At 45.6% G+C, this 101942-nt stretch overlaps 6 protein-coding genes and 1 long non-coding RNA gene across 14 annotated transcripts in view; 4 read left to right on the forward strand and 3 right to left on the reverse strand.

The window, feature by feature from the left end:
* Positions 1–303: 303 nt before the first annotated feature.
* Positions 304–10449, forward strand: LOC141545128 (uncharacterized). 5 transcript variants are annotated; one of them, XM_074272116.1, is made up of 5 exons: positions 304–1233; positions 1562–1618; positions 3593–3719; positions 3934–4029; positions 7544–10449. In XM_074272116.1, the coding sequence occupies exons 2-5, from the start codon at positions 1577–1579 to the stop codon at positions 9442–9444; spliced, it is 2166 nt and encodes a 721-aa protein (XP_074128217.1). In that variant the 5' UTR covers positions 304–1233; positions 1562–1576; the 3' UTR covers positions 9445–10449. The 5 variants fall into 5 exon arrangements, with proteins under 5 accessions (XP_074128217.1, XP_074128219.1, XP_074128221.1 ...); XM_074272118.1 differs by having other exon boundaries at positions 304–1216; XM_074272120.1 differs by having other exon boundaries at positions 304–1123.
* Positions 10450–24479: 14030 nt separating this feature from the next.
* LOC141543244 (uncharacterized) lies at positions 24480–41630 on the reverse strand. 2 transcript variants are annotated; one of them, XR_012482393.1, is made up of 6 exons: positions 41244–41535; positions 39628–39772; positions 34042–34302; positions 31090–31292; positions 27166–27218; positions 24480–25281 (listed from the first exon to the last, which is right to left on the reverse strand). It is a non-coding gene; the product is annotated as an uncharacterized LOC141543244 (long non-coding RNA). The 2 variants fall into 2 exon arrangements; XR_012482392.1 differs by lacking the exon at positions 41244–41535 and adding an exon at positions 41542–41630 and having other exon boundaries at positions 24481–25281.
* Positions 41631–46818: 5188 nt separating this feature from the next.
* On the forward strand, positions 46819–47478 carry LOC141544029 (vomeronasal type-1 receptor 4-like). The gene has a single exon (XM_074269683.1). The coding sequence runs from the start codon at positions 46819–46821 to the stop codon at positions 47476–47478; it is 660 nt and encodes a 219-aa protein (XP_074125784.1).
* Positions 47479–51689: 4211 nt separating this feature from the next.
* Positions 51690–55544, reverse strand: NME6 (NME/NM23 nucleoside diphosphate kinase 6). Of its 2 annotated transcripts, XM_074272136.1 has the most exons (6): positions 55264–55544; positions 54648–54750; positions 54531–54570; positions 54299–54459; positions 54023–54226; positions 51690–53599 (listed from the first exon to the last, which is right to left on the reverse strand). In XM_074272136.1, the coding sequence occupies exons 1-5, from the start codon at positions 55354–55356 to the stop codon at positions 54057–54059; spliced, it is 567 nt and encodes a 188-aa protein (XP_074128237.1). In that variant the 5' UTR covers positions 55357–55544; the 3' UTR covers positions 51690–53599; positions 54023–54056. The 2 variants fall into 2 exon arrangements, with proteins under 2 accessions (XP_074128237.1, XP_074128236.1); XM_074272135.1 differs by having other exon boundaries at positions 51690–54226.
* A 54-nt stretch (positions 55545–55598) lies between these two features.
* Positions 55599–61044, forward strand: LOC141545135 (rab-like protein 2A). 2 transcript variants are annotated; one of them, XM_074272133.1, is made up of 8 exons: positions 55599–55993; positions 56399–56428; positions 57330–57409; positions 58334–58413; positions 60106–60217; positions 60315–60412; positions 60520–60603; positions 60676–61044. In XM_074272133.1, the coding sequence occupies exons 1-8, from the start codon at positions 55647–55649 to the stop codon at positions 60754–60756; spliced, it is 912 nt and encodes a 303-aa protein (XP_074128234.1). In that variant the 5' UTR covers positions 55599–55646; the 3' UTR covers positions 60757–61044. The 2 variants fall into 2 exon arrangements, with proteins under 2 accessions (XP_074128234.1, XP_074128235.1); XM_074272134.1 differs by having other exon boundaries at positions 60562–60603; positions 60676–60894.
* Positions 61045–63021: 1977 nt separating this feature from the next.
* Positions 63022–70060, reverse strand: LOC141545134 (acrosin-like). Its single transcript, XM_074272132.1, has 5 exons — positions 69937–70060; positions 69520–69726; positions 68827–69113; positions 63897–64039; positions 63022–63731 (listed from the first exon to the last, which is right to left on the reverse strand). Exons 1-5 carry the CDS (start codon positions 70017–70019, stop codon positions 63135–63137), a joined length of 1317 nt encoding a protein of 438 aa, XP_074128233.1. The 5' UTR covers positions 70020–70060; the 3' UTR covers positions 63022–63134.
* Positions 70061–88290: 18230 nt separating this feature from the next.
* The window catches only part of PRR5 (proline rich 5), a 41864-nt gene continuing 28212 nt past the window's right edge, over positions 88291–101942 (forward strand). The window contains exons 1-2 of the mRNA XM_074272152.1: positions 88291–88392; positions 99854–99941. The gene's annotated coding sequence lies outside the window, so the exon portion shown is untranslated. The remainder of the gene's footprint in view (positions 88393–99853; positions 99942–101942) is intronic.

A 101942-nucleotide genomic window follows, 5' to 3' on the forward strand; every position in this document is an offset into this window, starting at 1 on the left:
AGGGGCCCCCGGAACAGAAATGTTCAGGTGAGGGCAGTGCCTGGGAGCCATCCCCCCGCCTCACTTTCATGGGGCTGGGGCTGGCGGGAAGGGACGATTTCTGCTTAGGGAAGGGGAAGAACAACGACTTCTCGCCTCGACCTTCTCGGGGCTCCTCCCCGAGGAAGTCTATAGCGGGCTTTGCCAGGGAAGCTTAGCTAGCTGGGCCGTAGCCGGGCAGATCCGCGTGGGATGGGCTGTCCCCAGAATCCGGGCTCGCCCCCCACAGTCGGACGTTGTGACGTCAGCCCAGCTTGGCCCGCACTGGAGGTGGAAAATCTGGGGATCCGGACCTAGCAACTCAGGAAGTGGGGGCGGGGGGTGAGTGCCACCCTGGAGGCCCTCTGGCCCCGCTGCCGGGGCAGCGCAGGTGGGCGAGGCCTCCGCGGTCTAGGCTGCTCCCGGGCCATTCTGTCAAGCACCGCCCAGCCCGACTGCAGGCCCGGAGCTCCGGCCGGACCCTAAGCCAACCTCTGCAGAGCTGAAGCTCCCCCGTAGGGGCGGGCCCTCGGCGCCCCCGAGCCAATCAGCGTGCTGCCGGGTGATCAGTTTCAGCTCGGTCAATTTCCCCCTCCCCTCCGCTGTTCCCCAGGACTGCTGCTGGTGCAGGGTTCCAGAGCGGGCTGGGCTCGGCAATCCGGGCCCCGAGGCCGCAGGCTTGCGCCCGGGGGAAGGAGGCAGGAAAAGGCTGCCTCGGAGAGGAGGGCTCCCTTTCGAGCGGAGGGCCTCCGCCCCTTTGGCATCTCGGTTTGCCCCGCCGGACCTTCCCCCGGGGCCGGCAGTGGGAGCGCGGTCCTGTTCCAGATAAGAAAACTGAGGCTCGCGGGGGAGAAGGGATTTAGAGATGTCCGGCTCCGACCCGGACGCCTTTAGCAGCGGAGGAAACTGAGGCTCTCCGAAGTGAACGGACGCGGCCAGAATCACTATGTGAACCCGAAGACTCTCCTCGGGACCCCGGAGCATCCCCCGAGCACGCGGAGAAACTGAGGCTCGGGGTCTCTGTGGCCGTGAAGATCACGGGAGAGTGCTAAGTGGCGGACCTCAGTTTCCCTTTTCTTTAAAGGGCTCGAGCGCGTGCGCACTGGTTAAGGGTCTCTCTCCCCCCCCCCCCCAAGTCTCCGCTACCCAGAATTCCTCGGGGAGGGAGAAGAGGAGGAGGAGGAGGAGGAGGAATTAGGTCGGTCTCTAGCCTGGGTGGGTGTGGTCACGGGCATCCCGGGAGCGACGCAGTGAGAGGCTCTGTTTTCACTTAGCGCTCCAGGAGGCGGGGGTCCGGGAAGACGGAGATGGTGGGGGAGGGGGGGAGGGTCCGGGACCGCTGAATGTGCCTCTCGGGGGCTAAGGGGGAGCTAGAGGATCAGATCTGGGGCTCACTTGTACTGCATACGTGGGTGGGGGTCAGGAGACGGAGGCCCACGGATGGCCCGGAGGGTCCCCAGTGCTGGAAGCAGGGTCCCGAGGGCGGGTAGCAGGCGGGGCGCGGGTCTCTTACCTTGGCTCTCTTTTTTTCCCCCCCCCCCAGCCCCTCAGAGGAGAGATGGTCAAGGGACAGACCAGATCCCGAGCATCATCCCACCAGGTGAGGGGGACCTTCCTCTTTGGCCTCAGGAATGGAGCAGAAGCCGGAGGTTGGGGGAGGGGAAAGGAAAAAGCATTTATTATTTACCTACCACGGTGGTGAACTCATGTGATCCTTAAAATCTGAGAAATAGCCAAGTAAGTGCTATGAGGGCCTCTTGTACAAACGAGGAGACTGAGGGAAAGTGACCTGCCCAGGATCCTACAGTCAGTGAGCGTGTGAAGTCTGGGATCCAGGCCAGAAGTTCCCAGAAAACTGCCCTGCCGCCTCCTCTGTCCCTTGGGTTTGTTAGGGAGGGCCAAGTGAGGCAAGGACTGTATGTAAGCTGTCTGGCTGCGGGGCAGGCCAGCTTCTGCCCTGCTTGTCCCCAGTTCAGTGTTTCCTCTCTGTGCGGAATTAATGGGGCTGGGGTGCAAACCAGGGTTCTAGACTTTGGAGGTGTGCAGAGGCCTGAGGGAAGAAGGCACCAAGAAGTAGCTTGGGTCTCATTTTTTTATATTCTATGTGCTTTAAGCGTGACTATTGGGAGAGGGGAAGAAAGGAAGGAAGAGAAGGAGGGACGAAAAGAAGCAAGGAAAGAAGGGGGAAAGGAAGGAAGGAAAAGAGAAATGAGGGGAAGGGAGGGAGTAGCAGATAATGCCTGTATCCTGCTTATTTGTGGCTCTCCAGAACTTCCTTTGAGTCTGTTTTTTAAAGCTGACTTTTAAAATGATTTTAGGGGCAACTAGGTGGCACAGTGGATAGAGCACCAGCCCTGAATTCAGGAGGACCTGAGTTCAAATGTGGTCTCAGACACTTAACACTTCCTATCTGTGTGACCCTGGGCAAGTCACTTAACCCCAGCCTCAGGAAAAAAAAAAAAAAAAAAGATTTTAAATACCTACAGAGGAACATGCCCACCACATAGCAGAAATTAGAAAGGGAAACAAAATTTCCTTTTCGCTCACTTTCTTAAAACAAACACATACACATGAACGTTCAAAGCTCTCCAGTTTGTGCTCCCTTCAGAACATGGATTCTTTCTTGAACCTTTTAACACAAAGTGGAAAGGACCAGACTCATCATTGATGCAAAAATATCATAATTTTGCTTTGAAATATGAATTTCCATCCCATGACATCTTTTATTTCTTTCTGTTATGGCTAAGGGAAAATGCTGTGTCAGTGGACACCGCTTTCTTGATTTTCATGCATTTTAAAAGTTCTGGTCATTTGCTACAGTAATTAGATGGCTGTTTTTCTGATTTTAAATCTGTCATTCCAGTCTTAAATCCTGGAGAGCCCTCCTTGGGTCATGGGGCCCCATATTCCCATCCAGAGGGATACCATGCTGACCACTTGATGGCCCTGGATGCCAGTCCTAACGATGGGTGTGAACAGCTTGGGGGCAGGGGACATCATGTGGGTTTAAGGCCTCTGGCTCAAAGAGTTGAGCTCTGGAATCCCGGCAAATTAGGGATGAATCTGTTCAGAGCAGGAGGAGGCAATGTGGAGTAGTGGGCACAGTCCTGGATCTGGGTGCAAAGCCCACTTTTACCGAGTTACTTCCTCTCAATGGGCCTCAGTTTTCGCATCTGTAAAATGATTGCCAGTTCCTGTTAATTCCACAGCTTCCATCCTCTGGCCAGTCCTTTGTCCCAGTAATTTTCTGTAATTGCCAAAAAGAGTAGAATTTCCATGTCATGCTGGAGACGTGAATTGTGGCTGCTGTGAGCGTTTGCGGGGGAAGGCTGGAGAACAGCATGTGATGTTGTTGGGGTTCGCTCGGGAAACATCTTGTTAGGGTGAGTAGGAAGTCACAGGATAGAGTCACACTTTCCTGCCTGAGACAAGCCAGTAATAAGGTGTAAAGTCATCCCTAGAGAGCGCTTGGGGTGAGTCCCCAGTGAGGATTGCTCCCTGTAACTCCTCTTAGTTAGTGTCCCTGCCCATCAGGGCTGATCCCTGCCTGACAAGGATGGTTTTGGAGTTCCAGGGACCTGTGGCCTTCAAAGATGTGGCTGTGGTCTTCACCTGGGAGGAATGGAGACACCTGCACCCTGAGCAACAAGACCTGTACAGGGAGGTCATGCTGGAGACTTACGAGATCCTCTCATCCCTGGGTAAAGAGCACTCAGGCCAGCCCCAGCTGCTGGGGGTCTGGGAGGTTGTCCTAGAGCTGGGGCTTGTGGGGAGGGGACCCAGAAGCTGTGATTTGGGGAAAGGGCTTTCTTTGCTTTGTGCAGTGGGATCGTGGGCTCCCTATAATTTCCCAGGGGACTGACCAGATGACAGACGACATCTTGGTGAGCCTGCTGTTTCTTGGTCTCTGGACAGGACTCTCAGGTTGCAAACCCACTGTGATCTCCCGACTGGAGAGGGGAGAAGCCCCTTGGAGGCCAGGAAGAGGAAGTCCCCGAAGCCTCTGTGCAGGTGAGTGAGAAATGCCCCGGTCCCCCTTCTCACCTTCTTACGTCCCTGGCCTTTTTATTTCCAATGGACATTGTCTGAGTTAGACTTAGAAAACTGAAGTCCTGAGGTCCCTTGGCTTGACCATGCTGCTCTAACAAAGGCAGGATGGGCTAATAGTGCTCAAGTTAGGATCAGGGGAGAGCTGGGAGTGCAGATCCAGCCCGACTGTGTGTGCTTAATCTCTCTCAAATTGTTCTTATAAATCTATATAAGTGAATGAATTACGTGGACACGTTTATATAGAGAATATAAAGCTGCTTTTTAATACCCAGCACTGTGGATACAGATTTAAGCCAAATAGACCCTCCTTGCCCTCAAGAAGCTTACATTCTGATGGTGAAAGACAAAGGTCAATATTAGTGGGGAAATGTTTTCCTTGATTGCTCATATATGATCTATCACCTCTGCTTATTTTCTTGGGGAAAGGAAAAGAGATGGAGGCAGTGAGAGATTTGGGAATTTTAAAAGCTTTTTTAAAGTATTAAATATTATTTTTAGATGTAATTGGGGAAAAGAAAATATTAAAAATAAAAAAATAATAAAACTAGTGGGATAGAGGAGAGGTAAAGGCTGGGTTACATTTAGGGTAACGTGGTTTAGAAATGGCTTGGAAGCGTCCCAGGGTTGTGGTTCCAGGGAAGCTTACCCATCAGGAAATGTTGTATAGTTATATTCATTTTGGCAAGGGCCTGTGTTTTGAGATGGAGACATCCAGATATTTTATATATTCTGTAGTTGTTTTGAAAGGAGTTTCTTTTTTTCCATCTCTTCCTATTGTGTTTTGATGACATTGGATGGAGAATGGCTGATTAATACTGTTAGAGATCTAATATACTGACAGATGTAGAGTTAGTTAGTTACTATAACTAATTTATTTATTGTTAAATTTTTGAGTTGAAGATTTTAAAAATTAAACTCATAAAGAAACAGGGGCCACTAAATTAAAGAAGGCTTCCTGTAGGTTGCAATAGCGAAATTAGACTAAGTAATGTCGTCAAAGAATGACAACAATGAGACAACATACCAAAACTTTTGGGAAAATATGGCCGAAGTAGTGGTTAGGAAATTATTTCTCTAGTCACTTTGGGAGAAACAAAAAAAGGACACATCTGATGACTTGTGGCACACACAAAAAAAATAAAAATAAAAGCGATGATCCCCCCCACCATCAAGCCACAAGCTAAAAACAAAAATACAAATTCTGAAAATCAAAGAAATAAGTAAAATTGAAAAGAAAAAATCCATTAAAGTAATAAGCAAAACTAGTAACTGGGTTAAAAAAAAAACTCATAAAATAAGCCATTTTCTAATGTGATTTTTTTAAAGAGGAAAAATAAACTGCCAATCAAAAATTTTAAAAATACACAATCAAAGAAGAAATAAAGGAAATCTGAAACCAGATTAGTCCAATTATGTGCCCAAATTAGAAAACTACATGTTAACATTATCTTTGTCATATTGTATATTTATTTTGTTAATCATTTCCCAATTAGAGTTTAATCTGCTAGAGAGCACTGGAGGGTGTTGTGATTGGGTTGTGATTCCTTTGCTTCTTTCACAATTCATAGTTTAGATATCAGACTGATGTTAGTTTCATGAGTGTTTGATCAGCTCTTATTTCTTTATTTTTGCAAACAATTTATGTAATATTAGAATGAATTGTTCTTTGAATTTTTGATAGAATTCACTTATTTTTTATTTTAGTCACTTGGTACTGCGTCTTGGAGAACTTTTATGGCTTATTCAAATTCCTACTCAGAGATTGAGTTTTTTAATTCTATATTTCATATTCTGTAAATCTGTGGGCTATATAATTTTAAAATGTATATATTAATTTTATTTATTTTTGTTGCATGTAATTGCATGTAAACTAGTTTCAGATCTCCTTTATTTCTTCTTTGTGTATTCTTTTTGATTTTTTTACTTTTACTCTTTAAAAAAAATATCACATTAAAAAATTGGGGCACCTTGCCGGTTCAGTGGATAGAGCACCAGTCCTGACGTCAGGAGGATCTGAGTTCAAATGTGATCTCAGACACTTAACACTTCCTAGCTGTGTGACCCCAGGCAAGTCACTTAACCCCAATTATCGAACTAAAAAAAAAAAAAAAAAAAAGGAAATGGCTTTTTTTAATGAGATTTTTTTTTTTTTTTAAACAATCCAGCTACTAATTTTGCTTATAACTTCAGTGGATTTTTTTCTTTCAGTTTTACTTATTTCTTTGATTTTCAGAATTTGGATTTTTGTGTTTAGTTGGTGGTTTGATTGTTATTTATTTATTTATTTATTTTTGTGGCCCAAGTCATCTATCTGTCCTTTTATTATTTTTTTTTTCATCCAAAGTGAGCAGAGAAATAATTTCCCAAGTACTGCTTTGGCCATATTTTCCCAAAATATATCACCGTATATCATCTTTCAATTCTCTTTTGGCAATATAGCAATATTTTATCATGGATGAATGATAATCATCTTTTATTTTGAGCCGGTTGAGATGTTGTCTCATTGTTATCATTTTCTTTGATGACATTATTATTTCTATGATGTGTTCTTTGACCCACTAATTGTTTAGAATTAAATTATTCGTTATCTAGATTTGAATCTTTTCTTCAAAAGCATTTTGATGGCTTTAATTTTTATTTGCTGTCATCACCAGTAAAATATATTTGTATTTTCAATTTTTTAGTTAGCTTGGTTTTTTTCATTCGAAATGCTTGAATGTCCATTTTTCTTACCACATGATTATGTTCACGTCTGCAGGTTAAATTATTAAGACTTTCTCTTTTGCTTTTTGGAGTATCATATTCTAAGATTTTCTCTCTTTTGTGCTACTTATAGCATTATCTTTTCTGATTGTGATTCCTTAGTTCTTGAATGTTTTCTTTTTGGTTGTTTGTAATTTATTTTCTTTGACCTGGAAGCTCTGGATTTGGGGCAATTTTGGGTTTTTTAATTATGTATTTCATATTCTGTAAATCTGTGGGCTATGTATTTTCAAAATGTATACATTCATTTTATTTATTTTTGTTGGCATATAATTTGGTGTTTGTAGGTTAGAGTACAGCTGCCTTTTATATTACCATCTCAACTGGAAGAATGATATGAATCTTATTGCTTCTGTGAGATAGTGTTTTGCTGTACTGTTCCTCCAGGGTTTATTAGGGTCTGTTCCTTATATCATCTTTTGGTTCTCTTTTGGAAATAAAGCAATATTTTATCACGGATGAATGATAATCATCTTTTATTAGTTAGAGTTAAAGGACCTGCCTAGGATCAAATAACTACTAAGTATCTGAAGTCAGGTTTGAACTCACCTGACTCTAGGGCTAGTGCTGTATCCACTGGAGCACCTAGCTGCCTCTGATAATTATCCCTCTTATTGAAGGAGATGGACTCTAATACCTGGACATGAAGCATTCATGTTTAGTAAGTAATAGGGACACAGTCAATGTTGACTTTGCTTTTTTCTTCTTTCAGATTTCTGTAAACAGAAGGAGAGGTATCCAACTGAAGAGCTGAGTCCAGAAGAGAACATTTCTATAAGAGAATTATCCATGCAAAATCTTGCAAACAATGAAATGTGGGATTCCAGATTTGGAAAAGTCTGGAAATATCCTGTTAGATTAGAAAGACAGAATGAGAGCAAGAAAAGACAATCCAAGCAGCTAACCCTAACAGGTGAAAAAACGGATCATTTTTTCAATAAATACAATCCGTTGGAGCAAAGCTGCAGCGTGGAATCATTTAATTCACTGCCAGTGATTTGTACAGGAAGAAGTTTCCAGAAATGTGCTACATATGGGAAGAATTTCAAACCATTTTCTGACCTAATTCAGTTGAAGAGAAACCCCTCAGGGAAAAAGATTTATAAGCGTGATAGGTACAGTGACTCCTCTAGCTGTCGTCCAGATCCCATTCACCATCAAAGAAAGCACAAAACTACAAAGTTATTTGAATGTAGTGACTGTGGGAAAGTCCTTGGGAATAGCTCATCCTTAAGGAAACATCAGCTAATTCATACTGGAAATAAACCCTTTGAGTGCAATGAATGTGGGAGAGCATTTACTCAGAAGGGAAACCTCACTAAACATCAACGAATTCATACTGGAGAGAAGCCCTTTGAATGTGACGAATGTGGGAAAGCTTTCATTCAGAGGGGAAGCCTTATTGAACATAAGAGAATTCATACTGGTGAGAAGCCCTTTACATGTAGTGAATGTGGGAAAAGCTTCAATCGGAAAACAAACCTTATGGGACATAAGAGAATTCATACAGGAGAAAAGCCATATGGATGTAATGATTGTGTGAAAACCTTTAGCAATCGTTCAGCCCTTAGGACACATCAGAAAAGTCATACTTCAAAGAAAATCTTTGAGTGCAATGAATGTGGGATGTTCTTTAACCAAAGAGGGAACTTTACCATGCATCAGAGGATTCATTCCAAAGAGAAATTTTTCGAATGTGGTGAATGTAAGAAAACCTTCAGCCAGAGGGAAAGACTTATTGAGCACAAAAGAATTCATACTGGAGAGAAACTTTACAAATGTAATGATTGTGGGAAAGTCTTCAGCAAATGCATGTCCCTCAAAAGGCATCAACTAATTCATACTGGAAAGAAACCATTTGAATGCAGTGAATGTGGGATAGCTTTCAATCAGCGAGGCAACCTCATTAAACATCAGAGAACCCATACTGGAGAAAAAGCCTTTGATTGTAATGAATGTGGGAAAGCCTTTAGCCAGAGAGTAACCCTTATTGAACACATGAGAATTCATACTGGAGAGAAACCTTTCACTTGTAATGAATGTGGGAAAAGCTTCAACTGGAGGACAGTTCTCACTGAGCATAAGAAGATTCATACTGGGGAGAAACCTTATGAATGTACCGAATGTGGGAAAACCTTCAAGAGTACCTCAACCCTTAGGTCCCATCAACTAATTCACACTGGAGAGAAACCCTTTGGGTGTCATATATGTGGAAAAGCCTTTAGCCAAAAAGGAAATCTTACTGTACACCAGAGAATTCATACTGGTGAGAAGCCCTTTGAATGTAATGAGTGTGGAAAAGGCTTTGACCGGGGGGCAGCCCTTATTGATCATAAGAGAAGTCACACTGGAGAGAAGCCATATGGATGTGATGATTGTGGGAAAGCTTTTGCTACAGGTTCATCTCTCAAGTCACACCAGATAATTCACACTGGAAAGAAACTCTTTCATTGCCCTGAATGTGGGGTGACATTTAGGCACCGTGTAAATCTTGCCATACATCAGAGAATTCATGCCAGAGAGAAACCCTCTGAAAGCACTGAATGTGGGAAATCCTATAATCAGAAGGGAATCCTCACAGAACACCAGACAATTCACACTGACGAAAAATAATATAAATGAATGCTTGTGGAAAAACCTTCATCACATTATAAGAGATATCAGCTAATTCTTATTAGAAGAAAGCCCTCTCTGTGAATAACTTGTGGAAAGGCTTTCAGTCGCAGTTCATCCCTTATAAGGAATCATAAGATTCATTTGGGAAATCAACCTTTTGAGTGTTTTGGGTGAAAATTCTGTGGGAAAGTCTTTGACCTATGGGTAACTTATTGCATATCACCAGCTGCCTCATAGAGTGAAATGCTTTTGGTTGCAACGGACATGGAGAGATTTTACCAAGAACCTCTCTATGATCAGAGAATTCAGAGTGAAAAGCAATCCTGTGATTGTGAGTAATTAAGGAAAAGCTTTTTTTCCTTCATCAGAGAGAAGTGGAAGATGCCAAGGAGAGAAAAATAATGTATAAGTCACTAATCATAGCTGAATCTTAGGTCATGACATGGATGAAGGAGTTGATATTGCTCTCAAGTAGCCCTTCCTTATCCCATTCTTATCCTGTTTCCCCTGCCCTGCCTATTTTATCCCCCTACTTTCCCCCCCCCCAGTAGTAAAGTTATGGTACCACAAAACTGGAAGACCTTATGTTACAATTGATCAATCCCATGCCAGAGACTCCTTTGGTTCAAGAATTAAACAGAGAAAACCAGAGTTAGGGATTGTCAGCAGAACTTGACTGATCCTTTTCATATTAGTTATGCTCATGACTGGTAAACCTGGCTATGCCAGTTGATCCAAAGATACACTAAAAACTGAGGTAGCAGCAGGTCTGCTCTCCAGAAGAACGTGAAAGCATCAGGTCAGTGTTTTTTTTGTTTTTGTTTTTGTTTTTTTTCCTGAGGCTGAGGTTAAGTGATTTGCCCAGGGTCACACAGCTAGGAAGTGTTAAGTGTCTGAGACCAGATTTGAACTCGGGTCCTCCTGAATTCGAGACTGGTACTCTATCCACTTCACCACTTACCTGCCCCAGGTCAGTGTTTAATAAACATTTGTTGAATTGAAGAATTTGTGTTTGACTCTCTGTTCAGGACTATGCCTCGTGGGCACCATCCCATTTAGCCCTTTTCTACATTGTTCTTCTATCTTTGCCCTTTCATCCTTTCAAAATCCAATTCTTAGCTACCACAAAAAGAGCTGCTATAAATATTTTTGTACAAATAGATTTTTTCCCTTAAAAAAATCTTTTGGGGGATGCAGCATGAAAAAGGTTAGTGCTAGATCAAAAGATATATACAGTTTTATATCCCTTGAAGATAGTCCCAAATTGCTCTCCAGAATAATTCACAATTCCATCAATAGTAATTTCATGTCCCAGTTTTCCCACATTCCCCTCCAACATTATGTTCCTTTTCTGTCATATTAACCAATCTAATAGGTGTTAAATAGTATCTCCGAATTGTTTTAATTTGCATTTCCTTAATCAATAGTGATTTAGAGCACTTTTTCCTCCATTTGACCACAGAAAGCTTTTATTTTTATGTTCGAAAACTGCCTATTTATATCCTTTGATCATTTATCAATTGGAGCATTACTTGTATTCTTACAAATTTGACTCAGTTCTCTATCTATTTAAGAAATGAAGATTTTATTAGAGATGCCATACATTTTCCCCAAAATTCCTTCTCTTTTTGGTTGTATTAGTTTTCTTTGTGCAAGAAAATCTTTTGAATTTTATGTAATCAAAATTATCCATTTTACATTTAGTAATACTCTCTATATCTTGTTTAGTCTTAAATTTTTCCCTAATCCACAGATTGATAAGCCATCTAGGATATGCTCTACTAATATACTATATACTGTTTTCTAGTTTTCCCAGTAGTTGTTGGTCACCAAAGCTTAGATCTTTGAGTTTGTGAAGCGGTAGATTACTATGATCATTTCCCATGATGTGTTGTGTACCTGATCTATTCCATTGACCTATCACTCTGTTTTTTAGCCAGTACCAGATTGTTTATATAAAATTTGGGACCCGGTATAACTTAGGTCATCTTCAACATTATTTTTTCATTCATTCCCTTGATATTCTTGACCTTTTCCAGATTAATTTTACTATTATTTTTATAGCTCTATAAAATGATTTTGGTAGTTTGATTGGGATGGCACAGAATAAATAGATTAATTCAGCTAGAATTGTTATTTTTAGTATATTAGCTCAGTTCACCTATGAACAATTAATGCTTTTTCAATTGCTTAGATCTAGCTAATTTTTTAATACTTTAATTTCAGTTAATATAAAGATAATTTTTAACATTAATTTTTATAAGATTTTTATGTTCCAAATTTTTTCACTCTTCTTCCTTTCCCCCCTCTCCCAAAACAGCAAGCAATCTCATATAAGTTATACATATACAATCATTTTAAACATATTTCTATATTAGTCTTGTTGTGAAAGAAAAATCAGAATAAAAAAAACACAAAAAATTAAAAATTAAAAAAAGTGAAAAAAATTTGCTATTGTTTGCTAGCTCTCTCTCTGGACAGGGATTGCATTTTCCACCCCAAGTCTATTGGAATTGTTTTGGAACATTGTATTGCTGAGAAAACCTAAGTTTATTATAGTTGATCATCACTATTGCTAACCGTATGAAAAGATGCACCAAGTAATTATTGATCAGAGAAATGAAAATTAAGACAACTCTGAGATACCACTACACACCTGTCAGATTGCACATTATCTTTCCCTGTCATTCTAGCCAATGTTGGAGGGGATGTGGGAAAACAGGGACACTGATACATTGTTGGTGGAATTGTGAATACATCCAGCCATTGTGGAGAGCAATTTGGAACTATGCTTAAAAAGTGGTCAAACTGTGCATACCCTTTGATCCAGCAGTGCTACCACTGGGCTTATGTCCCAAAGAAATACTAAAGAAGGGAAAGAGACCTGTATGTGCCAAAATGTTTGTGGCAGCCCTCTTTGTGGTGGCCAGAAACTGGAAACTACGTGGATGCCCATCAATTGGAGAATGGCTGAATAAACTGTGGTATATGAATATTATGGAATATTATTGTTCTGTAAGAAATTACCCACAGAATGATTTCAGAAAGGCCTGTAGAGACTTACATGAACTGATACTCTCCACCAACAATGCATCAATGTCCCAGTTTTCCCACATCCCCTCCAACATTCATCATTATTTTTTCCTGTCATCTTAGCCAATCTGACAAGTATTTAGTGGTATCTCAGAATGGTCTTAATTTTCATTTCTCTGATCAATAGTGATTTGGAACACTCTTTCATATGAGTAGAAATAGTTTCAATTTCATCATCTGAAAATTGTTTCTTCATATCCTTTGACCATTTATCAATTGGAGAATGGCTTGATTTCTTATAAATTAGAGTCAGTTCTCTATATGTTTTGGAGATGAGGCCTTTATCAGAACCTTTAACTGTAAAAATGTCTTCCCAGTTTGTTACTTCCCTTCTAATTTTGTTTGCATTAGTTTTGTTTATACAAAAGCTTTTTAATTTGATATAATCAAAATTTTCTATTTTGTGATCGATAATGATCTCTAGTTCTCCTGTGGTCACAAATTCCTTCCTTCTCCACAAGTCTGAGAGATACACTTTAACATGTATGAGACTGCCTGCCATCTAAGGAAGGAAGGAAGGAAGAAAGGAAGGAAGGAAAAAGTTGGGGCAGAAGTGATTGTAAGGGCCAATGTTGGAAAATTACCCATGCATGCGTTCTATCAATAAAAGTCTATAAAAATAAATAAATGAATTTCAAAAGAAAAGAAAAAGATTTAATTCAATGTGAAAACATGGCAATGCAGAATAATAAGCATTAAGTAAACTAAAAGTAAACTTTAAAAAATTGCTTCACACATATGATTTCATGAATCAAGTGGGAAGAGGGCACGACAAAGGGACAAAACCATGAGAGGGATTATTCCCTCCTCCCGTTCCCTCCACAAATAGAAGAAGTAGTGAACACAGCAGGTGTTGATTTATATTCAGTCTCCTTAATCCCTTTTCTGGATGCAGATGGCATATTCTATCCAAAGACTAGGAGAATGACTTTGTGCCCAGGGAGGCTAGGCTCCAGGCCTCCTCCACTACTTTTGGGGTCCAGGACCAGTGTTTCAGGGGACTCCCCTCTTGCATAGAGAGGGTGAGAGGTTAGGGGGCTTGTGTCCTTTGAGATGATCACCTGAAAATGGGAAACTTCCATCATTACCTGTGAACCCCAAATCCCTAGGCCACACGGAATGAAAAGAGCAGAATTTAAGAGAACCTTGTCTACAGGAACAACAATAGGATTCAAAGAGTAGTTGGAGAGGACTCAGCTATTCGTTATCATATTAGTATTACAATCCAGTGAGAAAGACTTAAGAAGGAAAAAGGCCTAGCCACTTCCAGAGAAAAAAGGCACTGCTTAAACCGTGTGATCTGCTTCTCTCCCCGCCCCCATATATAGCTAGATGTGATTTGAGACACAGGCATGTCTATTTATTTACACTCATTGGTATATGTAAAACAAGAGCCTGCAGGGGAAAGTGGCTTGGAAGGAGGCAAGCAGGCAGCAAGGCAGGGAGGGCTCAAAAAGGAATACCTCCTCCCAAAAAAAACTAAAACTAAACATTACCAAAAAAACACATCAAAAAATGAATACATAACACTACATACCAAGATAAGATCAAAATGGGTCCATGATTTAGGCATAAAGAACGAGATCATAAATAAATTAGAGGAACATAGGAGAGTTTACCGCTCAGACCTGTGGAGGAGGAAGGAATTTGTGACCAAAGGAGAATTAGAGATCATTATCAATCACAAAATAGAAAATTTTGATTACATCAAATTGAAAAGCTTTTGTACAAACAAAAGTAATGCAAACAAGATTAGAAGGGAAATAACAAATTGGGAAAATATTTTTACACTTAAAGATTCTGATAAAGGCATCATTTCCAAAATATATATAGAGAACTGACTCTAATTTGTAAGAAATCAAGCCATTCTCCAATTGATAAATGGTCAAAGGACATGAAGAGACAATTTTCAGATGGTGAAATTCAAACTATTTCTACTCATATGAAAGAGTGTTTCAAATCACTATTGATCAGAGAAATGCAAATTAAGACAACTCTGAGATACCACTACACACTTGTCAGATTGGCTAAGATGACAGGAAAAAATAATGATGAATGTTGGAGGGGCTGTGGGAAAACTGGGATACTGATACATTGTTGGTGGAGTTGTGAAAGAATCCAACCATTCTGGAGAGCAATCTGGAATTATGCCCCAAAAGTTATCAAACTGTGCATACCCCTTGATCCAGCAGTATTACTGTTAGCAGAGGTAGCCCCCTTTGATATTCCTTGTTTAATCTCCAACTTCCTTTGGGCTATTTTCGGTTTTCAGCCCCCATTCTAATGATCTGAAATTCCTTTCTGGGGAGATCCTGAAGGAGATAACAACAGAGAATTCTTGTCTTATTTACAAAAACAGAGAATTCTTGTATTATTGACAAATATCTCCGGAACCTCTTGATAACATCTCTGTGCAAACATTGTTTTGATGATTCTAGTTATGTATATAAGGAAGGTTGAAAAATGAAATCTTTGCATTTGGTGTATACCAGCCAATGCCCATCAACTGATGTCCCCTTGCAGGTAGTTTGGGTCTTCCTGAAGGCCAAATGCCTGTCTATCCCTTTACTATCAATAAAGACTTTGTTTCCATACAGCATTGAGTAGCAAATTCATTTGCTACTGACCCCGCCCTTGGTTACTTTGGAAAGGAGAAAAGGAACTGACCCATCTCGGTTTAGAACCTCAGTTTACTCCTCATCATTACTACTGGGCTTATATCCCAAAGAAATACTAAAGAAGGGAAAGGAACCTATATGTGCCAAAATGTTTGTGGCAGCCCTTTTTATAGTGGCTAGAAACTGGAAAATAAATGGATGCCCATCAATGGAGAATGGTTGGGTAAAATATGGTATATGAATGTTGTGGAATATTATTGTTCTGTAAGAAATGACCAGCAGGATAAATACAGAGAGACTTGGAGAGACTTACATGAACTGATGCTGAGTGAAATGAGCAGAACCACAAGATCATTATACACTTCAACAGCAATATTGTATGAGGATGTATTCTGATGAAAGTGGATATCTTCAACAAAGAGAAGATCTAATTCAGTTCCAATTGATGGACAGACTCAGCTACACCCAGAGAAGGAACACTGGGAAATGAGTGTAAACTATTTGCACTTTTGTTTTTCTTCCCAGCTTATTTTACCTTCTGAATCCAATTCTTCCTGTGCAACAAGAAACTTGGTTCTACACTCATATATTGTATCTAAGATATACTATAACATATTTAACATGTATGAGACTGCCTTCCATCTAGGGGAGAGGGTGGAGGAAAGGAGGGAAAATTCAGAATAGATGTGAGTGCAAGGGATAATGTAAAAAATTACTTATGTATATGTACTGTCAAAAAAAAGTCATAATTATAAAATTAATTTTAAAAATTATTTTAAATGAATAAAATCTCTGAGGCAGTGTTTGTTCAGGGGCGTGATCTGCCTCTGCAAACAAAGTGATGAAATGGTGGGAGAAAGATTTTTCTAAAGGACAGGGGGATGCCCCACCCACCACCACCATCCAGTCCCAGCCCCAGGCTCCTCCCCAAAAGGTAAAATGCCTCTTCCCCTGTTGTTTCCAAGTTTATAATCCTGAAAAGACTCCTCCTTGAGAGTGCTCAGATTTTGCCTCGGGGCCAGAAAGTCTGAACTGGCCCTTATTTTGGGTTTACACTTTTACAATTTCTAATAACCTTAGAGTAATTATCCCTGAGTTGTATCATTCCTAATAAACCGGAGAGGGGTGGGGGTTTGCAACCAAGGGGATTGAGGCAGAACAGTTAAGAGAAACTGAGGCAGGAAAACTTAGGGAGTCACTGAAGCGGGAAAATTTAGGGGAAAAAACTGAGGTGGGACAATTTAGAGAAACTGAGGCAGGGCAATTAGGTAATTTTGGCACAAAACCTGCATCGGGAATTGCGGGAGGGTTGGGAGGAGAATCCAGGCAACCACTAACTAACTGCACTGATGGGAGGTGGGGTTGGGGGGGACCCAGACCTGGACAGTGGTGGGCAAGAGCTTGAAGGGTCGCAACTGCCCAGGTCCGGAGTCTAGGAAAACTCTCAGCACATAAGAAGGGGTTGGAAAAAGGGCAGCACTCCAATAAAATGAACAGGACCAGGAGATCATTGTATACTAAAACAACAATACTATATGATGATCAATTCTGATGGATGTGGCTATTTTCAACAATGAGATGAACCAAATCAGTTCCAATAGAGCAGTAATGAACTGAACCAGCTACACCCAGCAAAAGAACTCTGGGAGATGACTAAGAATCACTATATAGAATTCCTAATCCCTCTATTTTTGTCCACCTGCATTTGGATTTCCCTCACAGGCTAATTGTACACAATTTCAAAGTCCGATTCTTTTTGTACAGCAAAACATCTGTTTGGACATATATACATGCATTGTATTTAATTTATACTCTAACATATTTAACATGTATTGGTCAACCTGCAAGGGGGGGAGGGAAAGGAGGGGAAAAATTGGAACAAGAGGTTTGGCAATTGTCAATGTTGTAAAATTACCTATGCATAGATCTGGTAAATAAAAACTATTATTTAAAAAAAAAAAAAAAAAAAAAGAGGGGCTGCTAGGTGGCGCAGTGGATAGAACACCAACCCTGAATTCAGGAGGACCCGAGTTCAAATTTGGTCTCAGACACTTAACATTTCCTAGCTGTATGACCCTGGGCAAGTCACTTAACCCCAGCCTCCAAAAAAGAAAAGAAAAAAAATCGTTTCCTAATTTTCTGTTTGTCTTCTAATCTTGACTGCATTAGTTTTGCTTATGCAAAACCTTTTTAATTTAATGTAATCAAAACCACCTATTTCGCATTTTTTATGTTCTCTATTTTTTTATGGACAAAAAATTCTTCTCTTCTCCAAAGATCTGAAGATAAATTATCCCTTACTCTCCTAATTTGCTTATAGTGTCATCCTTTATATCGATCTTGTCTTAGTATAGAGTGTGAGATATGGGTCTATGCCTAGTTTCTGCTATACTATTTTCTAATTTTCCTAGCAATTTTTGTCAAGCTGTGTTCTTATCCTAGAAGCTAGAATATGTGGTTTATCAAACAGTAGATTATTATAGTCATTGACTATTGTGTCTTGTGTACTTAACCTATTCCATTGATCAACTATTCTATTTCTTAGCCAGTACCAAATGGTTTTGATGACTTCAACTTTATAATATAGTATTCAGTCTGGTACAGCTAAATTGCCTTCCTTTGCTTTTTTAAAAATTAAGTTTCTTGATATTCTTGACTTATTGTTCTTCTAGATGAATTTTATTATTTTTTCAAGCTCTATAAAATATTTTTTTAGCAGTTTGATTGATAAGGCACTGAATAAGTAGATCAAGTAGAATTGTCATTTTTATTGTATTAGCTCAGCCTACCCTTGAACAATTGTTATTTTCCCAGTTGTTTAGATTTGACTTTATTTATGTGAAAAGTATTTTTAAATTATCTTGGATTTGTCTTGGCAGGAAGACTCCCAAGTTCTTTATGTTGTCTGCAGTGATTTTTAATGAAATTTATTTTTTTCTATTTCTTGTGATTGGATTTTATTGGAAATATAAAAAAGTTGGTGATTTATATGGGTTTACTTTATAGCCTTCAACTTTGACAAAATTGTTAATTATTTCAACTAGTTTTTTAGTTAATTCTCTAAGTATACTATAATCTCACCTGCAAATAATTATAGTTTTGTTTCTCATTGCATGTTATAATTTTTCAATTTATTTTTCTTCATTTATTGTTTTATCTGGCTATAGCTAGCATTTCTAGAACAATATTGAATAATAGTGGAGATAATGGGCATCTTTGATTCAGTCCTGATTTTATTTGGAAATAGTTTATCACCATTACAGATAATACTTGCTGAAGGATGTAGGTAAATGTCATTTATTATTTTAAGATAAGCTCCATTTATCTCTATCCTTGCTAGTGTGGCAATGGGTACTATATTTTCTCAAAAGCTTTTTCTGTAACTCTTGAGATAATCATATGATTTCAGTTGATTTTTTTTAATGGATACAGTCAGTTATGCTGATAGTTTTCCTAATATTGAACCAGTCCTGCACTACTAGCATAAATTGCACATGGTCATGGTATAATTTAAAATTTTTGAATCAACATTCATTTATTATAGTATTTCAGCATCATATTTTTGTTGTAAAATATTTTTGCTCCTTCTTTGTCTGTTTTTCCAAATAATTTACATAGTATTGGGATTAATTGTGTTTTTTTAATATTTGGTAAAATTTGCTTGTGAGTCCAACTGGCCCTAGAAATTTTTTCTTTGGGAGTTCATTGATTTCTTGTTTAACTTTTTTATAATATTGGATTGCTTATTATTATATTTCCTCTTCTATAAATCTGAGGAAATTATATTTTTGCAAATGTTCATCTATTTCATTTAGGTTATCAGATTTATTGCCATATCATTGGACAAAATTGTTCCTAATAATTGTTTTAACATTTCTTTATTATTTAAGGTAAATTCACCCTTTTCATTTTTTGACACTGGTAATGCAGGGGGTTTTTTGTTTGTTTTTTAATCAAATTAACCAAAGATATCTATCTTTGGAGGTTTTTAAAAAATTAACTCTTATGGCAGGGAATACAGGAATTAGTAGGTTTAACTGTAAATGTGAATGGGGTGAACTCTTCCATAAAGGGGAAGCGGATAACAGACTGAATTAAAAGCTAGAACTCTACAATATGTTGTTTACAAGAAACACATTTAAAGAAGAGTGATATATACAAAGTAAAGGTAATAAGCTGGAGCAGAATCTACTATGCTTTAGGTGAAGTAAAAAAAAAAAAAAAAAGAAAAGAAAAAAAAGAAAAAAAAAGCAGGAGTAGCCATTCTGATCTCAGATCCAAAGCAAAAATTGATCTAATTAAAACTATATCTTGCTAAAGGGTAGCATAGATAATAAAGCAATATCAATACTAAACATATATGCACCAAGTTGTATAGCATGGAAATTCTTAAAGAAGTTAAGAGAGATGCAAGAAGAAATAGACAGCAAAACTATAATAGTGGGAGATCTCAACCTTGTTCTCTCAGAACTAGATAAATCAAAACACAAAATAAAAAGAAGTTAAGGATATAAATAGAATTTTTAAAAAGTTAGGTATGATAGATTTTTGGATAAAATTGAATGGAGTCAGAAAGAAGTATACTTTATTCTCAGCAGTTCATGGAACCTATACAAAAACTGACTATATATTAAGATATTAAGACCTCAAAATCAAATGCAGAAAGGCAAAAATAGAAAATACATTTTTTTTCAGCTCACAATGTAATAAAAATTACATTCAATAGAAGGCTAGGAGCAAATAAACAAAAAAGTAATTGGAAGCTAAATAAGCTCATCCTGCAATTTGGAACTATGCCCAAAAAGTTATCAAACTGTGCATACCCTTTGATCCAGCATTGCTGCTATTGGGCTTATATCCCAAAGAAATACTAAAGAGCGGAAAGGGACCTGTATGTTTGTGGCAGCTCTTTTTGTAGTAGCTAGAAACTGGAAGATGAATGGATGTCCATCAATTGGAGAATGGTTGGGTAAATTATGGTATATGAAGGTTATGGAATATTATTGCTCTGTAAGAAATGACCAGCAGGAGGAATACAGAGAGGCTTGGAGAGACTTACATCAACTGAGGCTGAGTGAAATGAATAGAACCAGAAGATCGCTGTACACTTCAATGTTGTATGAAGATGTATTCTGATGGAAGTGGATATCTTCAATTTAAAGAAGATCCAACTCACTTCCAGTTGATCAATGATGGACAGAAACAACTACACCCAGAGAAGGAACACTGGGAAGTGAATGTAAATTGTTAGCAGTACTGTCTATCTACCCAGGTTACTTATACCTTCAGAATCTAATACTTAATGTTCAACAAGTAAATGGTATTTAAACACATATATTGTATCTAGGTTAAATTGTAACATATGTTAAATGTATGGGATTGCCTGTCATCAAGGGGAGGGAGTAGAGGGAAGGAGGGGATAATTTGAAAAAATGAATACAAGGGATAATATTATTTAAAAAAATTACTCATGCATATATACTGTGAAAAAAAAAAAATAAAATAAGAGCTTAAAAAAATAAAAATAAAAATAAATAAATAAATAAGTTCATCCTAAAGAATGAATGACAATAATGAGACAATATACCAAAATTTGTGGGATACAGCCAAAGTGGTAATAAGGGGAAATTTTATTTCTTTAGATGCTTACTTGCATAAAATAGAGACAGGAGATCAATGATTTGGGCATGCAACTAAAAAAGCTAGAAAAAGAACAAATTTTAAAAATCCATCAAATACTAAACTTGAAATTCTAAAAATAAAAGGAGAAATTAATAAAATTAAAAGTTAAAAACTAACTCTTAAGGGGGCAGCTAGGTGGTGCAGTGGATAGAGCACCAGCCTTGAATTCAGGAGGACCCGAGTTCAAATTTGGTCTCAGACACTTAACACTTCCTAGCTGTGTGCCCCTGGGCAAGTCACTTAACCCCAGCCTCAAAAAAAGAAAAAAGAAAAAAAAAACTAACTCTTAGTTATGTTCATTAGTTAACAGCTTTTTTACTATCAGTCTTTACTTTGATTTTTCAGGACTTCCTATTATGTGTTGAAGATTTAAATTTTTTTTTAGTTTTTTTAGTTGTGTACCTAATTCATTCATTTGTTTTTCCCCCCATTTTATTGATGTAAGCATTTAGAAATATAAATTTTCCCCTCCTATGTATTGCTTCTGCTGCATCCCATAAATTTTGGTAAGTTGTCTCATTGTTGTCATTTTTTAAAAAATTATTGATTGTTTTTATGATTTCCTTTGATCCATTCATTCTTAAGGATTAAATTGTTTAATTTCCAATTAATTTTTAATCTATCCTTTCACTGCCCTTTACTGAAAGTAATTTTTTACTGCATTATGATCTTTATTCATTTAATATTTGTTTTTCTACATTTGGTTGTGAGATTTTATGCCCTAATATATGATTGGTTTTTGTGGAAGTGGCATGTACTATTGGAAAAAATGGTACATTCCTTTCTATTCCAATTCAGTTTTATCCAGAGACCTATCATATCTTGTCTAGAATTCATTTCATTTCTTTAACTTCTTTCTTGTTTATTGTTTTAGATTTATCTTGTTCTGGAAGGGGAAAGTTGAGGACCCCCCAGTAGTATACTTTTACTGTCTGTTTCTTCCTATAATTCATTAACTTTTCCTTTAAAAATTTAGATGCTATATCATTGGTACACATGTTTCATATTATTGCGTTGTTTTTGAAAATGATGCGGGTGTAGCCTCCTTTAAGATTCCTTTTCTGATCTACAACTTCTTTTGGGACGACCTTTAGAGTTGGGTTCAAAAGGAACTCAAAACACAGATGTCTCCCCCAGAACAGATCAAGGGAGTGGAGGTCTGGGATTCCCAAGAGGGGTGGGGTCTTCAGAAGGCCATGTGGTTGGGGGAGAGGGTGAAAAAGAGATGATTCCTCCAGAGTTGGAGGCCTGAGGATTAGCTTTCTGGGGAAAGAAAAAAAGGATTAGAAATGCCTTGAGATGCAAAAAAAAAAATCTTTATCTCTGGAAGCAGCCTTCTCCAAACTCAGCATCTGCTAAGGAAGATTTTTAAGAGTCAGATGTGTCTAGATAGTGGACAGGTAAAAGCTTTAGTTTTCCAAATTCTTGCAGCCTCTCTCTTATCTGTAGAGACAGAGAATACTACTACACCGAGCGTAGAGCTCTAACAATAATGCAGGCCTGAAGTGGCTTGGATGTCCACTGCAAAATAGGAAAAGAAAAAAAGTCTTTCCAGAGTTCCGGATTCAAAGTTCTGTTCGGTACCCAAATTATGTCTAGTTTTTGAGGACTTTTGTCAGGGAACCAAATGATGAGGTATATACCTAATGATGAGGTCTATACCTCAATAAAATTAGGCTTAATTGAGGTCTAGTGGCAGGATTGGGGTACAGGGAGTCAAATGGAGCTCCCCTGCAACCCCTTTGGATTCAGCACAAGGATACAAAGTTAAATGAGGTCTAGCGGCGGCGAGAGTCCCCTGTAAATGAATTTACAGGCCCGAAAACCTAGACTGATAAAAAGAGGTTTATTGCAGGGTTTGGAAGTAAGGTTAAAGTCTGGTTAGTAAAAGGCATTAGATAGAGGAAGAAATACACCAAAAGTGGCGGACAGAGAGTCTGTGATGCAAAGCATGGTTGCTGGCATCTTTCATCTCTCCGCCAAGGGATGATTCCACCTTGGCTCTTTTATTTGCTTCAAGAAGCCTAGGGCAGTGCCAAATTCTTGGCATGCTTTTCAGATAAGAAGAAACAGTTTTGGGGAAATCTGAGCAGATAGTGGGGGGTTGAGAAAAATTCAAGCCAGCTCAAATCCAGTGGGGGCAGGGTACAAGTCCAAACTGGCTCAGATACGTATCTTTCCCCTTGGAATACAAAAGGGTGGTTTTGACTAGATCTTGAAATCAAAGGTCAGTCCCAAAGGAAGTTGTAGATCAGAAAAGGAATCTTAAAGGGGGCTACGCCTGCATCATTTTCTTTTAACAAACTATAGTTTCCTTCCTTTTTTCTTTTAATTAGATCTATTTTTGCTTTTTCTTTGTCTGAGATTATGATTGCTACCCCTGCTTTTTTTTTTAAACTTCAGTTGAAGCCTAAGCCTCTTAACCTATACTCTGTGTGTGTGTGTGTGTGTGTGTATATATATATGTATATATATATATATATATATATATACATATATATATACACACACACACACACACACACATATATATATCTGTGCTTCAAATGTAGGATTCTGGCTTTTTATCCAGTCTACTATCCATTTCCATTTTATGGGTGAGTTCAGAGGGATGTTTTGACAGGCTCAGAAAACATCATGTCAGCTAAAGATCCACACATACACTCTGATTTGTGGATGCGTAAAGAAGAATGACCAAAGCCTGTTAGTTTAACTTCACACCCACTGGAGCCATCCTCAGTCTCAATGTAACTCTACTGGTAAAAGGCATCACCTTCAGGTTTATTTACAGTCAACTTCTGTTCAAACAACTTTAAAATGAAAGCAACCACAAGTGAATCATGGAGAGTATGGCTCAGAGCAGTTGGAGGGAAGACTGATATCTTGAGACTACTTGAGAATCACTAATGATACAAATGCCATGGTTTGCAAAGGAACCACACACGGCCCAGAGCCAACATGCTTGGCGTTCGGTCTTTCATTCCTAATGTCTGCCACAAAGGAGACAACCATCTGATGCTTGTGGATTTGTTGGTTGGGGGCTTTCTGATTTTAAATTCATCTCTAAGTTGTCTGCATATTCATATTGACTCATGTTTTTGGACTTCTTTAAACCATTCAGCATTTTAAATGATGTAAGAACTATTTTCCATACTCCCTCCTACCACCCTGTTTTCCCCAACCACAATTTGTGACTCTAAGGGTAGAAATCATATTTTGCCTTGATGGAATATAAGCTCCATGAGGACAATCAACTAATTAATTTTTCTCTTGGCCACCACAGCACTTGTACAGTGCCTTTACAAAGCAAACACCTGATTACACTTGTTAAAGAGAAAGACAGTACCTATATCTATACAGAAAATTTAACAGAGCCCAAGTCTAAGAACAGGGACAACGAACTGGTCTGGGAATGAAAGTGGGGATGGTGGGTACAAGGTAGAGCCAACATGGGAGAATGCAGGCTTCCAGAGGTATTAACTAACTCTTACCAGGCTAGTCAAAATTTATCTCCATTGTCATCTTTAATAGGCACCTAATTAGCAAGTATCTATTAAACATTAAACACCTTTTGTGTACCAGATACTTGGCTACATGATAAGGATATAAGGACAAAAAGAAAACAGTCACCATTTTTAAGGTTTTTTTACCTTCTATTGGCAGGATATGAAAATTACATCCAAATAGACTAAGGAATAAAGTAACATTATTTAAATGCTTACTGTATGCTAACTCACTGTACAGTGTGGTAGAATGTAAACAGAAAATCCAGTTTACTGTTCTCTAGGAGCTTATAGTCTTAAATAGGGGACACAGCATATATAGGAATTTTTAAGTGAAATATCCCATGGTTCTTACAAAAACACATTGTAATACAACTCTTGTAGTAATATGTATTACTTTATTTAATTTTTAGGCAATTGGGGTTAAATGACTTGCTCAGGGTCACACAGCTAGAAGGGTTAAGTGTGTGAAACTGACTGAATTCAGGTCCTCCTAAATTCAGGGTCAGTGCTCTACCCACTGCTCCATCTAGCTGCCCCTTGAGTTTTTAAATTTTTTTGTCATTGAATTTTTTTTAAATGTTTTTGAAACTGTTATTGAGTTTTATTAATTAAATGGTTTCTTAATTTAAAATATATTTTTAGTTTATATTAATATTTCTGGTAATGAAATTCTCTCTGATCCTAACATTGATATAGTCTTTGGGGACAAGGACTTTGGTGGTCCAAACATTTCTCTTGTGGATCTTCAGGAGTGATGGTGCCTGAGGAGGAGGGGGCTTTAGTCCTTTGGAGTCTACAGGTCTTACTTCGGTGGATGATGAAAGTGCTATCTTGGCTGGAAACTTGTAGGAAGAGACATTCCCAGGTCTCTTGGCCTTATTTGTCCATCGATGCTAGTGTTTTGATTGTTAGTTTTGTTGTCGGGATGGATAGCTCTATTAATATAATAAAATTTCTAGGTTAATCCAAGGAAAATACTGAGGGGGATTATCAATTGTGAGAGAACTTAGGAAAGTTATCTTGGAAGGAGGTGGGATTTGACATAAATCAGGAAGAGATCTCGGGATTCCAAGAGTTTTAAATGAGAAGGGAGATCCCAGGTTATTTTTGCCTTCTGAATCTAATTCTTCCTGTGCAACAAGAAATTCGGTTCTGCACACATATATTGTATCTAGGATATACTATAACATTTTTAACATGTATGGGAATGTCTACCATCTAGGGGAGGGGGTGGAGGGAAGGAGGAGAAAATTCAAAACAGAAAGAGGTGCAAGGGATAATGTAAAAAATTACCCATACATATATACTGTCAAAAAAATGTTATAATTATAAAATTAATAAAATAAATAAATTAATTAATTTTTTAAAAAGACCAAAACAAACAAACAAACCCAACAAAAACAAAAACAACAACAACAAAAAAAAAGTCTGGCATATAATAAAGGCATAGTGAATGATTAAAATAAATAAATAAATAAGAAGGGAGAACACTGGAGAGCTTGGAAAAAAGCCTATTCCAAGGGTTAGAGTTAAGGTTTAGAGTTGGGTTGGGAAGATAACATAGATTGGTGTCATGTAGAGAGAATGGGTGTCTGCAGTGTTAAAATTAGTCTAGAATATGAGGTTGCAGTCAGATCATAAGATAGTTTTAGAGCTAAACTGAGCAGTTGCTATCATTCTGATGAAGGAGCAAAGGGAAGATAGTATAAAGAGAGCTGTGGGATGACTTGGTGAGACTTTCTGGGCAATTGAGATAGCAAAAGGCAGAAGTAAGTGGGGAGAAGAAAGGATGAAGATGATAAGGGGCAAACGTGGAAACCAGCATGAATAGGCCCCCTTATTATAGCAATGTATAGGGAGAGTCCAAGAACAAGAGCTGATGCGGAAAGAGGCAAAATAAGAATTACCAAGAAGCACAGATAGAAGAAGGTACCTGGCTTTTCTCCTTTTCAGAGGTGAAGGATTATGGATGCGAATTTTAGTTGTAATGATAGACTCCCAAAGCTAGTTAATTTTCAAGAAATTTCTCCTTGCCTTATTTGTTTTTCATATCCAAGAACAGCTTTTGTGAAGGTGTTGGAGATGATTAAATAGGGAGATGATAAAAAACCAAATATATACAATTCTTAAAAAGTAAGTCCTGATATCTTCAAAACTGGTGTAAAGGGAGCTAAAGGAACATTACATTGAGATTTATGACAAGGTTGGTATCTTCCTTCAAGTCTCAGCTATAGTTCTTCCTACCTTGTTCAGAAGTCTTTTAATTGTGTCCCTCAACCTGTCCCCCCTCCCCCATGCTAGAGCCTTGCCATCCATGTGTGTTCTGCATTTTGGAAGGATATATGTGTGTATATGTGTGTGTGTGTGTGTGTGTGTGTGTGATTTTTTCATTTTTCTCTTTTCCTCTCTCTCTCTCTCTCTCTCTCTCTCTCTCTCTCTCTCTCTCTCTCTCTCTCTCTCTCTATATATATATATATATATATATATATATATATATATATATATGTAATTTTTGCATTTTTCTCTTTCCCTCTCACCCTTCCTTCCTTCCTTCTTCCTTCCCTTTCTCTCTCCTTTCCTCTCTCTGTTTATCCCTCCTCCTTCTCTCCTTTTCTGCCCTCCCCTGTCTCAGTCTCTCTTTCTGTCTCTGACTCCCTCTTGCATTTCTTCACCTTGTTTCTTCTTAGTCTGTAAATACTCAGTTTAGCACCAAGTACACAGCAGAGACTTAATAACTGACCTAAGATGGCATTGGATGACCGATTAGAGGGAATTAGATAGTGAAAGAGAGTGAGGGTAAAAAGACCAAACTACTCAACTGTGTTTCCTTTTTTGTCCTCTTCTTGGGAACCGGAGGTATTGTCTCTTGGAGCTGAAATGAAAACAAAACCAGAAGTGAGAGTGGGTAAGAGAATGGATAGCAACATATTGATAGTGTCCTGGGTGAACTTTGGTGGATAATCACTGAAAAACTATGTTGAATGGTAAAATGAAAACAATAACAAAACTGGAGTGGAAGGAATATTTGTTAGCTATGTGACACAGATCAAGTCACTTATCTTGCCTCAGTTTCCTCAAATGTAAAAAGGGAATAATAATGATATGTATCTCCCAAAATCAGTGAGGAACAAATGAGTCATCATATGTAAAGTTCTACTAACCTTAAAGTATGAAATATATGTTAATTCTATTATTATAATAACTATTGTAATATTGTTATTAGAGAACCCACTTAAACAAAATACTACAAAAAGAAAACCTAATAGAGAATGTGAAGGAAAAGAAAGCAATAAAGTCACGCCATTGCAAGGATTGAATCCTGTGGAACAAAAGGAAGAGAAGCTTGAGGAGAAAAGGAGGAAATTCGGTAATGGAACAGGAGTGGAGAATTGTAATAGTAAGTTGACAAGTGATCTTCCTCCTAATGTCCTAATCATTTGGGCTACAAGGGAATATATGACAGTGCCTACTCTCACAGAGCTCACAGTCTAATGGAAGTATGCAACAAATGGGGTACATACAAAAAAGATGCAGTAGAAATTGAACAAGGGATGACATGATGGTATACTTAGAGAACCCCAAAGACTCTGCTAAAAAGCTATTAGAAATAATTCAGAATTTTAGCAAAGTCGCAGGATACAAAATAAATCCACATAAATCCTCAGGATTTTTATACATTACCAACACAATCCAACAGCAAGAGATACAAAGAGAAATTCCATTCAAAATAAAGGACGATAGTATCAAATATTTGGGAATATATCTACCAAAGGAGAGTCAGGAATTATATGAGCAAAATTACAAAACACTTGCCACAAAAATAAAGTCAGATTTAAATCATTGGAAAGACATTCAGTATTCTTGGATAGGCCGAGCGAATATAATAAAGATGACAATACTCCCCAAACTAATCTATTATTTAGGTGCTATACCAATCAGACTCCAAGAAACTATTTTAATGACCTAGAAAAAATAACAACAAAATTCATATGGAAGAATAAAAGGTCGAAGAGAATTGCAAGGGAACTAATGAAAAAAAAGTCAGAGGAAGGTGGTCTAAGTGTACCTGATTTAAAGCTATATTATAAAGCAACAGTCACCAAAACCATTTGGTATTGGCTAAGAAATAGACTAGTTGATCAGTGGCATAGGTTAGGTTCACAGGGCAAGATAGTGAATAAAAATAGCAATCTAATCTTTGACAAACCCAAAGATCCCAAATTTTGGGATAAGAATTCATTATTTGACAAAAACTGCTGGGAAAACTGGAAATTAGTATGGCAGAAACTAGGCATGGACCCACATTTAACACCACATACTAAGATACGATCAAAATGGGTCCAAGATTTAGGTATAAAGAATGAAATCATAAATAAATTGGAGGAACATGGGATGGTTTACCTCTCAGACTTGTGGAGGAGGAAGGAGTTTGTGTCCAAGGGAGAACTAGAGATCATTATTGCTCACAAAATAGAACATTTTGATTACACCAAATTAAAAAGTTTCTGCACAAACAAAACTAATGCAAACAAGATTAGAAGGGAAGTAACAAATTGGGAAAAAATTTTTACAGTTAAAGGTTCTGATAAAGGCCTCATCTCCAAAATATACAGAGAATTGACTTTAATTTATAAGAAATCAAGCCATTCTCCAATTGATAAATGGTCAAAGGATATGAACAGACAATTTTCAGATGATGAAATTAAAACTATTTCCACTCATATGAAAGAGTGTTCCAAACCACTATTGATCAGAGAAATGCAAATTAAGACAACTCTGAGGTATCATTACACACCTGTCAGATTGGCTAAGATGACAGGAACAAATAACGATGAATGTTGGAGGGGCTGTGGGAAAACTGGGACACTGATGCATTGTTGGTGGAGTTGTGAAAGAATCCAACCATTCTGGAGAGCAATCTGGAATTATGCCCAAAAAGTTATCAAAATGTGCATACCCTTTGATCCAGCAGTGCTACTACTAGGCTTATATCCCAAAGAAATACTACAGAAGGGAAAGGGACCTGTATGTGCCAAAATGTTTGTGGCAGCCCTTTTCATAGTGGCTAGAAGCTGGAAGATGAATGGATGTCCATCAATTGGAGAATGGTTGGGTAAATTATGGTATATGAATGTTATGGAATATTATTGTTCTGTAAGAAATGACCAACAGGAGGAATACAGAGAGGCTTGGAGAGACTTACATCAACTGATGCTGATTGAAACGAGCAGAACTAGGAGATCATTATTCACTTCAACAATGATACTGTATGAGGATGTATGCTGATGGAAGTGGTTATCTTCAACATAGAGAAGAGCTAATCCAATTCCAACTGATCAATGATGGACAGAATCAGCTACACCCAGAAAAGGAATACTGGGAAATGAGTGTAAACTGAGAGCATTGTTGTTTTTTGTTTTGTTTTGTTTTTGTTTCTCTTCCCAGATTATTTTTACCTTGCAAATACAATCCTTCCTTTGCAACAACAACAACAACAACAACAAAATTCGGTTCTGCACATATATATTGTACCTAGGATATACTATAAGATATTTAATATGTATGGGAATGCCTGCCATCTACGGGAGAGGGTGGAGGGAAGGAGGGGAAAAACTCGGAACAGAAGGGAGTACAAGGGATAATGTTGTTAAAAAAAAAAAAAATACCTATGCATATGTACTGTCAAAGAAAATGTTATAATTATAAAAATTAATTTAAAAAAAACATCCTCAATTAAATAAAAAAAAAAAGAAAGAAATTCAAGGTAATCTTGGAGGGGAAGGCCCTAGCAGCTGAGGTGATTGGTAAAGAAAGGCCTCCTGCTGAAGGTAAGATTTGGGATGAGTCTTGGGGCAATTCAGAGAAGCTAAGAAGAGGCGAGGAAGCAAAGCATTCAAGACATGGGGGACAGTCAGGCGAGTATTATGTGAAGAAAGGCAAGTAGGCCACGACAGCTGGATCAAAAAGGAAATAAGAGAGGGAGAAAGAAAAGGAAAGACAAAAAAAGGAAAGAGGAAATAAAAAATGAAGGAAAGAAAGGAGCTAGGGAGGGACAAAGAAAAATGAGAGGGAAAGAAAGGAGGAAGGGAGGAAAAGGAATAGGGTCTTAAATGTCCAGTTTTGTCAGTACTGTGCTAGGCACAGTTCAGCTACAAATATTATCTTCAATATTCTCTTTTAAACAGTAGAAGCTTGAAAAAAGGGGCTGATTATGGAAGGATTGGGATGTTTTTTAATCCTAGAAACAACAAAATTCTGAAATTCACTCAATGGAAGTCAGAGCTTGTTTAGGGAAATAACTTTGGAAGCCCCTCAGGGGAGGACAGATTAAAGTGTGAACAAAGGGTATAGTGGTGCTCCTCCTTGGCAATTAGATGAAACCCTTCTCAAAATCAAATTTTGAGGTGAACAAAAACAATATTTAGATATAAGGAGTTAATAACGCTTAAATTGTTGGAAGGATCCTTAGAAGCCAAGTCAGTCATTTTGCTTTTGAGGAAATTGTGGCCCCCAGACCTACTTTGCTTGACCACTCAGTCATCACAGCCAGGATCTGAAGGCAAGTACTGGAACCACCAAAGCCATCCCTTTTCCTATTTGACTATAATGGTATTTTTATCAATATAATCAAACTCAATAAATTTGTCAATAAAACTCAACAAATGAAAAAATCTGGGGGAAAAAAAGGACATCTAGATTGAATTCATACTGAAAATCCTCTAAGCTTTGTGTGGGAAAATTACCTTGCGATTCTGTGTCCTCTTGGGTGATTTTGACGGTTTTTTTTGTTTGGGGTCCACAGATGCCATGTACTGTGGATCGTTCCCAAGAAACTGGAGGATGGAGCTTACAACTTGTTCATATGTCATATTGTGGATCTGAGCCGCGTAGGGATAAACTGGGCGCGTTCTAATAGCAGTCTTGTTATTTGAGGGTCTTGGAACATCTGCATGGGAAGAAATAGATCAATTAATCAATCGACCAAGAATCAGCAAGGTCTGTGTTGGGGGCAATGTGCCAGGTACAGCGATGGACAAGAGCTCTGGATATGAAAGAGTCCCTGCCTTTGAGGAGCTTACAATTCTCTCTGGGGCACTGACATACACTTCTCAAAGTATGTGCAAAAAGGAGTCCTAAGTAACATAGGAAGTCTGGGGTAGGGGGTAAGCATGGTGATTTGGTTGAGTTCCAAAGTCAGCCAGAAATTTCTTTATTGAAGTGAGTGAAAGAAAGAGCATTACATAGGGAAGAGCAAAAAGGGTCAGTATGGCTGGTCAGTTGAGAGTGGGAAGGGGAGTGATTATATTCAGGAAGGAATCAGGTTGGGAAGAGATTAAAATGCCAACAAGAGGAGTTCATAAGTGATTTGGGGCAGTAAAGAACTCTAGATTATTGTTTAGCAGGGCAATGATGCAGTCAGACTCATGCATTAGGAAAGTCACATTGGCAGCTATGTGGAAGATGGATTGGAGAAAGAAGAGACTGAAAAATAGGAAGAGATGGGAATAGTCTGATTAAGAGGTGACGATCCCTTGATTTAGCATCAGGTTCTGTGATCTTGATAGTGTGTCAAGAAGAGTTTGCTTAAATGCCTACTATGTGATCAGCTAAATGCTTTGAGCCGGAGTTAACAAATGAAAGCACAAGATAATCCCTGTCTTTGAGGAGCTCATAATTTAAATAGGAAAAAAAATTATACACAAACAAGTTATAAATAGGTTAAGTAAGGAAAAACTAAAAAAGTGAAGGCAATAAAAATAAGCCTTCCTGTGGGAGGTGGGATTTTAGGGACACTGGAAGAAAACCAAAAGAGGGAATTCTGAAAATGAATGACAGCCAGTGAAAATGCCTGGTCTGGAGTTGGAGTCTCTTGAAGGAGGAACTACAAAGAAGCCAAAGACAGTGAATCAAAAAGTAGGTGGAGAAGCTGGAAGGTGCAAGATGATTGGAAAGGTAGGAGGTGCTAGGCCATGAAAGGCTTTGAACACCAATCAAAGGGTTTTGTACTGGATGCTGAAGGTAATCAGAAGCTACTGGAGTTTACTGATAAGGGAATTTAGGAGAATGAGTGAGTTTCTTAGGAAAGATAAGATCTGTTCAGATGTGAAAAATTTGAGAAGAAAAAAAAAAAAAAAAAAAAAAGGATCAAATAGTTACTGATCACATCTGCGGAATTGGGTTCGGAAGTCTCTAGATATAGACCATAGAAGAAGGAACTGAATCCCAATCCAGAAGATTATTTCTTCTCGTAATAAAATCTAACCACTTAAACTTTACTTGTGTCTTTATGTCATCTTCTCCTTACTAGATTCAGGTCTTTGAGAGCAGAGAAGGAAGATGATTTCTGTAAAGGATTTAGTACAATATCTGGCCCTTAAAAAAGCTTGTTTCTGGGGCAGCTAGATGATGTAGTGGATAGACCACTGGCCCTAAATTCAGGAATACCCGAGTTCAAATATTACCTCAAACTAGCTGTATGACTCTGGGCAAGACCCTTTACCCCAATTGCCTTGACAAAAACAAAAGTAAAAACAAAAACAATCCCCCCAAAAAGAACAAAGAAACAAAATAAGCTCTTTTTCCTGATGTTGAGTGAAGACAGCAAAACCAGGAAAACATTGTACACAGTAATAACAAGATTATTACCATATTATATATATATATATATATATATATATACATATATATATATATATATATATATATATATATATATACACACACACATATATATATATAACTACGTCCATCAGTTGTGAAGGATTTAGTTCTTTTCAGCAATGTGCTGATGCAAGACAATTCCAATAGACTTTGAATGGAAAATGCTATCTGCATGCAGAGGGAGGACCATGGAGATTGAACGCAGATCAAAGCATACTGTTTTCACCTTTTTTCTGGTTGATTTGCTTTTTCTTTCTCATGTTTTTTTTCTCTTTTAGTCTGATGATTCTTGCACAACATGACATATATGGAAATATATTTAAAAGGATTGTACATGTATTATCAGATTGCTTGCTGACTTGATAAGGAGATCATAAGGAAAGGAGGGAGAAAAAAGATTTGGAACATAAAATCTTACAAAAATGAATGTTGAAAACTACCTTTATCTGTATTTGGAAAAATAAAATACTATCGAGGGGGGAAAGTCCCTCAAAAAAAAAAAAAAAAAAAAAAAAAAAAAAAGAAAGAAAAGAAATGCTTGTTCCCTTGCTTTCTCATTTGTAACTCATTGAAAAATTTCTTCAGGACCATTGACAGTACCCCAAATATACTAACTATGTATTTTTCAAGGGTCAAGAATTCATAAAGAAGCCTTGATGGATGGATGGATGGCTTGTTTTATACATGTGGACACAGAACTGAATTGAGGAGCCTGAAGTCACAGAAGTTATAGAGTAAAGACTGAAACCCTTGTTTTCCAACTGATAATCAGCCATCAGAGCCCTCGAGCCTCTATTTCAAGTATGTCATCCAGGGGCAGGGGTAGGTGAAGGAAGAACTGAGTCAGAACTCAAACTTCTATGAATTCATTCCCAACTTGGATCTTCTCTGACTTTAGATCTGTGGTTCAACTATATATTCTCCTGTCACTGAATGGATTATAAGGTTCAAGGAATCAATGAAAAATCAGAAAGCATTACTAAAATGTGGGGATCTTATTGAATGGCTTCCAGGATTGGGCTTTAGAATTTTACCTTGTGATTGGCTGGCATTTTGTGCAACTCTGGGGTCCCGTCTCCAAGTCCTTCCTGAGGAGTTGACTGGTGGCATCTTAGGTCTCAAAAGTGCTGGATCCTTTTCTTGGCATTGAAAATGGAGCTGGCTGGTCGGCTGAGGCCTGTTGTGAAAGCTGCCTGGATGATTGCTGGTCATGATTGCCTCTGGGTGTGGATGCTGGGGGATTTGTTTTTGTTTTTTCCTAGGATTAATGTACCAATTTGTCAAATTGGCTTCACCTGAATTGGAAGGAAATTTTAAAATCAGTATTTCCTTTTCAATTCAATGGCTATACTTTTGCATAAAGAAACACCTGAAAAAAAGAAAATATGTTCATCACACCAGTCTAAATAGTTGGAAGTTTCTTTTTCTGATTATCTTTACCACCTCTTCTGAGTTAGTTACTGGTGCTCCTGGTGCAGCCTCCTGCTTCAATTTTTAGCTTCTTGAGGCAGACTGATCATATTCAAGGTCTTTCTTGCCACTTTGCTACCTGGTAAAGAACGCTGCATGTAGCAAGTACATCATCTACTTCAAGAGTTGTTTTGTCCAATGAAATCAAATTGAGTGATCAGGGCAGACTCTTTGGTCATTTAAAAAAGACTTATGTGAGAACTATTTTGAGCACTTAATCAACTGAATAATTATATATTTCTTATTTTTACATATATATTTATTATATATATATATGTATATATATATATATTTCATTAACTTACATTTTACCTCAATAATATTGATAAAGATCAGATTGTTTGCTGTCTTGGTAAGGATATCTTATTCATATATATATGTGTGTATATATATTTCATTAACTTATAATTATTTATATGCATATATATCAGATTATTTGCTATCTTGATAACAAGATGATAAAGGGAGGAAAAAAATTTGGAACATAAAATCTTTCAAAAATGAAGGTTGTTGAAAACTACCTTTACCTGTATTTGGAAAAATAAAATACTATTGAGGGGGAAAGTCCCTTAAAAAAAAGAAAGAAAAATAATGCTTGTTCTCTTTCCTTCTATCATCTTCAGAAATTTTAACATTTAAAAATGTCTTCAGGACCATTGACAGAACCCCAAATTTACTAAGTGTATATTTTTCAAGGGGTAAAAATTCACATATATGTATATATGCATATATATAATTGAGATTAAAATTGTAAGTTAATGAAAAATTGAAAATTATACCAATCAATAATTGAAGTAATAATGCAGAAGCTATAATGAAGAAGTAATGATAATGATTATTAAAAGTAATGAAGAAAGGGCAACTAAGTGGCACAGTGGATAGAGCACTAGCCCTGAGGTCAGGAGGACCTGAGTTCAAATTTGACCTCAGACACTTAACACTTCCTGGCTGTGTGACCCTGGACAAGTCACTTAACCCCAATTGCCTCAACAAAAAAAAAAAAAAGAAAAGAAAAGAAAAGAAGAAAGAAGAAGAAATAATAACTATAACTAGCATGTATCCCGAGGAGGCATTTAAGCCTCTAAAAATTATCTCATCTGATCCTCCTAACAGCCCTGGGATATAGTTGTTATTCTCATGTGATGCTGAAAGTGAGGGAAGCAAAAATTAAAATTCCTGCCAAAAGACACCCAGCTAGGGTCTGAGGTGGGATCTGAATTCAGAGCTTTCTGACCCCATACCCAGAACTTTATGTGCTAAGTCCCAGCTGCCTCCTTTATGCCCATGGTTTCCCTTCTTAGTCAGTCCACTTCCACAGCTCTTCAACAATGCCCCATGTCCTCCTTATCAGCAGAAATCCACAAATACTCATTTCAGAGAAAATCCATTAGGAGCTCTGTCCTCTTGCCTACTCCAGGTAGCAGATTGCCTATGAAACTTCCCCCTCTCTTGACTGCTTTCTTAGTCTCTGAGGAAGAGAAGCTCCATCTTCTGTTCCAGGAAAACATCTCTCCTTTCTGTTCTATAATCCCACCACTGACATGTGGGCCCAGTGGATAAAACACTGGACCTGGAACAAAGAAGAACTAAGAGAAATCTGACCAGGGATATTTGTTTACTACATTGTGACTATGTGCAACTCACTTTACTTTGATTAGTCTCAATTTCCTCATCTGTAAAATGGGATCATAATAACACCTACCTGGTAGGATTGTTATAAACTGTGCAACATTTGTAAAGCATTTGGAAGAGTGCCTAGCATACAGTGGTCTCTTTATAAATGCTTATTCCTTTTCATTCCCCCATCCCCATAACATCCTTATGACTATGAAGGGAGAAAGTCTTATATGGCCCTTGTTACAGAAAAGAAAACTGAGGTTTCTTCAAGGTTTCACAGCTAGGAAAAAACAAGGTCAGGATGAAAATCCATAACTTTTGAGTCTATCTTCAGTACCATTTACACAAAAATGGTGTAATGGCCTCAGAAACAGGGGCTCCTGCTACTTTTGAGTTATTGTCTAGGGCTTCTCAAATGACCATTGATTGCTCCAGCCAAATTGATTCTATAGCTATCTAACAGAAATATGGATCCATATAACAAGACCCATTGGATCAATGAAACACTTACCGGGTAAGGAGAACCTTTTTTTCTGGAGAGCTTTGCTGAGGTGAATCTTGAGATATATTGAAGGAGAGCAGAACGCAACTTCTCTAAATCCGGATGTAGAGAAACTGTCAGTGATTCGAGATGTGGCCTGAGGCCCACTTACATGGAGGCCAGCAGAGAGAGCAGGAATTCTGGGATTTCTTCTCATCTGTGGAGTTTACACTTTGAGGAACAATGGAATGTGTGAACTTACTGACTTTGTTGTGCAACTAACTGTGTTAGACCCTCAGGAAGTAAGTTTCTTTCTCCCTGCCCTTTTTAATCACAATTGATTTGATTTGTCAACTCTTTCTAAGTATACAAGTTGTCTCTCTCTCTCCCTTTTAATTTTTTGTTTTCTCTTTCATTAATCTGCTTAACTGATGGACATGATTTTTCCTTCATAGCTGTTTTTCTTTAGTTACCAGCGGCTTGTATACATCCCATTTCCTTCATTTAGGGAGCATTCCAAGACCTTGAATTGAGAGAAAACCTTGGGGATGAACCTCTAGAGTAGAATGATGTGGATGGTGAAGGGCCTTGAAATAGGACCATGTCTCAAGGCCAGGTATAAGAACTGGGGTTCTTTTTCCTTAGAGGAGAGAAAATTGAATGTGGTTTATTCATTATCTTCAAACAATGGAAGAGGAAAGCTCAAAAATTAAGATGTGGAATTTGCATAGAGGAATATTACAATTCCAAAAAAAAGGAAAGCTATTTTTTAGAAAGATTCAAAATACGTAAGAGCTCCTGAAATCCATTATGAGGCATTGGGCTCCCCTTCACTGGGGGAAATCAATCTGAACTTGGAAAGCTATTTGTGAGATAAACATTGGGAGGCTACTTTTTATGCACGGATCATTTAGACTAAGTGGGCCCAAGACCCATTGAAGCTCAGATATTCTATGATATTGAAAATTGAGTAAACCAACACAGTTTTTGTATAATTGAACATGTTTAACCTATAACAAACAGCCTATTGTTTCAGTGAGAAGGAGGAAGAGTGATAGGGAAATTTGGAACTCAGACTTTTTTTTACAATGAATATTAAAAATTGGCTTTACATGTCTTTACATATTTAAAAAAAAAAAAAAAAGGAATGGGAATAGACCTTTTTCTCTTGGAACTCCAAGGACAAGATGTGAATTCTTTAGCAAGGTGTCAACCTCCAGGACCAATCCTGAATTGTTCAATCACATTGTATTTCTGTTCTTCTGCCAAGTTGTGAACTCCTGGGACCTGTTCATCTTAGCTCCTAGTCCTTATGGCAATTTTGTGGCTCTGACTTGGAGTGTCAAGTAACAATAGCAGATAAATTTCTACAGTTTTCACCTCTCGAGTGCGAGAGTTCTCACATCTGCGCCTTCACCCACTGACTGCTCATTTCTTCCCATTCTGAGACACAAAGTATTGATAAGTAGCTCATGTTTACCTGTAGTGCTGCAGAGAGAGTATAATCACCATTCCTTATATTCCCACTTCCTCTTTCTCATCCCATCCTTATTCTTTCAGTTGTTTGACTTTTGTTGAGATTGTCTTTTCATGGCGAGATCTCTTGGAGGGGAATGAAACAATAAATGAACACTTCATTTCAGGATCTGTGTGATTTCCGAGATCATGTTTTACATGGTGTTATGAGAGAGGGAGATTGGGAAAGGGGCACAAGATTTGACCCAGCAGGAATAGAAGGCTTTTTTGCAAGGTGTCTTACTTCTTTTTCCCCTCTTCTTTCTCTTCTCTTCTCTTTTTTTTTTTTTTTTTTTTTTTTTTTTTTTTTTTTTGCTGAGGCAATTGGGGTTAAGTGACTAGCCCAGGGTCACACAGTTAGGAAATGTTAAGTGTCTGAGGGAAGGTTTGAACTTAGGTCATCCTCATTTCAGGGCTGGTGCTCTATCCAACCATCTAGCTGCTCCTTTACTGAAATTTGTGTTTATTATACCATATAGGACCAAACAGAACAAGTCCAAGCCAGCCCTTCACATTGTTGGAGACCTTCATCATGCTTCACCCAGGTCTCTTCTTCTCTAGACTCATTAGACCTGATTCCTTCAGCTGGTCCCTGATTCAAAGCTCTTCACAATTATTGTTGATCTCTTCCAACAGTCTCCAGCTTATTAATATCCTTGCAAAAGTCAATACATAATTTTAGGTAAGCTTTTATGAGGGAAGAACAATGGGGTACAATACCTTGAAGTAGTTTCTGAATTGTTAGAATGGGAAATGGGAAAAACATTTGAAAAAGGAAAATAGAATAGAGAATACTAACATTTCTGTATGTTTTACTCTGGGATAGACAGGTGGCTATGTGACTCTAAATATTTACTAGCTGTTTGACCCCAATCAAATCACTTAAAGCCTATTAGCTTGAGTTACTTCATGGTTCAAACCAGTATAATAATACCAGTTCCTTCCCTGAACCAATATGAGACTGATAAAAGTTAGTGTTTATTGAGTACTTTACAAAGCAAAAGACCTTCTATAAATATTAGCTTTGCTCTTAACTACTGATCATTACTTAGGGATTGTGTGTTATCATCTTTATCCTAATGGATAAACTGGATGTAATCATGAAAATAGTCTTGTCTGAAACATTCCATATACTGTACATGTTTTACTAGAAAAAGGGAATCAAGCTGGCAGCTCTTTGGAGCTGTCTTCTTCAGTGAGATGATTGGTTTTCCTTCTAAGCACAGTCACATAATGTAGTAAACAAGCTCCACCTGCATGGGGTTAAGTACGATTCAGTTGGAAGGTGGTTGCTGATTTTATTAGTTAGCACAATAGCTGCTCAAGTATTACTTGAAATAGGCAGCTTCTACTATGTCTCTAAACTACCAGATTCTCTGTCACTGCAGGTATGCAATTCTGTCATTTCACCATATCATGCTCTGCATATTGATTTCATCATACAACTCGAGAAATAAAATGAACCGAGATAATGTAGGATTAAAAAAAAAAAAAGAATCCATTGAAAATCCCCAAGAATTGTGGGGTAGAATTTTACCTATGGATTGAGCATTATCTTCTGTAACTCGTCCCCAGAAGCTCGCAGGAAGAACTGAAGGCTGAAGTGTTCGGATTTCTTCCTTATTCTGTTTATCTTTTGCCAAGTACCACAGAATAAAATTCTCCATCAGGTCAAATGTCTTCTGTAAATTTAAAACCCCTATTTTAATTCTAAAAGATTCTTAACAGGTTGTCAAGCTTGGTACATTTAGAGAGACAGAAAGCACAAGAAATAGGCAATTCATGCCTTGATTGGGATATATAGTCCCTGCATATAAGTCCCTGGGGAAGACAGCTGTTCCAACACAACTCTTAACAGTTCCCAGGTTTCACTCTCTCTTAGACTCTACCTAACAGGTTGTAACTCTCTTGCTGTCTTTATCTTGTCTCCTGGTTTACTATTACTTTGCTTCATATTGCAACCTTCAGGCTTAATTTTACATTTCTTGATTTTTTAAACTTTTTAACTTTCTTACCTGATACAGTGTTCTAGAGAGGACCAGTAGATAACATGTATTTGAATGGAATTGAAAGATAAGGATCGACCCTTTGGGGATTTTAAATAGAGTTAAGTGGAGAAGTCGAGAACATGTAATCAATTTCATTCTTTGCACTAGAGTTTAAGTGAAGATAGAACCAAAACAGTTGTCGAGACAGATGCTTTTTAAGCTTGAATTCCCTTTCCCTATGATCCTGGATCTATTTGTGGAAGCTTGTACTCCCAGCTAGGAAATGAGAATCTTTTGGACTAAATGTTCTTTCTATACCATCTGAGTAAATACTACTTTCTAAAAATCTAATAGTTCTTTTGGCTAATTAATGTTGTCTAGCCTTCGTTGGAAGCTGATGCCATGACTTGCAAGTGAATTGGATTTAAATGAGTCAGGGCTGTGCAAAGTCACCAGCCTTTCTCTTCCAGAACCCTCTGGGTCCAATGGCCAGATATAAAGCAAGATGACTGGAAATAGTCCCTGATGCAGTGGGAGACCTTAGCCTTTTAATGCTAAGGTCTTTCCCAGATGTCAGTTTTACTAAGGCAATGCTCAATTAGTGATGAAGGCCAAGTAAGAATGAAACAGAGAACTGCCTCTTTCACCGGTTGTTACATCACACATTAGAGCCCCAATCTGAATCGGAGCTGGAAGAGTGATCTCAAGAACTATGTTATGTTGAATGTAACCCCAAATCCTTCATTATTTTGTTAAATTATTATTTAACAAAATGAATGGATGTCAGAAAATTCTGTAAATTGATAGAAAAAAGATAATCAAAATGGTCACTAATTGATAACCTCCATTTCCCTAAAATTCTATTTGCCATCCATCTCAGCCCCCAAAGATGGATGATCCGACATTTTAAATTCCCCCTACATGAAGGATGACATTCATTTCCCCAGTCGCAATCCTCTGCCCTTACATGTCTCCTTGCACTTCATTCCTCTCAACCCAGTGTTTGTCTTCTTCATATTCTCTAACCCTATGCCATCCTCCCTCTCAACCATTCCAACTTCATTTTTCTGGCCTCTCTCTATAGGCTGAACTCTAATGTAACTCAATGCCCTTGTACGTTAATCTGTACTCTCATTTTCCTTACCCCTGTCCTTCTACCACTCACCTGGTGGGTCTCAGACAAACATCATCCTCAGATATCCTTGAGTCTTACTCCTTAGCTTCAGAACATTCTTGCATAAAATCATCTCTCTTAGCCAAATACATAGACCAAGAATCAAAGTCTTGTCACCCGCACTAGGCCCTCAGTGCTACATTATTCTCTTATTTGGTTCTTTCAATGCCCTCCAGCAGGGGCAGGGAACCTTTTTTCTGCTAAGGGCCATTTGGTTATTTATACCATCATTCCTAGGCCATGAAAAATTATCAATTTATAGAACTCAAGGAGTGTGAGATTGTTGTACCTGACTTTCAGCTCATCATAGTCTAGGGTTGCCTTAGCAAATGATTTCCTGGGCCTTATAGAGCCCACAGGGCCGGAAGTTCCTCACCCTTGGCCTAGAGGAGTGTGTTTTTGAAACCTGCTCTAACACCACCTGTGCCCTATCCAGAGAAAATAGATGGTATCCATCCAGAACTCTGTGATCTCCCTTACTCCATACAGCTGATCTCAGAAATTTCACTATGCTCTATCTCTCCATCCAGAAAAATCCCTCTCCTTGTGCCTGTTTATCCCTACTTTTCTCCTATACTAGTACAACTAATACTATCCCAGATTACACCCTCCATCTTTGTCTGGGTATATGATAGAGAACCAAACTTGAGTACTTCTTGTAGACCCCAGGCATTTCACTGCCATTCACCCAGAACAAATCTGGGCCCTGCTGAAAGAGCTCAGAGGAAACCAAAAGAAATCAGAAATCAGGAGACATTTTCTGGTCTATTGGTCATCCCTCTGGTCTATTGGTCTATTAGCTCAATCCCTCTGCCAATGTAGCAGATCAATGCAGACAAATATATTTTTCTCAACGAGAGCACCTTCTCATAGTATGCAGAGGAAAGGGAGGAACTAAATATTCTCTAGGTCTTGAGTATTTTCAAAATGCATCATCTTACTTCAATCCCCAGAAACCTTAGGAAATAGAAAACATAGTATTATCCCCAGTTTACAAGGGGGAACAGAAAGCTACTAAGAGGCAGGTCCAGCTCTCAAGCAAAGGCCAATCTTCTCTTCAGCAAGAGCAGTTTGGTTAGCAGTTGGTGTGTTCCGTGGGCTCCTGAAATAAGCAAGGATTTCTCCCTCCCAAGTGGATCCGTTTCTATCTAATAGAAATTACTCAATTATTTGTTAACTGATACACCTCGGATCATTATAGATAGACAGAAAATTAGAGATATAAATGGCAAGTAGAGAGAATGGTGGATAGATGGATGTAGAGGTAGAGAGACTGATATACTAGAGCTAGATGATAGACTGATAGATTATAGAGAGTTGGTGCTAGGCCAGTGGAGAAGAAGGAAAAGAAGAGGAAGGAGGAAGAGGAGGAGGAGAAGAAGAAAGAGAAGGAGAGGAAGAGGAGAAGTAGGAGAGAAAGAGGAGGAGGAGAAGGATAAAAAGAGGAAGAGGAGAAGAAGAAGATTATGATGAAGATAGATATAAAGGATAGCTCTTGATACACCTGATAGATTGAGAGAATACAGATAGTTAAAGATAGATAGCATAGACAACTCTCTCAACTGTTCCTAGTTGCTAAATGTGATTTTCATTATTCATTAACTGATGATTGTAATTAATCACTAGTCACTGGTAATGGTAATTTGTTTCTGATACAGAAGCCCGGTCCTTAGGAGATGTCCCTGGCTCCCTCTGCAATCAGTGTCACTAATTCAGCAGGTGACAGGATAATCACTGCCCTGGGATAGGGGCGCTCAGGGAGCCAGCCCCAATAACTGTCCCCCCCCATTGCCCTGACTGCTCCTCAGGAACAGACAGCAGTGTCCTCTGCTGTCTTGAGGTCACGGACAGGGACCAAGCAGGGTGGAGCTTCTTCCATGACTGAAGAGGAGGAGGAGAGGGTTCTGGCTTGGAACCTCAGGTGCTGCCTTCGGGGAAGGTATGGACAGAATGGATGGAGAACAGACCTGCAGTTTCTCTGATATAATGACCCACTGGTCAGGAGCTCTCTCTCTACAAGCCATCTACACCCAGAGAGAGGACTGTGGGAACAGAGTATGGATCATAACAACATTCTCACTCTTTTTGTTGTTCATTTGCAGTTTGTTTTCTTACTTATTTTCTTTCCTTTTTAAAGATCTGATCTTTCTTGTGCAACAAAATAATTGTATAAATATGTTTACATATGTCAGATTTAACATATATTTTAACATATATTTAACATTAAAAAAAGAATACAAATTGATGCCTCTGGGGTAAAAAAAAGAGTGGGGGACTTGAGAGAGGCCGGTGGGCCCTGAAATGTCAAGTGGCTCTCCAGCTGTGTTGTAAGAAGAGGCTCTTCCTGGGTCTTCCTGCCTCCCAGATTGGCTCTCTAGTTCCCTGGCTATGGTGTCTTATCACCCGACTATTCTGTAAGTACCACAAGGGAAGTCTTATCCAGATGTGTATCTTAGGGATGTCTACCATGACACTGCTCATTCAGTGGATACTTTATATGTGTCTGACCTTGCTCCATCTGAGCTAAGCATATTTCTGTGCAGGGAGAGCTCGTGATACCAGTTCCCAATCTCAGGTTCTAGTCCTTCCCCTCATAATGGGAACCTAAAAAGCTTGTTTACTTCTGCCCAGGAGTCCCTGGGGTCAGGAATTCAGGAATTCAAGTCAGTGACGACTTAACCTAGTGCCCTGCACACTGAAGGTGCTTCATAAAGGCATATTGTAATTAATGATATCAATTTGATAGCCCCTTCTCATTAGAGAGAGAAAGATACCCTTTGTCTCAGACTGGGGGATGAGCTGCTGCTCCAGCTCCTCCAGTCTCTGTCAAATGTCACTTATTCTCTGCTTTCCAATGGAATTTGGGAGCTGGGTTGGGTCTGAAGAAACTTCCTATGGGAGAATGGTCCTCATTGAGGCAGTGTGGTGCAGTGGATAGAGCACTGGGTTTGGATTCAACACTATCTGACTTTGAATCCTGCCTTAGATACTTACCAGCGGTTTCACTCTGGGCAAGCCACTTCATGGGTCTCTCCTTCATCTTTCTCACAAGTAGAAATGAGAGGCCTGAATAGTTTTGATAGCCTGAAAACCAGAGCTTTCTTCAGGGAGACGACTGATTCCTCCACTAGAGCTCTGCAGGTATCCTTTAATAAGCACTTATCAGGAATGGGCTGGGATCCTTTGGAGGTAAATGGGGAACTAAATGGCAATAGAGAATTCATGTTACAGAGCTAACATGAATATGTATACAATCTCGCTCTTTTTCCCCACCTCCATCCCTTTTCGTTTTTCTCTTTCTAGAGACATTTCTTTTCTTTCTGTCTGTTTCTCTTTCTCTGTTTCTCTGTGTGTTTCTTTGCCTCTCTGTGTCTCTGTTTCTCTTTCTTTCTTTGTCTCTGTCTCTTTGTCTGTTTTTCCATCTTTCTCCACCTGTCTTTTTCTCCCCCCATCAGTCTGTTTTTCTGTCTCTGTTCTGTCTCTCTTTCTCTCTGTCTCTGTGTGTGTGTCTCCCCCCCTCCCTCTCTCTCTCTCTCTCTCTCACACACACACACACACACATAGGCTTTTTCCTCTTTCCCTACTCCCAAGAGCCAGTATGGATGGCTTTGTTTCAGGAGTGCTCTTGGGATAGGAAGGCCTGGCTTGGAGGACATCCTGCCTCTAGCTCATACAGACATTTCTGTGCTTTAAGCAACTCTCATATTGCAAGTTGTAGAGAAGCTGCCAGTTTGCATTGGTAGAAAGTTCTTTCTTTTCTGGCTGTCCCCTCCATCACTGATATCCCAGGCCTAGCCTCCATCACCATTCTTTGCCAAAGGAAAAAAAGCTTTAAACATCCTATTTCCTCAGGAGCAGATTCTGTAATCCAACTGAAGTAAATCTTTGTCTTCCTGAAGATGACACTATGAAGGCACAGGGCTTCTGAGATCCAGAAATAGGGTATGAGGAGCAAGAGACATAGAGGCATTTGGGGGTAAGCACATTAACTGTTACTCACTCTTTGCCTCAGTTCCCCTCATCTTCTCCCTCCTAGCCAAACCCCACAAGTTTTCCTATAAAAATGCCAGCTCACCTGCTCCCTTTCCTCCCTGCCCAGCCCATCTCTATGTTACTTCTCTTGTGAATTTATGGGTGTGCACAGGTGGGTGCATCTCATTCTTAATCACAGGAGGGCAAAGGGAATGTTTCATAGAACCTACTGCCAAGCTCCCTCTATTTCTGAAGGTCCACAGAGGCTGCCACCTGTGCCTGCACCACTTAAGAAATTTAGGAAAGGAAGCAGTTTTAGAAGAAATGTGCCAGGGCCTGGGTTCAGGAAAAGCACTGAGTCAAGCCCAGGAGGGATAGGGTCATGGTTTGCCCCTTCCATATCTCAGAGGACCAAGGGCTTTCAAGGACAGTTCTTGATTGGAATTGATTGAGAAGGCAGAATGGGAAAGGAGTAACTGCATTAGATTTTCTTCAATTAAATTTTTTCAGCCAATGAAAAGTTACCTTTTCTACCTTTCACATTTCTCTCCACTTCCCCTCAATCATGCTGAGAAAATGAGATAAATAAAATATGTATAATTGAATAAGAAAAATCCCTGCCCTGACCCCGTCCAACAAAGTACATGTCAACATACACTTTGGGGACATTGCTTCTCTATCTAGAGGGGAATGGCAAGTTTGTCTGGATTTGGAGTTCATCATTGCATTGGAATTATAGCATTGATTGGAACTCCTATGGCTCTTTGTCTTTATGATATTGTTTTGGGATAAATCAATCTCTTTGCTCATTTCAGTCTCCATGGGATTTTGCAGGGGTAGGGGGTGGTAAGAATAGGAAATGAGTAATGACCAATATATGTGCACGTGTATATGAGTGTATTGAACATGTTTACTTTGAATAAACTTTTCATAAACTTAATAAATTAAATACTCACTGTTGCACAGATTGACAAGGCCTTCCCCTTCTGGTGTGTGTGTGTGTGTGTGTGTGTGTGTGTGTATGCTAAAGTTATACAATTTTGCATCAATATTTCTCTAGCTCCTTGATCCTCAAATGATCATCAACCTTCACTTGAGGTACCAAGGAGCAAACTTGCCCATTCCTCACACCAGAATTGCTATGACTGTTGTGCTTTCCCCTTTGAAGCCACATCTTTGAATTCCACTCAGACTGGCAAGTTCAGTGCCCAGAGGGTGAATAATTATTACTTCTGTGTGGTTTCCACTCAGTTTGAGTGTTAAAGGTTCTTGTTTTCTTCTGTCCTCCGAAATATGCATAGGTCCTGCTGACTCTGGCTTTAATTCTCCTCCCTAAGAAACAAAGAGAATGATTCCTCTCCTCCTGTTTCTGGGGTCCATTTTCCTTTTGCAGACAGCATTTGGGATCCTGGGGAGCTCCATTCTCCTATGTCTGTGTAGCTTTCCTTATCTCACAGGCCATCGGTGGAGGTCTGTTAACCTCATTATCATTCAGCTGACTTTGACAAACACCACGTTGCTTTTGTCCAGAAGCATCCCTATGAGTATTGCAGTGCTGAGGATGAACTATTTCCTAAATGATTTGGGGTGCAAAATGGTTCTGTATCTTCAGTGTGTCAGCCGGGGTCTTTCCATCTGCACTACTTGCCTGTTAAGTTGCTTCCAGGCTATCATCATCAGTCCTAGTGGCTCCCTGGCTGCAAGGCTCAAAGCAGGAGCCCCAACATATGTGCTTCCCTCCTGCCTACTCTGCTGGCTCGGGAGCCTCCTTGTAGACATCGATGTGCCCATTTATGTGACAGGCCCGAGGCCAGGCCCTCCCAATCAGACGGAGGCTGTTGAGTTCTTGTACTGCTCCTGGAAACCTTCTTTGGCAGATTATATCATCCTCACTTATCTTCGAGATGCATTCTTTGTGGGACTGATGGTGTGTACAAGTAGCTACATGGTGATTCTCCTGAGGAAATACTCCCAGCAAGTCCAGTACCTGCCCAGAATCAGCCTCCCTTCCAGAGCCTCCCCGGAGATCAAGGCCTCCATATCCATCCTGCTGCTGATGAGCAGCTTTCTTTCTTTTTATTTTATCAACAGCTGCCTTGAACTATGGAAGCGTTATTTGAAGAAGCCTGATCTTTGGCTTCATTTTGTGTCCACTATCTTGATGCTCTGCTTTCCAGCCATCAGCCCCTTTGTGCTGCTCAGCGGCTATGTCCGAATACTGGAGTCGTGCTGTGTCATGTGCACGGGCACATGACACATCTCACTGGGGTTCTTGCTTCTTTTGGGAAAGCCTAGGTAAGATTTAAGAAAGTAGTCTCATTCCCCTGAATCCTGGCAGAATTCACTTCCCTTTTCTCAGCCAAAGGGGACTTCTATCTGCTCCTCAGACCCATGATCCTAGTGGTTACAGGGCCCAGTCAGTGGGTGGCCCTTCTACTCAACCTGCCCTAAAATAATTTTAAAAATGGAGAAACAGGTAAAGAAATAAATGATGATGAACATAAGCAGCTAGCATTTACATAGTATTTTGAGGTGATTGTTGCTATAAAAGAAGACATTCCTCCACCTCCACTGAAGCCACAGAAAGTTTAGAATGTATTCATAAAGTATTGCTGCTATTGATGTTGTTGTTATTCCTTCCTTCTCAAAGAGGATAAATGACATTACTTGTAAGGGAATTGGGTTTAAGTGAAGCAGAGGTGTGCAAAGTCACCAGCCTCCCTCTCATATCCAGATCATTCCAGTATCACAAGACGCAGGTCAGAACAAGTGTGATGGGTCCAGATCTGGTGGGCCACCTTGGCTTTTTCCTTAGCTGGGTCTCAGATTGTCCGTGGCAACATCCATTCAGTGATTGAGGTAAGAATTGAGGGAAAAGACGTCTTCGTTTGCCTTCACATAAGAATCCTCAGGTAGAGAGGACCTTCAGAGCTCTATTTCCACTCATGTGAGCCATCCAAGTGACGCCTGGCCAGTCTGTGAGACTTTATCAAAGCCTGATTTTTCAGTTATAAATGAAAGTTACTTAAGACAAAGATGTTAATTGTTCCAGTTTTTTTTTTTTTTAATGATAGAATAAGTAGAGAAAGAAAAAAAATCTAGATTCAAAGATATTTTATAAAGTTGCCCTTCATTCTCAAAGAGGATCAAAATGATCTCACTATGTTAAAGTCAAGTTACAGTATGTTAGACTCTGGTTGATCAGACCAATACTTGCTCGGAATGCACTGCCACAGGTTAGACACAAATAGTCCCTATGAACATTAGGAGTGGACTCTTTAACTTTGCACATCTTGCACTTATTCTGAATAATTCAATTCTGCTTTGCTCATACAGCACAGCACCTTTTCTGATAAGGGAACTCCATGCTGAATATACCAGTGTCCTATACCAGTGTCTCTCATGTCATGCAATCAATTCTAAAGTTCTTCAAAGAGGCCTTGTATCAATTTTTTTCTGACCACCATATGAGCGCTTACTCTGTGTGAGTTCTCCATAAAAGTCTTTTTGGTCTTTGAACTTTGTGGCCAGCCAACAGAGTTGCGCTGTCTGTAGCAGAGTTGGAACACTTGGCAGGTTAGTTGGAGAAAAGACCTCAGTGTCCGGTCCCTTCTCCTGGCAGGCGATCTCCAGAGTCTTCCTAAGACTATCCAAATGGAAGCGATTCAGTTTCCTGGTATGGCGCTGGTAGACCGTCTCCCAGTCATGAGATCAACACAACCACTCTGTAGATCTTCAGTTTGGTAGTCAATCTAATATCTCTTTTCTATCACACTTTTCCTTGGATTCTCTGTTTCAAACACTGAGCTAGCTCTTGGCAATGCATATGTCTGATCATAAATATGTACATCCCTTAAAAGTATATTGCCTGACCAGCAGGATGATTTCAGAAAGGCCTGGAGAGACTTACATGAACTGATGCTGAGTGAAATGAGCAGGACCACTTCAACAACAATACTATATGATGATCAATTCTGATGGATGTGGCCATTTTCAAAAATGAGATGAACTAAATCAGTTCCAAAAGAGCAGTAATGAACTGAACCAGCTACACCTAGTGATAGAACTCTGGGAAATGAGTATGAACCACTACATAGAATTCCCAATCCCTCTATTTTTATCTGCTTGCATTTTTTATTTCCTTCACAGGCTAATAGTACATTATTTCAAAGTCTAATTCTTCTTGTGAAACAAAATAACTATTTGGACATGTATACATATGTTGTATTTAACATATACTTTAACATATTTAACATGTATTGGTCTACCTGCCATCTGGGGCAGGGGTAGGAGAAAGGAGGGGAAAAATTGAAACAGTTTTGCAACTGTCAATGCTGAAAAATTACCCATGTATATATTTTGTAAATAAAAAGCTATAATTTAAAAAAAAATTTTTTAAGTATATTGCCAAAGTAGGTGAACTTATTCATGTGGACAAAGAACAGGAAGAGGACAAAGACAGGAGGAGGAAGGAGAGGAAGAGGAGGAAATAATAGCATTGTCCAGCTGGATTTGGCTTTTTCAGTTACTAATGGGGCAGCTACTGCCCCTCACAAATCATTGGGCATCCTTCATTTTAGAAGAGGACCAGTGACAATGCTTTCAAATAAACTCTTTAACTGGGCCATCTTCTCTCTCAATTCTTACTTCTCCCTTTCTTCCTCTTTCTCTCTCCTTTTTTCCTTTACCTCTCTTCTTCTTTCACATTTTATCCCTTTGTCTCATTCTTTCACTTTCACCTCATTGTTTCTTTTTTCTCTTCTTTTTCATTTGTTCCCCTTTTCTCTCAGTCTCCTCTAATTCTTTCTCCTCTCATTGTTTCTTTCTTTTCTTCTTTCTCATTTTCTCCCTTTCTCTGTCTCCTCTCATTCTCTCTCTCCCTTTCTTTTTCTCTTCTCTCCTCCCCAACATGGGGAGAAAAGCCAGCCTCTAGCCCTCACCTTACCACTTCTCCCCATAAAGGAGGGCATCGTCTGAGTTTACTCCTAGCTTATTCATGTTCTTCCCGGGGGATGATAGTACCCTTAAATGAACCCAGACCTGAGCAGAGGGCAGCATGACTGCCATTTTTTACAATGGCATTCTAGCCTTAGAACTGAAGGTGTCATTAGCCATGCTGCTGACTCTGAGAAAGCATTTTTTACTATATCTATAAGGAAAATTGTGCTACCTGGACTGCAAAACAGAAAACGGAAGCAACAGGATGGCGGGGAAACTGCAGGATTGTTTGTATAGAAAACCTCTGGAGATTAGCAAAAAATAAGAGTATCTCCAGAATAAGAAAAGGACCAATGTCAACATTAGTTGTGTCACGGGAGAACAATTTGGCAGCCAGAGCAGTTTAAGAAAAGGCATAAAAATGGAGGCGATTTGGCTGTATCTTGAAGGCTGACTGTACATACATTCTGGAAAATCTTTGATAAACCCTCCAAATTTTCTCCATATCTGAGGTGTCGGATTGATTCATCCCCATAAGAAACTTTCCCGAAATGCCAATCTGACCATGTCACCCCACTACTCAGTGAACACCAGTGGCTCCTTATCACTGTATATCCAGTACAAAATGCTCTGCTTGGCACTCGCCCTCCATAACCTGCCCCCTCTAGATCTTTGTGCAATGTCCTCCCTCCACCCATCATGGACTCTTCCCACCTAGGCCTTCCCAAACAAGATTCTATCCCTCCCAGCTCTGGACATTCTCTAATTATCTCTCCTGCCCTTCCTCCCCTCTGAAAGACTTTCTCATCCTTAACCTCAATGCCTTCCCTCTGAGATCAAGCTCTCTCTATAGCTTGTCCCTTGCCTTCCTTTGTATCCCCAGCACTTGGCCTGATGTCTAGTAATACAGTAGGTACTTCCTAAATGTATAGTAGTACTTTTACATTTTGTTCTTTTAAATGACAGTCAGGACTTAAAATATCTATGCTTTAAGAAACTTCATGTCAAATTGTCTTGAAAATTCCCCCAATCCCATTCTGTCTCAACACAGGAAACCCATCTCTGCTTCCCATCATCTCTCAACATCCTCACTAAACAATCTTCCAGATTTTGGTGTCTGAATCCATGAATGTTCAGCAGGATAACAAATCTCCTTAACAATTTTTATGCAGAAATGTCATATAGTCCTGCTCAGGGGCTGAGAGCCGTTTTTGAGTACAACACCCCATCGGCTAGCTGCTGGGTTCACAGAGCCCAGTGGGCACCCAGAAAAGCCTATTCCTTATTCCTACACCTACTCCCTAGAACAAGAACCCCCCAGGGCTGTTCCACCTGGGCTCATGCAGTACTCCTCCAGGGGACAAAGGGAGGACAGATTGCAGCCAGGAATACAAAGGCTGTTTTCCTTGGGCAGTAGGATTGGTCAGACCTATCTGAATCATTCTCTGTCTGCCCCCCAATTAGGTTCACTACTATCTAACTGCTAGGCCCCAACTCCAAGAGAAAATGATTCAAGATATATATATATATATATATATGAGTATTTTATTTTCTCCCCCAGATACAGGACATTTTCTTACCATTCATTTTTACAATTTCAAAGTTTTCTCCTTCCTTTTTCTCCCCTCTTCCAAAGGGAAACAATTTGATCTAGTGTATATATGTGCTATCATGCAAGACATTTCTATATTAATCACTTGTGAAATAAACAAAAGAGAACCCCCCCCTTGATAAAGTGAAAAAATATGCTTCCATCTGCACTCAGAGCCCATCTGTCTTCTCTGGATATGAATAACATTTTCCTTCAGAAGTGCTTTGTACTTGTCTTGGGCCATTGTGCTGCTGAGAAGACTCGAGTCATTCACAATAGATTCATGTCACTGGTACTGTGTACACTGCTTTCCTAGTTCTACTCATTTCACTTTCCATCAATTTGTACCCAACTTTCCAGGTTTTTCGGCAATTTGCTTGTAATTTCTTACAGCACAATTGTACTCAGTTACATTCATATACAAGTTACTCAGCCATTTCCAAATCGATGGGCACCCTCTCAATTTCCAGCATTTTGCTAGCACTTGCTTGTACAAATAGTCCTTTCCCTCGTTTTATGATTTCTTTGAATTACAGATTTGGCAGTGGTATTGCTGTTAAAAGGTACACAGTTTGGTCATCTTCTGGACATAGTTCCAAATCGCTCTCCAGAATGGCCCCATCAGTTCACAACTCAATCACCAATGCATTAGTCCCCATTTTCCCACATTCTCTCCAGAATTTATCACGATCCTTTTTTGTCACGTTGGCCAATCTGAGCAGTGCAAGGGGGTATTATCAGTGTTTTAAATGTGCATTTCTCTCATCAAAAGTAATTTAAAGCCCTTTCCCATATGCCTATAGGTAGCTTTGATTTCTTTAACTGAATCCTGCCTGTTCAAATCCCTCAACCATGTATTTATTGGGGAAATGGAAGAACAGGCTTAAACCACATAAACAATGTCCAGTTCTCAGGGCGCAGCTGCGTTGCTTCTTCTGGGAGATGTCTGAAGGCCAAGTGCTCCACTTCCCTGATCCCAGGAGGTTCATATAGCAGTTTGTACTAAGCTCCAGGCCACACCTGGATGTCCAGTTTATAGGTAAGGAAAATGAAGGTAGAGACCCGTAGCAGCTAAGAGGCACAACCAAGTTTCAGCCAGGACTGTTGTGCAAAGGCTTTTCGCTTGACATTGGAACGTGAATTTTGGCAGACTGAGTCTACACAACAGCCCAGCTTCCTGGGGCAAACTTTGTCCCTCAGGGATGAGTGTGACAGAAGTCACCGGCTAAGGGCACACACGATTAAATTGGTATTTGGGGAGAAAAGGCGGCTGGCACTGGGGTGATAGCCTGGCTCCCAGTCCCAAGTCCTCTGTGGAGGTGCAGCTGGGAGGGAGAGGCAGCTGGCAACAAGGTGACCCCAAAGGAGGGGGCAGCTAAGGCAGAAATCAAGAGCTGATCTGTACAAGATGGAAGAACAGACATGGAACTGTGGAGTGTCCTGTGGGGGAGCTCAACAAAAAGCTCTTCTTGGGGGGGGAAGAAGGCTCAGACACTGGAGATCCCCATTATTAATGGGGGAGAGAAAGAAAATGGGCAGAAAGGACAAGGTGACGCTTGATGAGAAAAGTACAAGGGACAGGGCCCGATGTCAAAGAAACCTCCATCTGCCGATGACAGGGAGCGAATAACGTTGTTGGGGAACCCAAGGGCCAGCATGATTCCCAGAAGGCACTGTGTCAGATCAGCCCTTTTGCGGGGGATGCTGTGGAATGTCATCCGAGTTCTTGAGAGGCCTTAGAGAAAGCTTCCCGTGCAAGGATGTGGACATGGTCTCCACGACTAGAGCAGGATTTGAACTCGGGTCTACCCGACCAGTTCCAGAGCAGGAATCTAAAGGCCAAATCCTGAGACACCAATTTCCCAAGTCGGAGAAATGACCTGAGAAGACCCAGGGGTTTCCCCAGGCTTCGAGCAGCAGGATGAGCCTGAGGGGCCAAAGCTGACTGAAGGCAAAAACTGGCCGCCTTCCACACAGTCAGGGAGGACAGTGTGGGGAGGAGGGAGCCTCCCCCAAAAGAGGCCAGCTTGTGGGCTCTAAAATGCTGCCCCCTACAAAGGCAGGGGCTGGGGCAGGGGAGGGCCCGAGAAGGACTGAGGTGGAGAGGAAGGCAGAGGGGAGTTTAGGGGCTGCAGGGGAGGCTGGGATCAGAGGCTCCATGGGCAGGTCTGGAGGAGGGGAGAGCCGGAGTCACACACCAGGGCAGACACTTCCCCAGCTGCACGAGGCTGACCGGGTGAGTTGTTCTCAATGAATCCTCACAACAAACCTGTGGGGTAGGACCATGAGGAGAAAACCGAGGCTCAGGCCAGGTCACTGGCAGGGGCCGCCGGACGGGGGCAGTGAATGCCTCCCTCGGGGTCATAGTACACGGGGCCGGAGCGCAGGCCGGGCTCCTCGTCCTGGTACCAGCGACGCTCATCGAAGTCGGGGAAGAAGGTGGCGATCTCTCTGCGGGCAGAGGCCACTGAGTCTGGGGAGAGAAGGGGGGGGTCAGCGCTCCCGGGAACGCCCTGCCCTGCCCCCACCTCGGCCCTGCACCCACCTGAGCCGTGGGTGGTGTTGCGCGTGTCCGTGAGGCCGAAGCGCCCGCGGATGGAGTCCGGGGCCACGAAGCGGGCTCGGAACACTTTGGTTGGTCCCATCAAGCTCCTCCACAGCTGAATGGCGTCCTCGTGAGCCAGGATGTAGGCCCGAATGGGGCCACTGGGGATGAGAAAAGGGGGTGACCCATGAGCTCCACACCCACCCCCCCTCCCCCAGAGAAGCAGGGGTACCTGGCCATGAACTCCACCAACCGCTGGTAGAAAAAGCGCCCTGTGGGAGACAGATGACAGAGCTGGCATCCCGCGGGCAGCGCCCACCCCCCCTCCCAGGGCCCCGGCCCCACCCACCTGCGTGCTCCTGGTAAAACCTCTGGCACTCCTCCCGCCTCCAGGCCAGATCGCGCACACGCACGATGAGGAGCTGACTGCTCAGGATCTGCTGGTGAATGGCCTGGAAGGAACCCAGGGCAGCTAAAAAGCCCGTCCTTGGGACCCCGGCCCCGGGGCCTCCCAGGAAGAGCCAGTGCCCATAGAAATCTGCCCGGGAGCTCAGCTCTAAACAGGCGCGGAGAGCATTTATGCGGCGCCTGCTGTATGTTAACCCCGGCCTTCAGCCCGCAGGGGGCGCCCAGCAGCGACACGCCTCGGACCTCGGACAGTTTCTGTTCATGGAGGCTCTGGTCAGCAAGACCCCCTCGGGGTCCAAATCGCAGACACGTGCTCTGCCTCAGTTTCCCTCTCTATAAGAGCCCGGGCCCTCGGCAAACTGAAGGTCCTGCTTTATTACTGGGGGGGCGCCTCCCCTCCCCCCACGCGCTCCTAACCCCGCGGGGCCGCTGCCGCTCTCGCTCCGGAGCCTGCTACGGCTCCCTACAGGAAAGAAGCGCCCGCCTCCTTGGAGGCCGCCGCCGGCGGACAGCTCTCCCCAACCACTCCCCCCTTCCTCCCTGCGCGGCCCGGGCACCTCCAGGATCAGGGGATGGGCCACGGCGTCCGGCTTGATCAGAGCCAGGGTGAGCTGCAGCAGGCCGGCCCCCCCTCGCCCCAGCGCCGCCATCTTCTGGGCCGGAGCCGGTCCGACCAGCGCCCGCGGGCCCCGCTTCCCCTCCCTGAGAAAAGTTCGCCGGGACCTTCCCCGGCGTGTTCGTGCGTGGCCCGCGTGCCCCGACGTGCTCGTGTACGCGCTCCCGAGACCCCGTACGTCCTTCGGGGTTTTCCCGATCCTTCGCCACACACCCCCCTCCCACCCCCGTGCGTCCCGCCCATGCGCAGCTGTGCGTGCTCCTGAGTCCCCCGTGCGCCCCCGTGCGGCCTGTGTCCGTACTCCTCGCCCCACAGTGTGGCTCCATGCATCCCGCTCTTTGTGCGGGGAATTGCGCGTGCGCGTTTGTGGCGAGGTCCTTCAGGCGGCGCCGAAGGCAGCCCCGGGGGCCTCCCGGTCGTCCCTCTGGCGTCCGGCGCGGGCAGCCCCTGCGGTTGCATAGCAGCAGGGGACGACGCTGCCGAGCCCGAGGCCGGGACGCCATGGCGGGGGAGCCCGCTGGGGCCGGGGCCGGGGCCGGAACCGGGCCTGGGGTGGGCGCCGGGGCCGGGGTCGGGGCAGGCGCGGAGCCGGAGTTCGACCAGGAAAAGTACGACGCGGCCGAGAACGTCAAGATCATCTGCCTTGGGGACAGCGCCGTGGGCAAGTCCAAGTGCGTGGGGGGGCGGGGCCGAGCTCCGGGGAGCCCTGAAGGCTGAGCTTGGGAGAAGGGAAAGCCTGGAGCGCCGAGGCCAGGCGTGGGGGGAGGAGCCTGAATTCCAGCCGGCTGAGGGGCCCCTTGTTCTCCTGAGATGCTGCAAGGGGCCTCCGTGCAGATCCTGAGATCGGGGGTCCCCAGGACGCCCCTCGGAGCAGGACTGGAACCCAGGGCCACTGCTTTTAGTCCCGAGCCCCCAGCCTCTCCCGGTAGTCCGGGAGGACCCCTCCCTGTGACAGAGGGGGAAACTGAGGCCCGCGGGGGTCTTAGCGCTGGGAGCTGCCAGGTCTTCATGGCTGACAGAGGCTTTGGGGGGGATGGGGAGGGGCATGTACCGACCACCCCCTCTTGTGCTTGCAGGCTCATGGAGAGATTCCTCATGGACGGATTGTATCCTTCAGCACCCCCTCCCCCCGCAGGACCCTTCCTCCATACAGATCCCCTCCCCCGTTCACCTGGGTCACCTCCCATGAGGCCCCTCTCCTGTATGCCCTTTTCCCTGTGCAGGCCTCCCCCCTGCTGTGCACCCAGGCCTCTCTGCAGCCTCTCCCCCCTGCTGTGCACCCAGGCCTCTCTGCAGCCCCTCCCCCTGCTGTGCACCCAGGCCTCTCTGCAGCCCCTCCCCCTGCTGTGCACCCAGGCCTCTCTGCAGCCCCCCCCCCCTGCTGTGCACCCAGGCCTCTCTGCAGCCTCTCCCCCCTACTGTGCACCCAGGCCTCTCTGCAGCCCCTCCCCCTGCTGTGCACCCAGGCCTCTCTGCAGCCTCTCCCCTCTGGGCATAGAACAGTCCTAGTTCTTCCCTTGGAAAAGACCCAGGCGTCCAGTCAGGTCCCACCAACCCAGAACAGCTTAGGGGGAGCCACCCAGCAGGCCTCCTATGAGGGCCCAGGGCACCTCCTAGCCCAGCCCCCCACCAGGGGTTCTGGGGCCCCCAGGGGCTGCTGGGAACTCCCTGTCTGCTCCCAAGCGGCCCCTGTGCACAAGCTCAGCCTGGGCCCCTGCCCCTGCCTTTGCCTGTCACCTGCCTCCTCTGCCGGAGGCTGTGGGACAGGTTTGAAAGATGCTCCCTTCCGGGCTCTGCTCAGGCCCTGCTTCTCTCTGTCACTGCACTCCCCCCTCTCTTTCCCCACCGATCCCCGCCTGTCTCCCAGTGATCTCACCGGCTCCCCTGGGTTCCGTCCCCATCTCCTAGGCAGGGAGCTCCCCGAGCTGTTTTCCAGCCCGTGCTTCTCTCCCGGGCTCCGGCCCCCGTCCCCGCCGCCCGTTAGACGTGTCCTTAACGGGGGTGCAGCCGGCCCCAGCAGCTCTCCACCTACGCCCTGACCCTCTACAAGCACACGACCACTATCGACGGTAAAACCATCCTTGTGGGTGAGTGACAGCCTCCCTGGGGAGGAAGGAGAGATTTGGGCCCAGGAAGGAGGCCAGAGGGCCCAGGGCCGGCTCTGCAGGACGTGGGGAGTCCAGCTTGTGACCCCTGCCCAATGAGGGGCCCCCCTCCTGCCCCACTCCCCAGCTTGGGCCCGACTCTAGAGCCCTGTCCCGGGAAGGCCAGATGCAGCTTTCCTGTTCTCAGGCCTCGATGCTGCTCAGCCAGCCAGGCTCCCAGCTCCCACCTCAGCTGCCCTCCCCTCCCCCATTCTGGGCCTGAGAGCCTTAACCTGCATCCTGTAGCCCCTCTATGCACCCCCCCTCTAGCCTTTTGGGGGTCAGTGGGGGGCAGGAGTCGTCGGGCCAAGATGAGGCTGAGGGTGAAAGGAGGCATGAAGGGAGAGAATGGATCTCCTGGGCAGCAGCTTGGGCCCACCTTGCACATGTGCAGATAGCGCCCCCCCCCTCTTCACTGCAGAGCTTGCCCCCCCCTCCTCTATGCCCTTCTCTCTTGGTGAGCCTGCTTTCCTCCCATGCACAGGTATTCACATGCAGCAACACACAAATGCACCCAGCCAGGCCCAGCCAGGCACCTAGGGCACCGTGCACCTGTGTGCAGCCGGGCTGCATGCACGTACACACATTTACACACTCCGGGCTACATGCACGTACACACATTTACACACTCAAGCACAAGCACTTGCATGTGCATTCACACTCAGACATGCACAGCCGGGCGCCCGGGGCACTGTGCACCTGTGTGCAGCCAGGCTGCATGCACACACACTCATGCACAAGCACATGCTCACACCCCTCCGCCCCTCGCATTTGCACGCTCGCTCCCAGAGGCTTCTGCCCCATCCCGGGGTTGCACAGGCCTGGTTCCCGCCGGACCGCAGCCTGACGTCCGTGTTCTCATTGCAGATTTCTGGGACACGGCGGGGCAGGAGAGGTTCCAGAGCATGCATGCCTCCTACTACCACAAGGCCCACGCCTGCATCATGGTAGGTGACCAAGGCAGCTTCAGGCCTACTCTGGGCTGAGCAGGACCGTGGATAAGGGAGGGAGCCCTCCAGGACCCCAGCTTCCCCCGGGGTCCCACCATCCCTCCGGACGCAGCTGGGTCTTGGGCCCGGCACGTGGACCCAGGATGGAATTGTCCGTCCCGTCTCAGAATCCTCCGGTGGTCCCCAGCACCCCCACCTCAGCCTCTGAACTTGAAGGAGCTTGGGCAGCGAGGGATGAGAGCTGCAGCCATGGGGAGGGAGGCCTGGCGGGGCCTACAAGTGCCCCTGAGGACAGGGGTCAGGGTCTCGGGCTGCCCATCTGCTGACAGGGTGCTGGGGGGAGGGCGTCGGGCCCAGCCTCCTGCTCAGGGACTGCCTTCCCTCTCCCCTCATCCCCCTTCGCTCTCACCAGGACCTCGGTCCCCAGCTTGGAAGAGCCTTGCCAGGGGCCGGATCCTTCCAGGAAGGCGCTGGCTTGGAGCTTCCCGAGGGGTTGGATGGGGGAAGACGGGAGTCAGGAGGACGGGCCGGACCCAAGGGTTCACCCACCTGAAGGCTTTTGGCTCTCCCCTTTCCGGTTTTGTCGGTTTGGGGGTAAGGCGAAGGGTGATACGTCTCCCCGATGTCTGCTGCCCCACTGCTCTTGGATAGCTTTCAGGGAGTCTGGTCTTGGACAGGAAAAAGTCACCTCCTGATTTCAGACACTGGGCTCCTTTGCGATGCCTCCATTTGGCGCCTTTAACAAGGGCTGAAAAGGCGGCCCCCTTCTCTTGGGGCTGTAAGAACACCTATGGAGGGGTGGCAGAAGTACCCCGCAGCCTGGAGCCGGGACCCTGGGGTGGCCCCAGGAGGGGCTCAGGGAAAAGTGCTGGCATCCGGGGTCAGGACCCCCTCCCCTGACTCCCCCTAAGGAGGCGGCTCCTGTGAGATAGAGCAGGCGTCCTTCCTGGCTCTAAATGTGGCTCCGCCCACCTGCACACCTGTCCGGAAGACCCCTTCTCCCAGAGTTTCTTCCGCGGGCAAGGTAGCTACCGGGGCTCAGGAAAGGCCCCCTCAGGGCCAGCTCTGGCAGGAGCTCTGGGTCCCAAGCCCCCCGGCCCTTCCCAGGTGGAGGCGCCCCATCCCTTGGGGTCTGGACTCTGCCCCCCGGCACTGTTCTGGGGTGGCTCATCCGTGTGAGTGCCCTCGTGAGGCGATGGAGAGATGCCCATGCCAGTGCCCCTGGCCCTGCCAGGCCAGACTCGCTGTGAGGGGCGCAAGCACCCAGCAAAGTGCAGGGGGGGGGGAGGGAGGGGGGATTCCAGGAAGGAGGGGCCACTTTGTGCCCAAGCACGAGCCTGGGCTGTGAGGGAGCCCCGGGGGCCCTTTGGGAGCTCCCTTATTCAGGTGGGAGCCAGGGAGTTGGGCTCTTGTCCTTCCTGGGGTCCGCCCCGGGGGTGGGGGGCTGGGGCGGATGGGATTCCTGGTGGATTGTGGGATTCCTGCCCACCGCGGGCCGCGCTTTCCCCAGAGTTCTGGGGCTTGTTCCTAGAAACAGAGCGGGAAGATGCTCGGTGACTCGGGAGCACCAGGGCAGCCCTTCCCGAGGTCCCCCAGCCCCTTAGTTGGCCGTCTTCCCGTCCTGAAGGCGTGGGTCCAGAGGGCTGGGGGCGGGGCCCGGTGGAGAGCCCCGCCTTCTTGTCTCCCCAGGTGTTCGACGTGCAGAGAAAAGTCACCTACAAGAACCTGAGCACCTGGTATTCGGAGCTTCGGGAGTTCCGGCCCGAGATCCCTTGCATCGTGGTGGCCAACAAGATTGATGGTGGGAGCCGCCCCTCGTGGAGGGAGGGAGGGAGGGAGGGAGGGGAGGCGGGCACCCCCTTCTTCCACTGCTCGCGTGACCCTGTCCCCCTCTGCAGCCGACACCAAGGTAACCCAGAAAAGCTTCAACTTCGCCAGGAAGTTTTCACTGCCTCTGTACTTCGTCTCGGCCGCCGACGGCACCAACGTGGTGAAGGTAGCTGGGTGGGCTGGGGGAGGGGCGAGCCCGGCCCGGGCGGGCGGGGCCGAGGGGCGTGGGGAGCCCCGCCCCCGCCCTCCAGGACCCGCCTTCTCTTCCCCCAGCTCTTCAATGACGCTATCCGTTTGGCGGTTTCTTACAAACAGAATTCCCAAGACTTCATGGACGAGATCTTACAAGAACTCGAGGTGGGTGGTCGGGAGCGGGCGGGCGGGCCCCTCCTCTGGCTGGGCCCGGCTCACCTACGGCTTTTCCGGCAGAACTTTGAGCTGGAGAAGGCGGCGGGGTCCGTGACGGACTCGGAACCGAGCGAAGCCTCTCTGAACCTTCCATCCCCCTGAGTCCCCCTCTGCCCTCCCCTCTCCTCACCACCCCAGCGCCCCGCGAGAGTCACCTTGGCCCGAGCCCCCCCCCCCCCCCAGTTCCCCCGGCTCCGGGGCGCGGCAGGAGGCCCGAGACCCCGGAGACAGAGCGGTGACCGGCAGGGCGGCCGTCCCACACCCGGCAGGCTTGGGACATGCCCCGGGGGCTACCATCCCCCCCATTTGGAGCCGGGCTGCGAGGGCGATGCCGTGATGGACGCATCCACCTGAGGAACACAACAAATAAATATTTTTGGTCAACATTGACCTTGGGCCTTTTTGCTTGTGACTCTCGGCCCCGCGGGGAGTCCCTCGGAGCCACCGTTATGGGCGGGCAGGGCTCGGCCTGGGCACGGGTCTGCCGCCCCTTCCCCTCCCCAGTGCTCATGCTCGGGGGCCCAGGCAGCCGGGGTCAGAGAGCTGAGACGCCTGCTCCAAGCCCCGCAGTTACACCGCCCCCGGGCTTCCCATCTCTCCAGGGTGGCCCAGATTACTGGGTGGTGGGAGCAGCGAGGCTGCGGCTGGGGTCAGGAAGAGCTGCCACGTGGCCACAGGCCCTAGCACTCTGGACAAGTCGCTCAGCCCTGGAGCACAAGTGACAGGCCATCCCCCTGTGTTTGCCAAGTAAACCCCAAACGGGGTCGTGATCCCCATGCTGAAGCCCCTGGATGGCTGGCAGTGCCCGGCACCGGCTCTGGGTTGGGTCACGAAGCTTCCTCCAGGCACTGGGAGCTGGCCAAGATCTGGGGGCAGGAAGTGAGTAAAGCCGAGGAGGTGCAGCTGGGGAAGCAATGGTGGCCACGGGCGGGGAGGAGGCGGCAGAAAGCTGTCCCTGTCCTAGGCCCCGCCAGGGGGGCCCTCTAGGAGCTTCAGAGAGGGCCCGTGAGGGGTGTTGGCATCGGCTCGCTCCTCGTGCTCTGGTTTGCTTATCGCACGCCCCGTCGGGCAGTGCCCGGCACACGGTAGCCACTCGAGTGGGCCGGCTTCTAGAGACTGGGCATCCCTGGCTGTTCCTTTCACTGGTCGGGATGTGGGGTCTGGAAGCTGGCACACGGGCCAGAGAAGGGTCCAAGGAGGTCCATGGTAAAAGGAAGTGGGGATTGCAGCTGGAAGGGGACGAGAAAGTCCTGCTCCCCAAAGGGAGGGCAGAAGCATAGCGGAGAGCGAGGGCTCTGGGATGGCAGGGATGAGGGAGAACTCCCAGGTGTCAAGGCCAGGATCACTGAAGGGGGCAGCCCTGGAGCCGGCCTTTCCCGTGCCCCTCCTCCGCATCGATGGAGCTGGACCAAGGCGCCTCCGGGCACCGTCCGCACCAGGCAGCGAAGATCTGCCAAAAATGCCGAGCCCTCGTGAAAGCCGCCGCCGAAGCACAGCAAGGGAGCGTAGTGGGGAAGGGAGGCAGCCCTCGGCTGCGGGTCTGAGGGGGCCCTCGGCAGATGTCTGCAAGACGAAGCAGCTGAAGGGGGGCAACCACATCCCCAAATCGAGTTCTGGGGGGGGGGGGTCGCACTCAGGGCCCTGGTGCTCTGCCCGTCCCCCCCCCCTGTGTCTTTCTGGGTTCCCGTGGGCACGTATAACCCGTCAGCCTCACCCCAGGGGATCATGGGCCTTCCTCTGACTCCCCATTGCTCTGGAGGTTTCTCAGGAATTTTCTGGGCTATCTTCATGATCTAGCGGCTTGGGTTCAAGTTTCCCCCAAGTCTGCAGCTTGATGCAAGTCCCCCAACTGACACCGTGAGCACAGTGCACAGCAGGGAGTGCAGACGCCACATGCGTGGCGTCCTCCAGCTGGGAGGAAAGACTGGAAGCTCAGTTACAGGAAACAAAGATGAAAGGCTGGAGAAAGGAGATTGGCTGAGGGGGAGGGGCAGAGGCATCAAAAGTGAACAGGACCAGGCTTCCTGACCAGTGGAGCCCCATCTGAGGGCCACCTGAGCTGCCCGTGAGGACCTTCTTCTGAGGATCTGCCATCCCTGCAGATCCTGGGTGGCCATTAGGGAGAGGTAGGAGCGAGGTCATCCCGGGGAAGCTGGAGACCCCCAGGCTTAAAGGATGCTTTGCCCCCCTGCCCCATCCAGCCGCAAGAATGTTGCAGGGGAGGATTTGGGGGGAACTTATTAGATGTGGTCTTCCTACAGCCGTGTATATCAGGGTTATTTTCACTGGTCCCCCCTCGGTCCCTGAGCCCTTCCAGGTGATTCCCACCAAGGCCATGAAGGATGCAGGCAAGAGCTAGCAGGCAGGTCCAGCTTCATATACAACTTTATTGACCTGTTCCCCGGGGAGTGGAGGGCAGAGGGCCCAGGATGCAGCCGGACACCTGGCCTGCACGTGGACGGCTCTCTCCAGACGGAGCATTATGTGGACCTGTTGCTCTTCATGGATTCCATGAGCAACTTCAAGCGCTTGGGGAAGGAGAGAGAGACGGGCTGACCGGGCCCCACAACTTGGGACTTGACCATCACCGGATTGGAGATCCAGGGCCGGAGAGCTGTGTATATGGATGGGCGAGTGGCTGGGGGGCCTGCTAAGGGCTGGTAGCTCGGAGACCAACTGTTGGAGGAACTCCCCTTCCAGGGCTTGTAATGAGTGACCCAGCCTCGGGTGGTGGTGGTCCTGGTAAAGAGGAGGGACCAGGGCTTGTATTCCCAGGGTCTGCTAGTGGAGAACCAGTACCAGGGCCGTTGAGTTGCCACAGTGGTGGGAAGGTGGGAGGGAAGGGGAGGGGGGACGGTCGTGGTGGTAGTGCGCGGGGTCGTAGTCTGAGGAGGTATGTCAGGGATGACCGAGCCGGGCCCAATCTTGGAAGCGATCCAGTCCAGAAAGTGCCAGGTGGACGTGTAGATGCCTGGCCGAAAGGCCCGGGCGCAGCCGGTCCCCCAGCTCGTGACGCCGACTACAACGTAGATGCCGCTGTCTTTGTCTTTGCACATGAGCGGCCCCCCACTGTCCCCCTAGGCACAAGGACACTCCATCAGCGGAGCTGGCCTGGGAACTTGGAGCAGGGCCGAGCTCCCCTAGCCCAGGGGTGAGACCGCACCCGAGGATGTCCCTCTGCCACATGGGGGGACGGGTCCTGGGCACGAGACCCCAAGGGGAGCCCCCAAAAGCCAGCTTACCTGGCAAGTGTCGATCTTCCCCTCTTGGAAGCCAGCACAAAGGTTGTGTTGATGAACGAACCCGTAGTACCAGCGGCTTCCATTGCAGGTCCTAACATCTATCATTCTAACCATGGCTTCCTGCAGTATCCGCGAAGGGGTGCCTGCCAAAGCCAGAGGCCCGTCATCAGCCAGTTGCCTACAGACGGAGGTCCCCGCCAGCCCATCTCAACCTGATCTCAACTGCCGTGATCCACGTATATTCAACCAGCCACACCAGGCCCCCCCATCCTCTCTCAGGGCTGAGAGCAGAGGGCGTGGACCAAGGGCTATGTATCCCAGGAGCCTGAGGAGGAAGCTGGGGACAGTGTCACTGGGTGTGGGGAGAGCCTGGAGATATAGGAGGTACAAGGGGGACACTCCCTCTCCCTGAAAGTTTGCAGAGTCCAACTGTGACGTGCACCAGACAGAGTCCTGGGGAGCGGAGGGTAGAGCGCGAGCCCCGAGTGCCATTCCCACAAGGGAGATGCGGCAGCACAGGCAGATGTGGCAGGACTGAAGCGGTCTCCGGTGGAGATGATCCCACCGGGCCATTTGTGGGCTCCAGGAACACATTTCCTTTGCTGGTGAAAGATGCCCCATGGAAAGCTTCCCGGTATGAAAAAATCATACAAGAGTCCTTCAAACGGGCAAATGTGTATTCGTTCACCAAGGTTTTGTGTCACCTCTGTGTGAGAGACGCGACTCGGATGATGAGGGGAGAGGGAGGTCCCCTGCAGCTGTCGGGACCACTGTGCTGTTCACCTTTGAAGGGTCACAGAGGTGGGGGAGGAGGAGGAACTAGGTTGTATTTGAGAGATCATGCAGTTGTTTGAACAGCTTTAAGGTTTTCCCTACTTTCCGTCTTCCGTGCTTTTACAAGGATGCCTTACAAAGCACATACCACAGATACGTGGTGAGGATGACCACATACAGTCTCCCTGGGAAACCACAAGAAGTCGGGGTAAATCTCCAGGGAGGCTCTGTGCATGTTGGGCAGTCAGCTTGGGGAGTTATTTCCTGGAGAGTCGGGCGACAGGGATACACCAAAGGGAGATGAGCGGTTCTGTGAGGGGCTTGGCAAATCTTCTGGACACCCTGCACACCCCAACTCCAAGAAACTAGAGCGTGCCCGTTCGTCACACCCTGAAAAACCATCTTAACAGGATCAACCAGGTGAAGGATAACTGAGGGGTCTCCAGTGGGGGCGTCTGCCCCAAAGAATGTGACTTAAGATCCTGTGCATCTCAAGGACGCCGGGAAGACACAAAAGTGTCGTTTGCCTTGTGTTTTGTATTTTTTTCACTCTACCAAAGCTGTGGAAGGGGATCTTGAGCTTCTGCAGAGCAGCAGTAAGAAGAAACTCTTTCAAAGAGATCTGGAAAATCCACTAGGCCAAACATCACTCCAGAAATCCAATCAGTCAATCCCACAGATCCTTTTTTCTAGCCTAGTTTTGCACGGGGAGAGAGAGGAAGCTTCTGGTCCAAAGACACTGAGAACATGGTGTGGCCAGAAGCCCTCCGTGTGGCACTCTCCATCCCCGGGGAAGGCAGTAGACCAGGGCAAGGGGACTTCTCATAACTTGAAAAGTTATGCCAGCCCGATGCAGGACATTGATCAAGGGTTGACTCAGGAGGGGAGCTACACCCTAGCTGAGAAGCAGGGTCTCAGCTTTAGCCCCCAGCTCAGACAGAGCTCTGTAGACAGGAATCCCAGACTTCAAGGGAGTTTGAAGGGGGAAGTTTTACCATTGGACAAGTGTAGACAGTGTAATATCATTCTCAAGTACTTCTTAAGACACCATCAATTATGGAAACCATACTTGGGAAACCAATGAATGGCTTTCTTTAGAGTCTATTGAAAATGTAAGCAAGCCAGCTTCCCAGAGCTGTTAATTAAGAATGACTTAGCTTTTCTCTCCAAGCCATCAAAGAACGGGGGCTGTGGCCTTTGCCAGCAGCTTGTGTTTCTGAGTTTCTCAGACTTGCCCATTTGGCCTGATGCTCACTTCCCCATCCACCTTCCACTTGATTAAGTCATCTGAGGAAGCGGGACACTCCTGTCATTCCTGTCCACATTGGCCGGCTTTTGAGGAACAGATCCTGAGGCCTTAAGTCCCTTTAGTGGAGGGGAAGACTATGGTTGGGAGATTCTGGCTCAGCCTCTCACTGTGAGAAGTTCTAAATTTGGTCATCAGGAGTCTGGAAGGAGGTGCTGGAGATCACCCCATCTTTTCATCCTGCCAGGCTGCCTGGGATCTTCCTTGGCTTGTCATCTTATGTTGGTACCTCTTGGCTGGCTGGCTGTTCTCTTGGAGCTCATTCCATGGCCAGCCCATGCCCTAACCCCAAACAGGCATTTTGTTCTTTACACTACTCACACAAACACGGTGATGTGGATTTGCAGCAAGCCACTATGTGTCGCTGCTTGGCATTTAGCTTCTTCTGAGACTGCGGAGCTCCATTTCCCCTCCACACACACAAAATAGAGTATGTGGAGCATATGGGACTTAGGAAAGCATTTTCTGTGATTGAGAGAGGCGTGGCATTATTGAAAAGTGCCACAAAATCTCTTATATTTGATGTAGGGGAATCAACTCCTTTTGAATTTTGGGCTGGCTTCAGCACAGCATGTCTGTATCTAAGATATGGCTACAGGTGAATTGTTTGGTTGGATTATCCATCTGCCTGAATAGTGTAAACTGGGTGTCATGAACTTCTCATCCATTTTGTGTTTCCTCCTAGAAAATTAGGTTAATCCCTTTTCAATGACTAGATTTCATTCATTCCAGTATTTTTGCCAAGAAAATCCCAAATGGGCTTGTGAGGAATCCGACATGACTGAAAAATGATCCCAAAACAGCATCAACAGATTTCATTCGGAAGGCTGCATAATGTTACTGGTTACTAACAGCGCTCTCTCAAAAGAGCAGCGTTTGGAGAACTGCCACAACCAAAGACTCTTAGGGTCCATCCAAAACATCATCAGTGCACCAGCAGATGCCTTATGTGATCAGAGCCTCTGTTAGGCCTCCTTTGATGGTGATCTTCAGTGTTCCATTGACCGCAATCTATCTCTGGGATTAAAAAACCAAAAACCACAGAGTAAATCCTTTCTCGTTTTAACATCCTGAGGGGCATGGCATTTTATCCTGCTGCCTAATTGTGCATTAGCTCTGGGTGCAGAGCAGCAGGTTGGACGTTGCATTCTTACCGAAGTCTTGAACACATCATTTAGGCGTTGGTTTGTTAGGATTCAGAAAGAAAAGCAGCGATCATTGAGGGCTAGCATGCTTTCACTGAGTATAAATCGTGACCAATGATTTTTGAAAAACCTGGAAAGAATTCCATGAACTGATACAGAGTAAAATGAACAGAACCAGGAATACATTGTATACAGTAATAGCAACATCATAGGATGATCAACTGAGAATGACTAACTATTCCCAGGAAGACAGTGACTCAAGACAATTCCAAAGAACTCATGATGAAAAATGTTCTCTACCTCCAGGGAAAGAATTGATGTTTTCTGAATCCAGGCTGAAACATACTATGTCATCTTTCCATCTTTCCTTCTTTTTTTTTCCCTCCCTCCCTTCCATCCTTCCCGACCTCCCTTCCATCCTTCTCTCCCCCCCTTTCCTTTCCTTTCTTTTCCTTTCCCTTCCTTCCCTTTCCTTCCTTCCTTCCTTCCTTCCTTCCTTCCTTCCTTCCTTCCTTCCTTCCTTCCTTCCTTCCTTCCTTCCTTCCTTCTTCCCTTCCTTCTTCCCTTCCTTCTTCCCTTCCTTCCTCCCTTCCTTCCTTGACTTGCACAAAAAATAATATAGAAATGTTTTTACAAGATTGCCTGTAAATTATATTTACACTTATAATCTATACCAGATTGTTTACTATCTCAGGAGGGAGGATCACAAGGAAAGACGGGGTAGAATTTGGGATTCAAAATTTAAAAAAAAAAAAAAAAGCAATGCAAGTTAAACATTCTTTTTACATGTAATTGGGGGAAAAGAAAATATTTTTTAAATGTCATGACAAATTAACTATGCTTCCTTTGTTGACCACGAATACAAAATGGGTAGATCAGGAGATTTCATGAGATATTCTTCTGGACAAGTTGGAGAGATAAAATTCTATGCCAAGTTCCATGAGATAAGTTCTGATCTGACTGACCCTGGGAATGGAATCCTGTTCATATCAGAGGCAGTCTCCAGTGGAAGAGCTATCCCTGATTTGGGATGTGCAGATGCCCCACACGTGGGGAAGAGAACTCAATCAGATGTGGGAATCCTGACTTCCGAGGCTGCCCTGGAAGGCAGAGGCAAGGCTGGGACTCTAGGACGGGTTTCTTGGATGCCAATGCGTTTTCTGAGGCTAGGAGCTCTGCAACCAACTGAATGGTAAGGGATAGTAGAGGCAGTGGAGGGGGGCACTGATAAGGAACACAAGAAATCTCCCTTCTGGAGGAAAACAGCCACATGCATATTCTGCCCTGGTTTCCTCATGCGCTAGGGCCTTCTGGCTGCAGGGCAGGCCTTGACTTGAGCATTATAGCAATGGGGGCTGTTGTCCATGCCCGAATTAGGGGTAAGGCCTTTGAAGAAGAAAAATAAAAGATGCATTTTCCAAAAGAAGTGTTTGAGGATGATGGTTTCTCAGAAAGACGGCTCCGTCTTATGAAAGTGTTGGGTGTTGGCAGGTAAATAAAAGGAGTGGTGGATCTCGGGTCTACCAAGTCTGCCAAAGAAGCTGGTCCGGACCCGAAGGGCCAGTACTCACAGGTGAGGAATCTCCTGCGGTTCCTATGACCCTCAGTGATCCCAGGGGTCCCCCACGTTCCCATAACCTTCTTGGGACTGCCTCATACCCCTGAAGTCCCCCTCAGGTTTGCCAATGTCCTATCGCAGCCTTACCGCCTTCCCGCGTGTAGCCCCAGCCAGCAACGGCACACATCTCCTCCGACTTGACTGGGCCCTCGCCAGGTCGAGGCAGACAGGCAATACGGATCACATCCCCACACCGTATCGGACTTTCCAGCTGGACTAGTGCAATGTCATTTTTCTGAAAGTCTCTATTGTAATTTTCATGTGATATAATCTTGATGGGCTTTCGCTCCTGCACTTTGGGGTCTATAGGGCCATAATTCCACCCGTGCTGAATCTCCCATGCGCCAGCCAAAAGTCGCCACCTGTTAAAGTCCCTGGGAAAAGAACACTAATTACCCAGAGATATCTCAGGCAAGGGGGGGGGGGAAGGGAGAGGGAAAACAGGAGGAAGAGGGAAAGGGAAAGAGAGAGGGAGGGAGGCAGAAGGGAAGATAGGAAGAAGGGCAAGGATAGGAAAGGGAGGAAAGGAAAAGAAGGAGGGAGGAAAAGAAAGAGACTAGAACAGAAACAGCGACCCCCTTCCTGAGTGTCCTGGACAGGGCTACCAGAGAGAGTCACAGACACACAGAGGCAGAAATGGAGGAGGAGAGGGAAAGAGAGAGGGGAGAGAAATCGGGACCCCTCATCCAGTGTGTGCACAGATAGGGCTCCGCCAGGGGAAAAGGGAGCATCCCTGGAGGGGGAACCCCTCTCTCCACCACCTGGCCCCAGCTCACTCACCTTTCATTTTCACCGAAGCAGTGGGCAGCAGTGAGAACCCAGGTGGGAGCTATGAGGGAGCCCCCACAGATGTGGTCCCTGTATCTGCCATTCCAATACACGAGCTGTATACTGACTATCCAGGGCCACGCCCCTGGGCGTGCATTCATGCCCCCAACAACCCGATTGCCAATTTTGTTGATCAATGGCCTCTGTCCACAGAGACCCCTGGTGGGAGAAGAGGTCATGAAGTACCAGAAAAAGATGGGTCCCAGACTTAGGCGAGCCTCCGTGGGCCCCCTCCCTTCCCTGGAAGACAGGCTGGCGGTCCCCAGCTCCCAACAGGATCCCTGGGAGACAGGAGGAGGAGTCCACCCGGTTCTCCCCTAATGGGCCTCGGCCCCCTAGGCCCTCCTCCCCTGTGTCTCCTTCACTTACGAGCAGGATGTGTCAGCATTAGCCTCCAAAGTTCCCAAAAGGGACAGCAGCACTAGCTGCCACAGCATACCAGGGCCTGCCATCCTACAGCTTGCACTGGAAGCCTGGGAGAATTCCCAATGTCCACTCCTCCGGCCAATCACAGGCCTGGGCCTCTGTGATGCCAGAAGAGAATGTGGGGGGAGGGACCCCTCCGGGCCAACGATGGCCAGGGCCAGAGAGAACCCAAGTGGCCCCCATCCCCGTGGGCCTGCTGGGCTCTACAAAACATTTGCCACTCAAAATTCCCATGCAAGACGTAGTGCCCGTGTGAGCAGCCCATGCAAAAGGTGGAGAAGCTGGCATTCAGAGAGTCGCGGGGGCTGCTGAGACGCCCCCCCAGACTGGGTGAGGCCGTGCAAGCTCACGGGCAGACGTCCTTCCCCCAGACTGACCGAGGGTTCTGGAGAGGGGGGTGGGAGCTGACCTGAGCCGGATGGGACATCTGTGGAGGCTCAAGCCTGGTATCCGTGCCTCTGGCGCCTTGGACTGGGCCTGGCACATGGGAGCCCTTGGGTTCTTGATGGAGCAGCCCTCTCCATCCTCTCCCCCATCTTCTCCAGTGTGTCGCCTCCTCAGAAGGGGTGAGAACTCAGTGCCCTGCCACTGAGTGGCACCCTTTGCCAGGGAAGCCAACTGATGCCCATGGAGCGTACACCCGGGTAGCTGTGGGACAGGGAATAGACACACCCCCTGGCTGCGGGACCCCTCAAGGGTCTGGCCAACTCCTCGAAGATGACAGATTGAGGAGAAAATGCCAACCTGCCCTGGTAAAGGACACCCCGTGCATCACTTCCAGGTCCAGTTCCTGGGCTCGTAGGAGACACGCACATGTCCTTAAAGTGCTCAGCACTTGAACTTCGCCCCTCATCCTCTACAGCGGAGCCCCCTCTTCTTGGAGATGCTGCATGAATTTGTGGGAGAAAGCTCCTTCTTTTGGAGGGACTTTTTAGCTACCCCTTCTTAGTAACTTCTTTTTCAAAAAGCTGCTTGTCCATAGGAAGCTCGAAGTTGGGGATGTGAGCAACGGTCTAGACAATCTCAGCTCCTAGAACCCTGAGAAAGTTTGGGAACCCCAAAACAATGGAGGTGAGTGGGAAGTGAGCAGGTGAGCTGGAGCTCCAGGTCCCAGCTTCCGAGGGGCCTCTTCAGTAGCTCCGTCCTCCCGCGTGTCCATCATGGCCGGCACTCACAGACCAGAGCGAGGAGGGGGCTCGGAGACCACCCAGCCTGATGCTTTTATTTTACTCGAGAAAGCAGAGGGAAAGTCCCCCTGGCACTGAGAGCAGCACTAGAATCCCGAGAGATCCTCCCAGTCTGGAGAGCTCAGAGTCTCTTTTTCTCCGTACCCCGTGCGGGCAGGCCTCGGACTCTGACAATGGGACAGCCTGGGCCCCGGCTCTCTGAGCTCGGGGCTCGCTCCCCTGCCTGCCTAGGAGAGCAGAGGTGTCCCAGGCAGCAAGGTCCCAGGAGCCTCAGGAGGATGCACACAGCGATCACTCCTGTGCTCCAAAGAACTTGGATCTGGGAGAAAGGTGGCCCGCCCCTTCTACCTAGGACAGAGCCGGCCCTCTGAGGAGGGTGGAGAGCCAGAGGCCTTTCCCGCGAGACCCTAAGGAGTGACTCCGAGGCCCCAGCTCAGCAGGGAGCAAATCCACTTGTCCAGCATATCCAGCAATGACCTCGGCTCCAAAATGATGGGGACGGTTTGGAGTCGGGGGGTGTTGGAGGCTAAGAAAGCCCCTTGTCTGGGACACTATCGTCCTCTGAGCTTTGTCAAAGCTTGTCAGTAAAAATACCTCACTAAGAGAGACCTGGGGTCCCGCGATTTTCATCAATATATCAAGGGGGCAGCAACAGGAGCCATGGGAGCACAGGCCCGGGGACAGCAGCTACGGCCATGCCCAGAGTAATAACACACATTAATGCAGCGTTTCAAGGCTTGCCAAGCACTCGCTTTGCACAGGCTCCTTCACAACAGCCCTCTAAGGTCAGAGTAGTTATTATCCCCCTTTTATAGATGAGAAAACCGAGGCACCAAAAAACTCTGCGTGGATTGCACAGCTAGGGGACCGTGTCTGAGGCAGGCCTGGAGCCCTCCCACTTTTGTTTGGCCGTTCTCGCTGGGCCCGACTTTCCCTACCCCACTTGGGGTCTTGCCATTTTCTCGTCTCCTTTGTTTAAGGGGTCACCCAGCCAGGATGTGTCTGAAGCCACATTGGAGCTCACTTCCTGACTCCAGGCCCACTGGCGCTCTCCCCCTGCACCATCCTGTGCCCTCGCTGCCTGAATGATGTTGCTGGAGATACTGTCAATAGTGAAGAGGTGTTTATTAGGCACCTACTGTTTAGACCAGGCACCCCTACAAATGCCAAAACAAGTCCTGCCCGTATTGGAAGGCTTCCAATCAGAGGAAAGGGTTCAATGCACAAATGGAAGCTGAAAGCAGGGCAAGAAGGTCGGGGTAGGCAGGGAAGAATTCTGACTCTTCGGGCACAGGATAGAGAAGCAGCTCAGGTGAGAAACGAGGTGGGGGAGTCACAGCCCCCCTAAAAGCAGAGGGGCAGGGCAGGGGTCCCAAGGCTGCAGGGATATTCCAGGATGAGGAGCCTCTTGGGGCCTGGGGGAGGGTGGAGACTTCTGGGTCCTGAGGAGGGGCTCCGGTATCACAGTAGGAGAGCAGAGCTACTTCTTCTGGGCCCATGGAGAGTTTGGGGGGCCTGTGAATGTGAATGCCCGTCTTTCCAATAGCCTCTAGCCGAAGTTGCTGTGTCCCTGGTGGAGGACTATGGACCCCTTTCACTTCCTGGGCGCTCTCCCTTCTCTCTCAGCCCCAGAGGTCATCAGAAGCGTCCCATATAAAGACCTGCTCCAGAGAGGGCAAAGGCTGGCTCATTGTCTTGAGTTTCCAAGTCAAAAAAGGAAACTTCTGGGGAAAATCCCTCTGGGAGAGGGAAGGTGACAGGTCCTCAACTCTGAGTCACCAGTAGAAACACTGATGGAGACAGGAACTGGGGAGGACTCTGGAACCCCAGAGGAAAGTCTGAGATGGGCAGGAGGTCAGTGTCGTAGGACCACGCCTGGTGGGAGGAGCCAAGGTGGTAAGAAAGTGCCCACTGGACCCAGGCTTGGAAAGGGGGGAGCCTAGGGACAGAAGCCCCTCTGGTAGGGCAGGACGGTAAGATTTTGGCTGGGCCACAGAATGGCTGCCTGTGACAAGTAGGAGAAGCCCCCAGCTTTGTCCCCCTCTCCTGCCCCACTGGCACCCCGAAGGGGGCACTTCCCTTCCCCTCCCCTCCTGCCCCTGGGAGCAGAGCTGGGCCTGGTACTGACACTGGCCCACGTTCCTCGCCAGCCCTTTGCCCAGGCCGGACCCGGGGCTGTCCCGCCCAGCCCTGTTGCCCCGGGTGGGGGGGTTGAGCTGGCTGCACCCCTTGGAAGCAGGGTCGGGGGCCGCCCTAGGCCAATGGCAGCCCTGGGGAGGGCATGGGTGTTCCCCTCACGCTGCAGAGAAGGAAACCGGCTGAGGCGGTGGGGGTCCTCCCTCCCCAAGGACTCCGTGAGCCCCAGAAGGAGCCTGGCAGTGGTGCCCTCGGGAGGGCTCATCCTCAGAGGCTGCGCCAGAGTCTGCGGGGGGCCACGCAGCGGTGGCAGTCTGCCACCTAAGGGCAGGCGCCATTCCTGGCACGGGAACTCAAGCAGATGCTTCTCCGTGGGCACCCTGGGGCCCAGCTGCCCTGGCAGTTGGGCAGCCAGCAGGGACCCTGACGTAGATTGGCAGCCCTAGTGCGCCGAGCTCGCGCCTCTCATCAAGCCAGACGAGACCTGTCACAACACACACGGAGCGGTGGCAGATGGGGCTGGCCCCGCCCATCCCCCAGCCCCCTTCCCCCCCTCCCCCCCCCCCCCCGCCCCCGAGGAGCTGGGGACCCTAGTCCGATCTCTGTCAGAAAGCCAGCTCAGTTAGGCCCTGGGCTGGCAGCGAGGCCCCGAGGCCGCTGGGTTCGGGGGCACCCAGCTGAAGCCAGACCCACCAGCAGGTGCCTCTCACCCCGCCCTGGGGGGATGCTGGCAAATGTCTAACAATCAACTCTTGGGGAACAGACACATCTATGCGCATCTCCCTTTCACTCTCCTAAACTTAATGGGATCCTTTTCTCCATCACCTTCACAAGTCTAGATAAGTATCCAAACAATAGATCGGCTCTGCTTTTAGCCTTTGCTGATTTCTAAGACACAAAAGCTCCCACTGAGCATTTAACAGTGTGTTCTCCAGAGCCGTTCCAGGCTGGCTCCAGCACCCCCTCCCCCCCACTAGCTCCTATTCTCCAGAGTCGCTCCAGGCTGGCTCCAGCACACCCTCCCCCCCCAGCTCCTGTTCTCCAGAGCCATTCCAGGCTGGCTCCAGCACCGCCCCCCACTAGCTCCTATTCTCCAGAGTCGCTCCAGGCTGGCTCCAGCACCCCCCCCCCACTAGCTCCTATTCTCCAGAGACGTTCCAGGCTGGCTCCAGCACCCCCTCCCCCCAGCTCCTATTCTCTAGAGTTGCTCCAGGCTGGCTCCAGCACCCCCTCCCCCCCAGCTCCTGTTCTCCAGAGCCGTTCCAGGCTGGCTCCAGCACCCCCCCCCCCACTAGCTCCTATTCTCCAGAGTCGCTCCAGGCTGGCTCCAGCACCCCCTCCCCCCCAGCTCCTGTTCTCCAGAGACATTCCAGGCTGGCTCCAGCACCCCCTCCCCCCCCCCAGCTCCTATTCTCCAGAGTCGCTCCAGGCTGGCTCCAGCACCCCTCCCCCCCCCCACAGGCTCCTATTCTCCAGAGACATTCCAGGCTGGCTCCAGCACCCCCTCCCCCCCCCAGCTCCTATTCTCCAGAGTCGCTCCAGGCTGGCTCCAGCACCCCCCCCCCACTGGCTCCTATTCTCCAGAGACATTCCAGGCTGGCTCCAGCACCCCCTCCCCCCCCAGCTCCTATTCTCTAGAGTTGCTTCAGGCTGGCTCCAGCACCCCACCCCCACTGGCTCCTATTCTCCAGAGACGTTCCAGGCTGGCTCCAGCACCCCCTTCCCCCCCCCCACTAGCTCCTATTCTCCAGAGTTGCTCCAGGCTGGCTCCAGCACCCCCTCCCCCCCAGCTCCTAGTCTCTAGAGCCGCTCCAGGCTGGCTCCGGCTCACACCCAGCCACACGAGCTCCTGACCACCTTTCTGGATGGACACTGTGGCGGGAAGCACCCGGAGGCACCCCGAAGCACTGAGCTTTCCAGAGCCTTCCAAAGCCTCTGCCCCTCCATGATGTTGCCCAAGGGGAGGTTGGTCTGACCAGAGCGTCCCGACACTGAATCCCAAAGCCTCTGAACTGGAAAGCCCGGGGACTGCCATCTGGGCCGGTGCCTACTGGGATAGCTTCCTTGACAAAGGGATGTGTCAGCCAAAGGAAAGCTGCTTCTCCAGTCATTCCACAGGGAGGTGATAGCTCCACATTCACTCTCGGAGCCGAGTTCCTTCCACCAAATGCTAGCCACATTCAAAAAAGCAAACAAATCCAAAATCATAAATAGTAAGACCATTTGTTACAGGAAACAGATGAGAGTTCTCTAAATCAGAATATACTGGAGAATAATGCACAAGGAGAAATGAGCTCGCCAGCTCAAAGCAAGAGGAGAGCTCGGCTCAAATCAGGAGAGATACATCGAGGGAGAAACAGAGACACAGAAAGGGAGACAGAGGCAGAGAATCCCTGCACGGAGGGCAGGCCTGGACCCCCAGCACACTGGGTTGCACTTCTGGGGACATGGGGGAGGATGTTGCTCGTCTGCACCTTCCCCCTCCCTAGCTCCTACAGAGGCCAGTCTGTCCATACCCACTTGGTTTCATGCCAGCGCAGAGGGTAGTACCTTGTTCCTCTCTCCAGTAAAGAGTCGAGGCTCATCTCTGTCAGGACATCTCAGCAAACCCACCTCAGCACTACCCAGAAGTAGATTTACACATAGTTGGGGAAACCGAGGAGACACCTGGGCCAGAAGGAACTTCAGACACTACCCCACATTTTTTTCTTTTTTTGCTGAGGCAATTAGGGTTAAGTGACTTGCCCAGGGTCACACAGCCAGGAAATGTTAAATGTCTGAGATCAGATTTGAACTCGGGTCCTCCTGACTTCAGGGCTGGTGCTCTATCCACTATGCTATCTAGCTGCCCTTACATTTTTTCTATTATTATAAAACACAATTTACTGAATCTTTTAATTTTACATTATAGTCATTACATGCACACATGCATGCGTGCACGCCCATGACACACACACACTGCCTTCTCTTGGAATATGCCCCCATTCTCAGAGTAGAAATTCCAACCTGAGGATGACAGGGGGAGAGGAGGGGACTTGCCCTTCTAGCAAGCGCTAGAGCCAACCCCTGGAACCCATGTTGTTTGACCCCTTTTCCAAGGCCCCATGAAGTACTTTTTCCTGTGTGGTCAACTTCCCTAATAACCCTGGACAAAATTGTATAGGCATTGTGTTATGTTCTGGGGATAAAAATAAGAAAAAGACAGAGCCTTCCTCAAGGACTTTACAATCTAATGAGGCAAAACAATACAAAACAGGGAACTGAAAAGGGAGCAGCCCCTGGGGAGCTAGGAGGAGGACATGATGCTTCTCAGGAGCCCAAACCAAGCAGAGGTTCTGATGGAAGACAGAGTTCGCTGCAAAGTTCTGAGTCCTCCACCGAGGGAAGCTTCTCCCTGCAGCCCTTCCCTCATAGGGGGGGGGGCTGAGGGGTCTTTTTCTGGAGCAGGTTTATGAGGTCTGAACCAAGCTTCTTGGGGGGGGCGTAATCCTGTCTCCAAAGATGCCATGATTGACATAGGGGGGGTTCACCTAAACTCGGAGAGGATAAACAACACAGAACAGACACCCCAGACCCATTTCTTTTCTTTCCTTTTTTTAGCTTTTTATTTTTAAAATACATGCATAGTTTTCATCATTGACCTTTGCAAGACCTTGTTCCAATTTTTTCCTCCCTCTCTTCCTACACTCCTCCCTTAGAACGAAAGTAATCCAATATGTATTGCATTTTTTTCTATACATATTTCCCCATTTATCTTGCTGCACAAGAAAAATCAGATCAAAAGGAGGGGAAATGAGAAAGAATTAAAAAGCAAGCCAACAACAGAAAAGTGAAAATGCTGTGTTGTGATCCACACTCAGTTCCCACAGTCCTCTCTCTGGGTGCAGATGACCATTGTTAACTGGCCTGAATCACCTTGCTCTTGAACAGAGCCACACCAGACTCATTTCTTTCTTTCTTTCTTTCTTTTTTTTAGGCTGGGGTTAAGTGACTTGCCCAGGGTCACACAGATAGGAAGTATTAAGTGTCTGAGACCAAATTTGAACTCGGGTCCTCCTGAATTCAGGGCTGGTGCTCTACCCACTGCGCCCCCTAGCTGCCCCCCAGACTCATTTCTTACAGCTGGAATAAAAAAGATGGAAAGCAGGGAAAGAAGTCTGTCCTCTTTCATCAACTCAGTTCATGGCCCCTATCCTAATGAACTGGGAGCATCCCCCTCAGGACAAGCACAGGAAAGAGAACAACATCCCGAGTGGTAGAAAATGTGGGTGGGTGAGAGCAGATCTCATGGGAGAGGCAGAAGCAAACAGCCTAAGGATAAGTCTAGCTGGAGACGGTCCACAGAGGAGAGCATTTTGCTGTGAGGGACCCGGAAGGCTTCCTGGAAAAGATGGGCTTTAAGTTGGGACTTAGAGGAGGCCAGCAAGGCTGGGAGGGGGAAAGATGATGAAAGCTAAGTCTACCGCTCAGCTGCGGCTCCACTTCTTGTCTGGGGCTGAGAAGAACAAGGTCAAGGACCTGGGACAGCTCTCAAGTGTCTCTTCCACTCCTGCAAGGGTTCCCCCCCTCCCCCCGCTCTGATCATCCTCCAGGTCATCAGTGTGGTCCCCACCTCTGGCATAAGATTTTAAAGATATTCCCATGCTCTGCCCTGGCTCTGGGTGGGGGGTGGGGCAGGAAACCATCACTTCCCTCGGCCTGGATCCTCTGGTCCAGGTTTTGCTCTTTGCAGGGAACTGACAAGCCATGCAGCCTCAGGACAGATCCTTCCCCTGGCCCGATGGGCTGATTTCCCATGCCCTTGCTTGGCTGAGGTCTGTGGGAGCCCACACACATTGGAGCTGCCTGTCAGTCAAGGAGTCAGTTCAGCATTGTAAAGATGGACGGAGAGGCAGACCCCCAGGGGCCGTCACTGGGCAGTCACTCATCTCCTCCCCCAAGCTCACCACACATTCTTGGCCTCAGGAGATGATTGATTTGGTCATGTGACCTTGGTAAACTCACTTCCCCGCTGAGCCTTTGCCTTCTAGAGAATGGGCATCCAGGACCTGGCAGGAAGTCAGCCAGATGTCACCAAACCCCGTGTCTGATTCATCTTTCTCTGAAGCATTTTCTAATTATTAAAAAAAAATATGTATAATGGGAAGAATAAGCAGCAGGAGCTGTCTCTAAGGGCAGGGCCCTCACTGGACGGAGATGGAGTCATTGTTGTATACGGTGTCAGTGAGAGAGCCAGCTTGCCCAAAGTGTACAGACCCTGAGGCTGCTGACTCAGTCTGGAAAGCTTCCTCAAAGCCCACCTGGGAGGGGCTTGAAAGGCCAAATGGAGGAGGGGGAGCCACAGAAGCTTTTTAAATTGGATAAAAAATGAGGCTACATCTGTCTCTCTGTAAATGTTTTTGTCTCTGTCTCTCTCTTTCTCTGTCTCTTCTGTTTCTCTCTTCTTCCCTCCTTCCCTTCCTCCCTCTTCTCTTAACTCTCTATTTCTCTCTGTGTCTCTTTCTCTCTCTCTCTCTTTTTCTATATCTCTCTGTCTCTTTTTTTCTGTCTCTCATTCTCTGTCTTTCCCTCTCTCCATCTGTCTCTAAACTTTTATATCTGTAAAAAGATGGGGTTGGAATACATGAACCCAAAGCCCTAGCTGTCAGTCGATCAAACAGTATTTATTAGGTACCTACTGTATGCCAGGTCGGGTGCTAGTGAGACAGCCAAAAGCAATAGATTCTGACCTAAAGAGGCTTACAGTCTCTCTGGGGAAACTAAAGGTGCTCCTCTCAATAAACACAAAGCAAAGGGAACTTAAGGACAGAAAGACAGGCTTCCTTCAGAAAGTGCTGCAGGAGCTGGGCCTTGAATGGAAGCAGTTGTGAGGGAGGAGGGCATTCCAGGCATGGGGGAATACCCTGGGCAAAGGCACAGAGGCCAAAGATGGAGAACTCTGTGTGTGAAGAACAGTATGTATTCCACTTTGAGCTACAAAGAACATGAAAGACATCGATGTATAATCCTGTTCCCACAGAACAGAACCATGGTCACCCATATGCTTGAGGATACCCAGCATTCTATGTAAGTGCCAGGCTGTATCAATCAGGATGTGGACACTATGGTAGATTGTGGCAGAGGGGGAGATGCTGGTAAGATGGAGCAATCTAGGGAGACTTTCTGGAAGAAGTAGTAGGTGAGCTGTTTCAAAGTAAGATATACCATTCTGGCAAGCCCTCCCAATGGTCCCAGACCCCTGACATTCTACAAAAGTGAGGAAAATTTGTTATGTAGGAGAGCTACACCAAAGACAAAAGAGTCCTCTTGGGAAGTGATGAGCTCAATTTCCTTGGATATTCACCTATCATGATGCTTGCTCAGCTACAGGTTGGAGCTAGATGTCTCCGATGTCTATTCCAGCAGAACCCTTTCCCATGAAAGAGCCAGGGAAGGTTTGGTATCCTAAAGACTAGGATTGAAAGAAGATAGGAATTCCAACTGACTGAGATTGGTGGGAAGTGGAGGGGTTCAGGGCAGGGGAGAATGCACTCCTCTTAGGCATTGGAAACAGTGTGATGTGTAACACTGCTTGCCATCTAGGGGAGAAGGTGTGGGGAAAGAGGAAAAATTTGGAACACAAGGCTATGTAAGGATCAATGTTGAACAATTATCCAGGCATATGTTTTGAAAATAAAAAGCTTTAGGTCAATGAATTGGGCTTGCAACAAAAAATGCTAGAAAAGGAACAAATTAAAAAACCCCAGGCAAACACTAAACTTGACATTCTAAAAATAAAAGGAGAGATTAATAAAATTGAAAGTAAAAAAACTATTGAATTAATTAATAAAACTAAGAGATGTTTCTATGAAAAAAAACAACAAAATAGATAAACCCTTAGTAAATATGATTAAAAAAAGGAAAAAAGAAATAAAATTGTTAGTCTTAAAAATGAAAAGGGAGAACTCGCCACGAATGAAGAGGAAATTAGAGCAATAATCATGAGTTACTTTGCCCAACTTTATGCCAATAAATTCGATAACTTAAATGAAATGGAAGCTATATTCAAACAATATAGCTTGCCCAGATTAACAGAGGAAGAAGTAAATTGGTTAAATAGTCCCATCTTAGAAAAAGAAATACAACAAGCTATTAATCAACTCCCTAAGAAAAAATCCCCAGGACGATATGCGAATTCTGTGAATTCTACCAAACATTTAAAAAACAATTAACTCCAATGATATAAACTATTTGAAAAAATTAGGGATTAAAGGAGTCCTACCAAATTCCTTTTATGACAAAGATATGGTACTGATACCTAAACCAGGTAGGTTGAAAACAGAGAAAGAAAATTATAGACCAATCTCCCTAATGAATATTGATGCTAAAATCTTAAATAAAATATTAGCAAAAAGATTACAGAAAATTATCCCCAGGATAATACACTAGGACCTAGTAGGATTTATACCAGGAATGCAGGGCTGGTTCAACATTAGGAAAATTATTAGCATCATTGACTATATCAATAACCAAATTAACAAAAACTATATGATCAGCTCAATAGATGCAGAAAAAGCATTTGATAAAATCTAATTTCCATTCCTTACAAAAACACTTGAGAGTATAGGAATAAATGGACTTTTCCTTAAGTCAGGAACATATATTTAAAACTGTCAGTAAGCATCATATGTAATGGGGATAAACTGGAACCTTCCCCAGTAAGATCAGGAGTGAAACAAAGTTGCCCACTATCACCCTTATTATTCCATATTGTATTAGAAATGCTAGCCTCGGCAATAAGAGTTGAGAAAGAGATTAAAGGAATTAGCGTAGGTAATGAGGAAACCAAAGTATCACTCTTTGCAGATGATATGATGGTATACTTAGAGAACCCCAGAAATTCTACTAAAAAGCTATTAGAAATAATTCACAACTTTAGCAAAGTTGTAGGATACAAAGTAAATCCATATACATCATCAGCATTTTTATACATCACCAACAAAATCCAACAGCAAGAGATACAAAGAGAAATTCCATGTAAAGTAATTGTCGATAACATAAAATATTTGGGAATCTATCTACCAAAGGAAAGTCAGGAATTATATGAGCAAAATTACAAAACACTTTCCACACAAATAAAATCAGATTTAAATAATTGGAAAAATATTAAGTGCTCTTGGATAGGCCGAGCAAATATAATAAAGATGACAATACTCCCTAAACTAATCTATTTATTTAGTGTTTACATGTGAATTCTACCAAACATTTAAAGAATGATTAACTCCAATGCTATATAAATTATTTGAAAAAATAGGGATTGAAGGAGTCCTACCAAATTCCTTTTTTGACACAGACATGGTACTGATACCTAAACCAGGTAGGTTGAAAAAAGAGAAAGAAAATTATAGACCAATCTCCCTAGTGAATATTTGTAACATGCTCTCCTGGCAGTTACAATTACTAGTCTGTCCTAGACCCACCAGAGTACCTTTGACCACCGTCCTCTGCAGTGTGAACTCTACCCGGCTCGCCTCCTCTGAGGCCTTCAAAGGTCTCTGGTCACAATCTCTTGAATCTATAGCTTAATGACCGGTAGCGCACTCAAGGACAACCACGTGTAATCTTAAAAGCCTTTATTATACCTCCTCACATAATGCCCTAACTGATGCCCTGACTTGTTGGTTCCCGAGTGAACACCTGGTCAGAAGACCCATGTGTTCACTACCAAAACCCTTACCTCTTTTGGCTATCCATCTTGGCTTGGCCACCCAAGCTAGGAAGCCCAGGTGAAGAACGCCAGGTTAAAGAGGACCGCCTACTGCCTGCAGTGGGCTTACATAGGGCCTGTGAGGTCACACACACAGCCAATCAGTGAGAGAGTCACCCATTAGGAAGCTATCTCAATATGGCCAGGATCCCGCCCAAGGGCAGTCCTAATATCCACAGAAATTACTTCCGGGCCTCAATCTCCTGATGCACTGTGGCACCCATTTAAAGGCCCCTTACAAATATTGATGCTAAAATCTTAAATAAAATATTAGCAAAAAGACTACAGAAAATCATCCCCAGGATAATACACTATGACCAAGTAGGATTTATACCAAGAATATAGGGCTGGTTCAATATTTGGAAAATTATTAGCATCATTGACTATATCAATAACCAAATTAACAAAAACCATATGATCATCTCAGTAGATACAGAAAAAGCATTTGATAATATATAACATCCATTCCTTACAAAAACACTTGAGAGTATAAGAATAAATGGTCTTTTCCTTAAAATAGTCAAGAGCATATATTTAAAACTGTCAGTAAGCATCATATGTAATGGGGATAAACTGGAACCTTTTCCAGTAAGATCAGGAGTGAAACAAGGTTGTCTACTATCACCATTATTATTCAATATTGTACTAGAAATGCTAGCCTCGGCAATAAGAGTTGAGAAAGAGATTAAAGGAATTAGAGTAGGTAATGAGGAAACGAAATTATCACTCTTTGCTGATGATTTGGTGTTATACTTAGAGAACCTCAGAGATTCAACTAAAAAGCTATTAGAAATAATCCACAACTTTAGCAAAATTGCAGGATACAAAATAAAACCCACATAAATCATCAACGTTCTTATACATCACTAACAAAATCCAACAGAGTTACAAAGAGAAATTCCATGTAAAGTAACTGCCGATATTATAAAATATTTGGGAATCTATTTGCCAAGGGAAAGTCAGGAACCAAATGAGCAAAATAATAAAACACTTTCCACACAAATAAAGTCAGATAAAGTGCTCTTGGATAGACTGAGTGAATATAATAAAGATGACAATACTCCCTAATCTATTTATTTTTATTTTTTATTTATTATTTATTAAATCTATTTATTTAGTGCTATAATAGAGTCCTAATAAAGTATTTTAATGTCCTAGAAAAAATAACACCAAAATTCATAAGGAAGAACAAAAGGTCGAGAATTTCAAGGGAATTAATGAAAAAAAAAAATGAAATGAAGGTGGCCTAGCTGTACCTGATCTAAAACTATATTATAAAGCAACAGTCATCAAAACCATTTGGTATTGGCTAAGAAATAGATTAGTTTGTGGGACACTAATACATTGTTGGTGGAGTTGTGAAAGAATCCAACCATTTTGGAGAGCAATTTGGAACTATGTCCAAAAAGTTATCAAACTGTGCATATCCTTTGATCCAGCATTGCTGCTATTGGGCTTATATCTCAAAGAAATACTAAAGAGGGGAAAGGCACCTGTATGTGCCAAAATGTTTGTGGCAGCTCTTTTCATAGTGGCTAGAAACTGGAAGATGAATGGATGTCCATCAATTGGAGAATGGTTGGGTAAATTATGGTATATGAAGGTCATGGAATATAATTGCTCTGTAAGAAATGACCAGCAGGATGAATACAGAGAGGTTTGGAAAGACTTACATCAATTGATGCTGAGTGAAATGAATAGAACCAGAAGATCGCTGTACACTTCAATGCTGTATGAAGATGTATTCTGATGGAAGTGGATATCTTCAACATAAAGAAGATCCAACTCACTTCCAGTTGATCAATGATAGACAGAAACAACTACACCCAGAGAAGGAACACTGGGAAGTGAATGTAAATTGTTAGCATTACTGTCTATCTACCCAGGTTACTTATACCTTCGGAATCTAATACTTAATGTGCAACAAGAAAATGGTATTTAAACACATATATTGTATCTAGGTTATATTGTAACATATGTAAAATATATGGGATTGCCAGTCATCAAGGGGAGGGAGTAGAGGGAGGGAGGGGATAATTTGGAAAAATGAATACAAGGGATAATGTTATAAAAAAAATTACTCATGCATATATACTGTCAAAAAAATTATAATTATAAAATTAAATTAAAAAAAAAAGAAATAGATTAGTTGGTCAGTGAAATAGGTTAGGTTCACAGGACAAAATAGTGAATAAAAATAGCAATCTAGAGTTTGACAAACCCAAAGATCCCAACTTGTGGGATAAGAATTCATTATTTGACAAAAACTCCTAGGAAAACTGGATATTAGTATGGCAGAAATTAGGCATGGACCCACACTTAATACCATATACCAAGACAAGATCAAAATGGGTCCATGATTTAGGCATAAAGAATGAGATCATAAATAAATTAGAGGAACATAGGATAGCTTACCTCTCAGACTCATGGAGGAGGAAGGAATTTGTGACCAAACATGAACTAGAGATCATTGATCACAAAATAGAAAATTTTGATTATATCAAAATTTTTTTGATTATATCAAATTAAAAAGGCTTTGTACAAATAAAACTAATGCAAACAAAATTAGAAGGGAAACAATAAACTGGGAAAACATTTTTACACTTAAGATTCTGATAAAGGCCTCATTTCCAAAATATATAATTGACTCTAATTTATAAGAAATCAAGCCATTCTTCAATTGATAAGTGGTCAAAGGATATGAACAGACAATTTTCAGATGATGAAATTGAAACTGTTTCTACTCATAGGAAAGAGTGTTCCAAATCACTATTGAAATCAGAGAAATGCAAATTAAGACAACTCTGAGATACCACTAACACCTGTCAGATTGGTGAAGATGACAGGAAAAAATAATGAATGTTGGAGGCGATGTGGGAAAACTGGGACACTGATGCATTGTTGGTGGAGTTGCGAAAGAATCCAACCATTCTGAAGAGCAATCTGGAATTATGCCCCAAAAATTATCAAACTGTGCATACCCTTTGATCCTTGTGTTACTACTGGGCTTATATCCCAAAGAGATACTAAAGAAGGGAAAGGGACCCACATGTGCCTCAATGTTTGTGGCAGCTCTTTTTCATAGTGGCCAGAAACTGGAAACTGAGTGGATGTCCATCCATTGGAGAATGGTTGGGTAAATTATGGTATATGAATGTTACGGAATACTATTGTTCTGTAAGAAATGACCAGCAGGATGAATACAGAGAGGCTTGGAGAGACTTCCATGAACTGATATAGAGTGAAATGAGCAGAACTAGGAGATCATTATACACTTCAACAACAATACTGTATGATGATGTATTCTGATGAAAGTGGATATCTTCGACAAAGAGAAGGTCTAATTCAGTTCCAATTGATCAATGATGGACAGAATCAGCTACACCGAGAGAAGGAACACTGGGAAATGAGTGTAAACTGTTTGCATTTTTGTTTTTCTTCCCAGGTTATTTTTATCTTTTGAATCCAATTCTTCCTGTGCGACAAGAGAACTGTTCAGTTCTGCACACATATATTGTATTTATGTTATACTATAACATGTATAAGACTGCCTGTCATTTAGGGGAAGGGGTGGAGGGAGAGAAGGGAAAAGTCGGAAAAAAAGTGAATGCAAGAAATAATGTTGTAAAAAATTACTCATGCATATGTGCTTCAATAAAAAGGTTATAATAAAAAAAGAAAAGAAAAAGCTTTAATAATTAAAAAAAAAAAAAAAAAAGAAAAAGAAAGAAACAATGTAAAGAAGGCGCCCAGAGAGGAAGCATGAGCTGGGAAATTTGACTGAAATACATGAAGAGCATGAGATAGGCCTCAAAATCAGGGTTAAGTTCTGAAGAGCCTGAGCTGCCATTCGGGAGTTTATCCTTCAGTCTTCAGCCAATTGGAAGCCACAGATGATTTTCAAATAGGGGAGTATCATGGCCATAGTGAATTTTTTGTTGGAAATCCTCCCTCTTCACCATCATCCAAAATCTCCACCTAGAAAGATGAGCAATGTCCTTAGGAGCCTTCAGATCAGGGCCCCCAGCAGGTTGTGTATTTTAAGTCTGACCTTGGTGTTCCCTTCTAAGAGGTAAGACGTGGCCCAGATGAAGTCCTTGGTCAATGACAAGTTTGTTTTTCCTAATAACAAAACAGTCACCTGGGCAGAAACAGGCCTAATCAAGGTAGCAGATCAGGGAGAATTGTTTTGGAAACACAGCTAGGAAGGCAGCAGGTGATTCCAGCCCCAGCAGCTTCTTCCTCACCCCCTGAAGTGGCTTGTTCTTGCACCCCACAAAGGCACTCCTGCTGATTGCCAGGCTGCCCAAGCCATCTTCCCAGGCAATGTCCAGCTGTGACCTGGCACAATCTGGCTACCCCCCAAAGGCACTAACTCACTGCCTATGGAGCAAGAAAGGGCTTGAAGCAGGAGAGAGAGAGAGAAAGCCTTAGCTGGAAGTCTGTCTCATACACTGATAACTATAAGGAAACTGCTTTGTAAACCATGATTATAGAAAAATCTGTTGTCATTTTTACTGAACAAAATTCATTTTCAGATGAGCGTTCAACGTCCTTCATAATTTGATATCCAAGTGAGTTTTGTGGACTTCTCTCCCATGATCCAGTAAAATCAGTCTTTTAAAAAATATCTTATTTACTTATTTTTAATACACATTGCTTTATGAATCATAAATTGGTCATTTTCAATGTGCTTTTGCCCAAACAGCTTCAAGTCTGCATCTGCAATGCCTACCCTCCATGTTAATATGTTGAAATTCTACTCATCGTAGATGTCCATGCACTGAGGAGTAGCTGGACAAGTTTTAGGTTGAAGACGATGGAATGTTATTGTTCTATAAAAAACATTGATAAACAGGCTGATTTAAGAAAGGCTTGGAAAGATTTACATGAACCAAGGCTGAGTTGTACACATTGTACACAATAACCGCAAGGATGTGAGATGATCAGCTATAAAAGGCCCGGCTCTTCTCAGGGGTTCAGTGATCCAAAGCGATCCCAATAGACTTTGGACAGAAAATGCATCCAGGGAGAAAACTAAGGAGACTGTATGTAAATCAACACATGCCACATTCACTCCTTTTTTTTTTTTTTTTCTCTCCCCCATGGTTTTTCCCTTTTACTCTGATTTTTTCCTCAACATGATTCATAAAGCAATGTGTATTAAAAAGAAAGAAACTCAAAGCTTCCTTAAAAAAAAAAAAAAAAAAAAAAAAAAAAAAAAAGGAAGAAATTCAAGGCATTTCTCAAGGCCCAGCCTAAACCTTTATGCTCCCTCACCCTTTCCTCAGCTCAGCTGCTTGTGCTCTGCCTTCTACATGCTAACCCTTCCTTAGTCCTTGTACGGTCACAGCGATATTACAGGATGATCCACTCTGAATGACTTAGCTCTTCTCTGAAATACAATGATCCAAGACAATCCCAAAGGGTTCATGATGAAAAATGCTCGCTGCCTCCAGAGAAAAAACTGATCAACTCTGAACGCAGATGAGAGCAGACTTTTTCCGCCTTTATTTTTGTTATGTTTTTGTTTTGGGTCTGTGTTTTCTTTCAGCATGACGAATATGGAAATATGTTTTGCATGACTGCACATGTATAATCTAAATCGAATTGCTTGCCTTCTCAAGAAGTGGGGAGGAGAGGGAGGGTGGGAGAGGATGTAGAACTCCGGATTTAAAATACCAATGCTTAAAATGGGGGAAAAATTTAGATATGTTTGTGGATGACTTTAATGGAGTCCCCAATAAAACGTCGGTCCCGGCTTCCCGGGTTCCGGGCTCTTGTCTCCCTTCCCTTCCATTTTAAGGGGGAGACGCCCCCCCCTAAGAGGGAGAGCAGCTTTCCTGGCACACACGTATCCTGGGACCTTAGAGCCATAGCTGGAAGCGCCCTTAGAGGGTAGCAGGACAAACCCGCACTTTCCAGAGAGGGAAACCGAGGCCCCCGTAGCCGAGGGGCTCTATCCAATGCTGAATGCAGCTGGAATTTGGAGCCAGATTGTGTCTCCTTATGTCTGATCCACTGTGTGTGCATGTGCGTGTGTGTGCGCGCGCGCGCAGGGGGGGGGGGGTGCACGCGCCAGTTTGTGTTGCGGGTGGGGGGCGGGGGGCTGCGGCGGCCTGGGTCGCACCCGGAGGCTCAGGGGCGGGTTCGGGGAAGTAGGGCCCGCCCCGGCCCCGCCCCGCCGGGCCTCCCTCCTGGCACTCGCCCTGCCCCCGTTGCTGCTGCTGAGGTTGTGCTGCTGCTGCCGCTGCCGCTGCTGCTCCCCCCACACCCCACCGCCTCCCCCAGCCTCCGGCTCCCCTGCCGCCTGGGCTACGAAGGACAGAGGTAAGAGGCCGGGGGAGAGGGGATGCGGGGAGTGGGGGCAGCGGACTGCCCGCTCCCCTCTGTGCTCAGGGCGGCCGCCGGCTTCTGGGGGGGGGGGTCTCAGGTCGGCTCGGGCTCCGACCCTTTCCTCTCACTCCGTCGGTTTCTCTTCCCCTCCCCCCCCCCCCAGCTCCGGCTCCCCACGTCCGTCTCTGCTCGCAGCCTCGGTCTCTCCTCTTGTCCCTTTTTTCTCCCCTGCTCCTAGCTGTGTGTGCGTGCGTGTGTGTGTCGCTGCATGTATACGTCTGTGGTCTGCCCCTGTGTCTCTGCTGAATCTACCCATTTCTCTGTGCGCGTGTGAGAGAGACAGAGAGACTGTCTACGACTCTCCCGATCCAGAGCGTGGCTGTCTCTGTCTCCCGGGAATCTCTGAATCTGCCCCTTGCTGTGCGTGCGCGCCTTTGTCTCCCCCAGCCTGAGTAATCCCCTGGCTTCCGGAGAGCTCGCCGTGGCTACCTGAGGCTACCCGCATCTGCCTCCCGGTGGGGGCAGGAAGGAAGCTGCCCCTCCCGGCCCCCTCGGCCAGTGCCCCTCCTCTGCCAGCAGGCAGTGCCCCGCCTTTTCAGGTCCCCGGCCCTGCCCGAATGCCCGCTCGCGCCTCTGGACTGGAGAAGTGCGAGCTTTTAGCGTTGGGGGTCTCCGCGCTGGCCCCCACGCTCTCGGCTCCCAGCTTGCTGTCCCTCTGCCCGTTTGTCCCTGGGTGCCCCCGGCCTGAAAGCCGGCAAGAGAAAGGAGTGGGGGCACGTGGGACAGTGGCCAAGGGTCCTGGATGGCACCTGAGGGGCCAAGAGAGCTCAAAACCTCGGGGTGGGAGGGTGACATTGAGGAACTCTGGGAGACATTCCTGCAGGGTAGCTGCAGGACCCACAGGGTGTGCGTGTGTGCACAGATGTGTGTGTGTGTGTGTAGCTTGTATGGCTGTGTCTGTGTAGGTCATATGGCTCTGTGTGAGTAGCTTGTGTGGCTGTGTGTGTAGTTTGTATGACTGTGTGTGACTTGTGTGGCTGTGTGTGAAGCTTGTGTGACAATGTGTGACTTGTGTGGCTGTGTGTATAGCTTGTGTGGCTGTGTGTGTAGCTTGTGTGGCTGTGTGTGTAGCTTGTGTGTGTAGGTTGTGTGTGACTGTGTGTAGCTTATGTGGCTGTGCTGTGTCCCCTCGAAGCCAGTGGCGGTGCGCCTGCTGCACGGGTGAGGGAGACCTGCCTGGCCCCCCCTCTTCCTCCGCCCCAGTGATTTCACCCGGCTTCACGTTGGCCGCCCCCGGAGGTGCCGTTCTCCCGTCCGAGGGGCAGCTGAAAGGGGCTGGTGGGGAGCCGAGCTGGGAACCAGAGGCAAGCAGCCAGTCTTAGCAAGTCAGAAATGAAGTCTGTCTCTTTCTTCTTTCCTTCTGAGGGAGCTTTTATTATGCACCTCTTGTGTGTGGAGCTTCCAGCTGTGGATGTGGGTGGGGTCCATAGGGAAATGCTCATTTGTCGGGGTGTGTGAGGAGAGCTCTAAACTGGAGAGCCCCGGGTGGCCCGCAGCCAGTAAGAGGCTGTCCCCTCTGGGAAAGTCCCTTTCCCCCGTGAGCGCCCTCTGTAAACCGTGGGACTCAGCGCTGCTGCGGAATTGGCTTCCCCCCTTTTCCCCCCTCCCCCCCAGGTGACATCCTTGGGGAATGAGGGACAGATGTGGATTGGGCTGGAGAGCTTCCTCTGAGTCACTTTTTCTGCCTTCACTTTTCCCCATCTGTGAACCTGGCAGGGCTGAGGGGAGCCCAAAGCAGTGGAGTTCCGAGCCCTCCATCACAGATTCCCGCTTGGGGGCTGCCAGGTTGGAGCGAGGAGTCCCTTCTTGCTCACATCACCTGTGACTCGGAGACCTGGGCGATTCCCTCGCTGCTGCCCGCGCTCCAGCTCTGCCCTCTTCTCAGTTCCCACCATCGGCTTCTCACTGGGGGAAAGGATGAGGCAGCAGTGGGGGACCTTCCAAAGGGAGCCCTGGAGCACTCTTGAGGGGAGTGCTTCTTCTTGTTGTCGTTGTCTAAGTGCAGAGTCTGGCAAAGAGTAGGTGCCTAATAAATGCTCGTTGGCGAGGCCTCTGCTTATCGATTGTAAGCTCCCAGGGGACACGTGTGTGGGGCTCTGGTCCCCAAGCCCAGCTCACTGCCTGGCACATCTGGAGAGTAGAGTGGTGAGTTCTGGAGAGACTGTTTAGGGCAAACTCTTGTTAGGGGCTGTCTTGGGTGGGGAGAGGGAGGAAGCCCTCGGTGAGCCGACCCTCTGCTCCTTTGCCCGCTGTGTCTCCTGCCCATGCTAACCAGCAGCCTCTGGTATGAGTATACCCAGCCTGGCCTGCGCTGTGCCTCCTTGTGCCTTGGTCGGGGCTCAAAGGCAGCTGACTGCCTGGGACTGGGACGACATACATTAGGATTCACCTCCTTCCTATACACGATTTTTTGGTCAGTTCAGGAGAGAAGCTCCTGGGGTGGGGGCGGGGTGATCTGCTGGGGTGGTCGATGCTGAGATCAAGGGAGAAGAAAGAAGGGCAGGGGTCCTTTAAAGATGGTAAGCAAAGTTGGAGGAGGAAGGAGATGGCAGCCCAAGGGTACCGAGGTGGGGAAAGAGCAAGGTTTGATGTACCTGGAGAAGCCCACTCAGAGGTGGGCAGAAAGAAAAAAGGGAGGAAGAGAGAAACTGAAGGGGAAAGGAGGAAAGGAGGGGGGAAAGGAGGAAAGGAGAGGAGAAAGGGAGGAAGAGAAGGAGGAAAGAAGGGAGGAAGAGAGAGAGGGAGCAAAACATGGAGGTAGGGAAGAAGGAAGGAAGGGAGAGAAGGGAGGAAGGAAAGAAAAAAAGAGGCAAGGGAAAGAGGGAAGGAGGGAGAAAAGGAGGAGGGGGAAGGAAGAAAAGGAAAGAGGGAGGAAGGAATGGAAGGAGGGAGGAAAGATGGAAGGAAGAAAGGAAAAGAAATTAAGCTACACCAAAAAAGCTCAGCAAAACTAACCAAAAGCTGGATCAAGTCTGGCTATGCATGTAGCATTTCAACCCATAGACCCCCACCTCTGGAAGAAAGAAAGGGGTGGCTCCTTAGTGGTCAGTTGGAGCATTGTTGTGTGCATGATGGTGGTTACCATTTTCTGGACTCTGCTAACCTCACCCTCCATCAATTTTCCTGAGACTCCCTTTGCTTCTCTGTACTCATCATGCTCCTTTCTTACCGCCCAGGAATATTTCCTTCCATCTCAGTTCTCACCAGTCATTCCTTGGTACTGGGCATGTATCTCTGGTCTTTGGCACCCCAAAGATGCTGCTGTAAGTTAGGGCATGCTGTTGTCGGAAGCTTCCTCAACCTGCTTGGTCTATGGCCCCAGAAGCAGTCCCTCGAGGTCAGGAGAGCTGGATGTTCAAGTCATTGCCTTAAAAAAACTCTCCCCATTTCTTTCCTCGGTGGTTGGATCGCTTTCCAAGTGTCATCAGCCACGTAGCTTCTCTTTCCAGGGTCTGGCTATTTCTGTCACCTTTTGGGAGCTCCTTGAAGCCTCGGGACCGTTTCAGTTTTGATTTTTCTCCTTGTTTGTGATTTGGCACAAATTTTCATATGCTTGTGGATAGTCTGAGAAGCACTTCTAACCTTGGATCCACTGTGGAACCGGAGCCAATAATTCTGACCTCCCACACCCTTGAGAACATGCAGGGAGATGATTTAAGGGGATGGTAGCCAGCGCAAATCTGACAGTTAAGAAATGGCTGTTGAATCATATGCAAATCTCTTTGTAATAGTAACTGTAATAGAATACTGCCTGCATGAGCATTAAAGAAATGCTCTGTCTGCCATGTAAGTAGTGAGCTCTCTGTCACTAGAATAATTCAAGCAGAGTCTGGACGGGCTCATCTCTAAGGGACGGGTTAAAAAAAAAAAAAAAAAAAAAAAAAAAAAGGATTCTCACCTAGAAGAGATTGTACTATCTTATCTCTAAGGCCCTCCAGTTGTGACATTCCCTATTCAGAGGCCCCTCCAGCTCAGACATCCCCCCAGTTCTAAGCTCCCTAAAAACTCTGACATCCCCTGTTGTCAGATTCTTCTCAGCTCTGACATTCCCTGTATATTTATTTCTACAGTTGATTCCAACGAGATAATTCAATAATCATACACCAAAGGGCTTAAGAGGCGGTAGTGAAAAGAGCAAGGAATTTAGCCTTAGAAAACATGTCCCACTCTGTAGCCTTAGATGGCCCTCAGTTTCCTCATCTGTAAAATGGAGATAATCCACTTTTGACACTGACCTCTGGAGTACTTCTCACTCATGGCCATCACCCTTCCCTTCTCTGGCTTGGCTCTCTGCCCCTCTGACCTGGGAAGAGCCTTCTGGGCCCTGCTTAGCATCTTTTCCAGGATGGCTCTGAAAGGGGCTCTTTCAGTAACCCCCACCCCATCCTTCCTGCAGAGAGTTTGGGATGGTTTAACCAACAGGAGAAGCTGCTGGTGGTCCCTGTGGAGAACTCCTGATGAAAGATTGATCAGAAGCTTGGCTGGGAGCCGGGCTGAGGCCCAGCTGAGCTGGGTGGGGGAAGGAGTATTTCCTTACCGTGTTCTCCAGGCTGCTTCCTTCAGCTGCAGGCCTTGGAATGGGAGAAGGTCGATGAGCATTCTTAGAGTTCAGCTGAGTCACTCTGAAGACTCATCTCTATCCTTTGGCTTCTGAGTCAACAGTTTACTCACCTCTGAAATGGGCAGAGAGATGCCATGTTCCCACGAGGGCTGACTAATGTTTCCTCAGCTATTTGAGTGCCCAAAGTCATGGAAAGGGCTTGTGGAATGTCAGAGTAATGCCATAATAACAGCAAGAAGACTGTTTTCCTAATGCACTCTTGGTAGTGATGGATTTCCCAGGCTGGAAGAGACCTCAGAACAGAAGCTGGGTAGAGTCTGCAGCCTAAAGAGAGCAAAGAGGAAGGGGCAGTGAGGGGGGAGGAAAGGATCCATGTGGTCAAGAAGGAAGGGAAGCATTTTCGATTTACCTATTTTATTAAGTACTACTATGTGCCAGGCACAGAACTAAGCACTTTATGTTTATATCTCATTGATAAAATAGATGATAATGAGATAATATCTCATTGAATCCTTACAACAATACTGTGAGAGGAAGGGAGATCTTGTTATTTTCCTTATTTACAGTTGGGGAAACTGAGGCAAAGATAAGTGGGTTTTTTTTTGCTTTGTTTTTGCCCAGCGTCCCAGGGAGTATTTGAGGCCATGTTTGGTTTGTACAAGAGCTTTCTTAGTGACTCTTTTTGTGGTGGCTAAGAATTGAAAATGGCAGAGGTGTCCATCAGTTAGGGGCTGGATGAAGAGGCTGAAGCCTCTGTTTGGGATGATATTACAGTGCTACCGAGAGATAGAGTCTAAAATCTAGGCAGATGCGGATGAACAGAGAGCAGAATTGGGTCTGCAATCCCAAAGGATGAAGGAGGAAGAACTACTAAGCTCCAGAGATGGAGAGAGTGTTCAGGGGCAGAGTTGTGAAACCCCTGGTTTTGGACCTGGACGGTGGGGAAACTGCCTTAAAGGGTGAGGAAGCCTCTGGTTCTTATGTCCCTGGGGATGGGGAAGCAAAAAAAAAAAAAAAGAGGCTCATTGAAATATATAGAAGGAAACAGAAAAGCAAGATGTGATTGAAGGAATAATGCAAATATCTCTCTGTTTTAAAAAGCAAAGTGTACATAGTAGAGATTCACAGTTTCACATATAACCCATTTCCTGTTCTGTTTTGTATATGGAAATATTTTCCCTTTGGGGTACTCATTAAGTTCAGAGCAAAAAACTAAATCTATAAAACAAAGAGCATAAAACATGAAATGTATCACTGGGAAGACCTCAGAACTTAAAGAGTGTCAAAAGTTGGGAGGGGCCTTAGAACTGGGAATGTCAGAGCTAAGAGGAGCCTTTGAGCTCTTCCAACTCTCTTTATCTCCTCCCCTCATTCATTCTACTGAGAATGAAACCAGCCTAAAGGGAGGGAGTTACTTGACTACTAAGCAAATCTGTGGTAGAAAAATCTGCTTTTGAGGCCAGCCCTTGCTGTCCAGGGCTTGTTCCTCTAGGGCTCCCTCCTCTAGCCTGGCCCTTAGCTGCCCTTGCTAGCCGGGGCAGTGAGGAGTCCACAGCAGGCCCAGAGAGCACTAGTATTCCCCCTTCACCAGGCTGCTGGAACCTCTTTCTGATAGTGACCCTTTAGAAGGCTGTTGGCTGGTATGGTCTGAGGTTCAAGCATTAATAGATAAAGAGAAATGCTAATGAGGTTCAGTTCCTTGGGAGTGGGAATAGAGTCAGGAGAAGGGTATCAGCAGATGTGATGGGGTGGAATCCCCTCCCCCATCCCACATGCTGGGGCCCAGGGGTCCACAGCTTCTCCGATATGGGGCCGCTTCTCGTGTGTGGTCAGAAAGTCTAATTCTTTCCTGTTTGTGGTTGGCTTTGCAGGCTGATAGAGCACAAGATGCCAGAGTGGAAAGGGTCCAAGCTCCACCCTCTCATTTTTCCGATGGTACAGGGCCAGAATCACATAGTCTGTGCCAGAGGATCTGGCCCCTTCATCAGCCCTACCTTCTTCCAAAGGCAGAGGCTGGGGACCAAGTTTCCATGATCTAGCTTCCTATTTGTCAAGGAGATTCTCAGATTTAGAGCTGGAAAAGGCCTTTGAAGCCCCAATTCAGGGCTGATGCTATATTTAGATCAACCTCCTCATTTCATATAACAGTCCGAGAGAGAGGTAAAGGGATTGGCCCAAAGCAACCTAAGTGGCAGAAAGGAAATCCGGGCCAGGTCAAGAACCATTTAGACACCTAGACTATTTTCTTTTATATTATTCCTCCCCTCACCCCCTACTCCATCACCTACTCTTCCAACCATGAGCCTCCATTGCTCAGCTCTGGGCATTTTATCTGGCCATCGCCCATGCCTAGAAAGTTCTTTCTTATGTTCTGACTAATGACATATATATATCATTAGATAGATAGATACAAATAGCTTGTTTACATGTTTTCTTGTTGTTACATGTTATGGGGGACAGTCAACGTAGAATCATAGCAATGAGGGATGGAGGGCTGATGTGACCAGATCATAGAATATCCGGAGGGGAACAAGTATCAGAATATGGCAAGGGGGATAGTTTATGAAAGGCTTTGAATGCCAAGAGGATTTTGCACTTGACTCCAAAGGCTATAGGGAACCACTTAAGTATGGGGTAACATGGTCAAACTTGTGATTTAGGAGGATGAAAGGAAGATGGCCCAGGGTTGGGGAGGTTTGAGATAGGCAGACCCCTTCACCCACAAGCAAGTTTTTACAATAGTCCAGATGTGAGCTGCTAAGGATCTGCTCTAGAGATGAGACAGGAGAAAAAGGGAAATATTGGAGAGAAGTTGAGAGGCAAAATCTGATGAAAGATGTTGCAGAGGTGAAATCAACAAGAGATATGGAAGAGGTAAAGTTGCAGGAGATGAAACTGACAAAAAATATTGCAGAGATGAAATTGACAAAAGATGTTACAGAGATGAAATTGAAGAGAAAAAGTTGCAGAGGTTAAATCTAACAAGAATGTTGCAGAAGTGAAATTCAACAAGAGATGAAATTGAAGGGAAAAAGCTGCAGAGGTGAAATCCAACCAGAATGTTGCCAGAGGTAAAATTGACAAGAGATATTGCAGAGATGAAACTAAAGAGAAACTGCAGAAGAGAAATTGACAAGAGATGCTGCAGAGGTTGAAATCTACATGAGATGACAAGAGGTGGTACAGAGATGAAATCAAAGAGAAAAGCTGCAGAGGTGAAATCCAACCAGAATGTTGCAAAGGTGAAATCCAACAAGAGATGCTGCAGAGGTGAAATCTACATGAGATGACAAGAGGTGGTACAGAGATGAAATCAAAGAGAAAAAGCTGCAGAGGTGAAATCAACAAGAGATGTTGCAGAGGTGACATTGATAGGCCTTAGATACAACTTGGATGTGAGGGAAAATGAGATAGTAAGCAGCCAGACTGATTCCTAAGGAGGAACCTGAGGGACTGGGAGGATGGTGATACTCTTTACAATAACAGGAAAATTAGGAGGAAAGGAGAGTTTATGCAGGGAAAATGATAAGTTCTGTTTTGGATGTGTTGAGTTTGAGATGCCTACAAGAAATTCCTATGGAAATGTCTAAGAGGCAATTGATGATACAAACCTGGAACTCAAGAGACCCTATTGCTAGATGTAAAGATCTGGGTCTCACCTGCATGGAGATATGAGTTGAAAAAAGGTCATTAGATTTGACAGTGAAGAGATAATTGGTAACACTGGAGAGAACAGTTTCACTGAATAAGGAGCACTGAGGAGGGAACCTTTGAGGTTCCCTTCCAAGTCTCAGTTGATGATCCTGAGATGTCCAATCCAGTGCTCCTGGTCCTGAGCTTCTCTGGCTAAAGTGTACTTTCCACGGCGTTAAGTTGTTGAGGGCCGCAGATAGTGGGGAACTCTGGATGATATATAAAACCCTTTAGTCCAGTAAGGAGCCTTACTGCCTGTATTTGGTCTGGCTCACCCCCCCCCCCCCCAAGGGCACTTCACCTTCCTGAGAAGTCAGGGTGGGTGTGATCACCTGTGCCTACTTGAAGCAGGGTTATACTGAAGTCCATAATAACTAGTTGGTGCATGCACAGTACTGAATAGTTACATAAGCAATAGGGTATATTAAGTGGAAGGCTTCCTAGAATAAGCAGACTCCTGCTTGAACATCTTCCTGAGTCTTGCCTCATCATTCCTCACCTGATATCAGAGCTCAGGCTGCTCCTGAAGTCCTCCCGTGAGTGGAATTAGATATTCAGGCTTGGCTAATCCCGAAGTCCTCCCCTAACATTAGGTACATGTATGGGGTCAGTTTGACACTATCCCCAAAGCTTTCAGGTGGATCCAAAGTGTGAGCATGGGGGGATCCTAATGTCTGCCCTATTCAAGCAACCCTTCTTTCAGGGCCGAGAGGCCCTTCACTTAGCATCCTGAGCTCTGGTGGTGGGAGGATTAGGAAATTATTTTCTGACATATACAGGAAACCCACACAATTCACCAGTTGACAACAAACTCTTTCAGACCTTGACGATGTGGCAGAAGTGGCCACGGGGAGAAACGAGGACGCTTTTACCCATGCTCTTATGCTCCTCCTTGTGAACCCCACTAGAACTAAGAGAGAGGAAGCCCAGAGCTAGGGGAGGGGGCAGTCAGACCAGACTAAGGCACGCGGCCCATCCAGGAAAAGTCATCATACAAGCAAGTATGATTACCTCTCAATCCTTCTATTAAGTCTACCTTAGCCATGAGGCTGGGACAACACCAAAGGGAAGGGGAGGCAGGGGGCGAGAGTCTGAGCCTGAGCCTTTGGATTCAAATCCTACCAGGCTGGCTTTTGGATTAGGACTTGGGGTTGCAAAGTGCATCGAGGCCATGAGCCTGAGGGGGAAGATGTAGAACAGTCAGTGGGCCAGGGCTAGGGAAGGCTTTCTTGTCATAGGGGGTCTGACACTGTCCCTCTTGAGGGGCTAGGAAGTATCCCTCTGCAGGGGCACAGGCCAAGGAATGACAGGTCTCAATTCTGGAGGAAGCCAAGGGAGGAGAGGACAGGCATGAGTACCACGCTCCCCTAGATACCTTCCATCTTGTCCATAGTCCCCTGGCTGAGTACAAAGTTCCACGTGCCGGTTAACAAAACAGTGGGCAGCAGACCCATCCCTTTGTACAGTCATCCCCTTTATAGGGACAAAGGCTCTGCAGGTTCTGGAAGCTGGGGACACTAGGCCCCTGCTTATCCCTCAAGCCTGGATCCTTCTGGCCTTGTTCTCTGGACTTCTTGAACTTGCCTGAGCTTTAAGGCCTTGTGTCACTCAGGACCTCAGAATTCAAGTCTTTTTCCAAAGAGATCCCCTAGTTTGCTGGTTCTGGCTCATGTGTCATTTCAGAGACAATCACTGCAATTTGGTAAGCATGAATTAAGTAACAACTGCATACAAAGCCCCGTGGGAAACGGAAGGACTGACTGATTCACTCTCAGCCCAAATGAGTTCACTTTTCTTGCCCCTCGGTGCCAGCTGAGTTCCCCAGCAATTGACTCACATTGCAGCCCGACCTCCCCTCAGCCCTCTGAGTTAGGGGACCCCCTCTGGTAAGCTCATTTCACAATGAAAATGGGCTCGGAGGCTGAGGAATGGGCTGCTGTGTATCACCTGGGGATGATGATCCATGGCATGTGTCCCAAGGCTTTTCTGCTCTAACATTCCATATTTCATGTCCCAGCTCTGCCATCTCATAGCCTTGCCATTCCCTGTTCTCAGGCCCCTCCCAGTCCTGCCATTCCCTGTTCTCAGGCCCCTCTCAGCTTTGACCCTCCCTGTCTAAAGCTCCTGCTCACTTGCACTCCTTGGCATGTAATGCCCCTTTTCTATTTCAAATAGATGGTTCTAGGAACCTCCTCAGTATATAAAAGGTGCCCCCACTTGCCTCCATTTTAGGAGGTTGGGCCTCCTTGGAAGATGTTCCCCTCCCATCCCCCTCCCCCTAGGGAGGCCTGAGACTGGACATAGGGAACGATTGTCCCTCTGTCTCCCAGAGAACGGCCCCATCCAGTGCTACCTGCTGTGGGCACACAGGGCCTCGGCTTGGGCTTCAAAATTCCCATCCTAGGGCCAGGAGGCAGCTCCCCAAAAACACATACACGGAGCTTCCCACTCTGCCTGGAGGCTGGGGCTCACTTCTCCCAAGTCCCCGTGTCTTCCTGGGCTACCCAGCCTCCCCCATTGCCCTCTTGTCACAGGCGGGAAAGGAAGAAGTGACCCAGGACTGCTCAGCTGCTGCCCTGGCCACTCCATCCCAATCTTAATTCACCAGGCAGGAGTGCATGAGGGTTCTGAGCATGAAGAAATCGTGTCTGAGGACATGAGAAATGTGAGAAAAAGGAGCCAGACCCAGGGACCTCTGCAATGTCCACTGCCGTGAGGAGGCTGGGCCCCAAGCCATGGGCAGGCCCCTGATGGGGCCAGAGCCAGATAAGGAAGGGTCCTTTCCCTGCACCTTCCCAGCCTCCTGGGGCCAGAGCCTCACAGACCCTCAAGTCTGACTTGTCAGTGTATGTCTGAGACCTTGGAGGCCCCAAGCAGTGAGGGGACCAGAGCAGTCACACAGCAAACGGGATCATGGGATTTGATGTTTTACCTTCATCCTTCCTTCCCTTCCTGTTTCTCTTGTTCCTTCCCTTCCTCCCTCCCTTCCTCTTTCTTTTGTTACAGGAAAAGGTTACATAGGGGAGGGGAAGAGGACTTTTCTCCTCACATTTCTGGGCTGCATCAGTAAAATGCACTTTTCTTAGAAGGGCCTCTTTGTGTTTCCTTGTCTCCAAGGCCTGACCTTTCCTTCCCCTCTAGGGCCAGTGTGAGCCTCAGTAAGTGTGGTTGAACTCTCCCAGGCTCCCCTTGACCAAGATTCTGGCAGACTCCTCCAGCCTCTGAGCAGGTAAGACCAGTGGCCCTTGGGGTCCCTTGCCCCTTGGGGGCTCTCACAGAGGATGTGCTGGGACGGGCTGTCAGGACAGGTGGCATGAGAGCCGAGGACTGGCAGCCGGGTGGGCAGGGCTCTAGCCCCAAGCTGGACGCCTGTTTCCCATGTGAGCTCCTTCTAAGGATCCAGGGTTTGAGCGCTCTAGTCTCGCTTTGTTTACCACAACCTGTGACATCAGACATGATATGCTTAGTCACCCATTTTACAGATGAGGAGGCTGAGGCTTACCTACAGAGGAGGTTCTGTGACTTGAAGACGGGAGGAAATGAAAGCTAGATCTCATTCTAAGGTTGAGGAAGCCGAGGCTCCGGGAACTGGAGATTTGCCAAAGCTCACGGGGCTGGTTAGTGGCCCAGGTGGGCCCTCGATCCAGCCCCCGACCGCAGACTGCAGGGCTGGCCACGAGGCCCAGTCAGGACTTCCGAAACAAGATTCGGGCAGGTCCCTTGTGGGAGGTCGAGGCTCTGGAGGCCCTGGTTGGCTCTCAGCAGAAAGGACAGGCCGAGGAGGCCGCACGCGGGGCAGAGCTCGGGCGGGTACAAGGATCGGGGCAGTGCGGATGGAGGCCGGCCGGGGAACGGTCCGAGGTGGGGCGCGGTCGCCGATGGGGAGCGCCTGGGAAGCCGGGTGCGGCGCCCAGGGGGAAGCGCTCGTTCTATCCCGGCTTTCCTCCCCCGCCTCCCGCGCCCGGGGCTGCCCAGGGCTGCCCAGGGCTGCCCAGGGGGAAGCCCGTGGCCCCCGGGCGTCGTGGGCGTAAGGTCTGCCGCCCGCAGCCAATCCCCGAAGGGCCGGGATCGGTCCTGCCGAGGGAGGGGCTCTGTGGAAAGTGGAGGCGGATTTCTGCTTCCTCCGGCTGACGCGGGAGGGGGAGCAAGTCCCGCAGGCCCTGGAGCTGGGGAGGGGCGGGAGGGGCTAGAAAGATAGGGGTGGGGTGGAGCTCGATTGAGGAAGGGGCGTCTGCCGGCCTCGAGGTATCTGGACCGGGCTCCGAGCTATAGGGAGTTACGGAAGGTCTCCGAGAGAGAGTGTCTCGGGAAGATAGTCCGGAGCGAAGGACAGATGGTCAAGAAAGCGTCCAGAACAGGAGTTGGGGATGGATTAAAAGCGTCGGGGCAAAAGGGTCTGCCTAGAGCGATCATGTGGGGGAGGGGAGTGGGGGCGGGGCGCTGGACCTGACATTAAAGGGACCCCGACTGCTAGTAGCCTCGAGGCTCTGCCTTCCTCCGTGGTAGGAGAGCCTGCACAGAAGAACCCCGACTGTAAGCTCCTGGTCTTTAAGTTCCATCCCACGTGAGGTTGATAGGATCGGGCAGCTGATTGGTGCGGGGATGAGGGACAGGGAGGGGCCAGAAATGATGCCCAGCTCTGGCGGCAGGGAAGATGGAGACGTGGTAGGAGGGGTGGCAGGGGCCTAGAAGGGAGCTGGGGGGCCCCATTAGACGAGAAGTTCTTTTCAGAGCGCGGAGGGATCCTGAGAGGGGCTGGGGACCCACAAAGGAAGTAATCTCCAAGAAGCTTCCGCGAGCTCACTGCTCAGCGTGGCCGCCCATCCCAGGCAGCATCGGAGACCCCTCTGCCCCTTGCTCCGAACCTCACTGGCCGCCATAGTGGTCCTGTGCCCGAAAAAGAGAGGGGTGTGTGTGTGTGTGTGTGTGTGTGTGTGTGTGTGTGTGTGAGTGTGAGTGTGTGTGTGTCTGCACGTGTGCACACGGTCCCTGGAGATCTCTGGGAAGAAGTGCTTGATCTATAAATTAAACACACCGAGATGTCCCAGGGCAAGAACGGCTTTCCTTGGAGATTCTAATTGCATCAGGAGGGAGGAGAACAAGCAGTCACCTGGCGGGGCTTTGCCGTCTTAAACGGGAACCCAGACTGGCCGGTCTGGGGGAGATCTGAGAGCAGAGAATGTCAGCTTTGGGGGAGCCAGGAGACGCCTTAGGACTTAGCGCATGGACT

The sequence above is a fragment of the Sminthopsis crassicaudata genome, chromosome 5 (genome assembly GCF_048593235.1).
Source record: "Sminthopsis crassicaudata isolate SCR6 chromosome 5, ASM4859323v1, whole genome shotgun sequence".
NCBI classification, from domain to species: Eukaryota; Metazoa; Chordata; class Mammalia; order Dasyuromorphia; family Dasyuridae; genus Sminthopsis; species Sminthopsis crassicaudata.

What these genes read in the sequence shown, in the direction of transcription:
- LOC141545128 (XM_074272116.1), top strand. Translation starts at nt 1,577, where the DNA reads ATGGTCAAGGGACAGACCAGATCCCGAGCATCATCCCACCAG. An exon ending in CGAGATCCTCTCATCCCTGG is followed by an intron (nt 3,720 to 3,933) that starts GTAAAGAGCACT and finishes GTCTCTGGACAG; the next exon opens with GACTCTCAGGTTGCAAACCC. An exon ending in TCCCCGAAGCCTCTGTGCAG is followed by an intron (nt 4,030 to 7,543) that starts GTGAGTGAGAAA and finishes TTCTTCTTTCAG; the next exon opens with ATTTCTGTAAACAGAAGGAG.
- LOC141544029 (XM_074269683.1), top strand. Translation starts at nt 46,819, where the DNA reads ATGGTTCTGTATCTTCAGTGTGTCAGCCGGGGTCTTTCCATCTGCACT.
- NME6 (XM_074272136.1), bottom strand. Translation starts at nt 55,356, where the DNA reads ATGGCGGCGCTGGGGCGAGGGGGGGCCGGCCTGCTGCAGCTCACCCTG. An exon ending in CCCATCCCCTGATCCTGGAG is followed by an intron (nt 54,751 to 55,263) that starts GTGCCCGGGCCG and finishes GGTTCCTTCCAG; the next exon opens with GCCATTCACCAGCAGATCCT. An exon ending in TTGGTGGAGTTCATGGCCAG is followed by an intron (nt 54,460 to 54,530) that starts GTACCCCTGCTT and finishes TCTCATCCCCAG; the next exon opens with TGGCCCCATTCGGGCCTACA.
- LOC141545135 (XM_074272133.1), top strand. Translation starts at nt 55,647, where the DNA reads ATGCATCCCGCTCTTTGTGCGGGGAATTGCGCGTGCGCGTTTGTGGCG. An exon ending in CGGTAAAACCATCCTTGTGG is followed by an intron (nt 57,410 to 58,333) that starts GTGAGTGACAGC and finishes TTCTCATTGCAG; the next exon opens with ATTTCTGGGACACGGCGGGG. An exon ending in AGGCCCACGCCTGCATCATG is followed by an intron (nt 58,414 to 60,105) that starts GTAGGTGACCAA and finishes TTGTCTCCCCAG; the next exon opens with GTGTTCGACGTGCAGAGAAA.
- LOC141545134 (XM_074272132.1), bottom strand. Translation starts at nt 70,019, where the DNA reads ATGGCAGGCCCTGGTATGCTGTGGCAGCTAGTGCTGCTGTCCCTTTTG. An exon ending in AATGCTGACACATCCTGCTC is followed by an intron (nt 69,727 to 69,936) that starts GTAAGTGAAGGA and finishes TTCTCCCACCAG; the next exon opens with GGGTCTCTGTGGACAGAGGC. An exon ending in GGGCTACACGCGGGAAGGCG is followed by an intron (nt 64,040 to 68,826) that starts GTAAGGCTGCGA and finishes TGGCTTTGGCAG; the next exon opens with GCACCCCTTCGCGGATACTG.